At 39.3% G+C, this 142,953-nt stretch overlaps 6 protein-coding genes and 1 long non-coding RNA gene across 12 annotated transcripts; 3 read left to right on the top strand and 4 right to left on the bottom strand.

Annotated features, from left to right (window-relative positions):
- Nucleotides 1-686: 686 nt before the first annotated feature.
- On the bottom strand, nt 687-31,515 carry myh11 (myosin heavy chain 11). Of its 3 annotated transcripts, XM_023333314.1 has the most exons (43): nt 31,431-31,511; nt 27,008-27,375; nt 26,615-26,771; nt 20,833-20,860; nt 17,857-17,956; nt 17,728-17,754; nt 14,483-14,575; nt 14,323-14,386; nt 13,893-13,991; nt 13,572-13,715; nt 13,372-13,467; nt 13,155-13,273; nt 12,900-13,052; nt 12,611-12,784; nt 12,299-12,472; nt 11,560-11,674; nt 11,236-11,429; nt 11,038-11,159; nt 10,883-10,952; nt 10,628-10,788; nt 10,403-10,511; nt 9,349-9,480; nt 8,972-9,178; nt 8,750-8,887; nt 8,544-8,667; nt 8,270-8,441; nt 7,390-7,602; nt 7,127-7,271; nt 6,842-7,048; nt 6,636-6,740; nt 6,384-6,536; nt 6,025-6,273; nt 5,677-5,889; nt 5,380-5,592; nt 5,134-5,295; nt 4,696-4,824; nt 4,520-4,608; nt 4,307-4,430; nt 4,019-4,227; nt 3,683-3,791; nt 3,015-3,187; nt 2,125-2,157; nt 1,568-1,655 (listed from the first exon to the last, which is right to left on the bottom strand). In XM_023333314.1, exons 2-42 carry the CDS (start codon nt 27,347-27,349, stop codon nt 2,133-2,135), a joined length of 5,832 nt encoding a protein of 1,943 aa, XP_023189082.1. In that variant the 5' UTR covers nt 27,350-27,375; nt 31,431-31,511; the 3' UTR covers nt 1,568-1,655; nt 2,125-2,132. The 3 variants fall into 3 exon arrangements, with proteins under 3 accessions (XP_005797280.1, XP_023189081.1, XP_023189082.1); XM_005797223.3 differs by lacking the exon at nt 2,125-2,157 and having other exon boundaries at nt 687-1,655; nt 31,431-31,515; XM_023333313.1 differs by lacking the exons at nt 2,125-2,157; nt 17,728-17,754 and having other exon boundaries at nt 687-1,655.
- Nucleotides 31,516-34,509: 2,994 nt separating this feature from the next.
- Nucleotides 34,510-38,959, bottom strand: fopnl (FGFR1OP N-terminal like). 3 transcript variants are annotated; one of them, XM_023333619.1, is made up of 5 exons: nt 38,878-38,931; nt 38,214-38,272; nt 37,591-37,777; nt 37,293-37,377; nt 34,510-36,687 (listed from the first exon to the last, which is right to left on the bottom strand). In XM_023333619.1, exons 1-5 carry the CDS (start codon nt 38,903-38,905, stop codon nt 36,576-36,578), a joined length of 471 nt encoding a protein of 156 aa, XP_023189387.1. In that variant the 5' UTR covers nt 38,906-38,931; the 3' UTR covers nt 34,510-36,575. The 3 variants fall into 3 exon arrangements, with proteins under 3 accessions (XP_023189387.1, XP_023189388.1, XP_005797279.1); XM_023333620.1 differs by lacking the exon at nt 38,214-38,272 and having other exon boundaries at nt 38,878-38,959; XM_005797222.2 differs by lacking the exon at nt 38,214-38,272 and having other exon boundaries at nt 37,591-37,788; nt 38,878-38,958.
- A 1,299-nt stretch (nt 38,960-40,258) lies between these two features.
- LOC102227239 (multidrug resistance-associated protein 1-like) lies at nt 40,259-72,694 on the bottom strand. The gene is made up of 31 exons (XM_014476038.2): nt 72,263-72,694; nt 67,577-67,753; nt 66,741-66,866; nt 61,678-61,815; nt 57,117-57,239; nt 55,973-56,034; nt 55,698-55,829; nt 54,096-54,302; nt 52,189-52,366; nt 51,838-51,999; nt 51,639-51,731; nt 50,872-51,075; nt 49,193-49,339; nt 49,020-49,107; nt 48,390-48,459; nt 48,181-48,307; nt 47,916-48,092; nt 46,924-47,091; nt 46,545-46,728; nt 46,358-46,442; nt 46,156-46,273; nt 45,851-46,058; nt 45,437-45,747; nt 45,026-45,225; nt 44,718-44,844; nt 44,154-44,255; nt 43,917-44,063; nt 43,661-43,819; nt 43,371-43,537; nt 43,043-43,237; nt 40,259-41,638 (listed from the first exon to the last, which is right to left on the bottom strand). The coding sequence occupies exons 1-31, from the start codon at nt 72,302-72,304 to the stop codon at nt 41,530-41,532; spliced, it is 4,533 nt and encodes a 1,510-aa protein (XP_014331524.1). The 5' UTR covers nt 72,305-72,694; the 3' UTR covers nt 40,259-41,529.
- Nucleotides 72,695-89,032: 16,338 nt separating this feature from the next.
- Nucleotides 89,033-91,486, bottom strand: LOC111608523. Of its 2 annotated transcripts, XR_002752720.1 has the most exons (4): nt 91,418-91,454; nt 91,216-91,285; nt 90,478-90,560; nt 89,033-89,997 (listed from the first exon to the last, which is right to left on the bottom strand). It is a non-coding gene; the product is annotated as an uncharacterized LOC111608523 (long non-coding RNA). The 2 variants fall into 2 exon arrangements; XR_002752721.1 differs by lacking the exon at nt 91,216-91,285 and having other exon boundaries at nt 91,418-91,486.
- On the top strand, nt 90,994-93,800 carry coq7 (coenzyme Q7, hydroxylase). Its single transcript, XM_005797221.3, has 6 exons — nt 90,994-91,166; nt 91,436-91,614; nt 92,234-92,348; nt 92,504-92,643; nt 93,108-93,176; nt 93,364-93,800. The coding sequence occupies exons 1-6, from the start codon at nt 91,082-91,084 to the stop codon at nt 93,439-93,441; spliced, it is 666 nt and encodes a 221-aa protein (XP_005797278.2). The 5' UTR covers nt 90,994-91,081; the 3' UTR covers nt 93,442-93,800.
- An 8,308-nt stretch (nt 93,801-102,108) lies between these two features.
- Nucleotides 102,109-108,681, top strand: LOC102226987 (carboxylesterase notum2-like). The gene is made up of 12 exons (XM_023333381.1): nt 102,109-102,344; nt 102,458-102,767; nt 102,858-102,910; nt 103,350-103,445; nt 103,541-103,601; nt 104,230-104,342; nt 104,441-104,543; nt 104,887-105,075; nt 105,210-105,310; nt 106,768-106,915; nt 107,014-107,061; nt 107,445-108,681. Exons 2-12 carry the CDS (start codon nt 102,460-102,462, stop codon nt 107,746-107,748), a joined length of 1,524 nt encoding a protein of 507 aa, XP_023189149.1. The 5' UTR covers nt 102,109-102,344; nt 102,458-102,459; the 3' UTR covers nt 107,749-108,681.
- A 666-nt stretch (nt 108,682-109,347) lies between these two features.
- rps15a (ribosomal protein S15a) lies at nt 109,348-114,876 on the top strand. Its single transcript, XM_005797220.2, has 5 exons — nt 109,348-109,375; nt 110,140-110,277; nt 110,388-110,467; nt 110,665-110,750; nt 114,743-114,876. Exons 2-5 carry the CDS (start codon nt 110,145-110,147, stop codon nt 114,834-114,836), a joined length of 393 nt encoding a protein of 130 aa, XP_005797277.1. The 5' UTR covers nt 109,348-109,375; nt 110,140-110,144; the 3' UTR covers nt 114,837-114,876.
- Nucleotides 114,877-142,953: the final 28,077 nt, after the last annotated feature.

The raw sequence follows: 142,953 nt of genomic DNA on the forward strand, positions 1-142,953 counted from the left end.
GGGATTTGAGTATTTCACACTTAAGGATGTTAGTTTGTACAGTGGGAGCATAAATCAGGCAACGTAGAACCACTCAAGTCAAATGCCAGGTTATGTTTTTCTTAAGTTGAGTTTTAGTTTATTTAGATTTCACATAGCTCTTTATAGAATATAATATACTTTATTGATCCCCAAGGGGAAATTGCTTATTTGTTGAAAGCTACTCCATCTTAGGTAATAAATACCAAGTTTGTAAAATATATATATACCTAAGAGTGATGAGTTCAAAATGACTAGATATAAACAAATAACAACTTGCATAAGCTCAATGGCCAAATTACCTTATTGCATAAGAACTGACATGATGGAAGATGTCTCATTCCACTGCTGGTTTATTTCACAAACTAGTATTTTTTCATCAATATTAAAGGAATTTACTTGAAACAAGCTCCTATTGCTTGCAAGTTAACTTTGTGCTAAGGTATTTGCACTTGAAGCAAAACCTTAAACACTAAAATAAGATTTTGTGTTTTTGCAGTGTTGTGTTCGCCAGCAACTTGCCAATGACCCATTCATTATAAATAATCAGGGAAACGTCTCAAACTGTCCCTGACGGATTAGACTTGCCCACGTTCATCTTTCATTCAGCCTGCTTACAGTTGGCATGTTAAGTTGAAGGATAAGGTGTTCAAAAAATAAAACTGAGGTTTTTTTTAGCTCTTTATTTTGTGCAAGTGGTTCAACAATTAAAGAATACAACAAAGTGTCATGTAAACAATAGCTGATTATATTGAATGAGACTTAATTAGTTTAAATGTGACTGGAGGAGAATTGTAGAGCATGTACATGTAAATTTGAACAAATAGAAAATAAAAATGTGCCCAGTGCCATATAAACATGTGGTTCATGATTGATTTAATAGGAGATAAACCTCGTCTGTCCTCTAGTGAGCAGAATCATGAGCACAACAGAGCACAGAAAAGGTGCAAATAATGTCAAAAAGTGGCTTTAAAAACTCTGGGTTAAATATTTGATGGGATATAAAAGTCAGCACTGACTGGACGCAGAAAGACTAAACTCTGCCCATCCAATCTGAACCCATTTCAGTGCTGCTGGAACAGTAACAGCAGTCACAGGCAACAGGACGACAGGAGTTACACGCCTGCTTTAGATTTTAAAGTGGGTGTCGATAAAAAGGCATTTCTGTGTACAAAACATTACGAGTAGGAATCAGACATTCAGTGCAGTACAAAAAAACTCCCCCCCCAAAAACAACAAAAAAACTCTCCCCCCAAAAAACAGTGTTTGTTAGAAACAGCAAATCACAACAACGGAGCCACGTGAACAACTCCTCTTTGTGAATATCAAGTCCTTCTGAACGTGTGTGTGCACTTCAAAAGAATAACCTGTTAACTACTAGAAATAAGATAAATGAAAATATATATTTAGAAGTGTCACGAAGGATAGCGAAGCAGGCTTTTGACATTAACTTGTTGGAGACAGCCATTGCCCCTGAACTTTTATGTCTGGTTTTCCAAAGTCCTTCCTATTCTAAGGACTTTGTTCCATTGAAGTCATTTTGGGAGTCTCCGTCCTCCTCCGAGGCGTCCTCCATCACTCTCCGGCCTCCGCCCATACGGCGCGGCGCGCTGCTGAAGGACGGCTCGTTTCCACGCCTAAAACGCCACAGAGAGACGTGTACGCACGAAGAAGACACACAAACATACGGTCACATTGAGAGCAGCGATGCCGTCAGCTGGTTAGGCGTTGTGTAAAACCCAGGCAGGTGTTGCACACTGCAGGGAGGGTCAATGAAACGCAGAATGTACAGGTTGTGCTTCGGTTACTGCTAAAGCACGCTGGTAATCGTAACTCATTTAACTCCTTGCTCAGGAAAATGAGTTTGGTTTATGACAATTAAACCAAGCACTGAGAGAAAGATGGCCACCAGAAAACAGAATGAAGGAGAACTCAATGGTGAAATTCCAAATTTGAAGAGTTTTCCTTTTAATTAAAAGAATAATGAGCCATATTTCTCTCAGTTAGGCTCAATGGAAGAAATAAGAGCATTTAGAGAGAGCATGGAGGATGAAAAGATTGTAAATGAATGAGTAACGGTGATGGGGAAACTTAATGCAGAGGTACCTGCGGTGTCACTCCTTAGGCTCAGGGTTGCCTCTGCAATAGAGAGGGACAGGATTGTTTTGCTTCGACTCGGCAAATGTAAACATCTTTCATGGATTTAAATGTCCTGGAATAGTTTTGTAGTGGAGAGTCACTCTTCAGTCAAACTGAACAATTTTCAATCTCAATTAAATCCAAGGACTCTTTTGAAAGCATTGTTCAAGAAAGTACACAGCTTTTTCAAAACTTTTAATCACTAAAAATAGTTTATGCCCACTGTTTTATAGATTCATACTTTTCAGGAAGTTTGCCATTACCTGGAAGACTAAATGAAAGTGCATCAAGTTTCAGACCCTCTGAACATTGAAATTTTTTCATCTTACTACCACAAATTGAAATGTCTTTTTAGGAGATTGTATGTCCTAAAGAAGCACATAACTATAAAGTTAAAGGAAAATGATGCGCGACTCCAACAGAGAATCTTTAGCAATAATTGACAACGATACTCTTCGATTGTTCAGAGCAATCTGACTTTGCAGTCAGTAGGGCCAATTTTTAGAGACATGTCTCTGAAGACCTGTAGGGGGAAGACATTTTTGCTACAAATATGTGGACATATTTGTAGCAAAAATGCATCTCTGCCAAAAAACATTATTCAACCACAATTTTTTAGGGTTTTATTTGTAGAAATTCTTAAAATTGTGCTTCCTTTTCCTTCCACGTCACAGTTAAGCTCTACGTAGTTTGTGTATTTTCTGAAACCACCAATTTCGATGCATTTGTAGTGCTAGCACTATGACAAACTGTAAAACTAATTCGAGGACTATAAATACATTTTCAATGGCAGAAAGTTGGCCAGCTCCTTTTATTAGTGTTGAGGACAAAATGAGGTCAAAAGAAAACCGTCCTACCTGAGTTTGTTCTTGAGGGAGCTGACCTCGCGGCTCATGGCGTCATTGGCCTCAGTGGCTTCATCCAGCTCTCGCTGCAGCTTCCTGCGGGCCGCTGTAGCGCGCTGAGACTCTTCCTCAGACTCCTCCAACTGCCTCTTCAGCTGCTTCATGCGAGTATTTGCCTTCTCTGCCTGATGGATTAACAAAAGTAATATCCTGACGGGGCACGTAGCTTTTTATTTTGAGGTTTTTGCTAGCAAGTATGTGTGTGTGCACAAAGTCATAGCGAAAACATCTCAACAGTTGCAGCAGAGAAGAAATCCTGCTGCCAAAGTGGTGTTTTCTGGCAAAAACTAAAACGAGGTACCAACACCCTAAACCTAATAACTGTCGAGCACGGTGGTGGGGGAGTCATAATTTGGGTTTGCTTTGCAAGCATGGCAGCTGGGCAAATTCCCCCCCCCCCCAAAAAAAACAACTTACTTATACAGTTAAATCTCACCTTTCTGCAAGCTAGTGATTCAAAGAGTATATTTTTGATCATCTGTTAGCTACTAATATTTATGTATGAAAATGTCCTTTTCACCATGACGGCAATGGATACTTCAGGCATCTTTTTGTTTTTGCATAAAAAAAGCAAACAAAAAGAAATCCTTATTTACTACAGATTGTTTGGGTGTTTTTACCTGATCCTTGTATTGCTCTGATTGTTTCCTTTCATCTTCAAGCTGCATCATCATGTCTTTGAGCTTCTTGTCCTTCTGGCGCATGCCCTTGGCAGACGCCTGCTTATCTCTAAAGTGATTAAAAAAAAAAGTTAAAGTGCACTTTTAAACCAAAAAAGTAAAAACAAATAAAATGGTGTACAAAGTGACATTTTAAAAGCAATCAGATTGCTACTTTGTGTGATTTCAATTCTTGCTGTAACTTAAGAGTTATTTAGGTTTGATCAGTCATAAAATAAGACCAGCAGTCAAAAGGTTATGTTTGAAATTTATACAAGGATTTTATTTGTCCCTAACCTGTTCTCCTGCTCCAGCTGCTCCTCCAGCTGTGCCACCTTGGCCTCCAGGGCAGAGATGGAGGACTTGAACTTGGACTTGACCTGGTTCTCCATCTCCTGCAACTTGGCTTTCAGCTCCTTGTTTTGGCGCTCCATCTGCTGCCGAGCGCTCTCGTTCTTCTGGGAGGTGCTGCGCTCCGTCTGCAGCTCGTTGTTCAGCTGCTCCACCTGATGAAGACAGAGTCAAGGTTCAGGGCTCGCAGTTTCACTTCGCCGTGATCCAAGTGGCTCCTCCGGGTCAGGTCACCTGCTGTGTGCTCTTCCTCAGTCTATCGTTGAGGATTTCCATGTTGCCCTGCTCCTCCTCCAGCTCCTCCTCCAACTGGGTTATCTTGGCTTCAAGTCGACGTTTCTCATCTGCCAGTGCGGATCTAAACTCATGGATCATAGTGAGAAAATGTCAAACGTGCGCTCCGTTTACCCCACAGACAAAAGAAAAGCAGAAATCTTTTCCACCCACTTTCCAGAAGAGTTGCTTGCCAGCTCATCAGAAAGTTCGTCTCTCTCGGCCTCTGCCTGCTTCCGGCCTCTTTCGGCTGCAGCCAGTTCCTGGAAACGGATTAGAGGGGTTTCCTGTTACTAAGCATCCTCTGATTGCACAGAGATTTTTACCTTGTTAGGAATCCATCTTATCACCTCCTGCAATTGCATGAGTTCAGCCTCCAGACTCTTGGCCTTCTTCTCGCTCTCCTTTGCTGTGGACAGAACCTCCTCCCTCGCAGCACGAGCGTCGTCCAGCTCCCTCTGGTAGTCCTTCATCTGACCCTGGATGCAGAAACACAGATAAAAACAGGGAGTGACAAGGTATATGTTAACATGATTTGTTCATTTGCAATGTTTGCATGGAGCCAGACACTTCTTGTGTTGTAGTAACTACAGATAGTTGTAGCAGTGTAACCAAGCAATCAGTTGTAGGGCTCTTTCTCAGAGTTTATACGGTTAACAACTTGAAAAACCTTTCCTGGTGGAGATAATTTGTGAAAAAAAACAAAAAAACATTATAAATGCACAAATGTATCAAAACCTACCAAGGCACGAGCATCCATCCACGCTCCTTCATCTCCTCACTCTCACCTGGAGCTTGCGGAGCTGCTTGATGGCCTCGTCTCGTCCCTTATTGGCCGTCTCGATCTGTCCCTCCAAATCCTTCATGTCCGTCTCCAGCTTCTTCTTGGCTGCTGCGGCCTGGGCCTTCTGTTTACGTTCATCTTCCAGCTCGGTCTCCAACTCGCGGACCTGCAGTCGGTGTGGATCATCGTTTACCATCACTGATGAAGTTTCTTTCAACATCGGCTAAAAGGAATCCGTCCCGGTTCTTACCTGTTTGACCAGTTGCCTCTTCTTCTCCTCTCCCATCTCGTCCCGTCCCTGAAGGTCTCGTTCGAACTGGGCCTTTAGCGCCTGCATGTTGACCTCCAGACGCAGCTTGGCGTCTTCGGCTGCCTGCAGCTCATCCTCCAGCTCCTCCAGCTGGGTCTTCATCTCCTCCACCTGGGCCTCCAGGCCTCGTTTGGACTTCTCCAGCTCGTGAACCTGCCATCAGCACGTTTTCAAATTAACTGGGAGGCTGAAAATCAATTCAAGACCAAAAGCTACTGAGATGTTTTAAGAACTAACATTTTTTCCCACATCATCCTTGGAACTGATCAGGTCTTCCATCTCCACCCTCAGGGCCTTGTTGGCCCGCTCCAGCTCCTCTCTGGCATCCTGGGCCTCCTCCAGGGCCCTCGCCAGCGACAGAGCCTTGGTTTCCTTTTCTCTGGCCTCGGCTTCTGCACGATCCCTCTCATCTGCGTATTTACTGGAGATGCTCTTCTCCTCAGCCAGCATCTGAAGGTCAGAGATGATAAAAATCAAGAACTGTATGCACATTTATAACAGCTACATTTCATAAGCATTCAAATTTAAACTGATTTCTGTCTAATTAAAAAAAATAAATAAATGATTTTTTCTGGTGATATTCACCTGGTCAAACTTCTTCTGCTTCTTCTCCAGGTTGGACACAATTTGTCTCTGGTTGTCCAGGTCCATCAATGTGTCCTCCAGTTCCTGCTGCAGGCGGTTCTTGGTTTTCTCCAGCTTATCGTACGCAGAGGCCTTCTCTTCGAATTGAGTGTTGGCCGCCTCCAGGTCTCTTTGCAGTCGCTTTTTCCCTTCCTCCAGAAGCTCTATGTTACCAGACATCTCTTCCAGCTTCTTCTTCGCATCTGATAACTGTAAAAAAAACAAACAACAAAAACAGTAAAACTATGTTGTTTTACACTCAACTCTGTTTTCTATAGTGATAAACTCCAACTGTGGAAAATGAAAATGTAACTCCTGACCTGGATGTTGAGGGTGGAAACGTGTCGCTCCACGTTCCTCTTGGCCTCTATCTCCTCCTCCAGCTGCTCCTGCAGGCTGTTCTTGTCGTCTTCTGCTTGACGCAACTTTGTAGAGATCTGCAGTTTCTGACGCGTCTCCTCAGCCAGCAGCTCCTGCAGATGCACAGCGGCTCAGAGTAATTACTTTCATCACAAACTTGCGCCGTTGAAAACATTCACACCGGAAAAAGTTACACATGTTTCAGCACAAACCTGCGTGTCTTGGAGCTGGGAAGAAAGGCTGGTCACATCTTTGCTCAGTTTGATGTTCTTGCCCTCTGCTTCATTCAGTAAGTTTGTAACACTCTCCAGTTCAACCTGCACAGAGAAAATGCTACATTATTTCTGCACCCCAATACTTTAAAATTCCCCACTTTATTTCTGCACTAATGCTTTTAAGAACAAAAAATAAAACTTGCAGTGATCTTAGAGCAGCGCTCTCCCAGTTCAGCCTTCTGCTTCTCGCTGTCGGAGAAGCGCGACTGCAGATCTGCCACCTGACCCTCCAGCTTCTTCCTCTTGTGCTCCCCGTCCTGTTTGGCCTGAGTCAGTGAGCGCACCTCCATGGTTAACTCAGAGGTTTCCTTCTCCAGAGCTTGTTTAGCCTTCTCCAGATTGGACTTCACCTGAGCAGAAGATTGTGACGACACTAGTATCTACTGGGATAAAAAACACAGCGCGTGTGTTTAGCGACCCAGGCTCACTCGTTTGGACTGTTCCAGCTGCTCAGTCAGCTCCTCCACAGCTTGGGTGTGTTTCTGTCGCATTTCCTGTATTTGGGCCTCGTGTGTGCGGTTCTCCTCGTCAATGGCTCTCTTCAGCAGGGTCACCTCTTGTTCTCGTTTGGCTCTGCAGACAGTCAGCGAGGCACAACAGTTTTTATTTATTTATTTATTTTTTTACAAAGAAAAGCTGTTCTTAACTTTATAAAATCCCTTTAAAGATATTCATGTTCCATATGACCAACCTCAACTCTTGCTGAGTAGCAGTTGTGTCCAGAGTGTCTTCTAGCTCTGATTTGAGCGCCTCCAGCTCCTCGCCGAGGTCGCGCTTGATCTTCTCCGCCTTGTTCCTGGCCGCTCGCTCAGAGTCGAGATCCTCCTGCAGGTCGGAGATGTGACCCTCCAGCTCCCTGATCTTCTTCAGAGCGTTGTTTTTCTGGGCCGTCTCATCTTCTAACCTAAGAGGAATAAAGGGTGTCAACTTGAACTCAAGCAAATATTTGGTTACTTTTGAGATTTGGTTTAATTGTCACATTGCAATTCTAAGTTTCACTTTATGTAAATAAACAACTACGTGCATATTTGTGATGTGGAAAACAAAGGAAAGACAATACTTAGAAACATGTTTCGCTTAATGTCCGGTTTATAATATAAACGGTTTATAATTTGCAACAGCAAGAAATGCTACAAGCCTTTTGGGGTACATCTCTGCCAGCTTTGAACATCCAAAGCCTGACATTTTACTCACCACTGTTCTCAATCAATGAAAAGCATCTCAGAATGTGTCAAAACCTTGAAATCGATATTTAAAGTTAACTTTAGGTCCATCATTCCTTTAATTCTGGCCAAGCAGACTCAATTTATATGTTAAAATACTTCTGAGAGAAATCAACTTAATTTGATCTCATTTAGGACAATCTGAATGAAGGTTGTTGAATTTAAATGAAAGCTAACTTTTTCTGATCCTTAGTAAAAAATGTTTTGAAACAACGTACCATTTTCTTCCACCTCATAAATAGAGCAATAGAATTAGGCACATAAAATCAAGTAGTACTTTATGACAAGAAAAAAAAAAACCATTAAAAATCCCAGGGGTATGAACATTTTGCAAATGCAGGGCGTCACCTGGACAATGCGTTCTGTAATTCTTCCTCCTTCTTGGCCAGCTGAGCCTTAAGGTCAGCGATCTGGGCCTGCAGGTCGGCTATTTGCTCTTGTAAGTCATTGGACTCTGCCTCCAACTTTCGCTTTGCCTTATCCAGCTCCTGCCGAGTTTTTTCTTCTTTCTTCAAGCGGACTAGAACGGCAGAAAAGTCAGCTCAGCAATCTCTTTGTTCAACCTTTTTTTTTTTTTTTTTTTTTTTTTCACGCTACAAGATCTGGTTTGGATTTGGATTACCTTCCAAATCCGAGATCATGGACTCGTGTTTGTTTTTGAGCTTTGTGAGGTTTTTGGATTTCTCCTCTTCCTCTGCCAGATTGGCACTGAAATCAGCAATTCTTTCCTCCATCAGCTTGCGCTCCTACAAAGCCATCACAAATAAACTCCCTCAATATGTGACAGCCAGAAATCTGGAATAAATTATTCTGGATTGCAAACCAGACCTTCAGCAGTTTGTTGTTTTGGTCCTCCATAACCAGGATGTCATCCTCCAGCTTTTTTATCTTTCCTTCAGACGTCACTTTCTCCAGCTGCAGCTTTTGACGGGCATCCTCTTCTTCTTCCAAATGCTCCTCCAGTTCCTTTAGGAAAAAACAACCCAGCTATTAGTTTCATCACCTGTCATTATAGACAAATGAGCAGAGAAGTGACAGATCAGATCAGACCTGCATCTGCTGCTGCATCTTCTTCTTGTCCAGCAGCAGTGTCTGAGCACGTTCTTCCTCTTCATCCAGTCTGGCCTCCATCTCATGGAGGATCTCCTCCAACTCCTGCTTCTTCGCTGCCAGGCGGACCCTCATCTCCTCTGCCTCTGCGTACAGCTCGGTCTCAGCCTGGAGCTGCTCCTGCAGGGCGTTCCGCTCCTCTACAATCTGTATGGCACAGAGTCAAATAGTCATTTCTTCTTTATGTTTGCTTTCTTTTGTAAATTTAAATAAGAAAAGACAGGCTTAAGCAAGCTGGAAATTTTATGTTTAAATATCTAGCAGAAAGGTCTGGAAAACAGATTGTAAACCATGTGATTGCTTGTGTCATCCTTTACCTGAGTGTGTTTCAGGGTGATTTCTTTTAGCTCTGATTCAAACTTGGTTGCCACCTCTTTGGCTCTGTTCAGCTCATCCTCCTTTAGACTCATCTCCTCCTCTTGCCGGGTCACTTGCAGCAGAGGCTTGACCTGTAAATAGCAAACGTTAGGAAAATATTTTTAAACTGATGTCAAATTTAAAGTTGTTTAAATCATTTATCCAGTTATTTCTGGGTAAATTAAAACAAATGTGTGTTGTGCACAAAAGTGCTTAAATGAGCATGTTTGTAAGTGACAATGTTTGGTAATTTAACTTAAGGTTTATTTTAAATGATAAGCTTGAACCTAATGCATATCTGTACAAAATATCAATGATGGCTCTATAATCTTTTGTTTATTCAAAATCAGGTTTTGAGGGCAGCTGGTCCAGGAGGGAAACCCAGATATGACCCCATCTCTAATTCTTAGCCCAGTCACTCGCCGGAAAAAGCTAATTTCAGCTGCTTTTGTTTGTCATCTGTCCATAGTGATCCTGTCTCATTACCATAGGTGAGGGTCACAATATAGTCAGATCACTTAGCTTACCTTTTTGGCTCGATGCAACATCAAGAAAATTAGGCTAACGTCAACCTTTTCACGCAGCACAGAGCTGCAAAATTTCCCTTAAAGTGAAAAGCTTTCCATGTGTGCACAAGAGAAAACTTTTTCTGTTGAAGATATACATTTGTGCTGAATTATTGTTGGTAAATTATGCCTATCTATTTTAAATTTAAGTTAAACTGCAGGCTTGTGGCTTAACTTTGAAACAGATTATACTGAGTTGTTACTGCATCAAAGTTCTGGTATTACTCTGCAGAATCTGCTGCAGGCAGGGAATCTCCAGCTGGAGAAAAAAAGAAACTGATAATGACACTGGCATGTTTAGTCATGAGAAAAGCATTCAAATAAGTTAATATTAACTCGTGTGAAGAAAACATAGAACTAGTTCTCATTAAGGATGACCTTGCACAACACTAAATATAGGCTACAAAACAACGGTACACTGTGACATTGTGGTCCGTCAGGAGCAGACCTTTGTGAAGAGTCTCCACCACTGCCAGTTCCTGAGTTTAAGGTAAGCGGCACAATTCCTTTGGATCACTTTCATGGCCGTCAGCTGCTGCTGCCTCTTGGCAAATGCCCTTTGAAAACAAAGCGGTTAAAAATAATAAAGAACATGAAATCATAAATGTAAAGTCATGTTAATGTTGAGTATGAGCAGACAAAATTTTGTGCGTGAAAGCTTGTGCGCTCCTACTTTCTAGCCAGGAAGCCTCTCGCCTGAGCCTGGAAAGCAATGATGATCACGGTGATCTTCAGATCTCTCTCCTCCTCCAACTGGGCAAGCACTCCAGTTCGGAAGAAGATCTTACTCTGTCCAATCCTGTACAGGTTGGGGTCCAAGTCAAGATGCTTGATCTGCACAGACATAAGATTTTAATAGGACTTTTAGGAAGAGCAGCGGGATGAAGATCACTATGAAGATGAGATTAAAAATTATAATTGTTCCCACCATGAGGCAGCAGGCTTGTTTGCCATCCATGAAGCCTTTTGGAATAGCACTTGCAGCCAAGATTTCATATCTGTACAGAGACGGACAGAAGTCGCCATTACCCGGATTTATCATAAACTGGATATTAAGACTGATACAAATGGTTTTACACCAACCTTTGACGGAACTCCTGGAAAACAATTCGATTTGGAAAACCTTGCCGACAGATTCGGATTCCCTCCAACACACCGTTACACCTCAGCTGCTCGAGCACCAGGTGTGCATCCAGCTTTCCTGCCTGAAAAGGTTCAATTTTAGGATTCTAACAGCAAGAACTTTAGTATATGATGCAAAAGCTATGTATTGCGCTTAACCCTCTTCTCGTGGTTTGGGATGATGCATCTGACGAAGTTGGGCTGAGTGTTGTGTAGTGTTGTCATGAGTTTTGCCAGAGACTCCTTGTAGAGTTGTCCCACAGTACGAAACATTCCCTTCTTGGTTTTTGATCCGCTTGGCATGGTGCTGTCCGTCATCTTGGCTATCGTGTCCAGACCAACCACCCGGTCCGCTGAAGAACAAAGTGTAAACAGAGCTTGTACATTTACACAATAATATGTACATTTCTATGAGGGTAAAGTAGGTAAGGTATTTGTTCACTTATCAGAAATAATTATTTTTGTGTATATCTCATATCTCACAATCTTTCCAGAGGTCCTGCACAAATAGGCTGGAGGAGTTGTTGAGCAGTGCTGTGACGTTGTCATTTAGTGGGTCCATGTTCTTTGTCAGCCAGGCTGTGGCATTATAATCTACCTAAAAAACAAAATCATTACATAACCTTAGTCAATGTTTTTCTTCCTTTAAGGCATAAGCAGTCAGAGGAAACCTTTTTTTGAACAATATAGTGCAAAAGGTTTTTATCTAGTCTTCAGAGAAATAAATTTTTGCCTTGTTAAAATAACTGGAAGGTATGAACAGTTTGATAATGAACCAATTATAAACCAGCTTTCTGTCACAAAGAAGCGATCTTAATTGGCCTTAATGTATAAAAATTACAAATCGACAATGTGACAAACATAAAATACATATTTTAGCTCCGTCATTTAGAAAGACTCAAGAGATGAAAATTTGGGAGACAAGGTATAATGAACCGAAGGATGATTCATTTCTGAGGTTTTGAAATAGGTCATCTTTATTACAAAAATGTTTTTTTAAAAATCCACTGATTTGATCTACTGTTTTTGCTCAGAACAGGAACAAAATCACCCAAATTAAAAATAAATAAATAAAAAATCTTTGAAAAACCTTCAGAAACTTTATTTAAAAAAAAGACCATTTTAGATTAAAAGAAAGTCTTTCTTCTTGAGAGCAAAGTATTAAAAAAATGCATCAGTAAAACAATAACAGGACGCATTTGTGTCATTTCTTCATATTCACCTTTCCAGCATAGTGAAGAATGGAGAACTCCGTTTTGTCTTTGAGCTGCTTTGGTTTGGCAAACTTCACATGGCTTCCTTGAGTGTTCATGAGTTTCTCCACAAAAGAGACATCTGTGGCTTTTGGGAACCAGCACTCTTCATCCAGCAGGGCCAAGATGCCTGGAGGATTGTTCTGTGGAGGATACACAACGGGGCTTAGCAATAAAATAACTAATTTTACATTTTAAACTTCCTCTGTGCATGGAAGTGGAACTTGTTATTGCAATGTGTTCATTCCAGTGGCTATTTTTAACGCGTCAGTACACGTTACCGGCCTCTCAATGAGCTCGATGCAGGGCTGTAGGTCAAGTCCAAAGTCGATAAAGTTCCACTCAATGCCCTCCCTCTGGTACTCCTCCTGCTCCAGGATGAACATGGTGTGGTTGAAGAGCTGCTGCAGCTTCTCGTTGGTGTAGTTGATGCACAGTTGCTCAAATGAGTTGTCCTAACACACACAGCAGAAGATACACATCACATGTCCTCCATCTGTGCAAGTACTTTTACCTCAAGGCATTTGTAGTCACGCAATGATGAAATGTGACTGATAAATATGTTTATACTTCAAAAATCTCAAAGCCGGCAATATCAAGGATTCCCAGGAAGGAGGCTCCCTGACGTTTGGTCTTGTCCAACGTTTTGTTGACGCGGCCCAGGATCCAGCGGAAGAGTCGCTCAAAAATGGCCTTAGCCAAAGCTTCGATAGCAAAATCAGCCTAATATATACAAAAAAAATTAAATCCACAACAAATCAAATGCACTTACTGTTACAAGAACTTCTAAATTAACCTATGGTGTGTAGTTTTAATTGGTTTTACCTGCTCTTTGGTTTGTGCCTTCTGCACCACCTCTCTGCCCACTTTGATACGAGGGGTGAGGATTGCTCTGGTGAAGTCCGTCACATTGATGCCCTGCAGGTGGCAAACCTTCTGTGCCGCTGGGGACGTGAAAAAAGTGGTTAAGTAATAAAACCAATAAGCACAGAAATTTGTAATGAAAACATCATTTGACTCGTTGGACGTAAAAGTTTCTAACCAGTGTTGTCCGGCATGGTGGCCTGCTCTTGATTCCTCTCTTTCTTGAACTCAATGTTTCCCAGCTGCATTACGGTGGAGCAAACCTTCAATATATCTGCATCATTAAGAGCAAACACATGAAGTAGACCGATTAAGGTACTGCCACTGCATGAGATATGCAGGCATTTCCATGCACAATAACAGAAAAGCCGCTGTTACCAGTTCTTTCCTCCTCAGTGAAGCCCATGATGTTCATTGCCTCCATGGTCTCCTCGAACAGTTCATCGTCTTGCTGTCCAGAAATCTGAACATGGCCCGCACTCAGGAAGCGGTAATTACTGAAGGGCTCCAGAAGAAGGTCCTCTGATGATGATAGAAAAACAGTCAAACAACTTAATTACTTCATTAAGAGCATGCTCAGCTTTCATTTGTCTTTAAACATTTTTCCCCCCCATTTGTAAGAACTTGTGACTCCTTGTCAGCATACTCTTAAGTACAATGTGTGAACAGTTTAAAGAAGCTTAAAGATAATAATCTAACCTTTCATTTTGTCTTTGGCGCCAGCGATCATGTAGTAGAAAATGTGAAAAGCTCTTTCTGTCTTTGCCTGCCGGATGCACCGGGACTTTTCCAGCAGGTCTGAGAGCAGCCCCTAGTTGAGGAACACAAATTTTGCATTCAGAGTAAACAATATATAGATCCTTGTTCTCCCTCTTTGCAATTATGGATTGCCTTTTTTTTTATCTGATAGAATACGCAGAATTTTGTGTTTGCAACAAACTATGGGAAACTTCAAGTGGCATGACTTCATATGTAAGACACAATCTGCTAGCTATCATTTTAATCTCTTCTGTACTTCTATTAAAAAGAGTTGTGGCGTGATAAGACTGCAGGTGGATAAGTTGCTAGAATAGCCTAAATTGGGAAAGAAGTTGTTTCAGAGCTGCAAAAAATCTCATTAAAAGGATACAAGTCTCAATGTTTGCTCCAACAATGTAGCCCGTCACATCAAAGTTAATGCGGATGAATTTTCCCTGAAAAAGAGAGATGACAAGGAAAAGTGAGCTTCCCATCACGGACTCCAAAATATACATAAATAAAATATATACTTCTTTAAACCACAAACTCACAAATCGAGAGGAGTTGTCATTTTTGATGGTCTTGGCGTTTCCGAAGGCCTCAAGGATGGGATTGGCCTGCAGGAGTTGCTTCTCCAGCTCGCCCTGGTGACAGAAGTAGGTGGTGTCAAGAAGATACAAGGGTGATTCTCGGTGAGTGTTTACCACGATAACGATGCAGGATAAGGGGAAGACGGCATCAAATAATTCATCTAATTGATTTACCACTACTAAGGCATTTTATAGTGAGCAGTAAAAGGCATAATTACATAGAATCAAGAAAAGTCGTCTTAGTTTACGAAAACTTATTTGATAGATTTTGATGTATTAAGAATTATCCAAACATATTTTCTGGAGATGTAATTTGTCTCCAGCAAAAGTAGCTGAGTGAATGTCTGTAACCGAGGTGGACAGCCCATCACTTTGAATCGAGCTAATCCTCCTGATCAAAGTGGTTCCTTTTGTCTGCATCGAGGTCAGGAGGTCAGGTCCTCTACATAAATTTTCTTAATTAAAAACACCCACAGGCTTTAGCTGTGTAAATGAGCTAAAGCCTGGAAGAGAAAGAAGGGAAAAAAGAAAACAGTATAAAGAAGTAGCTCTTCAGACTGATGGTAAATGATTTATAGTCAAAGTTAATTTTAAAAAAGTCTCTCTTATTTCAATCCCTGGAATTTATTTAGATCGAATATAATGTTGATGTTTCTGGAAAAAACAACCTTCTGTACCAAATGCGGCAAAATAAAAGCCACTCTTATGTTTTAGGGAAAAGGAGAAAATACAGACCCACTGATGATGTGCTGTTCAGAGTTCAGGAAAACTAGAAAACAAAGGGAAGAAGACAGAGCACAGCAAGGTGGAAGTAAAGGAAAAACTTGCATCTCATGAAATGTAAATATAAACTTTTAAGGCAGATAAGCAGCAGGAGTCAAAAAGGAGAGGGGGAAAAAAAGGAAAAGAAAAAAACCCAAAACATTCCTGAAACTATTCCTGTTCAAACTGTGGGAGCTTCTGGAACTTAGAGGAAAGAATAACCAGGCAATATTTCCTCTAGACACCCAAAACGTGTGTGAGATTAGTAGAAAAGAAGTTACTCACTTAAAAAAAAAAAAAATTAACACACATAGCCTAATACAGAATATGATCACCAAAACCTTTTCCCCTCACTAAGTAAAGGCTTTTGAGATTAAATATACACCACATCAACAACACAACCAGGAAATTTACACAAAATAAAAACGCATAAAGCAAAAAAACTCCATGCAACAAGTGTAAAAAAGTGGAAGAACAAGGAAATAAGCTCTGAACACAAAGTACAAAAAGAAAATGTCTGAAATCTGCAGTATAAAGCATTTCTGCTCCCCGTCAGAGCAAATGAAGATCAGTAGGTTTAATCCTCGCTGAAAGCCTATCAAATCAAAAGCATGTCATGATGGGTAAAAACAGAGAACTCAACAGCTTCAAAACTTTACTCTGGCAAAAATTAATGGCACTGGTTTCAGACTCCTTTAGAAATGTCTTAGCCATGACCAGGTGCTTTGAGGAGTCAGTTTCAGAAAAACCTGGAGGCAGGCACAGCTTTTTCCCCTAAAAGCAATAAGAAAGGAACTCCATCCACACTCACTGCTGAAGGATGTTAAAGTTCATCACAGAACATTTTGACAATCCAATGAGAATATAGTCTGGTCACAGGAGACCAGCATTACATTTCTGAATGCAACGTGTTTGGAAGACAAACTGGACGCAAAGGTCAAGTGACGGTGATGTCTGGGTTATTCTCGACAAGGTGGATCAAATATGGATTTCAAAGCAAAACAGCCTGAAAAACACCAAAAGGAAGCTTTTAATTGGTTTCAAAGCCAGACAACAAAGCCATTGATGCCCCAGTCAATCTGACTAACCTGAAAAATTGTGTGGAAGAACCTGTTCTTTTACCTTTTCTACTCAGTACTAAAGACATTTTCAGTAAATATCTGCTACACTTCTATACTGTGTGACTTCACTTAATGCACCCAATTTATGGAGTATTTTGTTTTGATGTGATTGTGACAGATCTGGTGCAAGTTTCATGCCAATGGCCACATAGGGAAAAAAAAAAATCACTTTACTGAGAAATATTTTTTTTTTTGCTTCATCAATTTGAATGAATCCTTCTTTTTCGCACCTTTTTGTCTTTAGGTAATGGGCCATGGCATAAACACTTCCAGAACCTTTGTCATGAAAACATAAGATAAAAAAATAAAATCTATACAGTTAGAGGATCTGTTAAAGAATTCTATGATATTTGGTAGTCATTCATATCTTTTGTTGAAATAATTTTTGCAGATAAATTTGTGTAAAGGTCAAATGTTGGTTGTTTCACTTATGCACAAACCTGTACCTTGCATGGGCTGTTGCATGAATACAAGGTGGATTTATGTGGGGGTAATAAATCCGGTGTAGGAGGGGTGGGGTGGGACGGATTTCTGCTGTGTGTTAATGTGTCTTTGTTTTATGAGGTTTATGTTAAAAAAAAAAAAAAAAAAAATCAACCAAAAAACCAAAACAACAACAAAAAAACAATAAAATCTGCAACAGAAGAGTCAGTGAACACTTCCTGTGTACCTCACAGGTAGATTATGTGTTTAGGAGTCAAGAGGTTGTTGGATTTTGACAGACAAAAACAGGAGATGGGCATGCTCACACTGTGCTCGATGATCTGTGAGAGACTCTTTCACTGCTGCAGAGAGTTTGGTTTAATCTCTAGCAGCAGAGAAAACCATCAATTTGACAAAAATCCCGTCTCAAGGAAGGAAAAGGGGCACGTTCATCACTGCGTGTCAGTGATGAACGTGTCTCTCATGAACGATGAGAGAGTTTTGGTTTAATCTCCAGCAGCAGAGAAAACCATCAATTTGACAAAAATCCCGTCTCAAGGAAGGAAAAGGGGCACGTTCATCACTGCGTGTCAGTACTCTACTAACCATCATGCAGTCTGAACAAGCCAGTCGCCAGAGTAAAAAGTTGGATTTTCTTTTAGGAAGACTTCCAGGAAGTATGCCAACATTTTATTCCAGCGAGGAGGCTGTTCTAAATAAGCTATAGCTAGTGAGACATGTTGAAGAAAATACCATCTAATTTTAGAAAACTGGACACCCTGGAGGTAGAACAACACCTATTTGGTGACACTAAACTTCATGCACTTTTCTAACAAAACACACAAATGGCACACGCAAAAAAACAAAAACAGCACACTTCAGGCATTCCCCTTTACTCACGTATGCAAACTGTGATCCTGTTTGTTGCTATTTGAAGGAAATATACAGAATTAAACTGGGCAGGTTTCCTTTAAGAGTGAGGGAAGTGACTGACAGATTCCAACACGGGTTCTTCACACAGATACCTACAGCGCTGCTGTCCTTTTTGCCTTTGTGAGACGAGGCCACAACAGCCAGATACTGGATGACCTTCTTGGTGTTCTCCGTTTTCCCGGCACCAGACTCTCCTCTGAAGAACGGGAAAAACAAAGAAAGAACAGGATTAACAGATCCCAGGAGAGAGAGAGAGAGAGCACCATAAGGATAAACAGAACTGACAGGATTTCTGTTCACAGTTCAACAGTCCAGTTTAATTTGATGGGAATCATGTGCTGCAGAGATAACTTCACCATGCCTGACCCAAAGTAAAATCTAACTTGCCGTTATGTAATCTGATCCTGGTGGAATTTTTCCAAGTCTGAAAATTCAGCTGATGTGGGATTATTTAAGTTATTTCAGTCTTTTGGTTTAGCATTAAAACAGCACATGTAGGGATAAAAGTGCAACTGTTTACTGACACCAATCATAGACGTCAGATCAAAATGATGCACATAGTGGTATGCATCTTGTATTTGGATACATGCCACTTTTCAAGTCACAAAAAATCAAAACATGGTTTTGGGAATCAAAAACAACCTGGAATAACTCTGCCACGATACAATAACTCCTGTAATATGAATTGGCAGAGATTATTTAAATGAGTTGTTGTCCTACCAAGAACCTCAAGAAATTGGCAACAAGGTTAAGATTATTCCAGAAGCTTGATGTTTGCCGGCTTTATTAGTCAAATGGTTTATATACGTGGTTGAGATTATTGTCCCTTTAATATAATGTTACAGTTTAACCATCTGACCCCATCTGATGTGAAGAAAATCGCAAGAACCACTAGCAAAGATTGATTGAAAGGATGCCAACACCTTCAGGCTTGACTGACATTTACAGAAGCACATGGACAAGGCAAATGTTTTCTGCAGATATTTTTATGTTCAGAGGAGACAAAGATCAGGTGTTATTAAAAGCTGCAAGGGTCACAATGACAAAATAAATGTTTTAAAGAGTCCAGGTGGCTTTCAAACCTTAACACACCATATCAGGCAGGCCAAACTAAGGCTTGTTACTGGTCACTTATAAATCTCTTTTGGATCCAAGTTAGAGTTATGGGAAGGCCATCAGACCGCTCTAACCTGAAGTATGTGCTGCTACACCTTTTTAAAGTCACTCAAATGTTTTCACAAAGCAACATGGACAGATTCTTTCCCTCCACACAACAAACTTGGATACAGAAGTCTGATTAAACCCAGAGATGTCAGGCAGAGCACACATGCAAGCTTGTTCGAGGGTCCTTAAAAGGCACGGGAAACTCTGTGTGTTGGGGTTTGGCAGCTCCAAGAGGAATCCAACTGTGGTGTCATGTTTAGGCTGAGTAAGGACGTACAACATCCAGACTCAGGCTGCAGACATTTGGGAATACAGATTAAAATGCATCCAATATTTTCTCCTGTTAATTGGTGACTTATCATCACTGGAAGTGACTTGACATTTCCAGCTTACCATCAGCAGCAACTTTATAATTATGTTCAAACTTGTGTTGCGAAATGTTTATCTTGCCTCTTCTATGGAGTTTTACGGTGCCTTTCAAAGAGGAAAAATATCCACATAAAAAAACCCCAAAAACTATTTTTAGACTTTAAACAATATGCAGACAGACTGTTGAGAGTCAGAGCACAAATATGGTACTATACAGTTTTGCTTTTGCTTTTGCAGATAAAAATAAAAAAATAAGTAAAATATTATTGGGGGGAAATGTGTGTGAGAAGCTCCTTGTACTTTATACTCTTCATAGATTTCACTCTCATGTCCTCCCTGGCCTCTATTACATTATTATATGTTAACATCTACAAAATGCATTTACTATATTTCTAACCATTTTACACACTAAACTGAGTAGAGGGATATTATTTAATAAAAAACATCTCCTATTCCACTTGTTACTCCAGAACTGTAACATTAACTTGTCGTAAAATATCACACAAGACCCAAAAAAACCAGTGAAACTTCACAAATGTTCAGCGGTTTTAAAGCAGAGGCCTGTTGAGGTTTAGAAACCACAATGGTTGTTTAAATATAAAGTTTAAGGCAAGGTACAGTTCAACATCCTGACAGTTTCTCCCTCTTAGCCCTTTTCATTCATGCTCCATACAAATTTCCCTTAGAGTTAAACATCTGATATTTGGCTGCTGGTATAGAGTTATCTAAACTTTTCCAGTTTCCCTCTGATAAGGAAGCATAATCGCTGAGGAAATTGCTTGATGGGAAAGAATGTACTGCATCCTGGTTGCAATAAATTAAAAGCAAAGATGGGGAAAGCCTTTTTCTCTCAGCTGGTTCAGGACACCGGGAATATTCAGTCCAGATATTGAATGAAGTTATGCAGTCAGATCTGTCTGAGCTCACTTTGAAAATGGAAACATTAATTATGCATTTCATGTAATCTGTTGACGTGTGCATTTCATTTGTACAGCACATATCCCCCCGGTCTTTACCTTAAGTAGCTGCATGCAACACACCTGTACTGGAACTGGATGAAGCAAGGATATGACATTCAGCTTGAATGACTAATAACATGATAACCCTCTATAATTATATCTAAATCAATTTTTTTAGTAAATAAACAAGCCAAAATTTAATTAAAATTAATGCACCGAGTCCAATTGTCTCTGGATGTCTCTGCAACTGTTCAAAAATTCTCAATAATTTGTTTAGCTCAAATAAACAGAGATGAGCCCAAACATTTGGAGAGCTAATCTGGTTCCCCATCAGAGTTCAGGACACACTTCCGGACTAAATCCCTGGGTGACAAGCAAGGACACGGATCTCCCAGAGAACTGCAAAACCTTTAGCATGAATAGAGGAGAAAGGAGTATTCATTTACTTTTTTGCCGTTTCATTTATTTTTGGCATCTGGTTTAGATCTCTGCTTGCATCAGCATTATGCGACTCTTCTGTGACATCAAGTCACATAACACAACATAAATGCGAGAGACATTTGGAGTTTGTTTCACTTACGTGCAGAGAATGGACTGGTCCTCACGATCTGCAAAATCAAAGAGAGTGGCAGGTGACTCAGCAGCATATGAACAAAGGGATGAATTCAGTTCATCTGCAAAAGAACTGAAACTAAATTCTATTTGGGGTTTATACACCAGCTGGTGGTAAGAGAGGGTCTCGTTTCAGTTCATTGATGTGAAAAAGGGTCTGAACTTGCAGTGGTGAGAGAAAACATTTCCCCTCAGACAGATTTGTTATTTTTGCTTTTTTTGGTCAGACTTGAATGTTTCAATACAGCTCAGTTTATTTACAGATCACCAATTTGTAAAACAAAACAAAAAACCCACCCATCTAATAGAAAGGCCACATTGCAAAAGAAACCCCCCCCCCCAATATTCTCTTTATATAGAGATACAGTCAATTCAGTCCAATCATACAGATTCAATGTGACATCCATGTGTTCCAGTTCAATGCTAGATAAATTTGTTGGTAACAGAGAAAGTTACAATCACAAAATGCACACACTCTTGATCTGGTCTGTGCTTGACTGGTAACTTCATAAAGTAAATGTAAACAAACCACACCACCTATCAACTACAGTCTGGTCTTTTTTTATCCAGAGTTTCCTTGCACTGTACCAGCTTGCATAAATAACCAATCACAAACAGCAAAACAAAAATACTGCACCAAGAAGCAGACATAAACAAAAACAAAAGAAAATTTGATATAATATATCTGAATTTTGTACCCTAAGGATATTTAGTCACACATACAAAATGCATACTCAGCATTGTCTATTTTAGGTAACATTTATTTCAACTTACTTTACCTTTAAATGCAACTAATATTACAAAAACAAAACTCAAGTATTGTTTTGTTGGTTGTTAAACTTTGTGCCAAGAGAAATTTGGAAGTAGGAGTCTGTAAGAGGGCAACTGTTCTTGCAAAGTACTATACATAAGTCACTCCAAATAAATAGATTCAAACTCTGATACAGTCAGTTCAGCTCTGTTTCTGATACAATGCAGTTGGATTAGTTTTACAGCACTCTAAAATTACTCTGGTGTGAAACCTGAAGTTCAAGTAGTGTGAAACTAAAGTCATACCACAACAGTTTTTATCTAACTAATCTGAGCGATAATTCATTCGATTCAGTCCCTGTATACAAAACACCTCCAAGCCTGATGCTGAATAGCCAAGAGCAACCGCTGCAACAGGAGAATCACTTCATTTAATGTTTACATGCCGAGTCAAAAACTACGTTTCTTCCCAGATCTGCCCCACATATAACACAAGCCAGTGCAGACGCGGTTAGTTAGTGCTAACTTGACTTTGGCCACTTCCCTCCATTCCTCGTAGGCAGTCACAAAACATGCAGCCGGTTCCTACTCTGCACTTCCTAATTAAGGCAGAGTGAGAGGGAACGTGCGACGGCCAGATAAGCGTGTTTTTGAACACTATCCAAAAACACCGCTCACTCAACAAAACCTAAAAGGGAACAAAAATGCTTAAACATGTATATGACACACAGTCAGACATATGGAGTCAATATGATTGTCAAAAAAGGCCAGAGATCTTTACACCTGTAAATATAGTGGGAACACAGAGGAATAAAATGGTTTTCTGCTGCAATGAGACAGCAACTCCCTTCTGGGAATTTCACATTTTTATCTGCTGCACATCAAAGACTGAAGGGTAATTTTGGAGGACTGGGATCTCAGCCAAGGCTGAATGTTTCAAAGCTTAGGAGAGTTATCTGAATTTGTGGTAGTTATGCATCACGTTGACTCCAACATGAGAATTGTTCCTACTGGACTAGTCAGTGTGAAACATCCCGCTTCATTGGTTTCAACTTCATGGGAAATACAGCCAGCATTAATGCCGCATAAATTTGCCCTTAGGAGCAGATTTATGTTTCATTAACTAAGAAATGTAAAAATAACTAAGCTGAAACGCACATTAAGCATTACTGGTCATCTTGGAGGAAAAACAGCTTCTTTTAGGCACCATTTTCAAAATAGAAAGCCATTCTAGTCAGGCAGATACTTGTTGATTTCCTCAAGTACAACAATATCTAGAAGTTAACAAACCATGGAGAAAAAAGTCATTTCTGTCCTACCATCACAAATGGAAGCTGGTGGAAAAAAGACAAATTGTATGTGTGGAAAGATACTTCTTTCCCAGGTATGGTGGAGGATCTGTGACAAAATGAGGACGTTTCTCTCCTAAAAGCATGGGAACCTTCTTCAAGAGCTTGGCCCCAGACTTCTACACATACCAGAAGATTTTAAATAAAAATCAAGTGAACTCTGCCAGAACATGAACAGGCAGTCACTGTATCTTTCAACAGGATAATAATCCAAAACTAGGCCAAATCAATACAGAAATGGTCTCTAAACCACAAAGTTCAACCTTTTCATAAAGACCTCTTACTCTCCATGTCTAAGAAGACCTGAGGGCATAAAAGGCTTAATATAACTCTTTGCGTCAATGGGAGCAAGCCAGTTTAACCACTTTTAGCTCAGCAATACCAGAGGTCCACTCAGAAATGCACAACTTCCAATAAAGCCACATAGGGGGCGATATTCTGCAGGTTTATACACTCCCTCAGAAGAGAGAAAAAAACAAATGAATAAAAAGAATAAGGGGATTTCACGCCACAATATCACTGTATGTTTTTGACCCCAGTTTTCCCTGCGATAACTTATCCACACTAAGAAAGCAAATTTCTGCTTGTGGCACCTCTGTGACTGCAAATATTATTTCCCCTCCATTCATCATATATACAAAAATCTGGGCTTTCTGTGGACATCCGCAGAGACCTCTCACGGACCCCGGGGGGCGGGTACAGATGACAAATTTTATTCACACGGTCATAGAGCGCACTAGGAGGTATGAATCTTGTGAAATCTTACTGGAGAACATGTACTATTGGCAACAGGTCAGGTGAAAAAGGTGACGTACTAACAGGAAGGTAGAAGGTGATTTAAAAAAAAATGCATAAAAAAGTACTGTTTTTCCTAATTTATGTTTTTTCTTTACAAGATCTTTTTTTAAAACATCTTTACCATAGGTCATATTGAAAACATTATTGGAAAAATTACTTAATACAAAGTGGTGATCCATAAATTAAATTATGCAGAAACTGTAATGCAGCATCAGTCCTAAACAAATGTTTATTCTGAAGTATAAGCATAAAGTTAAAACAAGTATTTTTTTCTGCTTTAAACATGTACATTCCTGTAAGGCACACCCATAAACCGAGTCCTGAGCTGTAATGGTGCTTCTGCAAAGGATAAATTGAAGCCATATAATCCAAACACCAGCAGAAATACCAGTCAATCCACCCATTTTCTTGTTTACCTCCACAGCTACAGTGTAAATATGAGCTCTCACGTAAACACCAACTTCCTGTGCACTGGTTTGTCCCAGGCAGTCTTGGATTAGCAGCTATGGTTGATCAAATTAGATATTAACATAAAACCATGAATGTTTTTTTTTATATTTCTTTATATTTCTTACAAATAAAAATCTGAAAAGTTCATGGTACAAATGTATTCTGCCCCCTTTATTTTGGCTACACTAAATAAAACACAGTTCCTTCAGTCAGAAGTCACCCACCCACCCAGGTCTAACTTTATCTCTGATGATTTGTTAAGGTCTCAGTGGTTCATTAGAGAACTGTAGTGTGTAAAGCATTTGTTCTGCAATTAGAAAGTTTGTTTCCAGCCCCATGCCACAAAATGATGTGCCATTGGGCAAAGCACTTATCAGAGAAACATCTAAGAAGTTTATTGCTGCTCTGGAGGTGTTGCAGAGATCCACAGCTAAGCTGGGAGAATTCATCATCAGAGACTCCACAAATCAAGCTTTTATGCAAGAGCAGAAAGATGAAAAACCACTGCTGAAACAGAGCCAAACAGAGGCATCCCTAGTTTACCACAATTGATGAGAGGAACACAGCGAACATGTTGAAGAAAGTTTTCTGTGCAGATGTAACAAGTTAGAGTTTAGGCAAACTAAAGCTGCACATAGCTCCAAATACAACACATGGTGGTTCACCTTCCACTAAGACGGTGATCCTACTATGTCAAAGAAATCCCTTAGATAACATGTTCATGTGTTTGAATGGCCAAGTCAAAGCTCAGATTTAAATCTAATTGAGAATCTGCAACAAGAATTGGGGAGAAAAAAAAGAAAAAGAAGAGCATTTTAAGCAGAAGAATTTATAAGAACTTTAGTCCTCAGATGTGTAACTTTTGCTGCTGTTAAGTTGGTTCTCCAAAAGTTTTCCCTCAGATGGGATTTTTCTGATTTTTATTTCTGAAAGGTTAGAAAACCACATTCCAATTCCCTAACACTTCCCAATTAGGCACTACTGTGTGTTGTTTTGTCACACTACGTCCCAATGCTGTTGTTTGTGATTAAAATGAGACCACATTTAAAGGAAGTTCAATGGATAATGAATATCTTTGCAATTTATTTTAAGAGAGGGCATTAGATCATTTTTTTAAATACCTGTATAACTCACTAAAAATGTGCAAAAGTAAAAACAAAACTGAAAGCTGGCATAACTTGCATCTACTTTTTGACGTGGCCGCAACATCTATTATATGCAATCAAACAGTTCTTTTACAATAAATAAATAAATAAATAAATAAATGAACCAACGTCTTACATTTCCTTTTTGGGTAATCATTTTCTGCCACATGTAGTCATTCTGAATGGGAAAGCTCTAATATTACACAGAATGATTCAACTTTGGACACCGTTAAAACTGCAAACCATCCTTCATAAGTTTCTTTCAAATATTCTTTGTCATGAAGAAGTAGCAGCAAACTGAAGGGGAGATTTTGGAAGAAGGAAATGCTTTACTGCCCTCCGCCCATCTCTCAATCCAGATGTCAACTCCTTTGAGAAAATGTCCTCATGTCAACATGAAATCAAGTGGTGCAAAAGCCCCCTGGAAACAGATTCTGTGGGAAATGAGCTGTTGTGAAATCGCATCACTGCAGTTTGAGCCAAGAGCCATTTACTGTAAGCACGATTCTGCCAAGGCCACAGTCGTCACCTCCAGCTATGAAAACTATGGATTATATTTGATCCACTCTAGTACAAAATGTTTGCAATGAACTGCATTGTTTTACATTCAAAGTTATACAAAAGCTCATTTGTAAAGCTTTTATTTAATTTGAAAACTTTCAGGGTCCAGCTTAAATATTTTAAAACTCTACACAGATCAACAAAATTTGAACAAAATATCAAACTAATGACAAGGTTAATAAAAACATAGCATAAGTTTTTTTTTTGTTTTAATTAAGACTAATTTAGAATGGGTTAATCTTAAAAACTACCCAACCCACAGAGGTAAAACCAAACATATTTACTCATAATAAACAAGGTATAAGTTGTGACATATATAATGTAATATTTTAAAAAACTGACCCTAAACCTAATTTACCTTATTTTGTTACACAAATTATAAAAAGGTATCACTATTCAAAGTATAAATCACTCAGTATGACGGTTTTTAAATAAACTGTTAGAAATTAATAAAAACATTCAATTTCACAAACTGAATACATGTTTTAGAAATCAACTTATAAAACAATATTTTATTGTCAATATTAAAGTACATCAATTTAATATTGACTCATTTAATTCTGATTCAGAAGCTGAGTAAATCACAGGCGATTCATCAAAAATAATCCTCCAGTCAAAACATTTAAATCGATTCTAACTTCACTGCAGGGATTTAACGGAGTGACAGACAGAGAACCAACTGCAGGAGAAATCCTACCTTGCATCATGTTTCTGTAGGCATTGTCAGCTATAGAATAGATATGAGGGGGGACTTCATGCCGTTTCTTCCCTTTGTACATGTCGATGATCTTCTCGGAGTAGATGGGCAGCATTTTATACGGGTTCACCACCACACAGAACAGGCCAGAGTACGTCTGTGAAAACACAAAAATGCCACATTCAAAACTTGGAGGATGTTTTTGCCTTCATGGCTGTTAGAAGACAGTTAGTAAGGAAATTGTGTTTTCGTAAGAAAATGTGTTCATGTAAGGATATTTCAGCCAAAATAAAGCCAAGATATTATAAGTGTTTCCTTCAGATCCAGGTCAAGCCAATATGCACAATCAATAACACTCAGAGGCAATTTGCATGTTTTCTTTAGCGTACTTACATAAATGAGCCCAGAGAAGTACCTCTCACGTATATTGTGCAACACAGAGGCTTCATTAAGGCAGGTGAGCTCGGCCATGTCCTCCACCTTGCTGAACTTGGGCGGGTTCATCTTCTGGATGTCGTCCTTGTTGATGGTTGCCTTCTTGCCGTTATCAGCCAGCTCCACCAGCACCTCGTCGCCATGCTCCTCCTTGATGCTGGCCGCCTCGAAGCCGTGCCTCTCCGAGGGGATCCACACCAGCTTCTTGGCCGCCCAGTCGGCCTGAGCCATGGGGCTGTTCAGGAAGTCCTTATCGACGAAAAGGAACTTCTCGTCCTCTGTCGGGGCCTTGCTGGACATCTTGGCTAGTGGTGGAGGGCCAGATGCTGAAAAGAATCGGTGCATTAAATGTTAAAAATGGATGGCACATGGAGAAGCCATGTTACAGTCGAACGAAACCATATTTACGGGATCACAATCGAAGTGTAAAGGTTCTCATTTGAGGATAGAGAGAAAGAATAGCGTGAACATTGGAACAAGTCCTTTCAACTTCTTCATATTTTCCACAATGCATTCAAAAACATAGCTGTATATTATTGTAACTGTGTGCTAAATAAATGTTCTTGCAAACAAATATCCAAATATAATGGTGACTCTGGAGGAGCTGCAGAGATTCACAGCTCAGGAGGGAGAATCTGTTGATGGCAGAAATATTAGTTGTGTATTCCACAAACCTGGCCTTCAAGTAAAACCATGAGCAACATCTCAAGTTTCCATCAGCCAGGTAGAGAACACAGCAAACATATAGAGTCGGATGCTCTGGTCAGATGGAACTCACATTTTCCCGATTAAAGCATGGTGGTGGGATCATTAGGTTGTGGGGATGCTGGTGAGCACTGATGACTCATTACTGAAAAATAAACTTGTATTAAACAACTTGAGACTGAGATAGAGGTTCACCTTCCAGCGGATCAATGGCCCTGAGCCTTACAGCCATAGTTACACTGCGGTGGTTTAAATGAAACTATTTTCATCTCTTAGTCAAAGTCCAGATTTAAATGCAATTGGGAATGAGTGCTCCCCATCCAGTCTGACTGTCTTTGAGCTATTCTGCAGAGAAGAAATGAGATGCAGCCATAATTGCAACAAAAGGAGGTTCTACAAAGCTTTGACTGAGGGGACCTAAACACAAATGCTCAGCACACTTTTCAAATTTTTATTTTCCTTTCTATTCATATATATTACACAAAATACATTCAAGCTTTGCAACATGACAAAATAGAAGATGATAACCATGAATACTTCTTCAAAGAACTGTAATCCAGTAAAATTATGTCTTGCTTATAGCTAAAAGACAAAATGTTTTTTTTTTGTTCCCCCCCTCCATTAGGGAGTTTCAGAAGGCAGCCATTCTCACGGACGTCCACCTCCCTCTCGACCCCACACGTCACACGGGAAACGAACAAACAATTCCCCTCTCAACTGCCGACATAACGACTGAGGCTGGGAAATTGGTTTTAATTAACCTCACAACATTGTGTCAACAGATTTATCTGAAAGACAACCCAAACAACTCATACAGAGCGACTTGTTCTGCTACTGAACCATCGAGTTCCTCTTAAATTTAATAACCACCATTTTTTTCTCCATGTCCCTCCATATCTCTCTCCCTCTCAGTCTCCTGCTTAGGGAAGCTTCAGTCTCGTGCTGTGATGACCATATAAGGGCTCCTTCTCTGGAGCAGGGCTCCTTTCTGTGGACCTAAACAGCAAGGCAAGTGAATTCCCAAACAAAGCCCATATAGGGAATAGTATGTCTCTGGTCGGCTTGTCGTTTACTGCAAAATGATAACAGCGAGGCAGAGAGGCTGAGGGGGCTCAGGATTTTAATAGCCATGCTTCACATGGGCCCCTGTTGGAATTCATTTTTAAATGTTGCAGTCAGTGGCTGCATTGTGAGCAAGTGTCTGGCTGTTACAGAGACCTGCAGAGGAAGGCAACTTATAACAAACTAGAGTAGCTGCATCCTTCTGGTGCTTTGTAGAGAAAGTAAAGAGTATAAGGCAGACAGGCGTCTACAGTGACTCCCATGCAAGGTGGAGCAGCTTTCCAGCTTTGCTGACTAAAGAAGACGATCTCTGCTTATTATTACCCTTCACACAAAATGTGTAGCATAAAACTAACTCAACCATCATCATTGTGACACATGGTAGTGGTAGCATCATGCTGTGAGGAGGTTTCTCTTTAACAGCAAGAAGAAAGTTGATAGGGAAATAGATTGAGTTTAATTCAAGAAAACCTGGAGGAAATCATTTCTTCCAGGAGGTTTCCATTCCTAAGACTGTATGAACCAACACTGTTTGGGTATAAAAGTGATATGGATCCTATTTTATAGCATTCTCATCGGATTATCGTCTAACTGAACACAACAGAAATGAAACCACGGATTTAGTGAACTGTTTGTTAAAGACAGCGCCCACTTCTCCATCACAGAAGCATCAAATTTATTAAACAATTATCAGTGATATTTTTCACCCCTTAATGGGCAAGTCAACAAATACAGCTAGTTTGGTTAAATAAATCTAAAACAAAAAAACAAACAAACAAAAACATACTTCTGTATTCATAAGAAACTCTGTGAAGCTTTCTGGATGCATCATAAATCACAAATCTTTCTCTCTGCAGACCCTTGCTTTTATCTTTTTATTTGTGGAGACTGTCACAAACTGAGTGGGAACTAAGTAATAAAACAGCCCCAACCTTCCCGAGAACACTTATAAACAGTCCACTGAGACAAAAAAAAAAAAAAAAAAAATAGACTATTTAAAAAGAATATGACCACCTAAAAACCTTCCATCAACCTATCAACAGTGGTCAAAGACCAGAGATGAAAGTCTTTGTAAGGGATTGTGAGAGACGGGGGAATCAGCTGATGCTCTGATGGTCTGCAGATAAACGTTAACAGACATTTCCTGACACACCCCGTGTTTAAAGGAGACACTGCTCCTCCTCATGCGCCTCTAGCTTTCCTTTTACGCAATTTCATTTAATACCCACATCAAGCCTTTGATCATTTAAAATGTTGCGCCAAAGTTTTTGCATCTTAAAGAAGGCTGACTGAAGTGGTTGTGAGAGTTTGACATAAACAAACTAAAAACACTCATAATCAGTTACAATGTCTACAGCCAATCTACAATTAAGCAAATTGAATTATGTTAAAAATAATTCAGTGTGAACACCATATGTTTGAGAATACGTCTGTATAATTTGGGTTGCAATAAAATTCCCAACTTCAAAAAATGTGTTCAAAGTCATTTAGAAGCATTAATAATGTCTCTGTTTAAAATAATAAACTAGTGAAGATACGGCCCTGGAGACTTTATGACCTTTCTATTTGTGGTAGGGGAAATTTGACCTTAAAGGCCAGTAAATCATGTTTCTAATTTCCTATCCGAAATGCTCCACAAACATTTCTGATATCATCAAACTAAGAAACCTTAACGCATTTAGGACCACAGCATTAAAAAAAAAAAGCCATAAACAGAATAATGTTTTCTGAATCTAGCACTTGATTTCTGCAAAGAATCATAAACTAGTATACGAATGCAGAGCCATCAGGCTGAACACAGAATACAAATGTAGTGAAATCAAAACTCCCTGCTCCTTCAGTGAGAGCAAATTCCTTCCTGCCAGCATACAAATATAATGAAACTGTCACAAAATAAAACCTTAATATCCCCACTCATCGTTCAAACACCCGTTAAGGTCTAATTGTGGTTCAAAAAGATCTGGCCCAAAATCCAGTAATAATTTCACGCCTATGTTCATGAAAACAGGAGAGCATTTCTAGTTTGCCTTGACATTCTGCATCTCCGACCTCCAAATAAATTAAACATGATTGTCATACAAGCATTAACTTCATAGGACTATATTTGGAAAACAGGAAACGCCATTAATGGTCAGAGTCATGCTTTTACTGAGATAAAAGTGGGACTTCCTTTTATTCTCAATCCTGCATCTCTCCATTAAACAACTTGGTCTGTTGAATTAGCAATAAAACTACTCCTTGGTCAACCTTATTTGTTATATTCACAAAGCAGCTTAGTGTAACTATCGCTCAACATTGTGCCACTTGTCTTACTTAATATCTGGCCTGTCAAATAACAAACAAAATCAGCTGAACACGAAACAGACAAAAAAATTAATTAACTAATCCGAACGCGTTAATTGGTTACTCATAACAAGAACATGAGTTGACTAATAACTTACGCTCACACAATACGACGGGCTAATTAGCCAATTATATCCAATTTCAGGAAAAGTAGGCAAAAAAAAAAAAAGCAGAAATGCGGTTAAGTTAAAAAGTGCCGTAGCGGATTGCTGAAGTCTGACAGGTGCACTTCAATCAATTTAAAGATATCCCTCCGCTATAAACTACTCACATAACGTGAAGAAAGTTCGGATTTGGAAAGCTGGAGTTTGGAAAAGGTGGGCGTCGACGAGGTACTCCCCAAGCAAGCAGTCCAAATGACCCCAGTCAATTTAAAAGCCTTACCATTTAAACTGTTCCTCCCTCTCGCCTCCTCCACCAGCACAGAGGACCGAGGCTGCGGACATGCGCAGTAAGGTCCACCAGCGGGTTGAACAGAAGAAAACTAATGTTGATGAAGTTACAGAGGATAAGAAGTCAAATTTATACTGCAAGCAACCTTGTATTATTGTAGACTAAAATACTTAAGGAGATTACCCTGACAGTGGATTTACTTGTGCTACACAGTTTAATTTAGATTAATATCTGTGCTTACACGCAATAATGAGAAAGAGAAAGTACAACTGGGGTTTTGCATATCACAAATAACATGATTTGATCTTTATGCAAGACACTAAAATAATTTATTTCTAACCTCAAGCAACACTTGGCTGGCAATTGGCAAATATTGTTTATCTCCTTTTAAATGGACACATTGGGAGGGAAAGTTTATTTACATTATGTGTTTACGAAAGGTAAGTCAATCAGATGTCCTCATATTTTATTTGGTCATAAGGTCCAATCAATGACTGCAATCAGGACCTGGAGTATTTGGCAACAAAACAAGCCCAAATTATCTGATGTTTTGATCAGACCAATCATATCCACTTTAAGCTGAAAGGAAGATTTATAAAATCAGGTGCAAGTTTGAAAATCTTAGTAATGCTACTAAAGCCTTTTAGAAAAAAAATATGTTTTTTTATGAAAGAGAGATGGACTGCTTTCATTCTTTCTCTCTGCCATGATTGAATGTTTTAGTTTTCAGATTCTCCCTACACAATAGGTCCTTATTTGTTAACCATTACACATTTACTAACTCGTTTAATCATTATCACCATATCTGTGCTTCAAGGTTTTTAGTTTTTCTTTTCCAGGTTCCCATCATTTTATCTGCTCTGCTGTTTTATCTCCACCTTTAGTTCCTTCATCTGCTTGCTGTGTCGATTTTTCTGAGATTTTGGTTGTCAAAACCTGCCAGTCTCTGGTACCTCTGTCCACCGTTTTGGTAATTCTCCTCCTCAACCGTAATGTTCTTACATACCGGCTTGGACCATCTGGAGTTGGTGCAAGAAAGAAGCTCTGAAATGTAATGTAACCCTGTAGCCTTACACTACCAAACATATTTTTAAATATTGGCATATCTTGGAAGATAAGCAGTTGTGACGTTTTTGATGTAACATAGCAAAATTGATAAAAAAGGTTTAGAGTTCTTCATTTTTATGCTTAAAATAGTGAAGTAAATAAACTGGAGTTAACATGTGATGTTTGGTTTTTAACTAATCTTCTCTAAATTATGAAGAGGAAAGCAAACAAGTCTGATAGTGACAAGGTAGAAGACAAAAAGCAACGAAATAGTGAGTTGGTCAGGATTTTGTTACAGTTTGGTTCATTTTTCAAATAAATATGTCACACTTTAATATTATCATAAAAAAGCCAAGATTTCCACAAAGGACAACTTGTGGATTATTGTAATAATCTACATTTTCCTTTAAGAGATGTCATATATTTATTCTAAATAATAAAACATGACAAAGCGGTGCATTATTTAGCCAACGAGGCTATGACCATTTCAGAAAATATAATAAAGGCTTGAAGAGTCTTGTTACCAGAAGGAAACAACATGATGAGTAAAACACATAGTTACATTTAAGCCCCTGAAGAGGAGGGTTTCACCATTTCTATGTCAGTGCTAATTGTTTAGTAGGCCTCACCATAATAGTTCTATTTTGAGAAACTGAGAACTGTACCTGAACACATTGGATGTTGATTAAAAACTAAATAACGTAAATTATCTAGTGAAGACAGAACTGGCAATGAACGTCTGTGGGCTCCAGTCCAGCGTATGGATCATGAAATGTGCTCCCTGTCCTGATAAGGAAAACCAGCAGAGGATTCCCCTTCACTGTAACGTCTCTGGAGAGTTCCCCCCAGCACACGACTCATAGTTAAACAGATTATTGTAAGTTTTCTTTGTGAGTTTTCCATTTTTACACCCTCCACATTCCAGCATGGAAAACAAATCCTCCCTCCTTGCTGCATCCATCCTTTTCCAGTTTCTCCCTAATGGAACTTCCTATATAAGGACACCATTCTGTTTGTTCCAATAAATCAAGCGGCTTTCCGATGGCTATGGCCTGTTTAGTCCCAGATGCAAAAAACGCTGTGCTGTGGCGTGCCAGCGTGCCGAACACACGCGCCTGACGATAGACCAGCATCATAAAGATGGGGAGGTGTTTATGGAGGAGGTACGCTGGCTGAGAAACGTGGAAGAGATCAAACAAACGCAGGAGATGAGAAGAAGGGGGAAAAGTAAGGCAGCAGAAGCGTGGAGCAGCGAGGCTGCAATGTGTGCCATATAAGGAGAGTGGAATCTCTGCAGCTTTCTGTGTTGCTTTCAAAGTCTCATATGAGCAACAACCCCAAGGCCTGGTGACTAAATATGGTCCAACAGCATCAGCATTGTTGAAACAAAGATGCCTTTGAAAGGGATAGCTGACAATTTTCCTGCAGTCATCAGTGACAGGTAAATTTAGCGTTCCTTAACATGTGAAGACAAGAGGTGATTATAAATCAAGGGAAGAATATCTAGTCGTACATGTAATGACAAGTTATGCTATTCTATTTTGTTGTAAAAAGTCGATCATTCAAGACAAAATCTACTTTCCCAAAACACACTATGCACATGACGTCAAAAAAGGCACCAGAAAATTTATTAGAGTTCTTTTTTGTACGTCCACCTATATTTTACATATTTTTATCCCAATTTTTTTATTTTTTACAAATTCCTCAACAGTTTACATTCATATTATCTATACTCTTTAATCATGCTGCCTGATCAGCTTGCAACATCATCGACCCAAATACACAGAGCGGAGTTACCTGTTTGTTTCTTCAGTGTGCTTCTTAAAGAAAGTTGGAGTTTGTAAAACACTGTAGGAGAAATCAATGCTTCCTAAACGTTTGTTACAGCAAAAAAAAAACAAAAACACCCCTGGATTGTATCCTTAAAGTTTATTGCGGTGTGTTGAAGTGAAAATGAATACAAATGCAAATGACATAATAAATGTGTGGAAACTGGGCCCTCTTTCCTTACTCTATATGAAAATCTGCACTGCTAAACCAAATGAATAAATCACAGAAATAACCTTGGCTACACAACTGATTTAATGCTATTAGTAAAAAAACTGGAATTAGGGCCCCAAATCCAATTGCGGTCAAGGCCCCTCATAGTCTTTGGTTGGTTCTGTAACAAATATTTTTTTAGTCCATTCAGTCACATAATTTGTAAGAAATCATGAAACTAAACTGCAAGAACACAAAGTTTCAGAGCAGAGAGCAGAGCGTTCTAAAACAAAGATCTGAACTTTACTTTGCCCAAACATTTTCCCTTCCTCCCTTATTAAAAGCTGGGGCAAATCCAAAAAAGCAGGGAGGGAGATAACGTGAGTAGAAAGTCAGGAACTAGATACTGCGAAGTGAACGCATCCAAATGGAACAAAATCAGGAATATTTTTAACAACTCAAAATAAAATGTTATTTTGAAGAGCACTTTGAAATTACATGAGGTCACCGAGAAGCCGTCCATCACATAAACTGCTTTGCATGTGAACCTCTCAGCAGGCTGGTGCGTCAAAATGAAAAAATGACAAAACATACAACAGGATTTTTTTTTTACATATAGAAATTTTGATCACAGTCCTAATGTTTCATTTTCTTTGCCTTTATGTCCATAGATGGCCATCCATTGGAGCAATAATATGTTTATAGATATGTTTGACCCTCTTGGAATGCAATTTCAAGTTAATTTGAGCTTGGAAGGAAACATGACTTTTTTCTCTGCTACATCTAAAAGACAAATGGAGTCAATGCTACTATACAAGCTGTCTTGTTTGCAGACAACTGTCCCATGAAGTAGAGAAGAAAATTCAACTTGTGAAAACAGGAACATCGGCTCCAACAGTCAATATGGGCTTGTATGGCACTTTCTTTCCTCTTAATGTAACACTTAAAAAAGTTGGAAACTTACAAATACATGTTCAACATCAATTCAAATGTTCTACAGGTAAATTATGAAAACAGTAGAACACACTATTTTCTAAATATGATCTGTTTAGTTTTCTTTCATTCTCAAACTATGGTAAATTAGCCACTGGACGTATTTGGGCTGAATTTAATGGTGCTGAGGTGCAAACTGATGATAAATAATGATTTCTGATATGAACGAAATTCTGATTTTGACTCCCAATTACATTTGAGTTTTGTATTACCATAAAGACTTTCAAATAAAATGTATGTTAATGTAACTTTACGGGTTAATTGTTTATAAAAACAAGTAAACTACAAAAACATCTGTAGATAAAAAAAATAAAAAATCTAGATCTTGGAAAAACCAGTCAACTAGTTACAAAAAATTATTTAAAAACGCACCATCTAAGGTGGTGGTGTCCATTTCTGGCTTGTGTCCCGAGTCTTTTACATAAGTCCCTGATGCCACACACCTCATTCTGAATAACTGAATTACTACACCTGCTATCAAGACACAGGTTAGCATCCTGCATGTTTAGAGCAGGTTTACTGAAGGACTTTAAAGCTTGTAGGACACCAGTATTGGGACGGGTCAGGTTATCCTGATAAAACAGCAGTCCTTACCATTTCTGTGGTGATATCGCCACCGTGTGGCACACAATTAAAACAGCACCTTTTCCAAATAAAGCTCAATATATCTTAAAATAAAGAATTCTGTATTCTCAAAAGTGTAAATGGACATATATTTGTAAACACAAAATATGAATAAGTTGAATTTTTGTACAACATGTATTGTTCACATCTGGTGTAAAGAGAACAAGGAAAAAAAAGAAAAACTCCCTCCCTCCACCCACACTTTGACAACTTATAAAATACCATTTATCCTCCCCTTTAAGCCTTTCATTCTGCAAGTCTTCTAGATTACAAAATAAAATATTAGAAAATAAGTTGTATTCAGGTAGGTGGTGCAGAACTCCTGGGAGAGTCAAAGCATCCTCTAAGTCCGCGAGCTTCGCTGGTCAGCAGCTGAATGTCATGAATCATGTCCAGGAGCTGAGATACTTACAGCAGCACCTCGCAGCAAAACCTTCCCTCGGTTATCACTGCTGTTCAGGAAGTGAGAAACCAGCCCATACAGCAGAGGTCTATAACATAAGAATAATAAAAACAGCAAATATGTAATTTATTATTATTTTTTTTTCACTTTCTTCATAATTTCAACTATAAGGTTGCCAGATGCGGCTCTGGGTCAGTATAATGTGATTTACTGGGTGAGCAAATGCCTTAAAAGTAAAAAACACAGACATCAAACTTTAAAGCCAAACCCTGATCTGAAACATAGAAATATTATTTACTGCTGCATTTAACTCACTTCACATCATCACATTGATCGAGGTTCACTGAGATCTATGAACTGCTAAGATTTTTCCTAGTATTTTCAAGTAAGTACATTGTATAAACAAACAGGTATGTAAGGAATTGAATGGATAATAAACTATATTAACTAAATCTTTTTGGTTACAGCAGAAAAGATAAAAACTCATCCTCAGACTGACTGGATTGTGATTTTTGAACAAAGCCAGAGAGTTAAATAAAATCAGTTAGATTTTCTTATTTTAAAATGCTGCAGAAAGTTTGTAAAACTCTGGTATTTTTATTTAAGATTATACACTGTGAGGATAATATTGTGTTTGTGCCAAGTTCACAGCAGACTGTGCTGAGATTTTTCAAATACCGACTCAACCCTTACACAGACTTGGAGCTTGCATCCTCCGAGACTCTCAGCTCAGCGGCCAAAAACTGTCTGTCCAAAGGAGTTTCAGGTTGGCCTGATTCTGTGAAAGCAAACATTGGAGAGAAGTAGATCGTTGGTGTGAAATCAGAGCAAGTTAAACTAACAGAAAGTGAAATCTGAAAGAAAAGTAAAAGTTTTCTTAGGTGAAAAAGCCGATGGGTTTATGACAACGTGTGCGCTTGATCTTGACACAATTAGCTTGGGTTCGTGTTGAAATCATTGTCATTTGAAAAAGCCACTTTTGATTACCCACCTGCTGTGAGCACCGACGCTGTGTGCCTGTACTTGTTGAACTCCAGGTATTCCCGGATGAGCTCGTTTATGAGCAGGTTGTCATGGGACAACGACGGCCGCGCTCCCCGCTGCTCATCCAGGGCGCTGAACACCTCTGCTCGGATCCGAGCCTTCAGCTGGCCCATTACGCCGCGGGACTCCAGTGTCTGCCTCACAGCTGAAAGGTTCAGTCTCTCTCTGAATTATGATTCCCTCCCATTCAAATGCAAAATAAACTGGCATGTAAGTAGGAAAAGGTGACTGGATGCCAAAGTCGCTTTAAAAATCACAGATTTATCGTTTTTTTATTGCAAGAAAAAAATAAAATCCGTCACCAACTGTACTGTAAATAACATTGCTGTGGTGTAAAATAACTTTCTAGAGGTTTTACTTCTTAAGTATTATAGTACATGAAACAGAGCTTGTTAAAGAGGCCAAATACTTTCAAAAAAGTGTTGAACAGGCTACATATTTCCATATCAAAACTCCATACTTTTTCACACTCAAATTTCCACAGTTTTTCAACCCATTTTTAAATATTTACTACTAATGTGCTGCAAATATTTCTACAGTCATCAGCTTTAAACATAGAACCAGTCAAACCTGCAAGAGTGAATGGACGGAAGAGCGGATAAGAAACTCGTTGTGGACAATAATACGATCTGAAAACACAAATATATTTTGTTTTCTTTGCATACTCTGACCTGTAAAATAATTAGGAACTCTGAAAATGAAAAATGATGTGCGGCAAATTCCAAAATTCATTCAAATATTATTGAATGAAGGTTCAGATTTTCAATTCTTGACTTGTTAAATACGACTTATAAAGATGGGGATATGATCATAAGCCAGTTTTTAACTCGTAAGAGAGCTTAATACTTCTACTTCTAGTTTTAATATGTATTACTCAAATTTCCCCCAGAAACAAAAGGTCATTGCAGTTAGCTAACTAGCTCGTTGCTATCTAGTATCAGTAAACTAACAGGAACTCGAGGTAAACAATACAGGTTTTAGACTCAAGCTTTAATGCTTGAAATATAAATACAATACAGAAGAGACTATCATTCTAAGCCCTTTCAGTAACTGTGAACTCTTGGCTAAAATGTCCACGAATCGACAGGTAAAACAGAGCTTCCGGTTTGTTATGATGCTAGCTAACCAGTCCCGGGACGAGTCATGCCGACTCGTCCTTCACGACACAACTAGGTTTTATTAATAATTTTAGGTCTAAAATAAATAAGGAAGTTGACTAAAAGAGAGCGCTTACCGTCCTTCAACTCAGAGATGGTCGCCATTGCAATGAGTGTAAACAAACCCTGGAATAACGGTAGGCTATACAAACATCTGCCACCTAGCGGCCAAGTTTTACATCTACAACAGTGACTCGAAAGACTACAAAACAATACACACCATTGCAGTTATGTAAGGTATTTATTTACTTTATATAACTGGATATAGGACACAAAATAAATAAAAAATAAATAAAAATAAAAGACAAATAAATAAGTTCTAATAAGATATATGTTGAGTTTGTTTTTTCCTTTCAAGTTCTCCCATCTACCGCCTAGTTTGTAAAAGGGATGTTCCACAATTGTTGGCAGCATTAAAAAAAATATACTCCTCCATCAGTTTTTGGACATACATTTTAGAGGGTTTCTTGGAATTTAAATGTCTTTCAAACTATGACTGAAAAACAACTTTTACAACAATTATGAAGACATTGTTTCTTTGTTATTTTCCCTGCTGATTCACTGACAGACTGTATTAACCTTTACCCAGTACATTTTACCCCTGTCTTTATTGTCATTCATCATTATTCATCAAGTGTGTGTGTGTGTGTGTGCGTGTGTGTGTGTGGGCATGTGTGTGGGTGTGTGTGTGTGCCACATTGTCTGACTTTTGAAGAGAGGCTCATACTGTATTTGATGGCATTTTTTGGCAATACCTATTTGTCTTATTTTTGTGTGTTATTCTTTTTTTGTGGGACTTTAGGAATTATTGAGCAATAAATGTGGTCATAGTTACTCTTTTTATTTTCTGAGCCTTTTTGGTAATTTATATGAAACATTTTGGTATTAAAAGTAGGTCTGCTACTTTGTGGTCTTTTGGATTTCCAGATCTACTTTTGTGCTATTTTCTTTATTATTTCTGGGGCATATAGATATAGTAACTAATTAACAGTAAAAACAAACAAACTGTAAAAACATGAGCACAGCAGGCAGACAGAAGAAGGGAAGATGAGCCCAGAGGTTTGGTGAAAAAGTAAAACTCTACATCACCCTGAACTCACTATCTTTATTGTGAAACATGGTGGTGGCAGCATCATGTCGAGTGAATCAGGTCAGTCTTGAGCATCCATCAGAACAATAATCTTAAACCTTCAAACAATGGTTTTGTTCAAATCCATATTCTTGTGTTAGAATGACCTAATCAATCACATAAAGTCCATATAATATAAACACATGAAGGTTCGCTGTTGAAACATGACAAAGTTTCAACAGCGAACCTTGACCTGTTTACTGCTGAAACAAGCTTTTTTATTCCCCTTGAAAAAAAACTCAATGAGAATAAATAGTTTTGCAAAGCTCTGTAAGTTGGTTGAACAGATAAAAAAAAACACTAACAAAAACTTTGAGTCAGACATAACAACATATTCAAATAAACTTTATTATCCAGCATTATATAGAACACGACAGTACATTAAAGGTCAGTGAAAATAAACAAGCTCCTTATAAAAAGTATAAATATAATATATTCCTCAGAATTTTAAGGACAACTAAAACATTTTGACGAACAACATAAATAAACAGTTGGGCTTCTCTTAAAACACATTGTCTAAACCAGTAAGACAAAAACAGTAAATGCTTCTTCTCTTTTCAAAGTTCATAGGGTTCTTTCCTTGAATCAACACTTGTGTGGACTATTTACAGTCCGTCATGTCAGCACCTTGAGAAAAATACTGTTTTTTTGTCACTCTCTGTGTATGGTATGGCCTGAGTTTGTGTGGCGTAGGCAGTGACGATCCCGTAGAGATGTGTCACCATTGTTTTAAAGAGGCATTCTCTTCATTCATGGTGGTTTTCACTACCGGTTTCAGGTTAAGTCTGACCAATAAGGTCTGTTGCCTTTTTTATGTGTTTACATTGACAGAAATAAACTACCAGCCACAACATAGTTGGACCACAGCTAATGTCTTGGCTTACTTCGCCGTCTTTTTTTCCTCCTTCTCCCTGACATATAAAATGAAAACGGCCTCAAGTTTTGAATTTCGGAGCCTATGACAGCCCCATAACTCTCAGCTTTGCAAGCATAAACCTTGCAAATGTTAATGTATCAGAATATTTCCCATCCCAATCTCTAAGAGAAGAAGACAAAAATATAGACTTCTGTCAGTTTGCAAGTACAAAAGTGCCTCTTTTTTGGTATAGAAGGCTAAAAAGAATAAGTAAACATCAATGTCTACGCCTGAGACAACATCAATAAATGTCTTGTGCTTTAAAACACAAAAAATACACAAATAATACATCTCCCATCCTTAAAGAGAATGAAAATCATAAAAATTTGTGGTACTCGTCAAGCCTTTGGCTTCTAAACCTTCACTTCCCTATGTACATTTTGTTGTAGCTTTAGGACTCAACAATCCTCCAGAGCTTTGGTTTGACTGTCCGTCCTCTGAGGTTAACAAAAGTCTTTTCCTGAATTTGAACAAGGTGTCTCTGGGTTTTTAAAATGGAAAAACAAATATGAAAGGGACTGTGTCAGCAGCTGCTCATGAGATTCATCGACAATGCCCTTGCTGGAATAGTTTGGAGATGCCACAAAGCTTGGAAGGGCAGGATTTCATGTTTGCTGAAGGGCCGCACAAAAAAAGGTCCCACATCTGTACAACAAGGCCCTCCGCTCAATGGTACGAGGAGACCTAAACCAGTCCAGCCTCCAGGCACATTCGGTAAAACTGTCCCCGCTGTGAGATGAGGTTGGCTGGAGAGTCCATCTCAGAAATGTGGCCTCTGTCCATGACAATCACCCTGCAAAAACAGAGACGCAGATTTAGATTATGAATGTCTACATTTATAGACCCAATAAATAATGTTGCACAGTTAAGTTAACTTCTGAGCAGGTAATACATACACTCTTGAATTCAACTAGCATCACAACTACCACTAGAAGTCTTTGTATGTGTACATTTTTTAGAAAGTCTTATGATTTGTTTTCTTATATATGGTTTGTTCAGTCAATAAACACACAAAAAAACAAATAAACTAGGACTGCCAGTATTTTTGTTAGGAAGCCAAGCACTTCCCTAGCAAGTCTGTTCCTGAACACAGATCTCCTGGGGTACTTTCTTTCTCATGCCACACTATTCCAAGAAACATAGGCTCTAAACAAACCCAGTTGCTTGGTTCATTGCCCAGTAGAACATACCAACCACACTGAGAAAACTCTGGGCTTAGAGTTTTGATATTGCCAAAACCAGCGAGCTTCACATCACTTTTAGTATTTAGATTCTTATTTTCTTTATTTAAAGGCTATGCACCCTCCAGTGATTAGCCGTCACTGATTTTTGTACAATAAATGACCTTTGATTTCTCTGATTAATTTCAAGCTTGGGGAATTTAATAAATATAACATCAAAATTGAGTACATTAGGACAGATGGGTAGGTTTTAGTTTAAAAGTCAGCTTTTAATATTTTCCCTCATAAGCCAGTCCCATTTTGGCATTTATTTTTATATGGCAAATATATCCTCAGGTTATTACTCTGACTTAATGTAAGGACTGCAGTGAAAATGCATTCCATCTATTTTGTAATACACAATTCACTACCCCATAGCGCCCTCTGGTGTTAAATGTTTTCAGACTCAAGATCACATCTTCTGATCTGCTCTCTAAATGAATTTCATTCAAGTATGTATTACTATATTTGAGATATTTCCAATTAATCTTTCAGTGGACAGCAATAAAGCTTTTTGTACATAGCAGAGACACTTACAAAATTCACTAAGATTTGACAGTACACCAAACACAGACTTAGCCTATGTTTGATGCCAGATAGCATCAAAAACTCTGTTAATCCTTAAAATCAATAGGAAAAACATTTCGATCAAATTCGTTTTGCTATTATTTTACCCAGATTGGCTAAAATAAAAATAAAACAGTAGTTTTATTACTACATTTTTTCCATAATCCGTTAACAAAATATTCATTGCGTTTTCAAACTACTTTGATAATTGTGGCAAATCTTTTAAAATAGAAGCTGTAGATTAAATATTTACAGGTGTATCTAATAGCTAAAGTTTCCTATCAAAAACATCCAATGTGTTTAATCTTTCTGCAGATATTTCCCATGTCATTTTACCAGCACTTGAGAGAAACAATTCACACCTTAATATAAATTGGTTTTCACAGACTCTGAATACTGAGGTGGTGTACCTTGTGTAGTCCATGATAGTGTTAAGTCGGTGAGCAATGGTCAGCACAGTGCAGTGCTCAAACTGTGTGCGGATTGTCGACTGAATGAGAGTGTCCGTTTCCAGATCCACAGCAGCCGTTGCTTCGTCCAAAACCAGGATCTTGGTTTTCCGCAGCAAGGCCCTGGCCAGGCAGACTAGCTGGCGCTGACCCAAGCTACACAGAAAATGTGGAGACACACAATTATATTCAAGATGTCTTCATAGTAGCTCCTATGGGACTCGTGTAAAAAGAACGTCTGGTGCTGCAGCTCTGTTGCAAAATATCATACGGATATAGAAAGTTTTACCTGAGGTTTTCGCCTCCTTCTGAGCATTCGTAGTTGAGTTTATCAGGCAGATTAGACACAAATGTCTTGAGGTGAGCAAGCTCCAGAGAGCTCCAAATTTCCTCATCTGTGTAGGTGTCAAAGGGGTCCAGGTTCATCCTGAGGGAGCCTGAGAAAAGCACGGGATCCTGTGAAGGGGAACAGAAGAAATTATTATTGTAAACAGTTTGTCTAACCCTAAAGAAAGATGTGTGGCTACGGCAGTTTACATGATCAAAGGCATAACTTAGTTTCCATCTGTGCTACTTCACCTGAGGAATGATTGTGATGCGAGATCTGAGGTCATGGAGTCCAATGTCAGCAATATTCACTCCGTCAATAAAGATCTTTCCCTTTGCAGCCTCGAGGATCCTAAAGATTCCCAGTGCAAGTGAGGACTTCCCAGCTCCTGTTCTACCCACAATTCCAACCTAATAAACAAACATTTCTGAAAGTAAATATAGGAACATTTTGCAATCCAACATTTTAAAAAGCGTTAGTGATTACAAACAACAGATGATAAATCACCTTCTCTTTTGGGTTAATATGCAGCGTAATGTCTTTTAGAGCGAGCTCCAGGCCTTTCCTGTACTGCAGCCCGTAGTCCTGTAACTCAATGGTGCCGCTCTGGGGCCAAGCCACAGGCAAAGAGCTGCCCTCTGTACTCCAGCTGGCCTGTAAGAGACAGCAGAAATGGGGAAGTTGAGATCAAGATGAGTCCCTGTGGTGTTCTGCTGAGCGTTTGCTTGTAACTGGAGCACCGACCTCTTTGGGAGTATCAGCATACTCATTGACTCGCTCCACAGAAACAATGTTATTTTCCACGTCCGTCCAGGACCGTACGATCCAGCTGAGGATTCCCGTCACCTGCAACACACAGTGCAGTGTGGTTTACTTCACTTGCAGTATCCAATTACTAACTAAGCAAACCAGTGACTTTTTCATGTTTTCAAAGCTAACTGGCACTGAGTTTCACATTAAAAGGGCTGGGCTTGCTTCTGCCAGGTTCTCATGTTCTTTATGAATTTTGGATAGAATGTTTGCCGCTGTGCAAAAGTATAAAGTAACCTCTGCCTACAAAGAGCCAACACTTTTTGCAATCTTCGGTGGGTGGTCTGGCTTAGTATTTCTTCAGGTTTTTGGATATCTTTGTAAGTTTTCTTCAAGATTTTGTTGCCGTTTCCCTAATTTTCTTTCTACTCCCCATCATTGCCTTTGCAAGATCTTCCAAAAGCCTGAAGAAAAACTGAATTAACACCACTTTTAAGGATAATGAGAAAAACCCTTTCGATAGCTCTTTTCTATGTGTGTGAAGATATAATATCCTACCTGGAGAGAATGTGACACAGCCAAACCGACAATGCCTGGACTCAGAGTGCTTCTCCCCATCACAGAAAGAATGGCAGCAGCAAGGACCACAACGTTACCCACAAACTCCAGATTGACCGCCAGCCACCTATGAATGTAATAATGATTTAGCACTGGTCAGAAAAGTTTTGCTACCTGCCAATACTACAGGAGGCAATATGAAACTAAACACTCTTGGTATTCCCATTAACATTTTATTAACTATGCTTAAAGCTATAATTCCTCTGTGCAGGAACCAAGCCTTTGACCAAAGACACAAATCTGCTCACCGAGTGGCGACAAAGCGGGGAAAGTAGGAGGTTTGATTGAAGTCGACCCTTTCATTAGCCTGCAGAATGAACCTGGGCTGCTCCCCGAAGGCTCGGATCACGCTGGCACCCTGCACAGTCTCATTGAAGTGGGTGTAGATGGGCGAGCGGCTCACAGCCTCCAGCCGGCGCAGCTGACAGGATGTGGCGACGTAGAAGCTCTGTGGACCCACAGTGGAAAAGTAAAACACCAGCTTTCACAGGCTCAACAAAAAGGAGCACAGAGGGCTTTCCCATAATTCAAAATGAATGTGAGTTAAATTTATGTCAGCAGAGTTGATTTTGGACCCCAGAGCATTCCAATAACATACAGCAAAGAAATTCAGATTTTGCTTCTAAAGACGTATTTGTGGGAACTATTGCCGCAGGTACCTGGACGAAGGCGTAAAGGAAAGCAAGAGGCAGGATGATCACAGCTGCAAAGGGCGTCGCCATCAGCACAATGATGCAGACTTCCAGAAGTTTAAAGACATAGCTCAGCATCATTTTCAAGCCTTCAGGGACCATGCAGTCGATGGCATCGATCTCTTTAGCAAAGCGATTCAGGAGGTTGCCACTGGGCGTGCTCTCGAAAAACGACATTGGAGAGCGGAGAACGTTGACCAGCAGGTCCATGTGCAGCTGCCTGGAAGCAATGATGCCGCAGATGGAGATGGCAACAGTGGTACCAAAGATGGCAATTCCTAAAGCATTGTGAGAGAAGAATATTATTAATATTATTAAGTCGCCAACAACTAGTTGACATAGAATTAATGTTGGAACACTAAACTAAACCAACTCACTGACCTTGCACAAATCCCAGAGCCCCAAACACAGACAGTTTGAGATCTGTATCAATCTGTGTGCCATTAACAACTGGATCATCGGCCCACATGCTAAGCCAGTAGTTGTAGGCCAGAGAGGCGCCCTGCTGGAAGGCGTAAAGGAAGACGATGAGAATAATGATGGCCAACCCGATGGTCTTGAAGTACTTCTTGTACAACGTCAGCCTCACCTGTAACAGAAAAAGATAAGAAAAGACAAATGAGTCAAGCCCAGTCACACTCATCTTATGCTAAGATGTTGACCAACCAGGGTGTTTTAAGACTTACTCGTCCAGTGCGAGCTTTGTCCACCTCAGTCAGCTTCCCCAAGTCCTCTGGTATCTGATCCTGGTCGGTTTCAGACACAGGCTCCATATTTTGCAGGTTGGTATTAGTGGTGTCTCCCCTGAATGACAAAGACAGGTCAGAGGTCAGTTTCAGTAAGAATATTCCCAGGATTTCAGTTCACTCCTGTTTTGTTTTTGCATACCCGATTAGCTGCTCTTGTGACAAGTCTCTAGAAAAAGGCATGAAGTCAACCATGCTGAGTCGAGCGTTGGATCTTCTGGAGCCAGCTGCAAAAAAGGACATGTGTTTAAAGACTGCTTATGATTATCTTGATTATTGGAGAAAAAACCCCAATGAATAATTAATCTATCAATAAAATGCATCTGCACCTCTCTGTATGACGCTCTCTTTCCGTTCTGTGCTTGCAAAAGTGTGAATGAAGTCTGCAAAAGCGCCGTGGCGGCTGAGCAGCTCCTGGTAAGAGCCGCTTTCTGTGATTTCGCCGTCCGCCAGAACGAGGATGAGGTCAGCCTGCGGCAGGAAGCTCATACCATGGGTCACAAGTATGCGGGTCTGTTAAGTACACCACAACAGCAAGAAAAAAAAAATATGTGAGCACAATCCAGCGCTATTCTCAGCCTAAAAAACAAAAGACTCAGCAAAGTGGTGGTTTCCAGTTTGTGGCAATAATGGCATGAAATTGTTGGTTTAGGTGTAAAACTGTGCTTGGCTGTGTGTAGACATTTTTTTTTTATTGTCTGGTGTTACCTTGTCTCTAAGGACTCCTTTTGGCCCAATGACTCTGTCAAAGATGTGTTGACCCACATGAGCATCAACAGCAGAAAGTGGATCGTCCAGCAGGTACACATCGGCCTTTCTGTAGACAGCTCTGGCCAGACTCACCCTCTGCTTTTGCCCCCCTGACAGGTTAAGTCCCTGCATTAGAAATAATAATAATAATTTTAAAAAACAAAACATTGATGAAGATTTTGAAAAATTGAACAGCATGTGTATAATGACATGTTGGAATATGAAGGCGCCACAATATTTCTTGCCTAAGTAATGTGTCTTGCAAAGCACTTTCCAGCTGCTGTCAGCATGTGACTTTTTCTGGTGAAGTAAGTGTAAGTTATAATTATGAGCCCGAGAAATGATGGTGAGTGCTTCAAGCTCAACACCCTGTACCCATTGTACTTCTGAAACTCTGAGTTTGACATAAGAAAGTATGTTGGAAGAAGTCCCCTTGGGTAAATGGAGAGACCACAAAATTGGCTGGTTGACAACAATAAAAGCTTAGGTTAGAAATAAGAAAAGTTGAGAAAGTGACAGATAAGATCAGGTGTTTTACAAACATTGAGACTATACTGATGTCAAAGCTAAACTTCTTTTCTGCTTTGACGCTAAACTAAAAGACTATTTTTGCTGGACTGGATGAATTTACCAGAAACAAATTAAAAGTTAAGTTCCAGACACTGTGAGAATATTGCATAATTTTAAAAAAAATATTCTCCCTTTTAATATCGCATGTTTTTGTATGAGGTGCCATTTAGATTTAGAAAATTATAAAGACTTCAAAAGCACAAAAACGGCACTCATCAAACTTGGACTGAATGTTTCTTCACTGGTGACGTTTTCCTAGAAACACACTTCAGTATTTGAGAAATCTTTATTCTACTTAAGAAAAAAAAATAGACTGAACTCAATATAAAGTATCAAATAATTAGTACCAGTAAGAAAAAAATGTTTTGGGCATTGTGTACCTTTTCTCCAATTTCTGTAGCATCTCCAGCAGGTAAGATGTCTAGGTCAGGCAGTAGGGCACAGGCCTCCAGCACACGCTGGTACCATGTTTTCAACTTGTCACGGCCAAATAATATGTTGTCTTGGACTGTGGCGTTCTGGATCCAGGCCTGCTGAGGAACGTATGCTACGCTGCCCTGCATGAACAAATGCAGAAACTGTCAATATTTGTTAAAACCACAGGCTATGAATAGATTTCTCTGCCATGGAACATTAGCTGTGTACCTTGACAGTGACTTGGCCACTTCTTTTCTCTGTTTCACCGAGCATAGCAGACAACAAAGAGGACTTTCCACTGCCCACATGTCCAACCACAGCAACAAGGGAGCCTCGTGGCACACGAACATTTATTCTGCCAATAAAAAAGGGGAATTTCTCTGTGAGACTCCAATGATTTTACCACAAGGATTTTATTTTCATCCTTTGATTCATACCGTTTGAGGCATGGAGGACCTTCTGGAGTCCAGCTGAAAGTGCCACTCTCTATCATCACATCTTCACCATCTAAACAAGGAAAGAAGAATCAACTAAAATTACCAAAAAAAAAACCTGCAATAGAAGGGATGTGTTCTTTTAAAATACGCAACAAATGTTCCAAAAAAAGCAGCTTCCCCCTTGAAGTTTCTCATCAGAGTGCTGTCTGGGCGTAATTACAAGTGAATTTTCTTAATCAGGCAAATTACAGGGAGCCGTTGTCTTTTCACAAGCCGTCTCAGGAAGTGTTGACAGATCTTAGACAGTGAACTACAGTATTCATTCTTTTTATTCCTCGATGAATCATATGTCTGAATTTACGCTGTGATTTAAGTTTAACCACTAAACGGGAATATCCTATAATTACCCCATCTTCCAGTCAGCCGGGGACCCAGGAAGTGACAGTGCATATGATCCATACAAGGCTGTGGTACTCCACAGTTATAAACAACAAGATCCGTGTGGGTTGTTTTTTTTTATTGATTATGGCATTTCAGGCAGAGTGGGAGCACTTTGTGGGAATTCATTGCATTAAGCCTCATAGGACGATTTGTTGATTAGTTGGGTAGTTTAGTGGTAGTAGTTCTTACCAGGGCTCAGCAGAGTCTTTGAGACATTGTCCACTCTCAGTTCCTCTGAGCACAGGTACTTTCCCAGGCGCCTCAGTGAAACTAGAGCCTGAAATATCAAAATTTAAGAAATATGAGAGTAATGCTTAGACAACTCAGAGCAATCATGAGTACCAAAGAAAAACTACACCCACCTGCATAGTTGTGCTAATTGCAAATGGTAGCTGGCTAAGTGGAGTCTTCAAGATGTTTATCAGCGCCATGGAGACAAAGACCTTCTGTGCATCCAGGACGTTTCTGTCGTCCAGCATCACATAGACTCCAAACATGGCAAAGGCAATCTTAGAAAAGAACAGGAGAGACTGTTATCTACACATCTTTGAAATGTTTAAAACTGCATGAATTATGATCTTTCAGACATCTTTGAGGATAAGCTGAGGCTTGATGTAATTTCATCTTATTGTCAAAACATTGTGTCCCACAGTGAGATTAAAGCCGCAGACAGCGCTTTTGTCAACTTTCAGTTCTTTCTGAATTTACTGCCCTGTTGACTGCACTGGTTTTCCAGGCTTTCCTGCTCTCAGACGCCTGGGAGGACGAGTGCAACCAAAGCCAAAAGAGGCTGATTTCAGCGTAATGCGCCGAGAATCATAATGTTTTCATCTTGAGATGCAGAGTAATTACCTTGTGATTTTGAGAACAGGGGTTTACAAATAATTTAATACATTTTAGTTATATTTGTTTAAATTGCTCAACTGCCATCAAAGTTGTTTTAGCCGAGATGTCCAGGGATAATTTTGTTTATTTCTAATTTCTTTGTGTTTTTCCTGACAGAAACCAACTTTTTTCCTCATAGTTTACAGTGGGATTTCCCTTTTTTTTGCCATGTTTTCTGAAACTCTTTGGACTTTGACTCCTTCAGTTATTTCTTTTAACCAGACCTTGTCCATAACCTTGACTACATGTTGTACAGTGTACATTTAATATGATCTGGAAGATCTACTAATGACAGATTAATAGTATTTAAATGTGATATCTTAATGAAGTGGAAAGTTTTCCAGTTGCAGCACAGTACACCTTCATTATCAAGATTTCCAGACTTATTAGATAATGTGGTTTTTGTCTTAAAAATGTTTAAAATAAGTAGTGGAACAAATAGTTTGCAAAAATAAAGAACTGTGTCATCAGCATATAATGAATATACAGTTGTGTCATGCAAACCAAGCAAATCATTCTTCAGTGAATCATCCTCTGCATTCCACGATTATAAATAATACTATGTTGGGGATCACTTTGTTGCCGTCAATATACTATTTCATAATTTTACAACTCTGATGCCTGTGTACTGTTCACTAGCTCAGTGAAAATATGGGGTTTTGTGCCATATTGTTAAGTGCAAACTAAATCTGATTCGATTCGTTTTTCACCAAGTTATCATTTCCATCTGGGAGCTTTTTTCATAGTTCAAGTGTCTTGACAAAAAATATTTTGTTTTTTGGAATGTTAGGTGCAACACTAAAATAAAAAAAGTTAAAAGCAAATGTTAAAAATACATTTACGAAGTCTGAAGAACTGTTGATCACATTCACAGATTACAAGAAGCTCTCTCTGCTAAGAAGCAAGTAAGATGAAGGACGACTCATGACTTTTGCACAGCACTGAATCTCAGTCAGCAATATTTACCCTTAAGAATATGTGAGTTAAAGCATACAAAAGATGTAATTTTCATTTGTCTAGGAGTTTGTGAACTCTCTGCTTAATCTCAGACTCAGTTCTGTTGCAATCTTGTGCAATCAATGTGGAGCTGACTGAGCCTGCGAGCATCATTGCGTTAATGCCTGAATTAGCAGGTCTTCCCTTTTAGTTTTCTTACCAAGAAAGAGGACGAGTTGAATGAGGCGATGGAGATGGAATAAAGAATCTGAGATTTTTTCAGGGCCTTGAGCTCTTTCTCTCTGTAGCCCAAAACCTGCTCCAGGAACGCCTTCTCCCAGGCATAAAACTTCAGGATCTTTATTCCATTCAGGATCTCGTTCATCAGTCTGATGCGGCCATCCATGAACTTCATTTGAATCTCCTGTTGACCAGATGATAAAACTTTTACTATTTTATTACCCATCGTAAGCCAAAGCAGTGAATTGACAAACACCACACCAAAGCGAGTGCATTCCTTCGCGTACACCAGCTTGTCTGCCCTCATAATAGCAGCAGTAGTCTCCTCTGAACACCACAGAAATTGTCTAATTCAGTAGGAATTTGTTACTTGTAACATTTTAGTTATTTTCTTTTATTACAAGAAAACAACAAAGGGGCAGGAATGCGGTCTCTGCACTCAAGACAAATTTTCGATTAAACTGGCATCTAAATTTACAGAAGCCGTCTGTTGTTTTTCCAGAGAAATGAAAAATTATGTCTTGCTACTGCCCACCCTTTCCTGTCATTGTTTTTCAAGCGCATTATATGAGCCAGACATCAAAAGGACAAGAGAGAATGTAGCACTCAGGCCAAACACCCACGCAGCTCTTCAGCCACTATCTAAACCAGCTGTGGCAAACCCCCCCTCCACACACAAAATCCCCTCCCCCACGTGATGGGATGTTCCTGATGTCTGACCCACTGTGGAGGGATTCCTGGCTTTACCTGGAGCTTGCTCCTTTTCTTTGCAATGAATCCATTGAGCGGGAAAATGAGAATGACAGTGGTGATTCCTGCCAAAGCAGACGGGCCTAGATGCTGGTGAAAAAACAAAAAAGAAAAAAAAAGAGAAAAGCCGTCAAGACATTGTTGAGCTAAACTGAATGAATGGAAGCCACTGAGAAAACATTACATTTCCACACACCTGCCAGAGGAAGAAGAGACAAAGAGCGATCTCGATAGGAGCCAGCCAGACAGCGTTAAAGTAGACCACAAAGTCCATGAGCTTCTGAGTGTCTGCCGAGACCAGATTCACTATCTCACCCACGGTGCAGGTCCTCCTGGCAGAGCTGTTTATCACCAGAGACTGGATAGACAGCAAGAGACATTCCAACCAAACACTTTCAGTAAACAATATCATTTTATATACTCTTGTAAAGACTACACAACATCAGTCACCCTTATAAAGGCATTTAATCATACACTGTTAGCCGTTTTCAGCCTGAAACGAAACAGATCTCCTGTTTATGCCAAGAAGTAGTGGGGAGTTACTCACCTTCCTGTAAACCAAGCCCATAACGGCTGTCTTCACCCTCATGCCGACCGTGAAGCAGGTGTACATGTACTGATGGTTGAAAAGGGACTGGAGGCAGGAGAGGAGGAACATCAAGGTGGCGTAGAAGTAACCCTTCCACAGAGGAGCGTCTTCATCCCTCATGAAGCCCAGAAGAAGACTGAGGACAAAGAGAAGTAAAACATGAATTGACTATTTTGTTGAAAACATCAAGAAACAAGGTGTGACAGACGTATTTCTTTTTTTCCCCCTGAAAACACAAAGCTAAGCAGACAGAAACAGGCTTGTATTGTGTCAACATATTTTCTTTTCAGTTTGATACTGAGCACCGCTGTGGCTTCTGGTTGACTGGCCGGCTGGAAGCAGCTCGCGTTGCACAATGGCGCTCAGGCTGCGGCCGGGCTGCACTCACACTTGGCCTGCGGCTCTCTTATTGTGGTCCGACAGCATTTCTGCCATTTAGAGCCCTTTCTCCGTTCCTCTAGCCTCGTCCTTCCTTTACTGGAGCACTCAGGGCTGTGGTCTCGCCTGCTCCTCTCACTCACAGCTCCACGACCGTAATTATCACTTCCACTGATTCGGCGCGCAGCATGAACAACAACATTCCAGTCTGATTGGTGGGGTGGCGAGGCAGCTGGTGGTGGGTCAGTCGTGACCTGTTTTCACCGCTGCCAGCTCCTGGTTTTATTTTATCGATTAAGTTATAAATCATGGAAGCACAAGTACTGGTAACCCGCTGGTAATTATGCACAAAAAGTCTTGAAATAAAATAATATTTTACTGCACCAACTTTTTTGCCAGTGGGGGAAAAACACTCACATTAAAAAATAATGACTGTATTTTATTTTATAAATTTTTTTTTCTACAGAGTCACTAGTGCTAGCCTTGTTTGCACTCCCAAGAGCTCCTTTAAAATACATTATCCTGACATGCTTTATTGTTATTTTTAGCTAACTTTAGCTAACATGCAATTCAAGTAAGGAAGATGTGTGTTGATCTTCATTAGTGTAAGAAATAGCTGCCCCCCCAAAAAAACATATCTACAGACACATCTCTAATCCAACTGTTCAAAATATGGCTGCACAAAGTAAAGGAACTACAGTGCAGACCTTCATGTTGGAGTCAACATTACTCCATAAAGACCATAGATGTCTGTATACAATCACAAATCTAAAAGGTTTGATTGTCCAAAATGCTACTCTGGGTTTTACTAGAACTGTGTGCTGTGAAATAAAGATTGATCTTTACTGCAAGAAATTTGGGTCAAGTGGATGTGTGATGGGAAACAAAAGACTGAATGCGTAGAAAAGCTCCTAGTGCCTGATGTTGTGTACAGTAGAACTTATCTGGCATTTTCAAGAAGACACTGTCTATAGCTGTGCTTTTATCTATTTGTGTAGAATGGTGACTTTTTGTTTAAAATATCAGAACTGGAATGATCGGCTTTCAGCCAAGGATCTCATCTAAACTGAAATCTCAGTTAAGAGGAAATATGTTGATTTCTTTTTTTTTTTTTTTGGCTTGAAATAAAGTTTGGACAGATTTTGTTGCAGCTTTCAGCACATTTAGTTTGTAGAACTAAAGAAGGCAGTAACTCTGTCCAGATAATTTACAGAGTTGCATGCATAAAACTAATTCTTGCAGTTGAATGTGTTGCTCATCTTTAGTTAAAGATAAAAGTAATTAAAACTTTATTAATACAGCACTTTTCAAGACATAGATTTCAACGTTCTGCACTGAAGAAAACTAAAAACTTCAGATAAACTATTCCCAGCAGTTTTTGTAGCTTGTCGTTAAAATTAACAACAGCTGCTTTGAGGTATGTGGTACACCACAGATCGTTCCCTGAGTAATATCAAATGAAAAATTTCATTTCTTGAAATTTTTACCTCAAGACCTGAGGGATGGCGAACATGAAGGCATCATGAAATATGATGCACAAGGTGCCTGTCAAGAAGTATGGGCCGAACTTGCGTGCCAGCGTCCTCAGCAGGAAAAAGCCAGAGCTCTGTTCCTTCTGCAGCTTCCTGAGGAGCTGAGCCTGGTCTGGCAGCCGGCTGCCCAGAGCTGCGCCTGACGCCAAGGCTTTCTGCTGCCTGCATGAGGGAGAAAAAAAAAAAAATCCAAAAACAAAATAGTTACAGGCAAGAAATTAGTCTCAGAGATGCACAAAGCTGGTGTTGGCTGCTTAAAACAGACAGCAATAAAACGTTAGATTTTCCTGCCCTCACCGATTAACCAAGTAATTCATCAACAGCTGTGGAAAGTATGTTTGCAAATAATAATTACACTTAACGATGGATTTTCAAAGATGTGGGTTATGTTAACGAGCTTCAAAAATGATTCAGGGTTCCTGTAATGACATTGCATTATCTTTGTCCTCAAGTGGTTGCTTGCTCTCTTTGTTTTTTAGACCCAAATGTTTGTCCTTGAGAGATCCCGATTTTCACTTAGACGCAGCCACATGTCTGCTCATTAACTCTACTGGACGTGTGCCAGGAGGGACATAAAACAAGATTATAAACCTGTACTGAATCTTTGGATGTGGACCTATGACAATAGTTTGAGCTTTAATGCCAAAAAACTCCCACAAGACTTATAGCATGTGTTCCTCTGTTGCTTGGCAAGTTTTTGTCTTTGCAAAGAAGCAACAAACCAAATTCATAAACTTTAAAGGTAACTAAGCATATTCATAAACTCTGACAAAGTAAGGACCAGATCAGACATGTTTCAGTCTGTCAAGTCTGACAGAGGATTTGTATTTCACAACAGATGTTTCTCAAAGACACAACACAATTCACAGACCTGGATTTTCTTTCACTTTTCTGACATTACAATAATAATAAACTCTAATACATTTTATTATGATTTTATACACCAAGTGTGAGGACGAGTATAACATCCTTTTCGTGTAGAGTTTTGGGAAACATTCATGCTTTTTACATGCTTTCCAGTGCAGGCAGGATACTGACTACTCACTACACTAGACTTGAGCAACTAAAAAATATATCCTCACAGCATGATACCATCACCACCAAACAGTAGAAATGTGCAACCAGCAAAATTTTTTTATGGTTTTCCTTTGATAATTGTGTTTTTTTTGTGTGTCTATAGTTCCTCCAGAATGACCATGGGCCTCCTGGCTTCTTCACCTAAATGCAGTCTGTTAATGTGGACAAAAACATCTTGTGACACTTTCCAGACCTTTTGCTTCTAATAAAATTTTTCAAATCATTAATTATTTCCCTGTGTAGGCTGTCCCATAAAAATCCTAATGAGATACGGAGAAATGTGTAATTAAAAACAGTACAAAATGTAAAACGCGACTACTTTTAAACGGTTCTATATTTAATGTTGCAAACGGAAGTAAATCTTACATTTCAAAAGATTTCTTGTCATCTGAGATACGTGCCTATGTCGGTGAAAATTGAAATTAAAAGCCAATGCGCTCACGTCATGATCATCACTATTGGTCAATTTCTAGTTCTCACTTTTGGAGCTTGGCGCATTCATCTGTCCAGTCCTGCTGAAGCTCGGAGATGATCTTGTGCGACGTGTCTTCCTTTCTCAGGGTCCACAGATCTTCTGCTTCCAGTGGGGTGCGATACCCTTTGACGACGAGCCTGAGAGAGGTCACAAGGCAGACGCTTCACACACCGAGGTCCATCATCAAAACACACATTATTGTAAACAAGTAAAAACTGCTGCCAGTAAGTGAGTCATTATGCGTGGAAAAAAATGAGAGGTTTTTAAAAAACCGTCTTACCCAGTGAACCACCAGAAGAGAATCTTTGACAGGAAAGAGGCATCTTCCACGGGACAAGGGTTCTGCAACAGATTAAAGACCAGACTTGATAGTTGGTTTTGCAGAAAATGCTCACCACTAAGAGGTTTTTTTGGAAACACACGCAGCTGGCTGATGGTTGAATGCTGTGCTTGTGAGGGGTGTGTTTGGGAACACTAACGTCTGTAAACAAGCCGGTAAACTCAGGTGGTCCGCTCTGTGGAGTGGAGGCCATGAACTCCCAGAGAGCAGAATAAATAGGGGGAAAGATGATGTTTTGAGGTCTAACGCAGACAGAGCGGAATTATGTCATCGCAAACTTTCCAACACACGGACACGCACGCACATACACACTTCATGAAGAAACATTGGGTTTTTCTGACACAGACTTCATGGCATCTCCTCCTCCCTCCCGCCCCCTTTTCCGGGTGTTTTTGCTCTTCATTATGACAGTTTTACTTTTTTATCTCCGGACTTCCTGTCTTCATGTGAGTAACTCTAACCAGAGCACAGGAAAGAGAGGAGGTGGAGGAGAAAAAACTAGGAGGACACACCACTGGGTGTGTCCACCACGCCAAACTTTGGCTCTTGCACCCCACAGTTCCTCACCGCCAGGCTGGAATGGGTTAGGGACTTTTCTAGCTCTTCTGACACTCTGTCACCAGGGAAATATAACATCATATGGCACTTTGATTGATAAGGAGCTCATTTTCATTCATCTGTCAGCTGTCAGGAGTCGAAAACTTTAGTCTATCATGGTTTGATGGCACAGTGAGATCTGTGTTAAGCAATGGCTTTCCTGTTGTGTGGCCACAAAGTCCACACAGCTAGTCACGTTGTTATTTCACAAAGCGTATGAGTTATTATAAAGGTATGCAGGAGCTCCGTGTCAAACACACGCATACACTCATTCACACTCCTCTTGTAGGAAGTTGTTAAGTGTAAGAGGAATGAGGGGGGAGGCGGACCACATCACTTCCTGCAAAAGGCAAAACTGTCTTGACAACAAAAGTAAAAAAAAGAAAAAGAAAACCCACAAAATAGCCACTTTGGTGTTTTTGCTTCCTGGGTATTGTGTCATCATAGATGTAAAAACCGGAAGTGGGATACACTCATTTCAGCCTACCTTTTCCAAGACGGGTTTTCCTTGTGGAGGCCGATCCGCAAAACAGCACAGGAAGAGCTGGGCCAGTTGGATCGAGAAGTAGGAGAAGAAGGCGAGGTACCGTACAATATCAGAAGCAATGCCCTGAAAAATAAAATACAGATTAAAGGAGCTGAAGATTTTTTAAATTCTGGGAATGACAAGTTTAGTCACTCCTCTTAAATTTAGCTGAGTAATCTAGTGCCACTCAGGGAAGGAGACTTGCAGAAACGAAAATTGTGACAATGTAGACTTGACTTTATTGTTTGATAAAATAAAGTCTACATGTAAGGTGTCTACAAGGCTCACTGGCCACTTGGCACAAATAAGAAATCAGCCGCATGGCAGCAACTGAATCCAATTAAGCATCTGAACATGGTGAAGTTGACTTGGTGAAGTCCAAACAGAGGACTGGAATGAGGGAAAAGGGAGATTTAAGTGACTTCGAATGTGGCATGGTTATTGGTGCCAGATGGGCTGGGTTGGGTGTTTCACAAACTGCTGATTCACTGGGATTTTCAGGACTGCAAACCACCTTTTGGGTTTTCAGACAGGCTGAAAAAGAGAAAATATCCAGTGATCAGCAGTTGTGTGGGCCAAAGTGTCTTGTTGATGTCAGAGGTCAGTGGAGAATGGGTGGATTGGTTAGACACAACTTGAAGCCAACAGAAGAGCCCAAAGAGCCACCCGTTTCTTTGAGCTATAGTAAGGCTGGGTTGTCACCACTGTGAGAAAACAGCAACTGGCCAACTTCTTATTCAAAATCTGAAGTAGACTTTTCCAAAGCTGATTTGGAAACTGCTGCACTGAATGAAGGTTGACATGTGACAATACTGCAACTGGGTAACTACTGACTGCAACTTCACAAGCAATTTATGTATTTTACAGCTTTTTGAGGAATCTGGACTGCCAATTAGTTGCAATTAATCATCTTTTTTCAAAGCTAAAAATACTTAGACTTATCAAATCTAAACTGGACTAACTTATTTCTGAAAAACAAACCAAAAATGACAATTCTTAGCTTTCCCCTCCAAACAAATGTTGCTGGTGGTGGCTTGTTATCACCTATTTTAATGCAACATTTTTGCATTAAAACACAAACAAACACATAATAAAATACTGAAAACCTTCATTGATGTAATTATCTGGCTAAATGACCGCCACAGGACTGAAACCAATAATTAGGTCAGGAACAAGTCCATGAGTTTTATAGTAGTGGCTCATGAAAGTTTTAACAAAGTTTTTAACTTCCTGCTCCAGCTAGCTGTGCTGCGGTGCTAACATTAACGACATAAAAAATATAATCTTTTCACCTGCATTTTATTTCTATTTTATATTTTCATGTTATTACTTTTATTATTACTGCTTGGGTAAAGTTAAAGTGGACTTGAGCTGCCACATATATCAGCCACCACAATAGAGAAGAATGGTTGTTCAGCCACCGCCGTTGCTTTACTTCCTATGCTAATGACCGTAAACGTAAACAAAATGTATTTTTAGTACAATTAGATGGTGCTTGACTGTTTTTTCAACTTTCAGCTTTAAGAAAATTGAGAACATCCTGTAGAATATGGGGTAATTCATCGCACGTCCTATTTTGTGTCCCATTTTGCAAAACCACCAAATTCCTCATATGGCTTTGGCTCGCCTTCCACATCGTACAGCAGTGGAAGGTTTATATACCAAGATCACAGACTCAATAAAGATTAATTTGGACTTGTAAGCAACGTCAGGGTGAAAACCCAACAGTTTTATTGGTGTACTTTATATAAATGAAGCAAAAGCTGGAGCTGCCTCTCAGTCACGCAAAGGGCCCGTATCTGTAAATAGGGAAATTGTGGTTTTGCAAACCAGCACCCTCACTTCCAATCATGGGAGCAGCTTTAATATTAACCACTCAGAGGCTTTTGTCAAAAGCAGGATGTGTATGTTATTCTTGACGTACAGAATCTGTGGCTTCTGGCAGCATGCATTGTTTACCACTGGGTAAATGCTGTTGCCACAGCCAGCCTGTTGAGCAGCAGTACCAGCATTTGTGCTTGTGTGTGTGACAAAGTGGCAGCCGCTGCAAACAGTAAAACTCTTTTTTCGTTGAGAAGCATGGTGCCATGCCCAGAAAGCAGATATAAAGGGGGCAAATGGATCTGGCCACACAGTGACAAACAGCCGATTCGGTCAGGCAGCGAGTGGGAAAAATGTAGGTCAGCTGGCTAAGAATGGCCAAGGTCCACAAACATGAACCCTGTCAACTAGAGGCATCAATGTCATAACAAGAATTAGCGGCTTTAGTGGTAAATGTTAAAAATATGGTATTATGTAAGCTTAGATGTTGACAGGTAAGAAAACTGCCAATCTGTGCTTCAACTTTTTCTTCTTTGCATAAACAGTTTAGAATCCATTTGGAAATAGCAAGAAAGAGATCTATATATAAAGAAGTTAAAAAGTTTGGTGAAAATTTAGAGGTTAATATTATATTAAACTGATGCAGTTTGAGATCTGTGATAATGGCTCAAAGTCAAAAAAGAAAAGCTAAATCATACCTTGAACTATCATACTGTAATGCAATTGTAGTGAAAACATCCTGACTTTAATTTAAAAATTCACCCAAGTTTGCTTCAGCTATAATTTTTAATTTCATTTAACTTTTAATTAAAGTCTGATAGGCTTAAAGTAAAAAAATATATTTGCTAAACCAAGATTATAATTAACAGAAAACATAGATCAACACCAAGCTTAGTGATTTTGTTCTGATTCTACTGACTCAGGCTGTCCTCTGCTGTTAAGGTACTGACTACTTACCATCCACCCACAGACCCCACTTTTACTTTATAGCAATGTTGGTATTAGCTATCTAGTCCTTTCTATCAGGGGTGTCAAATCCATTTCATTTTGGGACATAAATGTCCTTAAGGGGCTGGCTGTGCCAGAGCGTATTGATAAGATACACTCTGGCATTAACAAAATGTTAAAATATTAATAGTAGTGCCTGCATTCAGTTTCCAAGATTAAATAATATTGAACCCAAATTACATTGATGTTTTTATGTTGATGTTATTTGGCAGATTACAGATAAAATTGGTTTTGATTTGATTGATTACCCTAACCCTATAATATTTAAGCACACAACTGTGCTGTTGATATTTTTTTTACTGTGAGATAATATAATTGCGCTCCGCACAAAAATGGAAAGCCATGCATCTGCTTCCTTCCAGCTTACAAATTACGTGCAACTTTCGTTGGTATATCACTTAAATCCCTAATTCTAAATTTATATTAGTATCTGTAATTTGACAAAATGTAAAAAGACTGAAGGGAGTTAATACTTTTTCCAAGGCTCTTTTAGACTTCTGACATTCAAATGTGCATAATCCAGGTACCTGTCGCATTATATTTAATCACAGTCTTTAAGGGAAGGATGTTTCATTTAATGAGTTAGTGTTTTAAATTCAGACCTTAAGCAGTTGTTGTTACTATAGCTGTAAAAGAGGCCTGTCAAACCTGGAACTTGGAGGCTAAGAATATAGGAGGTGTCGGTATATGTCCACTGTGTTCACGTCTGTGGTTGCACAAAATGAAAATGTCTGCATCTAAGCTGCAAATGGCTTTGTATTATGTGTGGATGCATACATTTTCATCTGACTGTGTTTACAGCGGTGCAGCCCCATAAACACAGCGCTGACTTTTCTCTGGTCTGACCCTGGGCTGCCATGTCTCACCAGCGTTTATCCCAGGGCCATCATTACTTCCCCCCCTAGCAGTGTGGGAATGTCACGCTGAGGACGATAAAACAGAAATATAGATGTGTGCGTTTTTATAGAAATGCAAATGCTACTGCATCACGACTGTGTGTGTGTATGTGCTTGTACGTCAGAGCGTGTGCGTGTGCACGCGCGCTCTAACCTCTCCATACAACAATGATTGCAATGTCTGACAGGAGACACAGGAAGAAAGGGAGTACTTAAACACTCACAGCCTTGACCAGAATTGGCAGTGTCATCCTCCAACACTTTGTGTTAACTTTAGCTTACCTTGGTTAAAACTCAGGCAAGAAATAGAAACTCTTTGCTGACACAGGGTATATCTCACACTGTGCTGCTGGAGTCTTGCGTCTAGACTTATGGTAAGAATAGACCTGATTAGATATTCTAGCTCTTTGTTTTGACATCACTGGTTCATCGAGTTCAAACTGGACACACAAACAAATCCAAATTAGATCATTTCCAATTAAGGATGCTCTTTTTAGCTCTTCTGACATTTTATCGTATTTTTTAATGATTGAAATCATATATTTTGGTGTCTGTATATAGCCCCAGCTTAGAGTTTAGGATTAAAAGTTACGTTGCTATAAATTGTACATATTTAACTGAAGCTTGTTTGAATTGACTCCATTTTACTGCTATTATAAATTTTATATGTGCGAAATGAGGTAGATTAGAACTAGAATATAACTCACTTGTAAAAATATTACACAGGGAAGCAAAGAGACTGAATCAATTGCCCGTCCTTAGTTAGAAAGAACAAACAGCGGGGTCTTTCTACCTACCTCATCTATGGCCAGCTGGATCTTTGCTCTTAGAGGCACCAGAGAACAAACAACAGACAAGACCCAGAACAAGAAGAGGAAAACGGAGGAGCGACAGCCTCTTATTCTTTCCAACTGGATGATGCATAAGGCCAAGATCTGCAGGAAAACACAGAAAGGAAACAAGATCTGAATTATCCACAGAGAGAGTCTGGGAACAGAGGGATATAAAAAGACACTGTATAGCAGCAACTAGTTGCACAATATGTAATATTGGGTTTAGGTAGACTTATCTCTAAGCTGTACTCTGGTCAGGTACTTTTTGTAGTGGCTGCTAGCATTGGAAGGGGGAAAATATTTAGATTTATTTTGATATTTTGCATATGTATGATGGTGGCTTTCTTAAAAAAAAGAAAATAGGTCTCTGGGAATTCCCTTTCTGCAGACTGAAACGAGATTTGGCTGACATTCCTGTCTGGTAGGCCGACTGCCTCGCACACATTTTTCAGTGGAATCATAAACAATCCTAAAAACATTCTTCACCTCAATGTTTTCTTCTTCTTTTTTCCAAAATAAAACCAATTTAGTTCTTGGACACCACCGTGTGTTCGCCATTGACTGAATCATGCATTTTCCTGGGAACGACTATAATCTGCCCCTCCCCACAGAGCGGTTAGTTGAGTGAGACCTCATGTTGTTTCACCAGAAATCACGGAGTGCGGGAAGAGTTTTGAAATGAGTGTTGTGTCGCTAACTTACGGACGAGCCGCCGCTCTGTCTTATACTCTTATTATAAACTAGTTCAGGAAACTTTCTGAGTCATTTTTTGTCAGTTTCAACTATGGTATTTGGAAACATAAAAGATAAAGGTGAAGGTTAGCATGGCAATATGAACATAATTTTTTTTTGCTGTTTAGCACATATTTTCTGCACGTGCTAGCCCTGTCAGCTGGATCTTTGGCAAACCTTTGGAGAACTTTGACTTGCTGTATCTGGACCATTTGAGTCAGCTGTGTTAGAACAAAGACGTCTAAAGCTGCTGGCCCTGGAGGACTGCGACTGGACCAATGACTCATATCTTTAGTGTGTTTAATATGCTTTATGCACGTGCAAGAAATGTGCATTATTAATTAATTCATAGGATCAACGTCAGAATTTCTGTTAACACTGATATCTGTTTATGTCCACATGAACCAGTTAATAGGCGCTCCAGAGAGTTGTTAGGGCAGTAGAGAGAACCATAGGCTGCCCCCTCTCCACTATGGAACAGATTTACACTTCCAGGCTCCACAAGAAAGTTTTGGACATTTTAAATGACTCTTCACACCCTGGCCATGGTCTCTTCCAGCTGCTGCCATCAGACAAGAGATACAGAGCAATAAAAACCAGGACAAATCGCCTAAAAAACAGTTTTTACCCGATGGCAATCATAGTACTAAATTCAAAGGCATAAGAACTTCTGCTCTTGACACCACTTTGTTAAAAATGTAAATTCTGTTGCGACACCTCCAGGCGCTGCAACCATCTTCTGATGTCTATTTATTTCTCATTTTGTACTATTTATTTCTTTATCTTTGTATATTATGTATATACACAAAACCTGCATCATAACTCGAGTCGAGCAAATCTCAATCTCGTTGTAATCTGTTGATGACAATGACAAATAAATCTTATCTTATCTTATCTAAATATCAGCAGGCATTCTCATTTGGCTTAGTGCTAAATCTGACTACATAGGAGCGGTTTGATTTCTCAACTACACCACCAGAAATGTAAAAATTTAATAAATCACATAAGTCTTCTGACATACTCATTTTACAGTTTAAAATATTCTGAATAAAATGCCTTGTCAGGCTTCCCCTGATACCTTAAAAAAGAGGAATTGGCTAGAGCTAGCGGCAGCTTGTTAGCTGATTTTGAATCATGTTAGATTACACACAACTTGACTTATTACAGTTTGCGTAGCTTAGAGGACGTCAGATCTTACTGGATTCTCAAATATTATTATGCACTTTCACTTCTGGTTGAGCTGGAAACTTCCTTTTTTAAGGCCCTAAGACAACATGGCTCCCTACGGCTCCCTTGCATAACGTTGCACTGGGATCGGGGATGAAAGCCAAGCTCCTTTCTGCTTTTAGCCTCCTGCTCCGACTCCCCTGCTGCTGCAGAGATCATCTCTGTTTGTTTGTACAACAACAAAGGGTGGAGCTAACTCGATTGCTAAGCTCTGAAACAAAACCCCGTCTTCTAATTAAACAGGAAGTGTGTTGTGCAATAGTGAGGAACAGAGGCTTTGCGTCACTGAGTTACTGATTTTAGCTGATGATGTGTCTATTTCTCATCTGTAGTAAGTTAACCATATACTTTAAACAAAAAGGGGCAACAAACAGAGTTGGTCTGTTTCATCTCCTGCAAGTAGGGAGCAAGATGCTATCTTAAGCACTGAGAAGAAAACTCTGTCTTTTAATAAAGACAAATTTAGCAAGTGAAGAGAACGATTGGTGAGAGACTTTCTTTTACAGGATATCGCGGCTGTCTGTCCTTTAGCCTCCTGCTGTGACTAATTATATCCATGAAATAGAAGATCTTTTTTGGGGCGCATCCCTAAATACAAGAGGCGTCTCAGTGTATTTTTGTCCAAACGCGTGCCGGTGTTTACTCAGTCGTCTGAAAAGACCACAGGTCAGTAAAACCGTCTGACCTTAAGAGAGGGAGACTGAGCAGGACCTGTATGAGTCTGCAGAGAGAGAGAAAGCTTTGTGAGCGAAGCTCTGCTGCTCTCCTTGGACTCTTGGCAGCCATTCAGCACGGTCTGTTGCTGTTCTGTAGATTTTGCATCCACTCCTGCCAAAGCATAAACAACATTTTAACTTGTCATGCCACCCATGTGAGGCTGCACCACTCCTCCCTCATTTTGCCTACACATACAGGTTAAGTGTAATTTTACAACTGCTGGAAATGAGTAAGATCCACGTTTTGAGAAACAACTGCAACTAAAACCTTTCTCTGATTGCATACTAGCCCTTATTTCCTATAAATATTGTTGTGTGTCCCAGCCAGCCCTCGTGCCACCCTGATGCTGGTCACAGAGGCCGTGGCGGTTTCATTCAGGATGTACAGACGTGGAAGGTAAACAACATCTGTTGAGAGTAAATACTTTTTTCACAACTCCAGTCCCCTCCAAAAGCGTGCGTACCCCTTCGACTTTTTCCACATCTTGTTCCGTCGACGTAGTTTGATTTATTTTACTGATGGGTGTTAGTTAGTCCAGTCCAGGTTAGTGCAAAGACAATGTCTTTCTAAACCTGTGTATTTCTATTTGACCCTATTTACTCTGAAAGCCCCATATAAAATACAGTTCAGTTTATTCCCTTTAGAAATCACCTAATAGTAAACAGAGTACTAAATAATATAACGTAGATTAATGGGATATTAAAACATAGAATGACTGAAAGAAATTATTAAGAAGTGAATATCTGAAGTCTGATTGAAACCTTTGTGATGGCAATTTACTTATTTTTTCATCTTTCTGTTTTTGTTTAGTTGTGTTGTCCTCTTTTTAGGTTTTGTTTTAATAAAAGTGTTAATTAAAGCCCTTTTTCTCCTGGTTTTTATTTCAAATAGGTAAAAAATGATAAACAATAATCATCGACATCGGTTGATTTGAAACGTTTATACCATGATACATTTTTCAGTCACATCGCCCAACCCGAAGATTCTGATTATAATCTGATGGAGATTGATCTATTTTTCAGAAATGTTAGTCTGTGGCCAAAAACACTGTCAGCAATATTTTCAGAGAATTTAGTTCTATAATCAACTCTAAATACAAAATGCAAACTGCACTTTTCATATGAAATATTTACCAAAAATAATTTAAAATCATGAATCATTTTTCTCCACTTTAAAATCATGCATTTCTTTGTTTTGGTCATTCCAAAAATTATTATTATTATTATTATTTTTTTTTTAGGTCAAAACACTTTTGTAGATCTAAATATCTGACCTGTCTGAACTTTCTTCAGATACCGTAATGCATATAATGGATTTGGGGAGTATGGTCAGGAAAATGTTCATATTTGGAGAAAAACTATTGTTTTTCTTTCTGCTGAGGCGGTGAAATGAACCACATTACACCTTAAATACAGTTCAGGGCAGAACAATGGCGCTCAGCGCCTCCTGTCCAACTGCACACCTGTAAGCTATAAAAAGACTAAAGTCGTCTGTGTAATTAGGGTCAACACAGACTACAATTGTATATCTTAAACTTTATATTTGGCGGTTTTGTGTTTTTTTTTTTTGTAAGACAAACCAAACAATTGGAGGAAGACCCAATGACAGGAAAGCAAGTTCATCTTCATTAAATACAATTATAACGTGAACTTTATCTTGATGCACCTTTATGATTTTACTGTTGAGCTGTAATTCAATTCCTTCTGTTTCAGACTGCAATCCTGCAACTCAAAGTGCTGATCCTGTTTGTTTTAGCTGCATTTTCTCTCATGATATCTAAAATATCTGGTTTCCCACTGTGTGCTTTTCCTTGTGACACACGGTTTGTTTCTGACAACAGATTTAGAAAGGTTTTTCATGCACTGGAACTTTGCACATACGTACTTTACGCTGATTCCTTATCAATCTGTAACAGATGTTATGACATTTGTACTCTGCACTCTGATGATTGATTATCCAAAATGTGTAGCGTTTACAGGTCACTGCTATATTTACATAGTCTGTGGCACTATAAGTCCATCCCTGGTTAGGCATGTTTGCACCCAAGTGGCTGTTGAGCACATCGTGTTTGCTCTGTGTGTATTCTTTCATGTCTTTGCGTCGTGATGTGAACCGGCAGGATGCAGAGTCAAATGTTCCCAAAAGTTTTCTGTTGCTCACAGAAACTCAGTAAGAGTGAGAAGTAAGAAATGTCAGGCACAGCTCTGTAGGTGGAGCTTTTTGTCTTTCAAAAGGCAAGCTCAGATGTGAGGTCTCTTTTCATGGCTCTATAAAAAAATAATAGCAATTTGGTCCGAAAATGGACAATGGTGATAAATGTGTAGAAAAAAAAAAAAAGCGACACAACTTACCACTGTCATGCTACGTATGATGGGGCTGAGTAGGAAGACCATGTGGTGCTGGATGTCTTGGCTCCTCTCCAACAGAATGTAGAAGAACTCAACAAAACCGAATGAGGCCAGCAGGAAACCCAACATCTGAGGGAAAACAAAAAACAAAAAAAACAAAACAGGTTAATTGCCACTAAGAGTGAATCTGTCAATGCATATTTGTCTTTTTCTTTCTTTCAGATGGACCTGTGTGAAAATGCAACCTGTCCATTAACCTCTGAAGGTAAGCAACAGCCCTTCCACTTTCACACAACCATCCAAGGATTAAGATGGTTTAGTAATGGTTCACGCAGGATCAGCACAGGGGTGAAATTCTTAGCACCGCTGCCCTGCAGCAAGATAGGTCTTACGTTTGCATCTATGAGTTTTACATGTTCAACCAGGTCAACTAGCCTTCCAAAAACATGAAGGTCAGGTTAGTTGACCTGTCAGAATTGCCTTTACTTAATGTGTGGTTGTGGGTCCAGTTTTTCTGTGTGTTGGTCTGTGAATGCCTATCTCACTCATTGACTGCTGGACATTAGGCACCAGTCTCTTTGCAGTCCTGGACAGATTAAGCAAGTGTAGAAAATGGGTGGATAGATGTCTCAATCACAGTTTTCACAGTGAAACAAACTTCTGGGTATAAAGGTTTGCTTGTATGGTTGCCTGTCCTGTGTGACTACTTGTTTGCCCTGTGAAGGACCGGCGACCTGGCTCTCAACCGTTGACCTCTGAAGATAAACAACAGTCCCTCCAGGCCCCTGTGACCTGGAGAGGATTAAGTGGGATCAAAAGATGAGTGGCTGGAATCTCACCATCTTGGCAGTGCAGAGGCAGGACATCTGGATCCGTCCACGGTCATGGCAGTAGAGATGAACACAGTAGAAAGGAACCAACAACCACAGGTAGACGCAGGGGACCCACACCAGCACTGTGTTCTGGAAGCACTGAGTTAGGTCGGGGTTAGCTGTGTACCAGGTGCGGTTCCAGTCCTGAAACAATGAGGGGGGAAAAAACAGAATTGCAAAGAGTTTGGTCAAGGGAAAAGACCCAGATTTTAGACAGCCATGTTAGCTATTACTTTTTAGAGTTCACAAACTCTGTGCAAATTAGCAACAGTGCAAATGTTCTAGACTTTAGAGCAGCTTGTGCATTGCAAGTAAGCCAAGCAGGAACCAAAAATATGTGCTGAATCCTGACGATCTTCGCTAGAAAAAAAAGCTATTCCTTTTTACAAGGATCTAAGTCAGTTTGGGGAGCGTTCTGACATTTCTCTCAGGTTGGCCAACAAAGTAGGAAAATCCGGTGTAAAACTGCCATAAAAACTACAAGCAAAGAGTGGCAGAACTTGGTTGTGATGTCTTTGTTTAAAACAATATGGTGGGATAAGTGGCTTGTTGTTCTCTTGCTTCCCTTGTTTATCACTTCACTTGCCTAATGAGGGGCAGGGTGTCTGGCTGTGCTAACGAGACTGCCCTGCGGAGTCACCACAGGAAGCGGTTTAAGGCTCCGAGCATGGCAGTGGAGTCTGGTCCCGCTGGTAGACTCCCAACTAGGATGAAGTGGAGTAGCCACAATTGGTAGCAGCTGTGTGGTTATTATGTAACAACTCTCCTCCCACAGTGAACCAGCGCAGGTGAGTCAGGCTTTGCTCCTTCTAGCATGTTTGAGGATTTACCAACAATTGGTGCTGCTTCTTGTTTCTGAAACCACAAGATCTGAATGCAGAATCTGCCCAAAGAACAACACACACTGAGCACATTCACAAATCTTCAAATCTCAGCTCATTAAAGTTTCTGCACTGAGAAACCATTTTGCACGTACACGTAGGTGAACCCTTGAAAGAACTGCCCAAATCTAAATGAGTGGGAGGCTACTTTCACAGACCCTTATGACTCCTGTGTTTAGTGGCAAGTAAATGTTCAAAGCCCTTTTATGAAAAAGTCCAACCTGCCACAACTTAATCCAGGCACTTTCTTCGGCATTTTGCTCAAACCTCGTCCCGTTTCTCACCCTTTGCCGAAGAGGTTTCTGTAAACTTGCTTATGCCAGGAGCAACTGCAAGGCGTCTATTTTTACTAGACAAACACAGTGATGTGAAAGTGGAGAGCAAAGACATCTTCTGTGCCACTGCAAAAGTGCTGAATTCATATTTTTACAAATTCACCATTTTGAAACCAGAAGACTGGTGAAATCCACAAGGATTTCCAGTATATTTGCCTTTAAAAACTGCAAGTGAAAATCAGGTAAGTGATGTGTCAAAAAAAGAAAGACCCGTTAATTTAATAAATGTCAATCTTTCTGTCAACTCTTAGGTCAGCATTGCCTTTCCTGTGATTTAAATTGCAGGAGGTCAGGTTGAGTAAAGAGGGAGAAAATCAATATTTAGATATCTTACTGGACTAAAGTTGTTTTTTAATTGGCACACTCAAAGAATTTAGGCTTTCAGTTCAGACAATGTAGAAGGTCAAGTCCATAATTTTTTAGTTCAGCTCCAATTCTTTATTCTTTAGTGTTTTGCATTTATAATCCATTGCTATTTTTGACACCTCAAAGAAAATGGATGGCATTTCACTGTGATGTTCCGAAAATCAATTTGCGATGTGTACTTGTTCGTTGTTGGTATCATCTTAGCTATGGAGATCTGTCGAAAGCTTCCTAAAAAATATTTTTCAGAAAGATTTCAAATGACACTCAACATCTAAAATATGTGACACGTTGATTCTTGGAACGTTGTTACATTTTTGATGAGAAAGGCAGCACTTTGACAAAAACTAGAAAGCAGCTTAAAGATACAGCTGGTGAGCTTTCTGGTCATTCGTAACATTTAGAAAGCTATGTAATTTTTTTTTTGATACATAGAAAATGTTACATTTTGATGAACAAGACCTGCACGTTTTCCAGAGAAGTGGATTTGTTTGCTTAGTTAGATTTGCTTGCGAAACCACGTCAGTTGTTGGCAACACCAGACGTTAGTAGTGTCAGCAAAAATAGTCGGGTTGTTCATCTCAGGCGAAGCAAGAAATTAAATTGCATCTAACGTCAACGCGAGACATCAGTTCGAGTAACATCATTACAGCTTTGATAAGAAAGACCAGTGTGATTTCCTGTGATTGAGCATGTGACCTGACCAAGCTGGATGGCTGGACAGAAAGTACAAGTAGTGTTAGCATATTTAGTTGTGTTGTTTTTCTCACTCAAAGCTCCACATGAGTCTAAAAGGTCATTCTTAAGAGCTTTCTAGTTATATTAAATATCCAGAAGACAAGGTGAGAGGGACGGCAGCTTGCAGTAGCACTAGAACACATACTTTGTTGTAATATTTATTGTTTAAAAATCTGTATGAGACTGATGGGTATTTCTGGAGAACTTTCAACATTTAGAAGGCAAGGTCGCACATTGATACACCGAAAAGTACCGTATTTTCTGGACTATAGAGCGCACCTTACGATAAGCAACACCCGCAACCTTTTTCTTTTTAAAACTGGAGAAGTTTCTAAAAACTTCATGCAGCTTGTAAGCCGCACCGGGCTACAAGCTGCATGGCTCAAAGCATAGGAAAAAAGTAGCGGCTTATTGTCCGAAAAATACGGTAAAAATCCTTCAATCTGCTGTTTAAGTTGTTGAGAGAGATTCAAACCCCCAGAAGTCTCTACACGTTGAAAATTGGTCTCATTTCGCCCACCCAGCTTCTCAATTCATAAATCTTGCACTACAAGCGGGAGAAGCTCAAAAGTATGATTAACGCTGATGAAAGGTTAAATGTTGCTGTTTGAAAGGTTACTACCATTGGTCTTTTTCCTGGAAAGAGGATTGATTGTGCTGTTTAGCAATCGAGCTAGTCTTAGCCAGCTAAGTATCTACAAGAAGGTGTAACATTGGACAGAAAAGTGGCATCAATATTACTAGTTTCTACTTGACTGCCTTCCTTGTGAAACTATAATTTTGTAACATCCATCTATAACTCTGGCAACGTTGGCACCGTCACTTTAGCAAGCTCATCCAAATACAGACACACTGGCAAGACTGACGTGTGTTTGTTATAGATGAACATGGAGAAAATAAAAATCCACAAATCCTAGAGCACCGGCTTGGCTCAAAATTTTTCTTTTGAATTCCTTCCAATTACTTTAGCTTCTCATTAGGGGTTTAGCGGAAAATCTCGTTTTTAGCCGATAAATTAACAGCAAAGAACATTTTGCCCTCCGCCACATTGCAGGTAAACTTACATCAACGGAGGCTACAATATCAATTTATAATAAAAACACACTGTTTATGTTAGTATTTTTTTCCTAGAAATCATGTGATTGAGTGACAGAGACTGACCTCTCACTCTCTTTGTTTTCAGATAAGTGATGTTATTTTTTCCACGTGTTGCATGCTTTGCAACAGACCAGACTAAATGACATTTAACCTCTTTCCTGGCATGTTTACCTATTGCAGAAAGCAGTTCTTCTAGCTCGGCTCACTTGTGAAGTGTGTGAGCAGAAACCTTGTGTGAAAGTATTTCAAAAGCATGTAAGAAGGTTGACTCAGTTCATGACTCAAAGTACCGTGCGTGGCAAACATAGCACAAAAAAAAAACAAAAACGTGTTACAGCGTCCAGCACACTGTCACAGATGTAACATCAACATGTTTTTGAAGTTTCATGCAAAAGTAGAGTGCACATGATGAAACACGGTTTACGCTTACTTTCTCCACAAAGCATGATGACCACTGTTTTGATGTTTTGCAGAAGCAGAGACAAAAGCATTAGCTGTAATGAGATCCAGAACAAAATAAAAGGGAGGGGGGGATATGTTGGGAATGAGTGCTTTCATTTCCAGCTGGCTCACAGCTATTCTGCTATTTTTTTTAGCTAAGATTCAGAATGTGGAGGCTTGCTCATAAATGAGACTTAACAAATTTTTTTTTTAAATTTCCAACCAAGAAAGCTTGGACTATTTGAGTTCTCATTACTCTGCATTTCAATGATTCAAATCTCAGTGCAGAGTGATGGGTAACACACCTCCAAGGCAGATTATGGATAATCGGTCTTGTTCCCACTCACACATGCAACGACCTGAGAATGCTTTGGTAATTTTTCATTTTACACAGATGAGCTTTGCAAGATCTTGTATTGAAATTTCTTCTATCCTGTACAAGATTTATCGTTATCAGCGTTGCTATGACAGCTATTGCCATTTTCTGAAGCTTTTCAGGTAAGCAGACAGCTAATAATAAAAAAAGAATGATACAGATGGAAGCAATCATTTAAATCTCGAAGATGATGCACGATTAGAAAAACAATCAAAGATTTTAATCCCAACAATTTCTCTCGTCATTCAATCTCAGAAACAAACCCCCGATATTTAAAAGCGACGCTACGTACATGTGACAGAAATTCAGAAAGAAGTGATTAATCGAGCTGCATATGGTTTGACTCTTAAGATGTTGAGGCAGGAAAAACACCCAGTGAAGAAATGTGACTCCAGGGTCAGGAAACACATCATAAACTCACCCACAGAGGGTCCAGGCCACTCAGTCTGCAAAAGGCATCCATCCACTCGCTGGTTCCTTCCACCACCGGCGCTCTGCTCGTTTTGGTCGATCAGGCCTTCTCTCCACTCAGCAAACTTTGTACACACTCTCACACTCTCTCTCTCTTTCTCTCTTTGCACCACCACCAGTATGTCAATATATATATATATATGTTTATATATATATAGGTGTGTGTGTGTTTAATTCTGATCTCTTATTGCTCTCTTTTTCTAGTGGAAGCACTGTGAGTGTCGAGCCTCTGTGTTTCTTAGTGTGTGCTTCAGCTTTCCTTTAATAAAACATCTTCTGTCTGAATGAAACACTTTTCTCCCTGCCACCCTGACTGTAACTGCTGCTGCCCAGAGATCCGGTGTCTTTCTGACTCCCAGTCAGCCTGGCTGCTGCTTATGAGTGAGTCTCCTTGCCGGGTGGGTGGAAATATTTCTCTCTCTCTCTCGCTTACTCACTCACTCAATCGCTTACTCACACCCCTCTCTCCTCTCCCACATTTACTGGATTTTGATCAAAACACCACTTCCCTCAATGGGATGACAGTCCCACACCCAGACTCACTCCGCCCATTTTGACTCTCTGCCCCCTCACCTCCTTTCTTGGTCCTTCTCTCGCCCACTTTCCCCACATCCCAAACAGACCAGTTGTCTGGCCACAAAGTGTCTGGTTGAACACAGAAATACCCTTTAAACTGAGACGAGACGCACTCCAATAAACGCCGTGCTTATAGGATTTGTTCTTCATATAAATCCGAGATAATAGCAAGTAAAGAAATTTGACTTGTATTACATTTATGGCACATAGTTTAAGTATCTGAGGAAAACTGTAAGACACGTTTTTCTCTGTCTCTTCAGAAAAAGATAAATAAAATTATGCCTTACAAAATGCACCTTAGACATTTCCGCAATTCATCAGAAACGTCAACATATTTTTAATGGGACGCTCTGCAATAGAGCAACTCTATGTAAAATATAATTATGAAGTGTGTTCAGTTCCCTTCTGCCCTGAAACACACATAGGAAGTTCGGTGGAATTGACTGTCTGCTGGAGTCAACTAATTAGTGAGAAGGGTCCAGCTGTGTGCAACTTAATCTGAGAATAAACTCAAATGTTTTGTGAGGGCCTTTCACCCAGCACTGCTCATTTCATCCATCCATCCATTGTCTAAACCAGAGGTCCCCAGCCCTGGACCTCAGGGTCCGCTGTCCTGCATGTTTTAGGCGTTTCCCTCCTGCCTAACATCTGGCTTAAATGAATGGGTGATTAACAGGCATCTGCAGCAATGGCAGGCATGCAAAGGATGTAGTGGAGTCATTTCAATCATCTGCACTGGAATGGGAATCGTCTAAGACAAGCAGGAGAGTGACTTCTGGGGACCACGGGGTAGGCAGAGGTCACAGAGGTCATAGAGACACACAGGACAAACAGAAATGCACATTCACACCAAGAGCAACTTAGAGTTACCAACTAACAGTCATTAAAAAGATGGAAACTTGAACTGTGAGGGCAAGCCAGAGTACCTGGAGAGAACCCAAACATGCACAACGAGAACATTCAAACTCCATGCAGAAAGACCCTAGGACGGGATTCAAACTTTGGACCTACTTGCTGCGAGGCAGCAGTGGTTCCAGTTGAGTCACGGCGCAGCTATGACACAACTTGTCTGAGCTAAATTAAAGAGCAAATAAAGTGCAAACCTATCAAGACTAAGATGTTGTCTCATATTCTCTCAATCTGTCTTCCTCTCTTCTGTTTCTATCTCCCATTCAGCTTTATTCCCCACCTTTCTTCCATTCTTTTTTTTGCCTTTCTTTCCCATCTCTGTGTCTAGTGCCTTTGAAATAAACCCAAAGCAATTTCTAATAAATTGTTATAGATATATATGGGAATCAAATGCAGCAGAATTATAGCGAAAGCAGCAACGCTTCATTTGTGAATGTAAGTCTATTGACATTCAGACAAACTGTCTTTTCAACAGTCCGGCTTAATATTCTGATCTTACACATCACGTTTTCATCAACTGTAAGCAGAAAATCATCATAGGTAACTGAAATAAAGGGTTGAAAACATCAGTCTTTGTGTAATTAATCTATATGTTTCACTTAGTGAACTGGGTTACTCAAATGTATTATTTTTTCTCTGATACTCTAATTTGTTGAATGGATCTGCAATAAGTCAACCTATGTACAAGTACAGTATCTTCTCATATTACATTAATGTTTCAGGATTTATACTGAGCGGAGTATGTAGAGTCTCCTCAGTGATGCAAAGCATCACATGCATTTCCAGGCATTGCATAACTTGCTGACGCTGAGAAATAGATTGTATTTGGTTAATTAGTCAACCCATTAGACTAGAACCTGCACTGTAAGTGGAAAACATGAAGTCATTCCACAGCATTTCGTCAAGACATCTAGTTCAATTGGATAATAAGTTTTAAAAGTCTATGTTCCTGTTGGAAAATCTGGGAAATATGAAATTTTGGCATCTCAAAGTGAAATTACTTCTTGGAAAATTAATAACAAGAGAGCAATTTTATCTAAAAAAAATAAAATAAAAATACATGAAAATTTGCCCCCTTAATTATAGTCACTCTTTAGAAAAGACACAAACACGAAGGACTGTCTTCAACGCTCTTTGTTGTCTGCAGAAATACATCATCACTTGGAGAGATGCTGGTCAGTCTTGTTAGGAGTCGGGGAAAACTTCAGCTGTGCAGGAAAATATGACAGTGTCTGGACTGGGACTGACACCACCACCGGCATCATCATCATCACCGCAGAGAAGAAACATGGAAAGCTTGGCAACGAGGCAGACCACCGCTGGGGCCTGGTGTCTCACCATGTGCAAATATGGGATTATTATTCTTAAAAAAAAAAAATAAAGGATTCATCACTTCATGTTTCTGCTCCAGGCTAGCTAGTGCCTTCAGTGCAGTAATTCAACTAACTCCTGCAATAAAATGGAAGAGGTTATGCAACAATAGCCAGGATTTAGATGTAACTTAGGGCTTTTGTCTTAAAGTGACATTTCAAGGTAAATAAAGAAGTGCGGTGTTTTATGAAAGTGGTAAAAGTCTAGGTTACAGTCCTTACCGTTTTGGATTCACCAGACCAGAACTCCCTTTTCTAAATATTTGCTGTGTCTACATGGTTTGTGCCAAACTGCAAACTGAACTTATCATGGCTTTCGTTCAACAATAGCTTTCTTTGTGCCACTCTTACATAATGCCAGGCTTTGAAAGTGCACAGCTAAAAATGATTATCTTGACATAGCAGAGTTGTTGTTAACTAACGCTCTTCCACAAACATCTGGGCCGTTCACAGAACAGCTGCATTCATTCTACAATTAAATTACACACTATTTACCGATTCTGTGACTTCTGAGCAAGTTGGTTAAGCTAGATTTAACTTGAGTGTTTCAGAGTTAAGAAAGGTAAATCGAATTTCGGATTTGTATTAAGAAAACATTCTGAAAATCACGTATCATTCTCCTGCATATGCACTACTTTATGTTAGCATTTTACATAAAATCCCATTTGAACATACTGCAGCTTACAGTTGCAAAGTGACAAAGGTTATTATTACTTTCACAAGGCACAGCAAATGGTCAAAGTGTGTCCTAGTCTATCCAGCTATTGTTATGTCTCCCACCGTGTTGCAGTTACAGAGAAATGGTCTGAAACGCCACAGCCAGTGAGGTGTGAGCGGTGTGTGTCTGTTAATGTAGCGCGACATGAAATGTTTACAGCCCCCAAAAATGTATGCAGTTTGGTGACTAAGAAAAAAAAAAGATGGGTGTGGGTTGTTTATTTTTTTAATCTGTTTGTCTTCTCGTTAGGCTAGTTGATGTCATTTAATGGAGTCTTATAAATAGTACTCATCCGAATCATGGTTGCACACTGTGTCTTGAAGCTGCCCTGATTTCGGTTCGTAAACGCTGCCTACGGAAGACTTGTTAGTGAAATGTACACATATATATTTTATGTACTTCCTGAGTGGAGACGGGACTAATTCCTCTCCTCTTGGGTTCAAAATATGTGTATAAAAAAAACCTCTTAATGACTTTGAGCCAGGACTCCTCAGCTGATCATTCCCAGACAGGGGCTTGAGGTTGGAGGTGGTGCAATTCGTGGAAGAGAAAGTAGCACAAAAACAACTTGCACGCAAACTTGTGCGCGGGCAGTGACAAGTTTGGACCCCTACCATCAGCTCGCGGGAGAAGCTGATGGTAGGGGGCCAAGCCCAGAACGCGTGCAGAAAATATCCGAACCTAAAGGAGATTCTTTAAAGCCAGACGGTCAGACTGTTTACACCAGCGCAGAAAGAGAAAGCAGAGAGCGTGGACCCAAAGGGAGACCGGAGCTGGAGCGAGGCCATGTGCGGTCATGGCGTGTAGTAGTAGAAATGAGGACCCGGCAGGCGGTGGATGGATGCAGAGGTTGTGCTGAGGGGGTAGCAGTGCCCCAGCCAGGCCATGGCTGCGTGGTGGTTAACCAGTCTGGGTCACCTACACTTCCTCTGGCCTCCCTCTCTCTGGGAGGAAAAACAGTCTAGTCAAAATAATGGTGTCATTTTGGCTTCTTACGTTTGAGCAAGAAGGGGGCGGGGGAGTAGAGACAGATTTAGAAGCAGCAAAGCAATGGGAGGGGTCAGAAACAGTTGAAGAAACAAGCAACCAAAATATCTGTTCAGTGTTTTTTTTTCATCCTTCTTCTTTTTCCTCTTTTTCTTCTTCGCACAACTCTTTAATAAAGTCTTAAATGAGTGGCACAGCTCCAGTGCAGCCTGTAAATTAAAATGTGTCAACCTATGCATGCAAATAAAATGGCCTCTTCCGGTGCTCTTCCATGCAGAGTCCTAATCTGTCCTCACCGTTTCAGTCTGGTTGATCTTTGACTACGACCCGCTTCCTGTCTGTCAGCAAGACCGCCGTGCTGTGTAAGCGGATACGAACACGAGTGGGGAGGGAGGAAAAGTTTGACCTCATCTGTGGATCTTTGTGCATCAGATCCGTTTCTTCAGCCCTGCAGACCCCTGACGGTCTCACATGTTGCTGTGAGTGAGTCGAGCCTGCAGGTATGTCACACCCAGCTGGCACCGGCCCCCTCTCGGCCCGACTCACAAGGCCTATACTCAAAGACCGATCCCTCTCATCGCGTTGCAGAAATGTAGAGCCTTACCAAAGTGTTTGTGCCTCTTTTCACATGTTGCTTTATGTGGAAGATCAACGTAAAGTAAGGTATAATGGTGTTGAAGCACCTGCAAAAAAGTGAACCTCTCAAAGTGGTTTGGAGGCCGCGAAAGGTTTTCTTCCTTGAATTTTACAGCAGCTTCACTGTCCCTGCTTAAGAAAAGCATGCCCACAGCATGATGCTGCCACCACCACACAGCAGGGATGGTGTGTCAAGGCAGCTCAATCTACTGCATGTTTTCTGTGTACCCTTTGCAATAAAAACATAATGATTTTTATCTTTTTGTTTCATCTTCTTTTCTTGCTGCTGGATTTATTATGTTATCAGTGTTGGCTCTCCACAGAGGACACATATTTGACCTTGATTCTTTGCTGGACAGAGCCCCTGCAGGGCCTCGCATTGTAACTAGAAGTACTTTCACTGGTTCTCATCCCAGTGAAAGTACTTCACTGGCTTAACGATTCTCCATTTAACTTTCTGTCTTAACCAAAAACAATCACTAATTGAGCTGCGACCACAACTTAACTCTATGTACTCAGATTTTTAATTTCCCCCATTGTACCACGCCTGGACCAGGGATCTGTGTCTCTTTTTTTCTCTGTTTGAGGCAGATGGCTAATAAAATCTCTATAAAAGCCTTGCAAGCTTGTGGTTGTAATGAGACAAATTTTCTAAAGGTCATTGGTAATAAGAGTTTATCTGAGTCACTGTTTCTCAAACACAGGCCCAGAAAAGTAAGTGGGATCTGTCCAGTGAGCACATAACGACACTATGGAGGTTTGCAACCATACATTGGTGAAAAAGCTGGACAAGGACCAAGCATTTTCAAATACAAACCCAACTAAAGATGATCACTCTTAGGAGTTTTTTGAGCAGATTTCTTCTGCTTGGCGTTTCGTTATTGCTGCAGTGGTTTTGATTTCTCTCCCAGCAGCTGGAAGGTAACACATGGCAGCTCTGCCTTTGTCTCTGTTATTCTGCTCCGTTTTTCCCTCAAGCCAACAATAATCAGTCTGCTTTGCTGACCTTATGACCTGGTTTTAGCATAGTTAGCCTTTTTTTTTTCAGGCATAACTCTAAACAAAGCAACCTGGAGCTTTGAAACTTTCCTCTTGTAACTCCAAGAGACCAAACGAAGTTACATCAAATGCTGAGCTACTGTTTCAGTGCGCCGTCTGTTTGGAATGATGTCCAAATAAGACTTTAACCATCTCCTTCTTCTGAAGGTAAACACAAAATTCATTCTGATTCCTATTTGTCTCTTGTGACACCGGGAGACAGCTGGTGGCAAAATGTATCCAGAATTAGTAAGATAATTGTTGGGTTGAGCTTTTGTTTTTCTAATCTTAACCTGACATCTCCAAACCTCAGACATAGTAAAGATGCTCTTTTTTTCCCTCTCAGACAGCAGATGGCTGCCATCATTTTCTCAGCTGTCCTGGAACCCGAAGGTGTCTGAATGAGACTGTGCTGTGATTACTCTTTAGAGGAAAAACCACACTGGACGACATCCAGCCAGGGTAATGGCAGAGATGCCGCAGGATCACTTTGGAGCATAATTTTCCAAACAAACAGTGTTAATTTACAGTGTGTGTGTTTTTTACATTGATGGATACTCTTATTTGCCAATATGTGCAAGGGCAAAAACCATGAAGAAACGGGAAACACCAAGAGTAGACATTAAGTCTGACATATTTGTTAGTTGCTGCACTGAACAGTCTTTCCGGCAATTCACAGGTTGTTTATCTTTTTTTAAATCTGTTTTTCTGTGTTTACACACTCTTCATGCAAGTGAATTGCTCTTTTTTTTAACACATTCTCTGTGTTATCATCAGGCAGACACATTTTGTGTTGTTTTCTACACTTTGTCTTGTTTTATTACAACTGGACACGGAATATGTTTTAAACTATCGACCAATCATGTCATTTCTTGGACGTCACTTCTGGAACGTTCCACGGGAAAAACTGTTAATTAAAGCAACCTCCATTGTTGGTTTTATTAGTTTATGTAACAGGGACAATGTTAAAAAAAGCAAGCAAAAAAAAAAAAAACATTGTCTCTACGTACCAAATGTAGTTTGAACTGGTTTTTCATTTGTGGAGCTGCACATTGGTGTAGTTGGTAGCACTGTAGCCTGGTAGCAAGAAGATCCTGGGTTTGAACCCTGGGTTTTTCTCACATGGAGCTCTCCTTGTTCATGCTTGGGTTCTCTGGGTATTGCTGGGTGTTCTAGCTTCCAAAGGCGTCACTGTTAGGTTATGATAGACAATTTTGTCTGAAAACTGAGCATATATGTCCCTGTGTTGCCTTGCGTTGGACTGGCAACCTGTCCAGGGTTTATCCTGCCTTAAGGTAGAATCATTTAACACAATAACTGTGTAAAGAAACACAGTTAATGTGTTAACTACAGTATAATTACTGTGTGTTAGGTAAATTGTATATATTATCAAATATTTGTTGTTTTATGTGCCTTTATAATGTTCTTGTCTTATATGCCTTTATTTGTTTTGTTTCATCTTAGCATAAAGAATGTTTCTGTGTTGTTGAATTACTTTGATTCCTTTCTCAGAAGGCCTCTCTGAGGAAGAGCAGAGACAACCGTTTTCAACAGGGTTATCGCTCAGCAGAAACCTCTGCATCCTTGACCTGCTAGATAGCTATAAAACCATCGCTGTGAAGATGCACAACTTGCTCTGTTTTACCCTGTATCTGGAAACGAATAATCTAGTGCAAGATACCATGTGTTTTAGTTAGTGATTGTCATTAGCACTGCAACTAAGCGATGAAGTGTTTTGCCCCCACCCCTTAGAGTTGCAGTCTTCTCTGTGATAGGGACTCCGAAAGTAATAAAAAGAGAGGACCGGACAAATGTGTTTTCAGAGCGGTTGGAGATTTGTGACTGGGAACACATCTCTCTCCGTTCTCCTCGTGAGATAAAAAGAATCTAACGCTCTTGTCTTTTCTGTGTTTGTTTAATTTGACTTGTCAGACCTGACACTGTGTGGAACAGTTAGCACATGAAATTTGTCAAATTTAATGCAAAATATGCCATCCTTCTATAGAAACATTATTGTGTTGGGTTTTGACACAATTTGTGTTGATGCTGACACGTCTGTTTTAAGAGTGTATCGCAGAAAAATACGTTTTTTGGGTTTTTTTGTTTGTTTTTTTTGCAGAAAAGGATATAACCAAATGTTGACTGGTTTGATTGTCATTTCTCATCTTTCTCATCCATCCATCCATCCATCCATCCATCCTCCATCCATCCATCCATCCATCCATCCATCCATCCATCCATCCATCCATCCATCCATCCTCCATCCATCCATCCATCCATCCATCCATCCATCCATCCATCCTCCATCCATCCATCCATCCATCCATCCATCCATCCATCCATCCATCCATCCATCCATCCATCCTCCATCCATCCATCCATCCATCCTCCATCCATCCATCCATCCATCCATCCATCCATCCATCCATCCATCCATCCATCGCCTGTCCCAGCATGCACTCAGTTTTTGTTTTTTCATGCTGCTGTTCAACAGGATATTGCGGCTTCTCTCCTAATGTAAAGCAGACGTGTTATCACCCCAAAATAGCACCAAACAGAGCTTCATGGGACAGCCCCTTGTCACTGCTTGCCCAGCATCCCGGACTCCTGACTCCCACTTTAATAGATCCCGGAGCCTGGCTCCCACTCACGCATGGTCCTTGTGACGTACAGAGAGACTTGCTCAGCACAAATCACCGCAGAGAAGCAGCAACAAAAACAATTCCTCTGCTTTGCCCTTGATGATTGAGGACAGATCCCCTCTAAAAATATCACAGAGGGAAACTGAGGGGGAGGCTTGGATTGCGGTTGTGGCATTTATTAGGGAATCATCCACTCCCTAAGGGTTGTAAAAACACAGCCTTTTTCAGGGTGGAAAACAAATGGGATACAATGTGAGTACAATGTGGTAAAATCATGTTGTGACTGCCAGCAAAAAGTTTTTTACAGCTTGTTGTAATTATATATAGATAGATATAGTCATTTAATGCTGTGTCATGGTTGATGCGCAATAAGTTTAACATAGCTAACAGACATTTCATCACAGGTTCCATCTTAAAATCTGTAACATGTTATGTTTTTGCTTAAATCACAGCTCGAAATATGCAAAATAGCATGAAATGATATTTTCCTTTTTCTCCGGAAAGTTGGCTTCAATTATGAGAATGCATGGGAAAATACGTAACAGTAAATCAAAGTATTTTCACACAGGGTGTATTACTCACCGTCTTATTTGTTGCAGTATGCACTCATACATTAGAAACCCGCACTTTTCACCCAGTAAATCAGAGTAAAAGCATGACAGACTTCCGGGAAAAGACATATAGAACAGCAGGGGCTGGGCTGGTGGAGTGAAATGAGCCGCATCTTGAGGGAAACAGGAAATTATGTTTAAATGACAGGTTTCACAAACGACGGCCTGCTGGCATTTTCCATTGTTTCCTTCATTAAAAATGTAACAACTGCTGAAAAATCTTTGTTAACTCGACTTCCATTGATTCCTATAAAACTTGCAGTGAACATCATGAGAATAATTTCCCCTAAGTTATTGTCACACTACTAAATACACCTTTGTACTACATTGCCAAAAAACATTCCCTTGTCATTTTCTATATAAATGACAATGAGTCATTTCCTTTATATTAAACCATTCTTTTCCATGGTTTAATATGTTATTGGAGCACTCTTTGCAGGTGACAGCTTCAACTCTCCTAGGAAGTACTACTAATAGTTTATTTATGAGATTTTTTGCCATGCCTTGGTCGAACTATGTCACACAGAGCTCTGCGTCATGTGTTGTGTGATTTGTCAGAAGTTTGGGGGCCTGTTTTATTTAAAAATGCTCTCAAACAGCAGTGTTGATTTTTCTCTTTAACTTGTCCGCTTCTGCTATCCAATTTTTGTGTCCAAAGCCAACATGAATACCTTTGAGGAGCGTCTGTAACATACGTTTGGACAATTCTTCGTCAAATCCCTACAAAGGCTGTCAAATGACTTACAACTACAGGATGGAAATTGCAACGTTGTTGTCCACGTAGGAGGCTGGCCTCTCTCTCCCCACTGCTGTTTGATTAAAGCAAAGTGGAGAATGTGTGGACAGCGTGGGGAACCCGGTGAGACGCATACCGAAGTCGGAGGTGTGTGTGTGAATATGAACGTTCTGCATCAACGTGACTGGATTTGGATGCAGTAATTGGAGAGGTAAAGCGTTTCCGGGGTCAAGCACAGCTCCTGATAAAGAGCCCCACACCATAACCTCGTCTGAGTCAAACTTTATACGGACAAATGCTGTTCTTCTGGCAGCCGTCAAACCGCTGGTGCTTTGCAGTGAACTTTGTGATGTGAGGCTTGGATGCAGCTGCTTGGATCAAGTTGGAAAGTTTGAGCCTGGCATCCACTGACCCTCCTGTAACTTCATGTGGCCTACAATTTTGTGGCTGAGTTGCTGTTGTTTCCAGTCGCTTCCATTTTATTATATTACCACTAGTTGACTATTAGTGGTGCGTCTGGTCAATATTCAGAAGTGGGGAAATTCTTCAACTGGACTTATTGGACAGGTTGTATCCAGGCCGGATGCTTGCTGGCTGGAAGTCAGCTCCTGAGTGTGACCCATTCTTTCATGATTATAGCAGTCTGCAAGCCTAGGTGCAGGATTTTATACACATGTGGCCACAGAAGAGTTTGAGACACCTGGCTGGATTCAATGATTCGAAGGCATAATCACGCTAATATTGTACATAAAGCAGCTCATGTCTTTTACCTTTAAATGCTCGAGAGAAAAAAAAAAGCTGTAAGTTGGGAAGCAAATTTTCCCTTAAACTTTTTCCTATTACTTCAAATTTATTATCACGGTTTGGCAGAGATCAGTCACAATATATTCATTTTCTTAAATTAGTTCTCAACATCTTTGAAAGGACAGAGAGAGAATTTCATGATGCTTTTTTTTTTTTTTTTTCCAACTGCTAAAACTACAAACACGCGCCATGCAGGCACAGATTGTTCAGCTTGGACAAGTCAAGGCTGTTGAATGCCTTGAAAAACATTCACATGCATTGAACTGTTTCACCTTCACTAGAAACAGCTTGAGGCTGTCTCTCTGTTTTTCCAGCCAGTACAAATTACTTCTTCCTTCCTTGTCACCTTCCAAAAGTTTAACCTTCGGCAGCTCTTCAGGTCGTCTTAGAAGATAAAATCTATCTTTTGCAGAAAACATTTTGACTCAAAGTGATCTCCTTGTGACTCTCCTAAATAGAATAGAATAGAATAGAATAGAATAGAATAGAATTACTTTATTCATCCCAGCAGGGAAATTATTTCGCAGTTACAGCAGCATAGAGACAAGACACACAACATCCACCACTGAGTAGCAATTGTAGACAAGATAAAATAAGAATAAAATATGACATGCTGTCAATATACAAAGCAGCTTAGAGCAGACCTTGCAAGGATTCAAAATGCAGAACAGAATGTATATGTAAATATATGTACAGCAAGTGTGCCACAGTGCAGTTGTGTGAGATTGGACTGATTAGTGCAGAACAATGATTTAGCTTTTATTGTACAGTGAGATGGCATGTGGCAGGAAGGATTTCCTGTATCTGTCCCTACGACAGCGGAGCTCAGAAACCCTGAATTTTTACAGAGGACTTAGCCTGAAAATGCTGGTAAAACTTGCTTTTGATTATCATCTTTGGGTCCTCTCGGTCTGGGATTACATAATATTATATGAGTCACAATACAACCTCAAACCTTTATGTTTTTCATTTGGATTTGACGAAACAGACCAACATAAACCAGGACATATTTGTAAATATATCTAAATATACATCAGTGTGGTGTTCTTTGGTTTTCTTGATGTCGTTTGTTCACTGATGTTCTGTGACAAGTCTTCACCGAACAGACTTATATATAGTGACATAAAATTACACGCAGGAGGACTCTATTCATTATGTAACTTCTGGAAGCAACTGGATCTTGTTTAGGGGCTATCCAAATAAAAGAAGCTGAATAAAACATTCTTATTTGCAAAATAATATTTGAAACCATTTATCCTTTTTTGATCCGGTTCACAAAATGCACTACTTTGTTTCCATTACATGAAAACCAAGTGAAAGGTGTGATTTCACCTCTACAATGTGGAAAAGACACTCCGTTCTCTCCAGTGTCCTGCAAAACAGGACAGTTCCGCGTAATTTATGTCCGTATGCAGCAGAGGAGTGGTAACAGCTCAATAATATAATAGAAATCTCTGTCATCTGGTGTGAATCATGTATGAGGTCTTTAAAATAGTTGTAGGTGGTGTTTTAAGAGTCTTGGTGAGTTGAAATCTGAAAATGACTTTCTCTTTTTAGTTTTGTTTTATGAGACATTGTGCCTTTTCCAGAGGGCTACCACCAAACCCATAATATGGTTGGCTTTTTTAAACACCGTTACATAACTTTAATTTCTTTCTCAACCTGGCTTTGCAACAGTTTGGGATGACTAACTTGTTGTTTTCAAGGGGAGTACCATGCCGTCAAAGTAATTATGTTGCCTATCGCTCCACTCACACAATACTACAACTCAAACCTCAATAAGCATGGGGAAAGTTTTCTCTATTTCCACATTTTGCTATGTTGCAGCCATTTTTTTCCAAAATGAATTAAACTCACTATTTCCTCAAATTTCTATATAATGCAATTACAGCTTTTCCTCAATGTTTTGTTAAAGCACCTGTGGCAGCAGTGGAGCATTTTCTGCCATCGCTCTTTACCGACCCTCTTGAGCTCGGTCGGATTGAATGGGTCATTCCATAAGTCTTCCCCTCGATGCTGGATATTGGCCAAATTAGTGAAATTTATAAGACAAGAGCCTCAAACATTTTTAGTTTCCTGAGCCCTGTTTTCAGCTCCACTGATGGCCCAAGCCTCTCCTCAATATTTCACTGATTTCAGCTGTTTGACCTCATCAAATCTCAGGATGCCACCAGCATCATCCTTCTTCATCCACCTGGTGTGTTCAGGCCAGTGTGCACTGGTTTATTTCGGAGTTCCTAAGTAAACTATGTATTTGCATGCAGTAAAGGGGCTAAATGCAAATACATTCCTCACTTTGCAGCTTTTAATTTGTAAAATAGACAACTTATTTCCACAGCAGAGTCATGCACTACTTTGTGTTGGTCGAAAATTTTAACAAAATAACTTTCATTTTGAGGTAGGTATGTGGCAAAATGTGAAATGCCTTAAACCGGCTTAAATACTTTAGAAAATCCCCAAATTTAAGATGCAAGTTCAAGTCTTGAAAAGAAAGAGCCGTTTAAGTTTTGCTACCCAGCATGGCTTCTGTTAATAATTAAAACTTCAAGGGAACTGGTAAAGAAAACATAATTATAAAATACATTTACACTTTAAATTTCCACGCCACATTGTAGTTCATTTTTAAAGCAGATGCTTGAATCTATTTTCATCCATCATTAAAGGAAAAAAAACAAAACAACACTTCCATGACCCAAAGAACAGTCGACAGAAATTATGACGTTAGTAAGCTGAGACAATGACGCATGTTGTTCTTCTACTAGATATATTGCTAATTTTACTTAAAATTACACACCCCACACACCAGCCGTGGGAGTCCCACCACACAAGTCAGAGACCAAATGAGACAAGACCTATCATGTCTTCCCTAAGTGAGAGCAGACGCTGTTGACTCAGTGCAGTCTAGAAGCGCTTGGGCTGCGTCCCGCCACAGCTATGCACCGTCTGACCAGAGCCTTGGAGCAAGGGTGTGTGTAGACACACACACGCATCCACGGATGCATGCAAACGTTATGCAAACACAGTCAGAGACGCATGCATGCAGGTGCTCAGACACATGCATGAGCCAGTCACCCTCCTTCTGAAGCTCTGCGGTTTGTTGCCCAGTCCTCAAATCTTATGCAAAGCATGCAAGGAAAGGTGCACTTTTTCTTGACCTCTGCTTCCTTCAGTTGAGCTTCTGAATTTTACATAACTACAATTTGCTTCTTTCTTGTTTTTCAAGGGGGCGTTCACTCTTTGGGATTAACTATGAATCTTGCAGGAATGTCTTTGCCTAAATTGCCTGTGTTGAAAGATTTATTTTGTGTTTTTACTCCTCTGATTCTTTAGAGAAAAAAAGTTACTTTCCAGGCCCATTAGGAACATTTTTAAAATGTCTATTGTGACATGTCTATACCATTACACTCCTATTGACCTCACATGACACACAACCTGAAGACAATGACATAATATGACAATTGTTTGTTAATACATGTGAGGTCGTTCGCTATTTGAAACATATTTTAACTAAAAATGCTCGCAGTTCATCAAATCTAAATAAAGATAGTTAGTTCCAATAATGACCTGCAACTGTGCATCAAATTTAAATAAGAAACCTTTAAAAAAAACTGCAGCATTGTTTAGTATAACAGATGTTTATTATATTTCTTGAATTAATTTTTGTTCAAAGTAAGTGTCCTGGTTCATTCTAATTCTTTCAAATTATTGCTTTTGCTGAATTTGGCAACAACTAAGCAAAACAAACAAAAAAAAACTTTATCCCTCTTGCTTAGAAGCAGAAAAAGTGCAATGTTGGATGTGAATAAGCTCAACTTAAGACTGAGACATGTATAATTTGTCTCTTGATATTTACTTTAGAAGCAAGTACTAACTTAGTCCTTGTGCTTCATAATTTGTACAATGTCTGAGACAAAAGCTCACTGAACCCAGGACCTTAATCCTGCACTTTATCTGAGATGAGACAGAGTCTCATCTCAGACTGTGTCTTTGTGTTTTAGCTTATGACCAGAGAAGAAACATATTTCAATACAGCTTCTGGATTTGATGCATCTCGATAAATGTATATAATTATCCATTAGCTTGAAAATATTTGTAATCATTGGTGACAGTTTTGCCTGTGGAAAAAACATAAGAAAAACATGTTGAGAAAAAAGGCTGCATGTGTCCAAAAAAAGCAAGGAGGAGAGACTGAAATCCTGCATGAAACACAAGAGTGGACAGCAGAGGACTACTGCCAAGTTGTTTTCTGAGATGAATCCTCAATCTAATTATTACTGGGCCAATCAATGGCCCATATGACATCTGGAACATCATTTCCCCAAAAGGTGAGGGATACAATGAGTTTTCTGCCATGCCAGCAGCAAAGCATCCTAATACAGTCCATGTGCTGGTCTGCTTTTCATCCAACAGAGCTCACTCGCTATTCTACTCAGGAATGAAGAGAGGGCTAGAAACATCACTCAGGAAAAGCATCTTCCAACAAGCAGCCACAATTAGGAAAGTTTTGGTACGAGGTTGGGAAACCTCAGAGCTCTTTCAATCCCACTCTTTGAGAACCAGGATACCAATTTCTCAAAAAGCAGCAGAATAAATACAAGCCAAGAAATTACAATTAACTCCAAATACAAAAAGGGTAAGACCGTGTCACTATGAGTCATTGTTTGGTCCAATAGTTGACATCTAGCATGAAATGCGTGAACTTTTTCCCATGTTAGGTAACAACTACAAACTTCAGTGTATTTGATTGGGATTTTATGTGACAGACCAAGACAATGTAGAAGGGAAGTGGAAAGAAAACAGCATGGCCTTTAAATGCATGTGTTCAGCTTTCTATTACCACCTTTTCACAACAATTGCAGCTGAAATACGCTTAGGGATTATCTCCACCAGTTTTGCACATTTTACAACTAAAACATTTGAGCAGAGCTCCTTCCAGAGTAGCTGAAGCTAAGACTGGATGGAGCGCATCTCTTAACATCAATCCCAAGTCTTACTACAGATTCTCAATTGGATCCATGTCCTGACTTTAGCCTGGCCAGTCTAACACATGATGAAAACCAGCGCCACTGATGAAAACTAATTCATATGACTAATTAAGTTAACATGATTTCATGTAGGAGTAAGTAAAGAGAGTTGAATACAATTACATATTAATCATCTCAGATGTTTTTGTTGAAAAATCTAGAAAACTGTGTATAATTTTCCTTCGAGCTATAATTATGAACTAGAACGTTGTTTCGGTGTGCTACAGGAAATCTAAATAAATTACACTGCAGTTTCAGTTTGATACATGACAAAATGTGAAACTATTGGAGAAGAGTAGTTTTGCTTCGGTGGTAATTTACTAGCACTATGACTGAAAAAAATTGTAGTAGATTTGTGAAATATTGTTTTCTCTAAGTCTGTTTTTTTTTTACTGTTGCCTCTCAGTTCCATATATTACTATCTTTTTTCTGACCTTGAGATATTCTGTGTAATTTCACTCCAAAAATCAGATTTTACTGAATTAATGTCTCTGTTAATTATTTCAAGATTAAATATCTATGCAACATGTAAAAAAAAAAAGCTTCATAAATTTCAGCACTTGTTTTCATCATCCCATAAAATCGGAAGTGCGTTTATTTTCAGTAACAACCAAATCCAATGTGAAAATACAGAACCAAGAGGAAACGCTGCTTCTGTGGTACGACTTTCCAAACACCAGCAATTAGTTGCTTTAAATTAGAAGCAGAGAAGATCACCAAAGACGATTGTGAAAGTTATTTGAAATGTTTTTTATTGCAGTAAAACCAACATACACTCACACTGAAGGCCCTGGATAACCCACCGATACGAGGCCACACGTATGTAGCAACCCAGAGTCAGACAGACAGATAAGGAAACACATATCCGGTGTCTCACCACAAACACACATACAGACAGAACCAACACACCCTGCCATTTACGACCCTGGCGTTGTTTACTTTTGACCACCATATTGCTGCAGGCAGTCAACCTCTTCACACTTTTCTGCACTCAGTCTGTTTTAGGTGTTGCGTAATTTGTTGGTTTCATTATTATTATGATTATCATTATTATTATTGTTATTATTATTGTTAGACATCAAAAGCAGGAATCAGACTAATATTTACTAATGCAACTCAGGACAGCAGGATTATAAGAGATCGTGGCTATAATTCTAGGTACATATTGTTTTCTTTGCTTTTCAATTTAAGCTAAAATGCTAAATGAAGCTTTTTTTCCAGTAAAAATGTGTTGACTACAACTGAAATCCTTCAAACTGGGACCAGCTGGTGTACATGAGCTGAAACGTCGCTCTGCCTATTTTAACTGTGCTGCACTGCCATCTGTAGAGCTTCAAAAATAACACAAATTGCTCCATAAAAGCCCTTATTTTCTTTGCCTAATTGCCTCTTACACAACATGTCTAAACAAAGAAAACAGTCGAAATTTGTTTAGCACAGAAAAACAAAGAGAGAGCAACCAAAATGTAATTTTCACCTTTAAATGTTTATTTATGGCCCACAGGCCAAATATATGTAGGCCAAGTAAACTGAGAGCACTGAATTAGCTGGAGAGAGCGTGGATTTGTTTGTGTTGTGACAGACAAGTAAATTATCCAAGGTGTTGAACCTGTTCACCTCAGCAGCTCATGATCCTGTGTGGATGTTTTCAGGAAGCACAGTGGATACAGAAAACAGAAATGAAGCTGGCGTCAGTTCGTTCACATTTTGCATTTATAACCTTGTTTCAAAAATAAATTCTATTTTTCCTCTCAATACACAAAACACTCTATAATGTCATTTTGTTTTGGAGGTATGTGTAAAAAAACAACAACAAAGAAATCATACATGCATAAGTATTCACAGCCTTAACTCAATGCCATAGACGGCAATTAAAGCCACATGTCTTCTTACATATGATGCAACAAGCTTGGGGTGCCTGTCTCTTTCGAAAGTCACTAAAACTCCATCAATTTGAATAGGAAACATCAGTGCACAGTCATGTTCAGATCTTGGTAGAGATGTTTAATCAGATTCAGTCTGATCAATCAGAGGTTTGGGACCCTGCTTGACCACTCACAGACATTTAAGGAACTCCTGGAGACACTATTTTGATATCTTGGCTGTATACTTACAACTATTGTCCTGCTGAAAGGTTACTGGGTCATCTATGAGCCGTCACTCCTCACAGTAGTCCTTCCTTCTTTACTTCCTTCACCTTTTCAGATGTTGAAAAAGTGAATAAAGTTGTCAATTTATTTCACAACTTATTGTCTAATAAATTGTACAATAACTTGTCAATTTTGAATACTACTACTACTACTACTACTACTAATAATAATAATAATAATAATAATAATAATAACATGTTTCATCACACACCGTGAGGCGAATAGGCCTTAATCTGTATTTAGACTTGCATCATGGCCATATATAATTTGAGTCTTCTTTTGGACTGTACTTGAAAAAATAGCTTACTTTACTCCAGAAATGTCTGAGGGTATTTTAATACCTGTCTGAGGAAGACACTTCAGTAAATCCCGTTTTAAAAGGTAATTTAATCTTGTATGAGTTGTTAACCAACGTTTCTTTAATTAAATGGTAGCACAGCCTGCCATAACCGGGCGCTGTCGTAAAGCGCGCCTACGTCATAAGTGTGCGTTTGGTTTAACAGCTGACGCTCAATGTCCTCTTGCATGTGTTTTTCTACGGTAGCAGTTAAATCCTTCGCTAACTGTGATGCACAGAGCAGCGCACACGGCTTTCTGCGACTGGCCTCAGTCTGTCAGATCAGCGATGATCCGACAGAGTTTAAAATGCACAGGTGAGCTGCTGGGTCATCAGCGAGAAGCTAAAATGCTAAAAACACTTACCTAAGATAGCCATGACGTAACCGTAAGCTTGGCATCATTACATTTTCTTTGAAGTCACATTGTGAACGTGCTTAAAAACAAAATGTATCTGTTTGATATTACTGAAATATTTTTATTCAGTATTAAATCTACCACTTTTTTTCCCCTGCAGTTAGAGATGGACACCATCTTTGAAGGATTTCCTCAAGTTACTCATGCTTACGTTATAATGTTTACGTAGGCTGCCTCCAGAACAGCGCTCGTGCCTACGGTGTTGTTCCTGCGCCGCGCGACGGCGAGGAAAAGGAGATGATGCACCGGATGCTGCGCGTGGATCACGCGGGTGAATACGGTGCTAATCGCATCTATGCCGGGCAGATGGCAGTGTTGGGCCGGTCGAGAACTGGACCACTCATCCAGGTGAACATGCCATAGAAGAGCCTGGGTTCTGACTCATAACGGCGGTTTGGCCATTAGTGGGGTGTCAAAACCCCGTTATGTCTAAAAGCAGGTTCACTACAAAAGGTCTCATGATAAAGAACATTAAAATATATTTTAAATAGTGCAGAGGTCGTACATGCTTGTCAAAAATTGACAGTTGGAGAGTTTTAAAAGGTTCCATTCTGTGGCCATGTATGTTTCTCAATTTATATTGAAACCTATGAAAGGTTATGCCCCCAAGTAATAATTTTTTAAAAAAAGTTTAATGCTCAAAGAGCGACACCATCATCGGTTTATATCCCTAGCAACTGTTTTTATTTCTCTGTCAATATGTTGTTCGATATTTGAGAATATTGCATTTAAACCATTAATAACAGTGAGAAAATGTTCACAGTAAGACAAAAAAAAAGACTCGGGTTTATAATTTTTCATTTGTCAGTAACATTTTTTTTTTATTATTTGATATGTACTTAAATACTTTAGTAGATTTTTTTTAAAAAGGAATCAAAATTTTTACTTATTTTCAGTTAAATTATGTTGTCAGATCAAGCTGAATGGTATGAGTAGTATTTTTAACTCTTTTTGTTTGTTTTTGAAGCAAATGTGGGATCAAGAAAAGAAGCACCTATCAAAATTCAACGAAATCCTTGCTGAGAACAGAGTTCGACCCACGGCTCTTCTGCCACTCTGGAACCTGTCTGGGTTTGTTTTAGGTTGGGGCAGCATATAAATATACAGTGTCTGTATAACGTAGGAAAAAAAAGGACAATAGAAACTTAAAAACACAAAACTCTCTTGACATAGCTGGTAAAAAGACAAGATTACTGTTTAATTTGTATGTGTCGCTCTTGTTTTGCACATCCTCCAGGGGCATCCACTGCTCTGCTGGGTAAAGAGGGGGCCATGGCGTGCACGGTGGCGGTGGAGGAGAGCATCTCTGAGCACTACAACAGCCAGATTAGAGCGCTGATGGAGAGTGACCCAGAGAGATACACTGAACTGTTACAAGTGAGGGCCACACTTCAGATGTTTGTACTTTGTGTTTAACTTTAAGCAAAAAGTATTCGAGCAAGCCCCCAACAAAATGACTGAAGCCAAACTCAATGATGACACTTATTGGCAATATTTTATTCTTACTTGTTTTATCTAAATCGAGATTGAGAGTAAAGTCTGCAAATGTTTGAAGTTGTTCAGAAGCGCCATTTTCCGTGCCTCATGCTATGTATTTTACTTTAAGCAATATCTATAGTTGACTGGATTAATTAACCTGAACTCATTCCTATTAATGATACCGCAAACTCTTGTATTTCCTGCCTGATTGAATAACATTATTCTCCAAGGCTGGTTTGTTTAAGATCATCAATAAAACATGTTTGGGACACATTTTGTATCAACAAATAATAAAATTTATTGTTAGCAGTATGTACCAAGAAGTGATGTAAAAGGTGTTAATTTGTGGTTCCTTCCAATAGGTGATAAAGGAATTTAGAGACGATGAAATGGACCATCATGATACAGGTTTGGAGCACGATGCCGAATCAGTAAGTGCATTTCTGTTATCCATATGAAATAACAGGTCACCTACTGAACATTTTCTCAATAAAAAATATCTTAGATAATTGAGTCTTCAATCCATTTAAACTCATGTTTAAATAAACATGTCTAATAGAAGTACAAGCTGTGTAGTATTAAAAAAGTAAAATGTGTTTCTTGTGATTTTTTTTTCAGCTACCTGGATACTGGCTGCTAAAAAACGCAATCCAACTGGGCTGCAAAGCTGCGATATACGTTTCTCAACGTGTCTGAATTTTAGCTTAAACACAACAGAATTCCTTTTTTTTCGTTCTCTCTTTTGGAAATGTTTGTTTGACGTTGTCATCAATGAATGAAGGACCTTGTGACGCAACACATTGTTGTACCTTTATCAGATGTGACATTTGGTATACATACTTTTTAAAAAAAAAGACATAAATAGCTCAGTTGTGACTGCGTCATTGCGATGCATTGATTATGCTTCAATTTGTATGTACGGCTGCTTAAATGCGTCAATATTATTTTCTCAAATGTTTGGTTTTAGTTTTGCATTATCAGGAAAGCTAAAAAAAAATTCATGTTGTTGGTGGCAAAGTTGGCCAACTCTCTTTAATAAATAAGTCCATAAAATATTTGTCCTCAGTATTTTTAACTTGTTATACCATTTTCTGTTTGTCTTGGTCAAAAATGTGAAAAACTTAAATGCACACGAGATGTTGATGCTTGTGCTATACTCTTCAACATATGCTCATCTTTCACATGTAGTAGTTCACGAATCAACTTGTCATTCATCTCAAGCCGCTAAGCACCCGCACACAGCTTTTCAGGGTATATTAGGCCACTGAGCACAAAGCACTGTGTAAATGCAGAGAATGGCCAGAGCAATTTGTTCATAAAATAAATGCTCTTTACTTCAAAGTCTGACATACCTCAACTAATGAAAAAAATACATTGGGCGATATGTAAAATATCCATAGCCTTAAACTTTCTCACACTTTGTCACTTTACAGAAAAAGATGAAATGCCGTCAGCTCTCAACCAGATCTTGCTTACAGAAAGTAATCATCCACTTTCCTCAATTTGCTCAGGTTGTGTTCACGATACAACCTTGTTGACATGTGTCAATAAGCAAATTCAACTAGGTAGAGCATTCCCTCAACTGTGACTATACCTTACAACATAATGAGTCCCTTATTGGGTCAAGACCTCCATTTTCGGCGTTATTTATACTGTGTATTAATATTGCTGCTACGCTTGTAGTCATAATTTTTTTTAAAGTAATCAAGTTGCCGTTTTAAAACTTTTTAGTAAGTTATGTTGACACACTTAAATTAACTTTTTATTGAACTGGCATAATTTTCAATTCATGAAATTAATCTGAAATTTCACAAATTATTTTTTATAAGTGGAAGAAAATTATAGAAACAATTTATAACTAATCAAAGGTTTTGCGTTTGACCAAACCTTTGATTTTGATTTTGAACCTATCTGTAGGTTTAGGATCATTATCCTGGAAAGTGAACTTCCACTCCATCCCCAAATCCTCTTAAAGGTTTTGCTCAAGGCTTATCAGATTTGATAAGCCATCTTCCCGTCATCTCTGCCCTGCTGAAGAGAAGCATCATGATGCTTTCTCCACCGTGTTCAACCATGGAAATGGTGCATTCACTTGCTATCTTTTTACTACGCAATGCATAGCATTTTGATGGATTAACCAGCATTGGGAGATGGGACCGAATACAAATGCATACCAACCTTTTTGGATTTCTTTTGCAAAAAACTTTCTCTTTCCTTCCACTTCTCAGTCAAGGACTACTTTCTTTTGGTCTATCACACAAATTCCCCCCAAAAAATAGATTTAAAGTATGTGATTGTAAGGTGACGATGTGCAAAAGTTTAAGACGTATGAATGTTTTTGCAGTTACATGATCAGCTGAGGTCAGTCGCCGTACATGAGCGACACAAGACAATGGGGAGCCGTGAAATTCAAAGGTGGATCGTTTCGCATCATCTCTGCCCCAGATTAATAGCGCTGACAGGTTTACAGCGAGGTGTAACTGTTTAAATAAAGCAACACATGTACAGCTCCATTCCTAGCTGCATTCTGGGTGACGAAGTCACCACTGCATAAAGACCAGAGTGATGGCTCCGTTAAAGTGCTGATATTATTAACCAAAATCTTTTAATGCCACAAATAAATGAACAATGTCCACCACATAGTCCAAGTGTCTGGTAATGCCTGCATAGGCACATTTTAAGACAATCAGAGAAATCATTCCTGCTCCTGTAAATGTCAGGAGTTCATGTGCACGGTTTCTCAGAATCGCTTCCAGAGGAATCTGCTGAATTACTGACTCAGAAACTGGCAGCAACAAGTATGTAGGGAGCAATAAAACTTTTACCAAACTGTGACTGTCTCGCTATCCGTGAATAATTGCTGTTGTAAATTTTGAATAGCACGGACAATACAAATCTCCATACGTCATTAAAGCTTTCGGATACAGGCTGTAATACTTTTTGGCTTTTATACCTGCAGTCTGTCAGTCTTTCGGCTTTGCAGAAGTTCATAGTGAGTAATGGGTAGCATCTAAAAAGTCAGACGGGAATTTAGCGGCTAAAGGTGAGCTTTAATGTCCTAGCAAAACATTTAATGGTAAAATGACAATTTTCATCATGATTTCTTTGGTGTTTTATAATTGAATTGATATGAAATGGGGGTGGCAATGACAACTGGAATACTGTATATTTCCTTCCAGCTTCCTTCATTAAGTGCAGTCCATTTACAGTTTACACTTGGGGTTTCAGTTGATGCGCATGTAGTTTTACCATATTAAATGTATGATATATAACTAACCTAGAGAACTGTAACATAAAGTAAAAAACTGCTCAATTTCTCCTTTTAAATAACTATTTGAATAGTTGAAGCAACTAAGAGTATTCTGAAATTTGACAATTTCCAGCAACAATTAAATGCTAAATTTTTTTGTAGTGTTAAATAAGGGGAAGACGATGAAACAATGGGAATCGTAAATAATAAAATAAACAAAATTTTACACTTCTTGCTGTTTGTGATTGTGACATAACACAAGGCACACTAAAAAACATCCTACACTTGTTTTTAAATAGAATGGAGAATAATTAATATAGCCATATTCTATAATTAAATTAATATTGCTCTTCCTTATCACCTCCATGTCACTAGAGAGGCGCAATCAGCTTAGAGGACTGATTCGTAACTTACTGATTTGTTTATGCTGTAAGACGTACACTCTTCATCTGTTTATGTGACTAGTTAACCCTTGGAAAAATCTCTTGTGAGTCTGAGGAGTGAATGTAGTTATGAGAGCGACCACATGTCCACATGTCTTCATAGTGTGAGGTGACAACACATGATGTAAAGGGCTGACATCATTTCAGCTGGAATCTCTGATTTACGGTCTGTCATGCAGTGACATCTACCAACTGCTTTGAAGAAAGACAAAAACAACACAAACCAAGGTCAGTCTTCTAGGAAGGTTGATCAGTGTACAACGTATTTGTTGTCTGAATGCTAGTGGGACACATTTATGCACAATGTTTTCTACACCTACGTCATATAACGAAAAGAACAAACAATGTAATTATAGCTTACATATGTCTGGCAACTGCTGTCCAACAACAAGCATAAAAGTTACATTAGTTTTTGTAACAGGCTATGCACAAAGGAAAATAGTGGACTTAGATTGAAATGTAGGCAAAAAGATACACCTTTCACAAATTATATAACAAGTATATGTGTGGTGTGTATATACAGTATGTATGTGTTAAATAAAACCCAAATACTTATGTACAGCTTCGATGAATCCCAAGTATGAATATATTTAACAATATTACAGAAAATCTGTTTACAAAACAAGATGCAATTAATTTTGCACCAACCAATTGACCAGTTTAGTGCAAGAAAAAAAAAATCAAAAACAAAAACTTTTATGAATTATTCTTCATCTTGTCTACCAAAATGACTAAATTAAGTTTGAGTGATTCTCCCAGTATCATGTAAGACCCAGTTGTTGCTGAGTTTTTTTGTTTCAGGTTGTCAATCAGATGGTAACGCTCATGATGAGTGCCAGACTTAAGCGTTGTGTGACCCTCTTCAGTAATATCTATCAGTGCAATGACAGGCCTGTTGGTTTGTTCAGCATAACTCCGAGGCCAAGCTAATGCCATGACATGAGACCGAAAGACATTGAAAAACACGCTCACTAGCACAAGAGGGCATAATTGAAGGTTGAGAATGAACGCCTCTCCAGCCTGGTCAAGATTACAGTTCAAACGTTTGTAGGAATAAAGGACCGTTTGTTTTACAAAGATTCAAAAGCTGCATTACTATGTTTTTTAATCACTTGAATTGTTTTCAGTTTGTTTAACATTTACACATTTGTAGCAAATTAAAATCAGAAAAATGTTTTTGTCCATTTGCATTTACCCTCCTTTGTTAATTTTCCTGAAAAATCCAATATACTGAATTTAATCAAAATGTCGTATAATATTAATAAACAAAGACCATCATGAGGACAAAGATGGGTCAGTGATCAGGCTGTCTGGGATAAAGCAGGGTTAGTTTATATAACTATATTCCACGATTTAAACATTTCACTGTTCACTGCTCAGTTCATCAGTTTCAACTACAAGCCTACCAAGGCTCTTTATCTAAACTAACTACTGAGACCAGGGCCGTATTAATCAGAGGGGCAGCAGTGTGACCCCGTGGTAACTCTGGTAGAGCTCAAACTTATGGAGTTTTGCGCTCTCCAAATCTGACTTCTAAGGAATTGTGGCAAGAAAACCATAAGTTGTTGTTATCACAGCATACAGACAGTGGTTACAAAGTGACTTATGGACAATAAGGTGGCCATCTCAAAGTGAAGCATGTGCTTGTAGGAAACACAAAACACTCGACCAAATTTATAGTCTATTGCAAAAGCAATGCAACCATACAATCAGAATACATATGAAAGCTTCTGACATTTCAGTCATTAATAAATAAATCTCTGACATATTCTTTCCATCATTATTCATTTTGGTAATTCTAACTGACCTAAAACAAGATGAATGTGGCCTGATTTAACTTCAAACACTGAGGAAAGAAAAGGAGTATGTTTCTTTTTGTTCAGTGTATGTGAACTTCTGGCTTCAACTGTATGTTGTTCAAGCTGGTTATGGTTATCTCACAAGTATGCAGGATTACAGGTGTGACACCTAAACTCCATGCTGAACATATTTTCCCTGGCTGGAGGTGTGTGTGGCATGCTATTAAGATGGACAAAATGCATGGTTAGCGGTGAGGGGATCAGCAGAACGAGGTGAACCCTAAAACTCTTATCGCCATCCATCCCCCCCCTCTAGGCATCACTGAATCCAACACCTCATATCCCTGCTGTCGACCCCTCCTCCATTCATCACTGTGATGCATTGGCCGTTTGCAGAAGGCCCCTAAACACCTGGTTTCATGGATGGTTTCGTCTGCACCACCTGCTCGCCTCCTGCTGCGGCCCAGCACCTCACGCCGATGCTGCTAAGGCTGTCTGTCATGCTCGTTGATTCAGTGTTGAGCTCTGGCGGTGTTATTCAACCCAGGTCCCATTTCTCTCGCCTGTGGCTTCTTTTCGTGTGGCTTGTAAAGATGCCACCCTTAACTCCCATTAATCACAATCCTGTTTGCTACGTTGCGCACTCCGCTGCTGGTGACAATGCCGATTCAGGGAGATTCTCTGATTGTTAAAGTCACGAATGAGGCAACAAGCAGCAAGGTGAGGTATCGTTGTTTCAGCGGTTTTAATGCCGGGGGGTGAAGTTTCAATGTTTTAACGTGGTGTTCTTGGTGTGCTAAAAGATAAATCTTTTGATTGAAGCACTCTTGGATTTTGAACCTACAGCTTGTTGGGTCATGACCTTACTCTGCTGCAGTGCGGTCATAAGAATCCAGCACATGACTGCAGTCCCTGGCTCGTTGTTCTTTGAAGTTATCAGCCGAGAAATATTCCAGCTCATGGCCGAGCCCTAGGCTCCTGAGGCCGGCGATGACACACATGCTGAACAGACAAAGTACCGGGACCACCCGGGCTTTAGGTGTCCTGACCTTGGAGGCTGGCTGTGAAAAATAACAACACAAGGGGAGAAAGAATGCCTCCAATGTTGTGAAGGGGGTCACACTGCTGCCCCATCAGGGTGAAGTTCAGCATGTCTTATGAGCCCCTGGTAATTTATTTTAAAAAGTTTATCAGTAGTATGGAACTCACTTCCAAAGTGTATCAGTTCTGTTTTGTTGTGTATTTTATTGGTATATTCTGTTGTTCAACCTAAGTGGGAGAGTGTTTGACAAGATGGATCATTGGAGAACATAAGTTCACTTTAATCTATTGATCAGAATCCTGGTTCGAAAAAAATGATATCATTCTGTCCTTTCCAATTTTGAAGAAAAACAAAAAGCCTACTAATGCCTCCTCTCTCTATCGACATTCTGGTGAAACGATGATAGATTTACAGCAAGTGCTTTCATTTTTCAGCTGTTTCAGGTATCTGCTAAACAGATTGTTGCGTTGATTTCTGGGAAGACAGATGGTGGTGTGCAGGCTTCGGGACAACTGAAGGAATGAAGGATTGTTCAGCTCAGTAGATCAAATTTGCTATAGGCCTTGGCTACATTTGCACTGTGCGTGGGTGTATAGACTCTCACTATCATTTTTTTGTAGCAGCTTTGTTTCTCTTTGGCTATAGTTGAAAGTAGATGAAATACCACAAGTTGCTTAAAAATGGGACAGCGTTTTAATCTGCTCAAATGTAAGACAAAAATCTGCCTTTTTTTATTATCTCTTATGTGACTGCAGAGCCCCCATCCTTTCCGATACCAAAAATCAAATGCAGACTCATTTGTGCTTTCATCGATTGGATCAATTCTATCTTGGATTCTGTGGTTTATTCATCTTCACATATGTAGACACATGCGCACACCGCAGTCTCCGGACTTTTTTCAAGGTCCCATGCAGCGCCTGTAGCACCGCCCTGTAGCCTTTGGCCTTCCGAGCGATCATTATTTTCCGTGATTGACACTTTGGGATGGTGTGCATTTCATTGATGAGAATTTTAGAGCCCTGCGGCTTGTGATCCTTCAGCCATCGTTGGTACGTCACCCTAAGGCCTTCTGAAAGAGGGTACGGTTGCAGATCACTTTCAAATACTCCGTCACTTTCATCACCAGAACCCAACAAAACTAACCAGCCATCCCGGGAATCCGCAGACACAGACCTGGACAGGCAAGAAGCTGCAGGTAAAGAAAGATCATCTGTACTGCACAAAATCTTTTACTTTGTAGGTTAGAAATTATTAAATTAGACTCTTTTAGGTTCAATTTACGCTTTCCAATCAGAGGTTTTGGACATTCGCAAATGTTTTCTGTGGTGAAGAGATATCTTTCTTTTAGCTGTAATCTGTCAAATAGTTCGAGTTATATGTGAGTTGTGTGTAAAAACACACAACTAGTGTTGAATATTCCCCTAATGGAGCTTGTGATGCAATTTGGATTTGGTTTATATAGCACCAGTTAAAAACAGATTGCTGTTTTAAGGCACTTTACAAAAAAAAAAACAACAACACAAAAAAATTAACATACATAAATATATAATCAATCCTGCAATAATTCATTCATACAGATTCAGAGTTTTAATCATTGCACATTAGGTTCAGTTTGTTATTCCAGTTTATTATTCAAAGCAAAAGGCACACAAAATAATTAACGTTAACTCGTCTGTTTCATGACCTTTCAATTTGAAAATGCTACTTAAATCATTTCTTTTTCTTTACTAATATTCTTGCATTTTCATTGATTTAAATTCAAGGCAGAACAGGCGATTCCAATTTTGCATTTAGTACAATAATATTAGAGAGTCTATGAATAGTATTTTAAATATTTTCTTTAATAGTTCCTGTAATTAGCAGTCATCATCTATTATTATTCTTTCAGGAGTAGCGTTAACATAATGGGATAGTGTCATAGGAGCAGTTGCTTTAAAATATGGTTTTATTACTATTTTGCAACAAAGACAAAATGATTGATAATTTTAAAATGTGTTTGTTAACTCAAATGAGCAATCATCACCATTAGCATTTCTAAAAGCTTGCTCCCTGAATGTATTTTTCATTGATCTTTCCTTTAACCCTAAGAGTTTTTAAATGTCTGCCAAATCTGCTATGTTCTCTTCTAATTACCCCACTGGCACAAGCAGTAGTTATGTTTAAGTGTTTTTCATTCAGTGAAAATGAAGACTGTCAGATTTACCATAGCTAAATCTATCAGCTATGGTACGTTCACTGGTTTGAACAAATTCAAATTTTAAAGTTTCCACCTTTGGGTGATAAGTCAATGTTAGTCAAGCTTATAATCAGCTGACATTTCAGTGCATCTGTAGTTGCATTGATCTATTCTATTCTTTTTGGCAGTGAAATGATAGTTTTGCTGTTTGATAAGTTCATTTAGATTTTTGCCACCATAAGTTGTTGTTTTTTGGGGGGTTTTGCACACTGTTGCAAACTAGAGAAACAATATGTTTATGTTTAATATTATATAATATGTGTCATAATATGTGATGTCAAAGAAACAGATTTCATTTTCGGAGAAAAAACTTTATGGTATAACAGTTTGAGGTGTGTACTCCGGTGACCTCCAGGTCAAATGCTGTGCAAAGAGGGCATGCATTTATTTTGACCCACTAGAGATTTGGAAAGAGGAGGAAGATGGCAACGAGGGCTCATTTCTAAGTAATGGTCAGCTGGTAAAGTGCTCGGTGGTGGGCGTGTGCAAAAGCTTGAAATATGTTGAAGAGAAATGTTTGTTATCTATTCTCCTGGCCGCTGACTGTCCAGTACCTCCCCCCTTGGGCTGTGTCATCAGCGGTTTATCTCAGGCTTCAGGAGAAAGTGGGAGGTGATGTGGTTCAGGTGGTGCCTCTATAAAGCTCATCACTGATTTGCAGGACTCATCAATACTTGGCTAGGACTCCATCACTTCTCATGACCAGCATTTTCATCTCAATCCTGGTTAGAGATCGCTGAACTTCTGACTTCTTCCTCTGCAGCAGCAGCAGCACCGGCCATCACAAGGAACCTCTGCAGCAACCTTCTAGGCTGGTAAACTCTGAAAGGTAAATTAATTTACACCTTTGACAGTGAAGAGATGGAACAAGATTTCCATGTGCATGTACAAGTGTTGGGTTAATCTTTTTGCTTTGCATGCCTCTTTTCTTGATGTTGTCAGACATGAAGATACTTGGCCATGTGACCTTCTTCCTTCTGCTCGGGGGAATCTTTGCTCAGAGCAGCCGTAATGCTAAAGTGAGTGGGAAATCCGCCAAGAGAGGTGGTGGTGGGGCCCAAGCAGGTGACACTGGCCAGTCCACCCCGTCAGCTGATGCTTCTCAAGGGAGCAGCAGAAGCGCCGGGAGATCAGCTGACTCGAGACAGGACAGCACTGCAGGAAGTCGTACAACTGGACAACAGACAGACGAGATGAGGCTGCAGTTCCTAAGGAGCTCCCAGGTGACATGCAATGATGGATCAGCAGCTGGGTGAGATGATTTGGATTTCTAACAGGTTTACTGCACAGGTCCATTCATTACTGTTTTGTCTTCATCTTGTACCTTTCCGTGTTTGTGCAGGTTCTACCTAAAAGAGTTCAGAGGAAGCCGCAGATGGCTGTTATTTCTGGAAGGTGAGTATTTACAAACTGGTTAAATTGGTCCCCTGAGGTCAGATGCTTTTGGCATGATGCCCCCTTTGGAATTTTGACAGGGATGTCATCTTGTTATGTCATCGTCTGCTTTTCTCCTTTTTTGGTTGTTTCTACTTTTTTGATTGACCAAGGGTGGAGGAAAACAATGGAAATTGTGTAAACTGACTGGAAAGTCTTGTTTATGAGCAAGATATTTCCACACCATGGTCTTTTACTTGTGGGGATGTCTAATCAGAAGAAATTACTGAGCGTGCTTGCCAACTTTAGAGTGATGCTATAGTTTCACATGAGTGGAAAAATATTTATAACAAAATAAATTTGACCCGATTGAAGGTGTTTTTATGTTCCTCGGAGGCCTGATGGGCTAAGCAGGGTGTCTCACATCGGAGTCGCTAATATTAGTCTGTTTTATTTTTAGGTGGCTGGTGCTGCTACAGCAAAGAGACCTGTGATTCCAGGTACCAAAATATCCCCCGCCTAATGAGCTCATCGGGGTGGCCCCAAACTAAAAGAGGTTGGCCATCTATCCATACTTTGGCATGGGTCCTACACATGTTTTGTTGTTTTTGTCAGGCCAGAGGTTAATTTAGCGATTGGATATTTTTACAGGGACTGGAATATTATCGTCCCAAGCAGAGGAAAACCCCCACTGGCATAATGCAAATCTTGTGTAAGTACCTGGACCAATATCTCATTTTGCATAAGTGAAACCTTGGACTGTGATTTTTTTTTCCTAAATTGCGCTTGCAAATTGCCAAATTTTAGTGAAGTGTGGCTGATAGGAGAAAAAAACTACAAGCAGCAATTCAGGCAACTTAGTTTGTAGTCAGTGACTATAATTCTAGTTGTTTAAAGAAACATTGTTACTCTGTAAAATGTGGGGGAGTTTGATAATAGTTTTCTTTGCACCCCCACTGACAAAAAAAATACATTATAGTTTTTATGTGCAGTGGATAAAATAAATATTGAGTATATTTCTAAACAAATAAAAAGATATAATATGTACACCAACTTATCCACATACAAAATTAGTCCATAAATTTGGTTAAGGAAGTGGAATGGCACAAGGAAAATAGCCTTGATTATGCTTCCTTAAATTAGTTTAATATTTAGTAGAAAGCCGATTTCATCCGGTTGTTTTGACATAACTCTTGTGCTTACTTTTGATTTTATTCTGAATTAAAACTCTTTTTTTTAATGTACAAAGTCAAACATTTAAGACTGGCAATATTCCTTATGGTGTGAAATTAAATCCTTCATTTGTAATGTAACAAATGTAAATGTGTCACATTGGGCAGATTCATCCCATACTGTTCCAGCGACGTATGGAGTGGCGCAGGACCTGCTCCAACCCCCGCTCCAAGAACAAGACAAGGAAAAGATAAAGTGAAAGACAGAAACACAAATGCAAGTGAGTCTCTTGATAAATGTACCTTTTTTTAAAGGACAAACTACTTTTGTTATTTTCCATGTTTGCCCCTTGTCATTAACACTGACATTTCCTTGCAGCTGAGTATTCTTTCATGGGATCCCTTATCATCCGGGAGGTCATCAAAGACCTCATTCCCAAAGGAATCAAGCAGGCCAAGGTTGTCATGCTGGCTGGCACCAGGTGAGTCTGTTTTATCGCTTGTGTTCTCATGATGCCTGCAGCTTTTGGAACCAAGTCGCCTGGATGTCCTCCATTCCAAACTCTAAACACGAGAAGTCCTATTTTGGGTGCATCCTCTTGTCAGTAATAAAGATGTTTATAGTCATCTGTGATCAGTGACACAATGTTTATTAAAGGGCCTTGCCTTGTAATGGTGAACATTCCTCTCTGGTTAGCGGGATGGTTGCAGGGACATCACCTCCACATCCTAAAATGAGACCCACCATCTAAATGGGAAGCTGCTGAAAGTGATTATGAATCTCAAGGCCAGGTTATGAAGTAATTTCCCTGGGTCCCTTTGCAGTGCTGGCGCGACAGGTGTTTTGCTCAACATTGAGAGGGTTGCCAGCCAACTGGAGCAGCTAGGTACCGAGGCTCAGGTGCGCGGCCTGGTGGATTCTGGATGGTTTCTGGAGAGTAAGCAACAGCGGTCCCCCAACTGCCCAGCGACTGTTTCCTGCACACCTGAAGATGCTATCAAGATAGGACTCAGGTAGATCCTGGAACACTTCTGACACTCAATAGACTATAAAGACAGATGCAATCCCTAAAATTAACACAGAAATCCTCCTTATTTCTCTTGAAATTGTTATTTATGTTATTTCAAAGAATGTCTTGTTTCCACAGGATGTGGAATGGGGTTGTTCCAGAAAGGTGTCAGCAGCTCTACAAAAGAGGGGAGGAATGGCAGTGCTTCTTTGGTCATAGACTATACTCCACTTTGACCTGTAAGTGCTGTGTTCCTCATAATGTTGGTACAGCATGCCACAAACCTGACAGAAACTGTTCATAAATAAATTGTGGATGGACACTCATGCTCAGAAGGGAATTGGACTGTTATGCCTTCACTTAATTGTTGGTGTGAAGACATGTTGATCAACAAAGTTAGCCATTTTTGGTAGGCAAGGAATATCTCCAGGTAGATTGTTATTCAAACCACAGCACTGAGACCACATTGATAAAAGGTTCAAATGGCATATATCTTAACAGCATTGCATCATAAGCTCTGTTGTTGGATCTCAGCCAAACATGACATACTGATTGATAAACTGGAAAAGTGTGATTGTCCGGCACTGTGGTAAACTGGTTCAGCTCTCATTGACATACCTGGACTAGTTTGTGTCATTTGGCAATTATAAATCTGAGTAAACAAAGATCACATGTGGGATTCCCCAAAGCTCCACCCTAGGGTCACTTTAATTCAGTGTTGATGTGCTTGACAATGCTGAGATGAAAAACTACTAAAACATCCTTCGCAATTTACTGATGACACACAACTATATAATTCTGAGTCACCTCAAGAATACAGTGCTTTAAAGTCATTGTGTCATAAATATAAATGTATGGGTGGGTCATAATTTCTTTTAGAAAAGACAGAAATCCTATCAGATTTGCTACTTTTGAAGCAAAAATTAACCCCCTAATGGGCCAAGAGAATTGGTTTTATCATCCATCGCTTTGTTTGCGATTGCAGATATAGCTTTGTGTGTCAGATTTGGAGGCGTGCTAGAAACAGACAAGTTCTGCCTCTTGACTTCTGTATATATTTAAAAAAGAAGCAATTACTTCCTATAAAACATTTAACACGTTAAAACTTCTGTAATTAATTAATTGAAATTCTAGCATCAAAGTGCCACCTCTCACTAGCTTATTGTTAAACAGCTGGTAACCGGCTGTTTGCCTGGTTAGCACTAGTAACTATGAACTGTGGGTATTTTCTAGGTTCCTGTCTTAACTCCAGGTTAAAAAGTAAGGTCTTCCAAATTCATCATGTTTCATGTGACAGAGATTCAAAGCTCAAAATTGTATGTGACAGTATGATGTTTTTATGACTTTTTTTTTTTTTAATAATGTAAAGCACTGCGTTGTTGCTGAAATCTGCTATTCAAATAAACTCGATTTAAACTTGATTGATTGAAAATTATAAAATAATAGCAACTTTACTGTGCCCTGTTCAGTCTTCCTATTATCTGCTAAATCTCTCTCCCTTTCTGTCTCCCAGCCTGAATAAACTGCAGACATGTCTTGAGATATTGTGTAACCTTCATTTTAAACACGTCATTTTAAGCAAGAATTAAAACACTCCTTTTCCAAAAGAAAATATAGAAATACCAAAAATTCACGCTTCCTCTGCAGTTACGATGTATTGGTTGTATTGTCTTTAAAGTATTTATTCTTTCTACAGCTCCACTCTTCATTGTGCAGTGGCTGTTTGATGAGGAGCAGCTGAGAGTGGAAAACATCTACATGGGCGGTCAGAGTCTGTCTGAGGAACAGTGGCAGTACATCCAGAATCTGGGCTTAGAAATCAAAAACTCCCTGACAGATGTGACGTAGGTTTGGCAACAACACTCTTTTGTATACAACTTTAGACCAGTTGGTGCTAAAGTAAATAATTACTGAATATTAGTTACAATTTCTTTTGGTACAGGGCTGTATTTGCTCCATCTTGCCTCTCACACACAGTCATCACCAAAAGGTAAGAATTGACATTTAAATTCAATTGTGCTGTTAATTTAGCTCTGTTCTCATTTAAACTCATATAGTCTCTCTGTTGTTGATTGCCGTCTTCCCATGTTAAAGGCTCATTAAATATTTTCCAAAAACTTTGGGATACTGTATAACAATTATTTTATTGCACAACTGAACATGAACAAGTCGTGTCGCTCAACAAAATTTCAATAAAATGTTTGGAACGTTGTGGTTAGAGCAATGCAAAGTGGATCAATCAAAGCTAGATAAAAAGCCTGTAACCAGACCATGACAGCAGTTTCACTTGTTTCAATTGAATTTCCCACGTTTCTCTCAGATTTTGCCTGTTTCTTTGTTAATAATTCATAACTTCTACATCCTATCCTGCAGCAACTGGATGAGTTTCCAGGTTAAAGGCACATCTTTGCCACGGGCTCTCCACTGCTGGGACAGAAGTCTGGAGGCAATTCGCAACAACAGAACCCCATCTAAAGGCTGCCCTTTCCACCTGGTGGACACCTGCCAGTGGCCTCAGTGTAACCCCACCTGTCCAGCTTTGGTGGACCAGGCCACCCAGCAGGAGCTTACTTTGCTCCAGATGCTGGTCGCCATGGGCCTTGACCCACAGAGGCTTGGCCTGGATCCCGAGGGAGAAGGAGATTCTCTGGTCAGCATGGCCAATAACGGTGGCTAAGTGGAAAAAAACAGAGAGGAAGACAAATTTAATGAAACAGAAAAGTGTTTGAAATTTAATGTAACCGTAGAAATGCTTTTACAAATCTGGTTACGATATGCTGTCCTGTTTAGCATTCCATAATGCTCCACATCTTTGACTCGGCTGGTTGGTATGTTGCAGCATCTGGGTTTGTGTTGTTTACTGGGCCCTCTACTGGTCACAAGAGGGAAGAGCTTAGCATCAAAGTATTTCAGCAATCCAGGTCACAGTGGTTTGACCTTTTCCAGATGTCTGGATATAACCTAAAACACACTTTCATCCTAAGCCCTCTAACATCCAGCATCATAGTACGAGCCTGTTAGTAGAGTTTTAACACACCAAAGTTCACATCAATGTCTGAGGCACAGATTATATACACTTTCATCAGATCAAAAATACAAATAAATCTAATAATGTAATCCAGCAAACTGTTCACACATACACACACACACAAATAGAAAACACCACAAAATTTTGTGCACAAGGAGTCTGCTGATTTTTGATTGGCTTTGGTTGATTATTTTTAGCAACTGATGTGATACTAACTTATTTATATATACTTTTATGTTTATGTGTTCTATGCATGCCAAAATAAAAGTGTTATGAGTTAATGATGTGTTTTCTTTGAAGTCACTGCTCTTCTATAGTTAATCATTCAGTTTATTCTAATCTGTGAACTAAGCACAATTTTTAACATGTTGACGCTGTGGTGATTCACCGCTCAGTTGTTATGATTCATTTTGCTGTCATGCAAATTACTATCTACTACCTTCCTGTCAATAATTGCTGTCAAACATATTCTATGATATTTCTCTTTTTTTATTTCATTTATGGACAGATGGTTTATTTCCATGTCACTGCTTTAGTAAAGTCAACTGATGTACATGTTGAAATAAAAAATAAAATTTGAATCTTCGCTATGTAAATAGGCTATATGCTCTGTTTTGTTTAGCATCTTCATGACTTAATTATAGCATCAGGAAAAGGAAAATGCATGATGTAATAACTGAACAGAAAAGAAATCCAACTTTTACTTAATTTATTGTGTTCAAGGGTAAGAATGGGCTGAAGTAATCTAAGGGCCACATAATGGAAGATTTAAAATGAAATTAATGTAAGCTTACACACACACATGCACACACACACACACGCACACGCACACGCACACACACACACACACACACACACACATATATATATATATATATGTATATATGCTACGTGTTTATATATAACATATAACACGTAGCATGTTTTTAGTTTGGATTTACCACACAATCTTATTTAAAATGTTTTGGTAGTATTACTATTTTCGTTTCGTTTCGCTTCCGTTGGATAGGCAATATTCTCCTTAGTCCTCTTATCCTCTAGAGGGCGGTGTCTTGGAAAAATATCTACCTGAAATTAACAAATGCAGTTGATCATATTTCAGATATTAATTAAAATGCACAATACTCTCAGTGTCTGACTTGTAACTCAAGAAAATTTAGTAATTTCGTGGTATCTTTGGGTCGTCGCGTCTTTAGAAAAAAAATGTCTTGGATTATTTTCCCATAATGCACCGCCGTTTCTTTCTACTTCCTCTTTCCGCCATATTGCAGAACCGGTAAGATGTCTTTTTATGCACTCAGTTACAATCTTTAAAGAATCTTAGCCATCTGTGCGATAGATATTCACTGAACCTTCCCTTTTCAAAGTCTAAGCACATAAAAATGATCTGAGAAGATTATCGATCAAGTTAATAAAGCTATTGGTGGATATTTGTCCTGTTATAATTCCTCCTCTGTTCGGCCCTGGGACTCGGTGTGTTCAAGCCGCCCGGATAGCCATTAATGTCCTTACTAGCGATGGGGCTCCTTGTTTAGAACAGTGAAAACTTTAGTTGTCGCCATAAATATTTGTTTATCACACACTTCATATGCTATTGGCAGATTTATCAACGTTGCGTGTCGGGAATGTTTTTACCCGTTAGTGGAGGAAGCTACGGTAGCTAGCATCGCTGAGTACTCAAAGTGGACCATGCTTTGCTGGGAAGCTGCGGTTTACACGGACCTTGCTTGCTTAAAATACATAATTATTGTGAGTCTTTTGACCGACTTATATCAGGATAATATGTCTAAGTAGCTGGTAAGTCTTAGAAGTCTTTCACTGATGCTACATGATGAGCTACTGCTGCTAAGCTTGTTCTCTTCAGATGTACAGGTCATTCTGATAAAAGAAAATAGTTTGTATTTTGTCTATTGCATTGGTGAGTTAAATGATTGATGTCCCATGAGAATTTTTTTTTAAATGTAAATATAAGAACATTTCTGAGGACTTTTGAGATAGGGCTTCCCACAACTTTAATAAGTCTGTTTCTTGTGTCTGCAGGCATCATGGTGCGCATGAACGTTCTCGCAGATGCTCTGAAAAGCATCAACAATGCTGAGAAGCGTGGGAAACGCCAGGTCCTCATTCGGCCCTGCTCCAAGGTTATTGTGCGCTTTCTAACCGTCATGATGAAGCACGGTGAGTGACAAACAGTTACGTGCGTGTGTATGACAGAGGAGTTTGAATGGTGAAGCCTCCATATGTGGCGCAGAGCGTTACAGCTGATCATTTCCCACTGAAACCTTCAGGTTACATTGGTGAGTTTGAGATCATTGACGACCACAGAGCCGGGAAAATCGTTGTGAATCTCACAGGCAGGCTGAACAAGGTAAGTGTAGTCCTACCCTGCAGAATGAAATTGTTTAAAAAAAAAAATTAAGGAAATTTCTGTAATAGATTGTCAAATTTCTGAATCAATGCACTGCTGTAGTCTGTGTTAAAATAAGACAATGAAGTTAAATCCTGTGCTTCCTTGCGGTTTCTGTTTATTGTGGCGTGTAATTCAGTGATGTATTTTTCTTTCAGTGTGGTGTGATTAGTCCACGTTTTGATCTTCAGCTCAAGGATCTGGAGAAGTGGCAGAACAACCTGCTGCCTTCAAGACAGTTTGGGTGAGAATCACTTTATCCTCTTCAGACTTTCACTGGACCTGAAGGGAAAGCGTGCCTCTAAAATCAGACTTTTTGATTTGATGAATGAGTTTTGGTCACTTCTAAAAGTTTGTGCCAAGATGGGCACACCCTGCTGTGTTTTGTCTTTGAGTTTGTCTTTTTTTTTTTTCCAACGGCTGACTTGACCTTTACTGTCCCAGTTTTTATTGGTTATGTCCCATTGAATCTGTTAGAAATCAAAGAAGGGCTCAACTCTGATGGAATGTGATGCTTATATCATATAGCCACGGTGGTGTGCACAAACAAGCAGTTGGAGTTTTAGTTTTTTGGTTTTTAAGGGCTCACATTGTTCAAAGCATACATGTAAAGACATCAGCAGAAATTATTTGACCAAGATAAACAATACACTTGTGCATTACATGTTGATATATTAAGCCAGTTGGAGTCTAAACACAGTAAATGCTCACAGATAATTTAAACCTAACGGAGGTTTAAAATATTGTAATGACACATTAGCGGAATGAGGAATTCAATAAAATGCTAACACGGAGAAACTGATATTTTCATTACACTAAACAATTGCTATTGTGGTTTTTCTAATCTTGAGTGGTTTTGAGTCTAATTATCAGTTTTATCATTTTATTGCCTCACTGAACTGAACTTAACTCTGCCAAGTCCTTTCTTTTTCCTCAGCTAGCAAACTAAGCAAAATCTGCAATATAAATGTCATGGTTTAATGCATTTGTACAATAAAAACTAATTTGGATATCTAAAACCTGGACATACAAGTCATCCTAGGTCATTTGCTTTATTCCTTGATAATGTTCTCAAATTTATTTGCTAAAAGTGGATCTAAAAGGAACCCATTACAGATGTACAAATTTTAATGATGCCACATTTTCAGCCTGATAAATAGTCTTTGGTGGCTTAATAACGTTTCGTCTCTTTGAATCCGTCAGCAATTGTTTACTTATTTTGCTGGAAAAGAATCAACAAATGTTTTTAGTCTTCTAAGATGCATTTGGGTTTCCATCTTAATTGTGGGGCTTCTTAATTGTCAACCGAGCAATTTCATTATCAACGAATTACAAAGAGAAAATTCCAAGTTTGAAACAGTTGACATTAAATCCATTATTTTTCCATTTACCGTATTTTCCGCACTATAAGGCGCACCACATTATAAGGCGCACCTTCAATGAATGGCCTACTTTAAAACTTTTTTCATATATAAGGCGAACCGCATTATAAGGCGCATAGAATAGACGCTGCAGTAGAGGCTGGGTTACATTATGCATCCATTACATGGAGCTGCGCTAAAGGGAATGTCAACAAAATAGTCAGATAGGTCAGTCAAACTTTATTAATAGATTACAAACCAGCGTTCTGAAAACTGTTCATTCCCAAAATGAATGAACAGCTGTTGCTTCCTCCACTTCCGCACCATTGATTCGTTCATGTTAAATTTTTTCGCTGCTGCTCTATTCCCGTGTTCTACTGCGTGACTGATCGCCTTGAGTTTAAAACTTTGCGTCGTAAGCGTGTCTCTTAATAGGAGCCATTTTGGGGTCTTTACACAAACACACAAATGGAAATGAAGCAGGATGCTTCGCGCCGTCGTATATCCCAGCATACACCGCGCGCTTCTACGGGGGGAAATGAAGTCGGCGGCTGCTTACCGTAGTTGCGAGACCTGTTGTGGCTCAATATTGGTCCATATATAAGGCGCACTGGATTATAAGGCGCACTGTTGTCTTTTGAGAAAATTGAAGGGTTTTAGGTGCGCCTTATAGTGCGGAAAATACAGTAAAACGTCATATTGTGTGATTTGGACTATTTTCACTCCTCAGTGAGTCTTCAGATGAATCAAATATTGTCTTAAAGTAGAGAATTGACAGTTAAACTTGTGCTTTCTCACATTTTGACTTGTTGGGAAACATGGACCGACTAAAATCTTTAGGGCGTTATTAAAACATATCTTCATCTGCCGTTGGATCTCTCTAAAGCGATAGACGCACTGTTTTAGATTGCATATTTCATCTTCTGTTTATCAATTATTCAAATCAGAATCCAACCAACTGAAGTCAGCTGTAACATCAGAACCAGGTTGATGCTGTTTATCTTTTCATCCTTTTACAATCCTGTTAGCAGGCTAGTTTAATAAAACCTTGGTAATTTGATCATGTGATTAACAGGAGAAATCTATTCTACTTGCATGTAGAGCATTAATCACTTTATAGTAGATGCTGTTTATGTAAGTTATTACTTGCGCGATGCAACACGCTGATTTAATTTTACATATCAGCGTCACTTTCCTGGATTATCTGTGAAACATCAGGTGGTTTCTGTTAAACTTTAGTCTCAGCTTCAGTTCAAGACCAGAAAATCTCAACCAGCTTCAGATGAAGAAGACCAGCAGGAAATTTGAATCATGGTTTAGAGGTGTAATTTGACCTCTAAATGTACTTGGTTCTGAATAATGTGAGTTTTTCTCCAGTGGCTCTGATTGAGCAAAGAGTACAAAAGCACATAATGGTTGAGTCGCAAGAAATCGCAATCCTTTCCTACTGCAAGCAATTGTTTTAATTAGTAAAAATTATCTTTGACTTTAGTATTTTGAAATGTTAAAAAGCAAAATTTGTACACGTTTTAAGTGGCATGAAACTTTAAATGGAGTTTTCCATGAGATGTGCACTTTTTCATCTGTCTAGATTTGATGCTATGAACTATACAATCTTTACTGCATTACTTCACAAAGTTTAGGGAAAAATAAGTAATGTTTAGAAATTGTGGTGTATTTGGTTATTAACAAACATTTATCTGAACTTTTCTTCTTTACGATAACACAATGCCTCTGCTTCTCTCTGCCAGTATTACTCCCTCAGCTGCTAAAAGTATACATGAGGTGTTGGCAGTAAGGTGGTTGGAGTCCATCCATGTATTATTTATCAATATGTAGAGTTTGAATTCATGGCAATTAAAATAAAGTATCCTCACAAATTTTAACAGGGATTTATATTTTCTTCACCAATATTGTGATGCTGTTCTCTGCTTTACACCACTCCCTTTTAGACTTGTATAGACAAACTCTTGCTGTTCAGTGGTTTAAACTACTTGGATTTTGTAGGCGTTGCTGTCTGCCCTAAAGCCTGGCACAGTCTTTCTATTTGGGATCTGGAGTTTGACTTTTCTTCTTGTAGTTGTTTTCTGAATTTGGTGTTTTTCAATCAGACCTCGTGTGTTTGCCGAGGAATGAATCAATTTAATATAACTTCATTATTTCCTTGGGAAAATATTACTATTTTATAAATTTGTAGAAATTTTTATCAAAAATCATGCTGAGTTCAACGAAAGATTAGTGTGTCTAAGGTGTTGAAGGGTTGCTTAAAAGTTAACTAATCTTTAGTACATGAACATGTCACAGTTTTCTTTTTACTGAGGGTTCTTTATGGAATGACTTTTATTCCTATGTATTCTTGAAGGATCTTCTGTGTGAAGGTTTTATTTCACTCATCTATACTTTGGTTCTTGGCTTACGGATTCAGAAATCAAATTCACTATGTTTGTGAATAACTTTGAATTTAGGTTGAACTTGCTTCATAAACTGGGTCTAGTTAAAAATATATAATTCATTTATATTTTTAAAAGAGAAATTTATCCAAGTACCAAAGTTCCTAAGTGGTTTCTCAATCTGAGAAATGCAGAAGACACTGCTCTTTACTTCAGGAGTTCAGTGTTTTGAGACGAAGCTGAAATAGAGATGTGGAAAAATCAGAAGTTTTTGTCAATGAGAAATGTGTAGAAACAATGTGTTAATATATACCACATTAAACTAGCTCCACTGTTCATTTTTTGACCTAGATTGATGATTCATGTTAAGTCATATGTTAAATGTATATAAATTTATCACCTTGTTTTCATGGTGAAATAAATTGAGCAATGCAGCTCACTATGTTACTTGGAGTGTTTCTGAACTCCTGCCTTGTTGTCTACAGATACATTGTGCTGACCACCTCAGCTGGCATCATGGACCACGAAGAGGCCAGACGGAAACACACAGGAGGCAAAATCCTTGGATTCTTTTTCTAAAATGTAAAGAACTGCAAATAAAAACAGCCAGGAGAAAGCTGCTCGTTTTTTTGTGCCTTATTTCAACTATTTAAAAGTGCCGATGTGCACTAGCGCTGTTCTACACTTGGTATTGTTTTCGGAAACATTGCTGTGGGATCTTTAGGCAGGGGAGATTTTAAACTACAAAAACATTGCAGCAGCAGCTCGTTAGGAAGTGAAGCGGTTTAAATAAAAGCCTGTGGTTTTTGGTTAGAAAGTGTTAATTTAGTTGAGTAGCCCAACAGTTTTAGTGGAGGGTGTCCAAAAGAAGAGACGAAAACCCTTCCAAAAAATGTCTGTCCATCCCTCGAGGGTCCCATCGATAAACACGCTAATCTCAACGCTGTAGACTGAACATTTGTTTTTGTAGCTTTTCTTCCCCCCAGTGGCCATTAAAAGCTGTTGCCTCTTCCCTACTCTTGTTAATCGCTTGTAAAAAAGAGTCTTTGCTTTTTCTGCTCTGCAATCATCTCACCAGTGCGACCTTTTCTGCAATCCTCGGTGTATTTTGTCTTCTCCCCAACCTCTTGTACTCTGGTTACTGACCTTGCATTAAGCTGAGGGGGGGAAGCAGTAACAGCCTGCTAATGTAACAGTTCTGTCCAAATGCTCCGGCGCTAAAAGCTCACAAACAGATGGCCTCCCTCGTGGGCTTGCAGCACTTAAGAGCTACCTTGTAAAGAGAAAAACAACTTTGTTCGTTTCTTCTGCTAAAGGTTTGGGGAAATAAGCTCACAGTAATTTTAAGGCTCCCTTATCGGTGAGCGCGAGGGGATGATGGAGTGTGGGTTCATGTTCTGGTGATGCATGGGTTTTAAGCAGGTTTTTGTTTTGTTTTATACAGATGCAGAAAAAGGTAAAATGTTTCACTACTGTGTAGCTCCACATACAAATGTCTAAAATCAAGGTGATGTTAATGCATCCTGTTGATGAAATAAAGTACCATCACTCATTTTGAAGATATGAAAAAAAAAATGAAACCAGATGAAAGGTTAAAAAAAGTTATTGCCGTGGGTGCATTTAGCTAAATTGGTAATCAGTAATTAGAATAAATATGCATAAATTATAATTTAGTTGAATATTTGATTAAGAACGGCCAACCTGTTTTGTATATTTATAATCATTATTTGCTTTTAGCACTTTCATGTTTTGAATCAAATAGTTTTACAAAGAATGGAGAGGTCACTATTTCTCATATGTATGTACACATCAACTTGAGAATGTCTTAGAATAAGATCAAATTGTTTTTTAGGAGTGCTTTCTATTTGGAAGGAAGATTAAGAGCAGGCATTGTTATTCAAAGGTAAAATTCTGTTAAGAGAAAAACACTAGCACTACTTTCTACTGGAAAAAAGAGGCAGCAGAATCTATGTTGATGGTTTTCTCCAAGAAAGTTACTGGGATAAGATGTGAAAGAAAAACAAGAAGAGACGCTTAATGATGCCAGTGGTTTACGTGATGACTATCAAGGGAACAAACAAAAGAACTGAACATTATGTGGAAAGGAAAACCTGAAGTCAAAACTAACGGCAGCTGGTTATGCAATAAAAAAAGCAGGAGAAAATAGAGGAATTAAGTTCAACTTTAAAATCTTTGGGTTTGAGGTCTGCCTAAAACAAGGTTACAATATTTAGATTTTCATCATTTAAAAAAAAGCGGATTAGGGAAACAAAAGTTGGAACTGTGCACTTTCTGAATCTCAGCCTCTAGTGAAAACTGTCAGAGATGAGTAGCTGATTCAAGACATGTTTTGATGTACAAAATTAAGTGTTTAAACCTCCCTCACCTCGTGTTTTCAAAAGAATAACAAAATAGAGTGCTGTGATTTTTAAACAGGATTCAAATTTCATTGCTGTGTCCTTGATTTCCACATTTTACCCATTCGTTCTCATTGTTGGCTTACTGACTGAATGAATACAAATTTATTCAAATATCAAAAAGGGATATTTTGCTACTTTTTGAATTTCAAATTTAAGTGGTGGTTCTTAAAGTACGGTAGGTCCTCTTGAGAGACTAAACAAAGCACCAAAACTTTTATTTTCATAAACAGAATTAAGGTACCAAAGTTCACAAACTGTGGATTAAGGAGCCCCCATTTAGAAAAGCATACTTAAGTTATATTAAGTTATTTTACCAACAGTTATAGACATTAAAATGGACAAAGCTCTGATGAAATGGAAAGCCAGTTTCTATTGTGCTGTTTCAGGATTTGAGGAACTTACAGTTCAGACCTGACTATAATTCAAGACATGTAATATGTTAGTATACACTGTATTCAAAAATGTCCAGGATGTTATAGAAAATGGGGAAAAAATAAGGAATCCTCGAACACAGAAAAACTCTCCGGCACTGTGGATTTCGTCTGCAGAGACGGAGCCTTCGAAGACAATACTAGTGTGTCTGTGCATCTGTAGGCTGGAGGTCCACAGCCTGGCAGCCTCCAGGACGTCTTCATCTGTCTTCACCAGATGTCAGCTTAGATGCCCCCGAAGGTTTCAGAGATCTGCTGCTGAGGAGCAGGAGATGTGGAGCTCATTAATACATTAATACTGAAATAACGAGATCAGGGAACATTTGGTTGTGTACTTGGTTTTCTTTGTAGAACAAACATTAATTAAAAAAACAACCCGGGCTTATATCATCCTTATTCACACGTTTATTCTTCAGTGGCAAAATTGCTTTCTGTCAATGTTTTTATGAGACTTCTGTGGGTGGAGTAGGGCTGTTTATTTCAAAAATCAACCAATCATCAATCCACATACTGCAGACAGATTTAGTTTTAAAGTAATCTTTTAATTTCACCAACACGTTTCTTCTGACTCTGTGTAATTTGAACGTTTCGGAGTGACCCAGCCAGAGTCCCGAGAATCTGTGGCGAAAATAAAAGACTACGATGATGGCAAAGAGGTCTTCCAGCATCAAAGAATTGGAGCTTAAAACCGAAAAATAAATATGAGGGAGAGCGTTTAAAAGGCTGCTCAGGTGGACAGGAAGCTGTGTTTGCTAGCTGCATCTTCACAAATGGTGGCTAAACTGCTAATTTTATGTCTTTCATAATTCAAAATGCAAGGTGGATGAGTGCTAATTTGCAAGAGGTTAAAAACCTTATTAAATTCTAACCAAACCAAAATGAAAATCACAGAGCTAATGGCTGTTGGAATGTTTTATCCCTTTAGTTAAAAACCACTGACATTACAGGAACATTTCTGAATACCTACTGCTTTATTACACTTATAGGAACAGAAATGCACCATAAAGAATTCAAACAGCAGCAGTTTTCCTCATAATTGACGTTTTGTCCATTTCCAAGCTGTCGTTCTGCAGACAGGTTATTTTTTTTTTCTCCCTTCAAGTAATCCCCCTGGTGCCTAGGGCTGAAAAATGAGAACGCTGTGAAACAATGTTCTCTTTTAGCATTTACCGAACTGTAATGCTGAAACTCTTGACAAGAAGAAAGGCTCTTTGCAGTGGATTTGGGGATCTAAATGAAAACATCATCACATCTATTTCCGGAGGAAACTACAAGAGACTGACTGTCCGAGTGCAGAAACTTATAAATCCCTTGTTTTTGCATCCATTCTCACAGATCCCAGAGCAGCTCTTTGGGTAAATAGATGGTGTCAGGATGTCCAATACCAATCAGCTTCCTGAGAGCGTCCAGTTCCTCTGCTGACCACTTGAGGGCAGTAGAAATACACATCCACGTTTCCGTGCAGCTTTCTGACCAGGCTGGTTGGCAAGCAACTGGAGTAATTAAGATTGCTTAAAGATAAGCAAATTAATACTGAATCTGCAATAAAAGTACGAACCAGTGATTTGTTCAGAAGAATTGTTTCCTGTAATTGTATGTCACTTGGCTCGGCAGAGTGAAACCGGAAAAACAAAAAGATGAGTAGAAATCGGAAATAGGATATAAATTACACTGTTATCTGCTGAGTTAATTTATACGTTTAATATAGTTTTTTTTTATCAAGATTAAAAGGGTGAAAGATCCCTTTTGATATTAAATTAGATAATCAATTTAACCGAAGCAATTATGTGTTTCAATTTTAGCCGCTTTTTTTTTAAATGGAGAGAAATTTAAACTTTCAATCTGTTGCGCAAAAAAAAAAAAAAAAAAGAGTCAGATTTCTAATAAAAAAAAATCAACAGACAAGAACCTTTCCATCTGAGCAAACAACATAAAAAGTGATTTTCTGATTGTAACATAGCGCGCTCTCAGGCGACGGCGCCTCTGCAGCAACACAGAAACATCTTGTTTATGCTTCCTTGCGTGAGATCATGTTGCGTATTCTGCTTCCTCTCCCCTTGCCGAGTGATTTATTCCACCACCCAAGACATTTATGACAGACGCCATATCTGAAAGGGCCTGGAGAAAACTCAGAAAGGAAGAAGAAAAAAAAAAAAAACCGGTGACCAGCTGAGAGGGAGATAGGAAAATGTACAATTTGTGGGGACAGAGTGGACTGCTTCGCAGTTCAGTCTGAATTCATGCATTTTAAGGTAAAATAGAGGAGCAGGGCGTTGTCATTTGGTCCTTTCCGCCTGATACACTTATCTAATGTTTTTCACCCCCCCCCCCCCCCACCCACCCATCCTATCTCTTGTCTGTGCACCTTATTTAAAATAGTACAGAATGGTGGAGTGGATATGTGTGTTGGTGTATTTATAATACGGAGGTCTGTCCGGTGTGCACATGATGAATGAGATAGTTAAGAGGCGGAGAATTTGTGGCTGTGAATGTGGCCATCCATTCTGCCCCGCAGTCCCTGGCTGCTGTCCTCAAGGGCATCCTGCGTCTCTGGGACCCCGTGCGGAGACACCTGGGCTGTCCAGGTAGAAGAAGCAAAGCAGCAGTCATCCCGTTAGCCTCACTGCATGCTAAAGCAATGGTTAATTAGCAGGCAATGAGCACAAGCTGCTAATGTACATATAATAGCGGGGAGGCCAAGAGGTGCACGCAAGACTCTGGCTTTCTTAATTAGTTCTCTGATTTGTCCCGCCATAAATCACTGGGGGAATTACAGCGCAGGACTCTTTACTATGGGCAACGTTCAGTTCGCTCCACCGTAAATAAGAAAGGCTCTTTTGTTAGCCTTGAACAACTAACAGCGAGTGCGTAATGTGACTTAACACTTTCATAACCAGCATTAACACAATCCCTTTGTGTCTAAAGATGGCTTAGCCGTAGCTTTGCACCTTCGTCTCGTTGGTTATGCAAGGAGAATATGCAAATCGATGCTTTCTCTTGCTTCACTGCTTGTTTGCACCCCGTCTTTCCCCGTCCGAATAACAAAAAAAAAAAAAAAAAGAGAAAAACCTCCCGTCAAACTCTATTTATTCTAGTACATCGGAAAGGGGGGGAAACATTGTACAGATCAAATACAGCAGCAAAAGATCGTGTTTTAAGTATGTGCATATAATTAGAATATCAATGAAAAGTTAATTATATTTTAATTAAAAAGTGAAACTGATACTGCATAGATTCATTAGACACACAGTGATAAGTGTTAAGCATTTATTTCTGTTAAATTGAATGATTATGGCATGCAGCTAATAAAAACCCAAACTCCAATTTCTCAGAAAATGCTAATTTTACATAAAACCAATTAAGAATGGAAACTTTGAATGTTAGCACCACCCTACTACAGAGTGCTGACTTGACAGTTGCCCAGCAGGCAGTAAGTGACACCCTTTACCAGGACAGCTGAGCCACAACAGAACATTGCTAAAGGTGCTGTTTGCATAACGCTATGTCAAAATTATTGCAAAAGTGGTAGAAACAGATGCACACGGGCCAGGAACAATCACATCCATTAGAGGATTGTGAAGCAAATCTTATTTAGTGTGAAGATGACAGTTTAAAGGTTCTTTAAAAAGCATTGACATGAACTGACACATGACATTTTTAACACTGGTGGTGTTTTAAAATGGCAGTCTCGGCTCCTCTTGGAGCGACTGTTAGCTTCAGCCTCCTTGACATACTTATACTGATGCATTATAAATGACAACAAGAGTTTCTTTTTTCTTTTTTTCAGGTAAAATAACTGCTTATAAGCTTTTTAAAGCCCCCAATTAAAAAAAAAGACTGAACTGTCGATTTAAAGCTGCAGTATTTAACTTAAAAAAAAAACATATGTTTTTTACATATTTGTTAAAACTATAAGTATGTCCTGACAGTATAAAACAAGATAAATAATATGTCAAAGCAACACTTCAAGTATGTTTTCTGTGAGCGAATAACATCATGACATGATATAAAGCTAAAAAAAAAGCAGATTTTATGAAGTTCCACCCAGCCCCTTTTAATATCAGAAAGAAAATGTCAAGCAGAATATGGAAAGCCTCATCTAATAAGCAATAAATCTGCTAAACGCCCTGTAACCCAAACAATATTGTTTGCTTTCTTCCTTTGGACCAAAGTAACTTCTACAGAAAAAAAAAAGAAAATTCCCCTCATTAGAATCATAAGGTTAAAATGTAACATTTTACTTCAGATGATGTTTAAATAAAAATCTGAATCATAGATGTGGATCTTCTTTCAGCACCAGGTCAGAGAAAGATTATTGTTGACAGTCATGCTAGCTGCTCTAGCACACTTTTGCTCTCAGCTAAATGCTAATGTATGCATAATAACAAGATTTAGGAAACGTATGACTTAAAGGTGAACTCAGTTTTCCTTTCACTTATGCATAAAAGCACAGATGCTGAAAAGAAAGCCTAGACAGTGAATGAAACGAACTATTTACTGTTGCTTCTTATTTTTCACATTAATCAAATGTTAGAAATGACTGTTTATGGTTGCAACATTGCTTATTAAAAATTTAAATGTAAACAGCCTTTTTTCTATGTTAAACTGGATGTGATTGTTTTCTTTGCAGTGTTTGCTGCAGGCAGACATCTGCCATCCCTGGGAATCCTATATTATTCACAAGTGGTGAATCATCTTTTTGAAGGTTGCATATTCTCCGGGTCTCACAAATAAAAGTCGTTTTCTCCCCTACGTCCTCAGCATATGAGAGTTTAGTTCAGAAAGAAAATACCTATACAGATAAAATAAAAAAGACTTATGTGAGCCAGAGACTATTACTCAACATGTTAATGGTCTCAACATTCCCTCATGCAGTTTAGAGGAATTGAGACCATTAGGGGATAAACAGTTTTATCTTTGAATGACCATAAAATAAATGGAAATCTCATTTTCTATGCACCACGTAGCCTAATCTTTTCCTTACAACAAAGGGCAGCAAATGTGCTCGCCTTTCGTTTAAAAATTCAGCCGCTGTTGTGAAATATACCGTTTTATCTGTGAGCTGCAGTTACATGCTCAAGGACACTGTGCTGTCTGGATGCAGATGGATACACAGGAACTGAACTTTATGTTAAACGATCCCATGTCCAACCACTTAGTGCTCTGCTGCAGAAGCATTTTGTGGTTCTTTTTCCCAGCTTGCATGCTTCTGCAATTAAGCTCGTAAGCTCTAGAGTAACAACATCCCTTCTCTCTTACATTATTGCTCATTTGTGGAAACAAATAAATGTTGCGTCGTCACAGAAAAGCCAAGTTAAACTCTCGCTGCATTTAAAAAAAAAAAAAAGACTTACTCATATTATTGTGCTGAATACACAAGACTATTGAAGCAGTCGGGTGATTTTATGTTTTGAACATGGCTTGAGAGCAGAAGTATTTCACAATTATGTATATTTCTAGTTATATGTTGCAAACACACCAAGTAATATAAAACAAAGGTGGTGGAGAGCAGGCTTTTGTTGTTTTAATCTAATGAAAATCTGTATCGTTACCCTTTGTTGTTTTATAGTATTCACTTACAAAAGCCAGAGTTAGCAACATTCTAACACTGTGAAAACTGAATTTTGATTTGTAAAGACAACAATTTCTCACCAATACGACTTTTACTTAGAACCAAAAACATACTTCAAGTTCTTAATGCTGAAAAATACATTGTATTGCTGGCCTGGGCACTGAACAGAACAATTACCTAATTCCTATGTTTTTCTATTTCATTGAGCATTCTCATACGTCAGTGCCAAATAAAACAGGTGAAAGAATGTATTTCACAGTGGTTGTAGAAATATTCAGTGAGAAGGAATAAAAGAAGTGGAGGTGGTGAAGGAGTATAAATACCTCACTGTGCACCAACATACAGGACTGGAGATGCAACAGTGAAGCTGTCTATAAGAAGGGACAGAGCAGATTGTGCTTCCTTCATTGTTTGCAGCAACATGTTGCATGTTTTCTGCCATTTTCTGTTAGCAGCATCACAGTCAGTGAGCTAAAAAAAAAAAGCTGAACAAGCTGACATACAAGACCGGGTTTGTTCTGCTCTAGATGATTGTGTAAAGAAAGATTCTTTATGAAATGAAGAACATTATTGACCATTATAAGCATCTTCTTCGTTAGGCTGTCAAACTGCAACGGAGTGTCTTCATTTAGAGGCTTCTTCGGATCTGTTGTAATACTGACTGCTTCAAGAAATCCATCGTGCCCACAGCTATTCGTTGTCTACGACTCTTTGAAGGATGGTGTATCATATAAATTACAACAACATTTTATTTCCCTTTGAATTAAACGTTGTTGAATGAAGTTGAAGTGGTTGTAACGCTGCTCATTTTTTGTACAGGACTTTTGCTGCTCAGCTTGAACTTGAAAGCAAATTTAAAACATTTTTTTAGCAGTCTGAAATGAAACACGGCTTTTGTGTTTGGGCAAATCGTCTTGGCCGGTTACGGGTATTTTTTGATGATGCTGTACGCACCGTGTGAAGGTTTGTGTCTTCATGTCTGTTCATATATAAAGAGAACGTTTGAAACAGAGGGAGCTCGAACTGCAGCGGCAGCCCGAGGGACTCCGAAGCTCCAGAAGCACATCAGACCCAGCTGACCGCCTCCAGAGGAGGTCAGGATGTGTTGACAGCTTCTTTGGGGCTCAGGGGAAAGCTTCTGTTCATCTCCAGACTATATATGGACGTGTCTGGCATGGTGCAAAATATTGCACCAGGTTTCTCTGTAATTAACACTTTTCAAGGGCTGTCGAAGGGCAGGTGTGCCTGACAGAACGCAGTGTGTGAGAGTATTTGTCATCGGTGGAACAAAACAGCAGTTTACTTGCAAATCTCTGCAGATACAAAGCAGATGTTACTGCTCACACTTTTATCTTTTCCAAACTGTTAACTCTGGTTTTTCTTTCTTTCTTTTTTTTTTTTGCACATTATCGTTTTTTTAAGACAACACATCATTGTCTTCCTGTAGTTAATTGTCTTAACACTGAAGCATCTGGATAATGCCAGACATCATTACCTCAGCCTCTCAGAATAGCTCTCATGAAGAGATTTATCCCTCATCAGCACTACAACCTCTCATCGCTTAGAGCTGCGAAAAGCTACCTCCAGGTGCAAAGGTCACATACAGCTGTGATCCCAGCAGCTATCCCATGATCTGAGAGCTTTCCTTCTCGCTCTGCAGCCTCCATATTGATTTGATTAGTTGCTAATTAAAACTTGGCAGGCTGGGCAGGGCACAGAGGAGATTGCTCAATTAGTTGGGTGTCAGAGCCTCTAATTCACTCGCTTTCACCCTCTCCTTCTGTCTGCCTATCCCCTTTTCTCCTCCTGCTCTATCACAGATCCCCATTCTGTTTGATGGGTATAAAAGAAGGATGAAAACAGAGGGAGGATAATTCTCTTAGGAGATAGACTGAGCACTCGTGTGGAGCTAAAAACACCCAGCCCCGTAATCCTTTAGCAAATCTTTGTTTAAAGATCCGGTTTATAAATTGTAGAGAAAACGGGCGGGCCTTTTTTTATTATTATTGTGCACGTTGCCTCCAGCGTACCTTGATTTCTTCTACCTTCCCTTTCCTGGCAAGTTACTTACAAGCAGTTGCAGTTTTTTTTACATTTTTTATTTTTTTTTAACGCCTCTGGGAGAATGGATGCAGAAGGAGAGTGCGACAAAGTCAGGATTCCAGATTTTCAAAGCTCTGGAGACAGAAATAGTGCTAAAAGGACTTTTTCAAGCATTCGACTCATGAAGAACATTTCGGATAAATTTATAACCTTACATCTCGCAATCGGCGTCTGTGAAAGAAACATTTCTGTTAGAATAATAAGCTGCAGCTCGAGGTCCTTTTAGGGTTGAATGTATGTCATTCATAAAATGGGTCTTTTATCCAAAGTGACTGACAGCCTGCTCAGTCAGATCCTTGTCTGGCTCTTTTTGCAAACCACACAGAGATAAAAGGTAAATCCTTTAAACCCATTTTCATCCATTCAAGGCAGAATCTGGAGGCACATCTTAAATGTTTGTCATATAATTTAACGGCAGAAAAAAAACAAAAAAAAACATCCAACTACAACAACAGGTTTGTAGACAATAATAGCCGAACGGCATCAGTAACTAGACCAATCACTGCTTTTGGGAGAATTGATCTCGCTACATGAGAGATAATTTACTTGTGGGTGTATTAGAATAACCGGAAACCAAGAAGCTAGTAAAGGCCACGCTACTTTATGAGTTTAGAGGTTTATTATAGGAACCATAAGGGAAACTGACACTGATATGAACGATAAGCGATGTGCGAAAGCTAAGAAGGGGTTTCACTTTGCCAGAGAACATTGACTGTAAGAAAAATGGAGCAACGTTTTGTGGTCTGATTAATTAAAGATTGGTCTTTTAAGGTCTAGGGGCCAGACAGGTTATCGGTTGACCCTCAAACACCACACCACAGTGGATAGTGGTGTAGGGAATGTTATAGGAGTGTTTCTCATACTATGGGCCTTATTATCACATACCAGACATTGTGCTTCAGCTCTACTTCAGTTCTTGGAGACTTCATGTTGTTTTATGCTGTAGTGGAAATGCCCTCAAAATAGGGTCCCCAAAACCTTCTGTGTTTTGATGCATTAATAAATGCTCCTTTATGTTTTGATTTGGATCAGAATATGCATCAGTCATTGTGCGATTGCATCTAAATAAAAGGTCCTATAAGGATTACTCATGTTTTACACACACTGGTATTGTGTTGAACACAGCTGGAGGAGTCAATAGTTTTTATTGATTGGCAAAACAAAATGATGAGGCTTCTGTGACGCTCCACCAAGCAATGTTCTATTGAAAAGACGGAAATGGTAAAAATTACCTTCTCTACACGCGATGGGAATATTGTTTAAAGAGAGTAAGGTGAAAAGTTGTCCTCATGAAATGTCTAATGATCTGTAAATGTGGAGTTCGTTAAATTAATTGCTTTTAATGTGTTTTTTAAAAAAGAAGCCTAATTGTTTGCATTTTATACAACATGCTGAGGAATTCACACTTACTCGCTTTAATAGGGCTAGAGGGTTCAGGATGGAAAATACTGTACATCCTTTCTTAATTCTAAATAGATTTTATAAGCATTCATCCCATGTTGTTTGTGTTTATTTTGTATGCACTTATTGAGCCCACATAACTATTTATTTACTAATTAGGAAAACCTTCCAAACCTTCCATCCACAAACACACATACAGAGCAGTCCTCCTCAATGTCTGTACTGTTCAGCAGGGCAGTCATCCTGCTCCTGCTCCTGGCAATCTGGACAGGGCCTGCATTCATTAGTCAACTTTATGCTCTTATATAATATTTACAAGCAGCAGCACATAAGACTCGAGAGACTCTGAGCTTCCAGTCAGTTTTGGTCTGCAGGAGAGCTCGCTCTCCTCTGAGCTGACCTTCTCTGACTTTTATGTGAATTCTGCAGTTTCCCCAACAAGCAGTCGATGATGTCAGTGGCAATTATCAGGACGCTGGCGTTGATCAGCTTTAAATAGGCTTGAACTTGAACTATTTCTGTTTATTTAGTGACGCAGCTCGCTCTCTGACGGCTTAATTACGAAAATATATAATGAGCAATGCAATAATATGCATTCAAAATTAAAAAAAAGGGAAAAAAAATGCTCCATTGATTTAAGCTAATTAACTGTTACATATCACAATGATGTTATTTATAAATACTTTCACATAATTAATGATAAAATGTATTTTGAAAAAAAAAAACCCATAGGTGTTTCACTTGGTTGATCGAATTAATTAAACAGTAAATTATAAGAATCAGGTTTGTATTATTCTAGATTTATTTAAACCTTTTGATACTATTAGTCACAATATATTATGCAGAACAGTTTTGTACTGTTGCCTCATAATAACTTATAAATGACTTTACATTATTTATGTCAGTAATGAACAGCTATTTGTTAGGATTAATGACTCTGATTGTACAATAGCAAGCTGTGGGATAATTGATCCACAGGTATCAATTATGGGACCACCCTTATTTCTTATATATACATAATTTGTCTGTTGAATTAGTTTATTTGTTTCCTGTTTTATTAGGGATGATACTCAATTTTGTTTAATGTTGATTTCCTGTACTAATGATGATTGAAAGTGTTTCCGAATAGCTCAGCTGAGGTTGAAAGGCCTCCTTACCATCACCCTAATCTTTGTTAAGGAACTGATATAGTTGTGTTGTTTCAAATAAAATATTCACTGCCTATCTGTTGGGGTCATTAGTAATTTTTGTAGCACATATGTCCAGAAATGTTTTAAAACTATCTGCTATAGTTTGATTTAACTGGATATTACAGAGTATTACACTTAAACATTATAATTACATTCATACATTTTGCAAAAGAAGTTTCATTGAATTGTTATTTTAGATTCATTTAGTGAGACCTGTTAAATTATTTAAGCTCCTGTGTATTTTTTTCAGATTAACAAAAGTTTGAATAGTTTTGATTGCATTTTTATTTGTCTCTTTTACCCTGTTAAACAACTGGACAACCCAATGTTTCAAAGTTAACTTTTCAGACACAGTTGGGTCCAGTTAGGTGGACAAAAGGTGGAATAGCAAAACGTGACAGGAGAAAAGAAAAAACAAATACTGTAAATGCAGGAATCGTATAACATTAATCGGAACATTTTCTCTCCAAAGCCACTATAACTTTTCATCAAGCTGAGTTCAGAAAAAAATCTCAAAAAAGGTCATAATGTGGGAGTGACAGAAAACCAAAGGCCACATGAAAGAGCAGAGATTAAGAGAGACAGTCTGCACGAGTATGAGGTCCTCTACAGCTCTTATCGTAAGCACAAGGAAAAACCGAGAAGGTCCACACAAATTGAAGGTGTTTGAGTGTGTGTGTCCATCAGGTGTCAGAGAGGGATGGGAACATGGGCAGGTCCTGGTAATGAAGGACTGATAAGTCCCTTTTTCCTGGGCCTGGGTTAATTGTGCCTTGAGATAAAGGGTAATAAATTGTCACAGAGTAATGGCAGGAGCCTGGGCTGGGCCCTGTTCCACATTCATCATGACTGTCTGAGTCTGTGCGAGCCTGGGGAGCACCCAGCAGCACTAAGGACTGCGAGGAGGAAGAACAAGAGTAAGAGCAAATCCTAGAAAGCTTTAGAGGAATATGTGAAGTTTATCTAATTAACAAGAGCAGCAATAATCTATTAAGACAAAGAGGAAAATAGTAGAGAGATAAAAAACATTTTTACAACAAATCTGGGGTTTGAATTTTCAGCCTCTGTCATAATTGTGTTGCGGCGTCACAGAACGTGTTTTGCCTGGTTTTAGATGTAGAAACATGGACAGCATCATCATGTGACGATGATGATACGGAAAAAAACCCGCAATGTGGTTCTTCTGTATATTGAGTGTATTAATGTGGAGGGTTTTAAAATTTGGCAAGGAGTTAGTTTGGTCATGATCTCAATATCTTCTTTTAAATTTTTCCAAACGTAATGACAGCATGACTGTCTATATACACATCTATGTGCCCACAAATGCTGTAAATTATTAATAACAAAAATAAACATAATAAAAAGTGGGATTGGAGCTACTTTAACCTGAGTGAAATTCCTTAATGCAGACAAAGCATCTGCATAGCAAAGCATGTGATTAGATAAAGCAGCTACTTTAAAATGTGTGCTGTGCTTTTTCGACATTTTTCAGTCTGTCCAAAAGTATGTAGAGGTCTGACTTGGCTGTAGGTTATATTATGCTTCAATGTGAGATGCTTCAAAGGGTCATTATTGACTTAAAACAGCATGTCTTGTGTGTCATTCAAAGGCAGATATTAAAAGTTTGATGGGCCTTGAAGCATTTTTAGTGGAAAAAAAACTGTGTGAAATATGACAATGTCATAGCACCTGAGAGGTTAGAGCTTTGTTTTCATAGGATGAATCTGACAACATAACAATGAGACCCCCCAACCTGCACTTCAATGAACTGGAGTTATTTATCCACATCATAAGTTGTAGTGGATTCATGGTGCTGGAAAGCAGATGGGAACAAATCTGACTGTTCTCATATCACAGGACTCTAGCTAGCAAGCCGTGATCCTTGAAGGAGTTCATAGCAAGCCATTAAAAAGTGGGAAAGTAAAATCAAAAGCCTGTTTGGTTCGTAGATTTAGGGGCATCTTTAACAGAGATTCAGTTGCTGCATGTGGGGACAAAGAAGCCGCAACTCTTGTCACTCTATTTGAATGACCTGTCCATCTAAGATTTAAGTTCAGACAACTGTGTCACTGATGAAAACAAACTATTAAAAAACTCTGAGGGTTAGGAGGCCTGGAGATGAAGCATGCTGCAGCCTCTGTCAGCCAAACAAAGGCTCTGTGGCTCACTATGGACTCACGGGAGAACATAAAGGACAGGTCTTAATGTCTCTACTCCTCTTGAGAATTGATGATTAAAGGTCAAATATTTACTCCTACATCAACTACATCCTACATATGTTGTATTTTATGGAATGATATACTGTATGTTATTTTACTTTTGCTGTTGCATGAGCAAGTGTGAGTGTAGCATTTTGTCCAAATGAAATCTAAACATTTATCTTCTTCCTGGAAATACTTTTTCACACTGAATCAGTTCAAGACAAGTGGATTTGTCCCAGCTGATGTCCTCTGAGATAGTAATTTCATGTCATAGTACAAAATAATAATAAAAAAAGAAAATACATACATGACATGAGACCCAGAGGAAGACCCAGGACATGCTGGAGAGACTAAGTTTTTCTTGGTTGGCCTGGGAACACCTTGGCCAACTTTTGGGTCAACTTTGGAGGAGCTGACCCAAAGGAAGAAATGTACTTTAACCCTTTCCTGTGCTGTTGAAAAGGAGAACTGCACAGAGTGCCAACAATATAAAGCAGGGTTCTGCAACCTTTACGGTCCAAAGCGCCATTTTTACCCTCAGTGCAGCTAAAAAAAAACCTCGCTCAGAGACGTGTATGTTACAGGTCCTTTTGAAAAAGACGGCTTCTCATTTTTAATGAATATCTACTTTATTAAACATTTTGTTTTTATTTTTAGATTTTAAAATAGAAAACATGTTTGCAAACACAAGACGGATACATTGTTTTAGGATGTTGTATTTGTGGAAAAGCACAAATATCTAACCTATTGACAAGAAAATATCATGTTTTAACTAACTTGCAACTTGCATGTTGTTATTGCATTCATACTTAGAAATATGTTTGTATCGTCTTAGCCAGAGTTATAAAGAGCTGCAGGTTGCAGACCCCTGGAATAAAGTGATATCCATAGATGTTTAAGCCGTAAAGTATTAAAAATTGCAAATGTTTGAGGGTATCAGAATCTAAGTCTGAAGGCACCTCATGAATTATGAGGTGTGGTGAGCTATTCTTTCTGATAGTTGCCGTTAAAAAAGGACATGCTGTGCAGAAGCACAATGAGAAAACACAGATCACGGGACTTTAGCGGAGAGTATTTTTTAATTTATTTATTTTTGTTTTCTTTAAAAGATGAAAATGAAACAGATTGTAGAGCATTTTACCATGAAGTGGCAGACCGCAGCCAGATGTCATCAGTAAATTTTAATTACTGAAAGTTAACACAAATATTTATTTACCGCACCAGTTACCGGAAATCTATTTTTGCTGCAGCGGAAGGCAGTGGGAAGGTGTGAGGAGGAAACCTCAAATATCACGTCTTAACATCCCCTCTTACTGTGGTATAGTCTGCATTTTAAGAAACAGCACAAAATATATTTCAGGTTATATTAAAGTTAGAGCCTGTCAAGTGCCTGAGTGGTGAGACAGTACAACTCTCCGCTGGTGTTACATGATAAATATATTCTGGGCTAACATTCACAGATGCTGTCAGCAAGATGTTCTATAGTTCATCAAGCAAAAAAACAATTCGCAGTACGTGTTTCACTGGGATTCGGTGAGCCACCTTGGCAGCATGACAGATCGCTTCTTCACACTGAGAGATTATGGTGTTGGGAGGTGGCGCAGAGGCTGAGGAATGAAGCTTCCCACACATTATACAGCAGAGCTGCTCCCACGGAGGAGCCTGATGTTCCCACCATGCAATCATGACACTCAGTGCAGTGTGACATATGACGTGTGTACAAACAGTAAGCACATGGGAAGGGGCTGTTGTTGCTTTCGACTGTTTTATGTGGGTCACACATTGCGTAGCGAGGCACCACGGGGTGGAGAGGACGTTCTTCATGCAGCCCATATAGGAAGTCAAACATCGCCCTTGGGATGTGACTTCACGTCTCAAAGGAAATCACCATGCAGAGTTATGTGTGGCGCATGTTAGTGACTTTCAAACAAGAACACAGGTAGGACTACTGCGGGTTGTCTTTGTCTTTTTCTAAGGGAAATTAAGTCCATAATAATCAATCTGTAATGGTTCCAAACAGGTTTATTCAAGATCTTTAAAACAAAACAAAAAAAAAACTGAAGGGAAAGTGAAGTTGACTTTCACCTACATTTACACAAAAAGTACAAAGAATCGTTAAAATATTGTCACTAATATATTAAAATAGACTGGACTTGCCCTGCTTTTTTGTTACTGTGCACAGTTCTGACCATATTATTTCTATTCACTACATACCAAAAACTGAGAAAAAATAATTAATTCCGAAGCTTACATACATTTCCTTCGTATTTGATTTACCTTTATAACTGTGGGGCATTGAATCAAATGTTTTGGGTTTGTCTTCACTCGCTTCTCAAAACTAGTTTGCATGGATCTTGAACTATTCGCTCTAAAAGGTCTGGTGTAACAGAGTGAGGATTGTAAGCCGGCCCAGCTGCACACACCTTTTCAGCTCTGCAGACATTGTTTTTCTTAAATGACTTTGACCTGGGATTTGTGATGGCCACCTTAAAACATGGATGGATGCATGGACGGATGGATGGACAGATGGACGGATGGACAGACAGACGGATGGATGTGCTTTCCTCAGACTCTCACATCATGATGCTGCCACCCATGTACCTCATAAAACGGCAGGAAGGCTCTAGGAGTCCAAACTCCTTCTCCATTGGTCATTATGGCCAAACGCTTCAGTTTTAATGTAATTAAATCTCTGGGTATACTTTTCACCAAGTGCATTGTAAACAGCTACACAAATCCAACTTTTCTCTTAAAGAACACGTGATCAGTATACGTAGAGTAATTTTTCTCAAGTTTGACTTCTCTAAGTATTGAACATTTCAAGCGGGACCCAGATTAATTAGATGCAGACTGACGTTTTAAATCTTTTATTATTGCTCATTATGATAATTTTCTTCCTGCAGCTAATGAAAGCAACATTTAAGATTAGGATATTACATCAGACCAATAAAAATTATTTTATTATAGAAATGTGTGCTTAATGAAAAGTATGTTTATTACCAGCTTAACGACAGTCATTTTCAAAAGGTATTCCAGAGCAACGAGTCTCATCGGAACACATGTTCTAATTCATTGAACGTGACTGAATATCTGAGTGGCATCACATTCAATTTTGAGACTACTTCAAAATTATATGGAGATAATCAGAAGAAGTCCAAACTCTTTAAAAACTGTACAAAAGTCATTTACAGAAGCTGTGAATCATGTGTCAGCTTCAGTCTTGTTGCTATAAATCAATGTAATTTGCAAGCACCACCAGTTAATTTATCACCTAGTAAGATGATTACCAGCTTTTAAATTATTCCTGGGATCACTTGTCCTGAGGATATAAACAGATCCTTAAAATAATTTAATATCAAGAGCTCCCTTCTGGTCACTGACATCTGGGGAACTATCTTGAATAAGATAAAAACCTGATAATGAACTGAATGCATGGCACCACAGCCAGACTTATACTATTCTGTTGGTAGAGAATTAAAAGCTTATTAATTAGTTTTCAGATGTTTACTCTGACTTACTTTCACTGTAGATTCATTCTCAGGGACACTGAAGTGTCTGTTAGATGATAGCAAGCAGGTGTGCTGCTGGTATGTGTTTCTTCTGTTTCTCCTTATCAAACAGAAGAAAACAAAGCAAAATGCAGAAGAAGAGAAAAAAGGCTGGAACAGAAAAAAGGGTAAACAAACAGCACCAGGACCTTGGTTTAAGACCTGCTTTCAACTTGAGCTTTTAGGATTACCAAAACTTGCACAACTACCAGAAACACACAGCGCCAACAATGTTTTATTCCTGAGAGTAGACAAAACCCAGCAGCTTATTCCTCTGGCCTGCATTGTTTTTCGTCTGAACCATTAAGTCTCCCAGTCCCAGCATTCCTCATTTAAGTCTGTTTTGTAACCATTGATCAAAACTACATGCGGTTTTAGCCGGTGGACTCAGGAGAGAGGAAAGACGTATTTATACAGAACGCTGCGTTCAGGCTGCATGTGAACAGAAGGATTAGGGCAACTAAAGTTTTCTAAATTTATATTTAGTAACCAACTTGCACTTTTACCAGGTGTACAGTTGTTGTTGAAAAAGCCGCAAATTGAAAATGTATGAAGTGTACATGAAATGTCTGAGAAAAAAAAAAACAGAAGCAGCATTACACTGCTACCATCGTGTTTTATAGAGTGGATAATGTACAGCAATGACCAAAATTACTCATATCCGTTGTATAATTAAGGTGTAAAGTAAACCTTTAATTTTATCATCATGCTTCTTCTGACTGGAGGTAATATTAACAATTATTTTTTTAATCTGAAAGAGACTCAAAGAAGGGAGCTAAACATTAGGGCCATGGCAAGGAGGCATTCTAACCTCGAAGGTTTTTATTTTCTCTACCTTTTAAGAGACGCTTGTCTCATTTCATATCAGAAAACAACGTCTTGATTGTTTTAAACTGATTTTAAATGAACTCTTCCCGGGGGTGTGAATAATTTTGGTCAGACATGCTTGTCAAAAAAGTTTAATATTTGTTTCATTTGACCAGGCTTTGTCTCTCCCTCTGGGACCAGCATTTGTACCATTTTCATAACTAACTTGTGGAAACTGTTACATGACAAAACAACATAGCTGAATAAGATAATAATAAATGTCCAATTAAAATGAATCTCATGTGTCTTATTTTAATTATGTAAACCATCTACTTAACATGCATGAATGGCAAAATTTCTCATTAAGCCATTAGATATTTTTCTAAAAGTGAAGACAGGTGACTTATGCTAAATTATGGAGAAAAGTTTAGTGAGTCCTCAATGATGTTTCCGGTGAAAATTGGCCACATTTCTCCTATTTGGGCATTTTAAAATTTAATCCAACACATCTGAGTCAGTGTTTTTATTAACATATTTTGGAATTAATTTTACTTTTTTTTGTTGCTTTTTTCAATAAGGGCCTCATTAGTGGAGTAATGACTAGTAATTGTGTTGTCTGCAGGTTCTCCTACCTGAGCCAGAGATCTCTGCAACTTCAGGATGAGCCGTTTGGCTTTTTCTCGGATTAGCGCTAGCTTTGTCCAATTTGTCTGTTTGGGTGGCTCGCCGTGCCTTCGTACGTTTTATTCTTCTCTTTTCATTTTCAGATGATGGGCTAATCAAGACTCTGCGACATGTTCAAATCTTGGGATATTGATCTATAACCTAACTCTGCTTTAAACGTTCTCTCTGACCTGTCAGCTATGTTCTACTGTCTTAATAATCCTGGTTTTCATGTAATCTAACAAACCTCTGAGGAAATCACAGAAGAGATGGATTTTTTTCTGAGATTAAATTATAGAGAGGGGATATTTTCAATGCAAATGCTTGCAACATTTCTTGGACTTTGGCTGCTAGCCATGGCATATGGCAGTGGAAGTACCATGTTACGGAAACTTTTTCAGTTTGAAGACCGTGCATCATTTTTCTTCCACCAAATAAGGACACGGTGCATGCGTTAGCTTACCGCATAAAAACCCAGTAAAATACATGGGAGTTTATGGTTTTAATCATGACAAAATAGGAAAAAAGTCAAAGCTGAAGGAATGCTGATGAATACTCTCCTAAGCCACAGTAAAAAAAAAGAAAAGAAAGAAAGATGCAAAAGATTTTAAAATTATTTAGAAGAAAGATAAGCAAATTTCATAACGGTGAATCAATGACAGTGGATGCCAAGGGTAAGAAGGGAAGATGAAAATTAACAATAAAGCAAGAAAGAAGATGGAGAGCCGGCGAACACTGAGATTAATTTGTTCTCAGCCTCGCCATACCTGGGCACACACGCCGTCGCTCCGCTCAACCAGTCAGTGCTCACCGCTATAAATCTCGGAGTGACATTTTGGGCGGCGAGTGGCGCGTAAACATGGCCGGCTAAATGTCAGCGCGGAGAGCAGACAAGCCTGACTTAGAAAGAGTGAGAGTGGAGGCAGTAATGTCACCACACTTAAACTCACCCGCCATCAGTCTTCATGACATTTAAGAGATATATCCCTGGATGCATCTGGTCGAAGGGAAAAAGTTTGCAGAGAAAGCTGGGAGGAACTGATGAGTCAGGAGTTTTTAAGTCCTGACGTGACCACACACGGAGGGGAAAGGATTGGGCTCTCTTTGTTTTTGTGTATTTTTTTTTATGATTTAGAAGTCAGCAACTTTAAAACTCAACTAAGACTGGAAGGGAAATTGGTTATTTCATTTAATTGTTTTAAATATCCTCTCTGAATTCAAGTAAGGATCACATTTCCTCTCAAAACTTTCTGTCACCATATAATCCAATATGTCTCTCAAGCCATGCCAGTCATATTCTCCTCCTCTATTTCTGAATCACAGGAATCCATCCATTTTCTGTTCACCCTCTGTCCCTAATGGGGTCGGGAGGGTTGCTGGTGCCCATCTCCAGCTACGTTCCAGGCGAGAGGCGGGGTACACCCTGGACAGGTCGCCAGTCTGTCGCAGGGCAACACAGAGACATACAGGACAAACAACCATGCACACACACACCTAGGGAGAATTTAGAGAGACCAATTAACCTGACAGTCATGTTTTTGGACTGTGGGAGGAAGCCAGAGAACCCACGCATGCACAGGGAGAACATGCAAACTCCATGCAGAAAGACCCCGGCCGGGAATCGAACCCAGGACCTTCTTGCTGCAAGGCAACAGTGCTACCAATTGCGCCACTGTGCAGCCCAATCACAGGAATCCAAATGTAAAAACAACAACAAAGAAAGAAAAGCCACTTGATAATTCATCATTCATCATCCTCTCTCCTCTGATGTTCTTTCTTTAATCTCTCTCTCTGCTGCATGGGGGCTGTATTGATTTCTAAATGAATAATTGAGAAAGATGGTTTAACTGCTCTTTTCAAATGTCCACAGCTCCTTCTTGTTTTCCTTTCCCCGGCTCATGACCTTCCCTTATTGTGCCATCAAGCCCTCCTTGTTTTCCTCTCTTGCTCCCATTTCTCATTTTCTCCGATCACGCCGCTGATGTGGAAGGTTCCGCGGGAGAATGGATTCCCCGCTTGGCTAGCTGGTCCGTCCAACCTCTGCGTCTCGTCAGTCGGGGAAGACACGGTGTGGTTTCAGAGCTCTGCTGGGAGCCGTGTCCACGTCTGTCTCTGTTTTCAGCATCTTTGCTCTCCTCGCAGACACGTTTCCTGTTTTTAGCTCCCATCTTTATGCCCCCGTCTCTGTTTGCTCCCCTCCATTTAATTAAGTTGAGTTCTGATCAAGCACCTCCCCAGTATGTAACTATTTTTAAACAATTTGTTTTTTTTTTGACATATTTGGTAAAGCTTTCATTATGTTTTGACAGAATAATAATTTGTGAAAAAAATCAATTTCCTAAGATTCCTCCCAGTTGTCCTACCGCTATGAGCAGAAATACATTGATCCCGATCAGAAGCAACCAATTAGAGCCAGGAGGAGGGTCTTAGAGCTGTCAATCAACCTAATGTACATGCGGCTCCACAAGGGAATCAGAAACAACCCTATCAGAATATTTTTACACATAGCAGTAGGACAGCTGGGAGGAGGTGGAAGAGCTCTTTCTTTCTTTCTTTCTTTTTTTTTTACAGATTATATGTCTCGTATTATTAAATTAACAAATATGTAAAAAACATATTTATAAAAGGTACATACTGCTGCTTTAAACCCTCAACCATGAAAGTCCAGGGTATTTTGGAATGAACCATGTGCCTGCTCTTTCCTGGGAAAAGTTTCTACCTGTTTTTTACATTTTTGACACATTTTTGGGCTGGTCAGCATTAGGAGGGAAGCCCACAAGCACCATATTAAATATAACTTATTCATGTATCATTTGCAACCTTAAAGCAAGCCTTACTTTGCTTTTATGCAAATACGGGTAATGAGAAGCTCGTAGGCCTCGGTGTTGAGCATGTGTGCCCTCCCCACTGCTAAGAATATTGAGATGAAGCTTTGTTTAAAGAACGCTGTGAGTGAGGAGCAAATTATCCCGTTACTTCTTCTCTTCTTTTGGCTTAAGTCTGTAAGACAAACAGGGACATTCAAAGAAATTAAATTTTCATAAACTGGGTTGTAGAGGGAGGAGGTGCTCACCCAGGGAGCCATTCACTGTTTAGGTATAATCAAACGTACATCACTGAAAAGATTACGGCATGAACGCCATCTTGAATGCACCTTCATTATCTGCTCTACATGGCACATCTAACTCTGTGGTAGGGCTGAAACGATTCCTCGAATGATTCGAGTATCTCGATTATTAAAATTCCTCGAGGAAAATGTATCTGCCTCGAAGCTTCGTTAAATTAGGTTTTATTATGTAGCGCACCGTGTTCCGCCCGGATCATTATTTGTGGAGGGAAGCGCTCTTACTTCCGCCTATGAGTTGTTGTGAAGTGCTAGCAGCACGGTGTTGAATTATGCGGCGTTTGGGGGGGGGGGGGGGGGGGGGGGGACAAATAAGGATTGTTGAATTTTGCGGTGCGGTCGCTGGACTACGACAGTTTTCTCTGGCGTCGGAATCGCGTCGTCACGGTTTTGGAGCGAACGGCAGAAATGGCGCAGAGAGAGCGAGAGATCAATCCGATTCCTCGGATAATCATAAGAATATTCTATAGTGTACTCGATTACTAAGATATTCTTTTACAACAGCCCTACTCTGTGGTGTCAAAAACAAAAAGCCAAGTGAACCCTCTCGTCATCGATGAGCCTCTATTTCTTCTCTTGACGCAGTCTCACCAACGAGGCACATGAAAAGGGGCGAATGCACACTTTGAGCGCAACATGAGTGACATCTTCTGTAATGGCAGCTAAACTCTTAAAAGCCCTCACCGTGTTTAACTTGACAGTCTCCAGCTAGGATAGCACATCCAAAGCAACATTTCACATAAAGGAACCCCATTGCATCACAGGAATGCAACAAGCGTCATAAATATGAGGGAAAAAAAGAGAAGAAAATCTGACTCACCTTTGATGTTTATTTCCAGAAGAGAACATGTGCACATCAGTCTTCCATCAGGGCAAACTTTTCAACGCCGTGCTTGTAAAAAAAATAAATAAAATAAAATAAAAAAAAACTCAACGTGCCAAAAATTGATTCACTTTCAAATCCCGCAATTGTGAGTGTCTTTGAAGCTGGCTGTCTTGTTGTGTTTAGTGCAAATGTCTTGATCAGCTTCACTGATGAAATGGGGATCAATTAAAACAGATGTACCGTGATGTAGTCATGACAACGTTTGCAGAGTTAGAAGGAAATCTACACAGTTAAAGCAACTTATCAGAGTAGCTTTTTAAATATAAAACTGCGTCATCATGACTTAGCTGAAAATATAATAAACTCATGTCAGTAATACTATTGTCATAAATAAGACTTAATGACCATTAAAAATACTTGAGGATAACTTAAAATGTTTGTAAACTCTGTGGGAGGAAGGGGTCTGGCTAGTTCCTGAATGTTGTGGATGGTTTGTTGGTTCGAGTTCTTTTTTTATTTTATTTCTACTACGTTTTAAGTTTGTTTATTTGGTCAGACTTTTGTTGAAAAATTAGAACAAAAGCTTTAACCGAGATAAATAAATAATCCATTAAAAATGGTGTTGTGGTGGCGCAGGGGTTGGGCGCGGCCCGCATGGGGAGGCCCTGGTCCTGGATGCGGGTTCGATCCCCAGCCTGGTGATCTTTGCCGCATGTCTTCCCTCTCTCTCTTTGCCTACTTTCCTGCCTTAGCACTTCCAGCTAAAGGCCAAAAAAAAAGACAAAAAAAAAACTAGAATCATCGTCTACTGAGTTTTCCTTGTTTTGCTGCTCTCATTATTAATTTCTGAACACAAGCTGACGGAAGAACCAACGCGCCAGCCGGCCTGGGTTCATTGCTGGAGCAGTGAGCGGTGATTACTGATTTCTCAGTCAGAAAATGACAACGCACCAGCAGGGCACCTACTTACTCTCCTAATTTCCAGTGACAGGAGAGCCACGCTGGCCTCACTGATTCGAGGAAAGTTGGGCAGAGCATTTTCTTTCCAGGGCAGAGTCTGCGAAGCGGCAGCAGAACCGATCCTGACAGATCCGGGAGAGGGACCTGATCAGGAGACCAGAGGCTCATCACTTAAGTGCCCGCGATGGCCGCGTTGTTCGCAGCTGTCAGCGAGGCAGCGGCACCGATTATTATTTTATTGCTGTGAGGTCCTCTCATTGTGAGCAAAGAGAAAGTAGCTCTGCAGGGTTTTAAGAAGAGCTTGCAGAGATACTCATGGATTGATATATGGGCAGAACCCCTTATTTGTTTATTTTATTTTATTACAATTATCTGAATGAGAATTTCACCTCAGGTTACATTGTTATTTTTACTGCATAAAGGATATTAGAACTATGCAATATTGAATCAAAGAGGGGGTTTTGTAGGTGTAATGATGGACAAGATGAACGCTGAACCCCTTTAGAAGTGTCAGAAACTTTGCTGGCAACAAGAGGAACCAAAGTTTGTTGACCAGGAAAGAATCAGCTGTTATTAAAAATTAAAGCAAAAACCACCGGGTCAACCCCAGGTCAGAGACCGAGTCAAGAAAAACAAAAACAAATCAAACCCAGACGTTCATTTCATGGAAGAAGGAACACACAAACCAGTTCCTCTGGGTCGATACAAACAGGTTTGTTTAAGAACCTGTAATTTGTTGAAAAGTTACAGTTTGTTAATATACTATTTAAAAATTTTTTAAAAAGCTTCTTTTGTCTGTGTTGCAATGGCAGTTCTTGATACATTTTATAATGTAAAAGAAATCACAATAATTACAATCACAGACTGCATGTATATTACTTGCATTTTATTTGACAGAGAAGACCAACATAAACTACTGTGTAAAGCTGCATTTTTTTTCTTTAAATATTATTTGTTCAACTAGAAATTGGAAAAGTTTGGCATACTCAACTGTCCATAACTATGATACATTGAACTATTTTCTGTGAAGGCCTCAGATAGAAATTTGGAGCTTGTTCCATCAAACTGGTTCTGATGCTGAACTAATGTTAGAATTAGCTAGAACTAATGTTAGAATTAGCTACTTACTATGTGTTTTTCTGTTTTATTTGCTCAAGCTTTAGCTCTTGTTCCAAAAATTAATGTCAGAACTCTGAATGGACGGAATGATCACCGTAAAAAAAATATTGAGGAAATTTAGTCAAACTGCTAACTAGCTATTTCAGAAAAGCTGCTATTGTTCTAACTGCTGTAATCAATCTTCCTGCTGCACTGCTAGGAAGGTGGATACATGAAATGAAATGAGCGCTCTCTGTCATCAAAAATCCAAGATTGTGTTTTTGAAAAGTAAAATCAATCGATATCAGCTGTGACTTACATCTGTGAATCAATGACCATTTCTTTCTTTTGTTTGTTTGCTTTTGACTGGTGAAACTCAACACTGCAGCCACCAGACAGAGGTCATTTGGTCATCTCTGTGGGACCGGCAGAGCTCACTCTAGTGGAACATCTGGACGACACCAGGAATCAGACCTGACTAAACAACGTGCCTGCCGGTTCTTTGGTTCATTCTGTAAAACACCATTTTTATTTTAGTGAGATGTTTGATGTGCAGCAGACACTGTGCCTCCTCTACATGTATAGATTTATGAACCCTGCTTGTGACCTCACGTTATCTCTGCAGGGCTCCCTCGCCTGCGGCCGTGTTTGTGTGTGGGACGGAGCGAAAGCGCTTCTCCTTCTACCTCCCTGATGTTCCGGCACACATCATGTAACAGCAGGTGGATGAGTAAAAAAAACAACAAAAAAAACCAACCCTTGAACTCCAGCAGTTCCCGGTGTTGTTATTTTGTCCGATGGCTGATGTTTTCGGACACTTCCTCGTGTAACACCACCCAACCAGCCTTTCACCTTTTCACATCTGCTCTCCTAGCGTCTTGCACGAACAGAGCTGCTAAATCTCCTCATGCTTTCTACCCAATTCTCACTGCTGGTGAGCTGTTATTAAATTATGTAGCAGCCACTCTAGCTCACCAACACGCACTGCCTTCTCTTTGCCTGGTGGGAAATGCATTGGCTTGACAGTTTAACTCATAGCTGTGTGAAGTGGAGCCACCTCCAATTGGATTTGACGGTTAAGGATCTTTATGTTTTGGTAGATGTGCGGTTCCACAGAGCAGCAGAGGCGAGCGGGGGGATAAAAGATTATGTCGTTTTTCTGTCCACTGGAAAGGAGATTACAGAGATAAGAGTCATTACCAGGCAGCCTGTGATCAAAGTCAAACTCTTTCCATTTCATTTAAATCTTCAAATGGCCGGTGATAACGTCTACTGATGGTGGCTTCTTTAACTCGCTGCTTCAGATCGATTCTCATCTCAGTTTGAGCGTCTGGTCTCGGTTCTCGTGTTGTTTTTGTTTTTTTAAGTCAGAAGAAAGAACTAGAGAAAAAGACATTATCGGCATGGCTGATTACTGCAGTGGAGAACTTCTCATAAGGACCGTAACATGAGTGCCAGAAGACAGCCCACAGCCAGCAGAGCTTACTGCATATGTTTAGATAATAAGGGGATACTTTGCATGAACTGTCTCCATGTTGTCAAACTCCATTAATGTCATCCTCTCCCATGAATCAGCAGCGTCCTCAATTGATGTATTCTCTATCATACTGTGTGGCTTATGAATTAAAGAAACTCCTTCCAGGAAGTAAAACATAACAACTGGATATTCAAACTCAAGGAAAGGAACTAATTAGTTATGACTGAGCAAAAAAAAAACAAAAAAAAGGCCTGCATGGAAAAGTTTCACCAATGTTTGAAAACATGGTGGTAGTGGTAGTGTTACGGTCTGGAAAGTTAGGATTTGAATACTCTGAGATAAATAATATCAATTTATGTAGTCACTGTGTAAATCTTTGGAGTGCTTTGGTGCTTTTCAATTAGGGTGATTTGATGAGGCTCAACAATTGTGTTTGTATTTCCTCAGACAAATCTGAAGATTTAAACTCAAAAGAATGTAGAAAAATGTTGCAATATCAGTGCTTTTGTAAAAAGAAAATGCAGCAGTAATCACGGCGAAAGATTTTTTGAGCTGTTATCATATTTGTATGCAGAGTGGCAGCAGAGCCCAGATGGCCACTTATCACTTTCTTGGGTCGATACTTGTCTTCGCTGTGAGCTGTGCGGTGGAATGGTTGCAGACTTTACTGTGAAGTTTTCACTATTTTTGAACATCAAGAAAATACCAATGTACACTGATAGCACCGAACGCTGATTAATGATTTTGTTTCAGAAATACTAGTTTTAATGAAGCAACCACCTGAGTTGTTTAAATTTTTTTGGTCCATAAAAATAAAATATTACTTTTTTGATGTTATCTCTAATGTAAAAAGAAAAATTATCTTCAGTGTTTTT

Source organism: Xiphophorus maculatus, chromosome 5 (assembly GCF_002775205.1).
Source record: "Xiphophorus maculatus strain JP 163 A chromosome 5, X_maculatus-5.0-male, whole genome shotgun sequence".
In the NCBI taxonomy this organism is placed as follows: domain Eukaryota; kingdom Metazoa; phylum Chordata; class Actinopteri; order Cyprinodontiformes; family Poeciliidae; genus Xiphophorus; species Xiphophorus maculatus.

Coding starts and splice junctions, on each gene's coding strand:
- rps15a (XM_005797220.2), top strand. CDS start 110,145: ATGGTGCGCATGAACGTTCTCGCAGATGCTCTGAAAAGCATCAACAAT. Junction 110,468..110,664: donor TCACAGGCAGGCTGAACAAG/GTAAGTGTAGTC, acceptor TTTTTCTTTCAG/TGTGGTGTGATTAGTCCACG. Junction 110,751..114,742: donor CTGCCTTCAAGACAGTTTGG/GTGAGAATCACT, acceptor TGTTGTCTACAG/ATACATTGTGCTGACCACCT.
- LOC102227239 (XM_014476038.2), bottom strand. CDS start 72,304: ATGGATGCCTTTTGCAGACTGAGTGGCCTGGACCCTCTGTGG. Junction 54,303..55,697: donor GAATGCGCCAAGCTCCAAAA/GTGAGAACTAGA, acceptor TCCCTCATGCAG/GCAGCAGAAAGCCTTGGCGT. Junction 46,729..46,923: donor AAGGAGTCCTTAGAGACAAG/GTAACACCAGAC, acceptor TGTACTTAACAG/ACCCGCATACTTGTGACCCA.
- coq7 (XM_005797221.3), top strand. CDS start 91,082: ATGCACAGAGCAGCGCACACGGCTTTCTGCGACTGGCCTCAGTCTGTC. Junction 91,615..92,233: donor GAACTGGACCACTCATCCAG/GTGAACATGCCA, acceptor TTGTTTTTGAAG/CAAATGTGGGATCAAGAAAA. Junction 93,177..93,363: donor TGGAGCACGATGCCGAATCA/GTAAGTGCATTT, acceptor TTTTTTTTTCAG/CTACCTGGATACTGGCTGCT.
- LOC102226987 (XM_023333381.1), top strand. CDS start 102,460: ATGAAGATACTTGGCCATGTGACCTTCTTCCTTCTGCTCGGGGGAATC. Junction 104,343..104,440: donor AGACAGAAACACAAATGCAA/GTGAGTCTCTTG, acceptor ATTTCCTTGCAG/CTGAGTATTCTTTCATGGGA. Junction 107,062..107,444: donor CACACAGTCATCACCAAAAG/GTAAGAATTGAC, acceptor CCTATCCTGCAG/CAACTGGATGAGTTTCCAGG.
- fopnl (XM_023333619.1), bottom strand. CDS start 38,905: ATGGCGACCATCTCTGAGTTGAAGGACG. Junction 38,273..38,877: donor CATCTCTGAGTTGAAGGACG/GTAAGCGCTCTC, acceptor TTGTGTTTTCAG/ATCGTATTATTGTCCACAAC. Junction 36,688..37,292: donor GATGCAAGCTCCAAGTCTGT/GTAAGGGTTGAG, acceptor CTTATGTTATAG/ACCTCTGCTGTATGGGCTGG.
- myh11 (XM_005797223.3), bottom strand. CDS start 27,349: ATGTCCAGCAAGGCCCCGACAGAGGACGAGAAGTTCCTTTTCGTCGAT. Junction 26,772..27,007: donor ACTTCTCTGGGCTCATTTAT/GTAAGTACGCTA, acceptor GTGTTTTCACAG/ACGTACTCTGGCCTGTTCTG. Junction 12,473..12,610: donor TCGAGCTCATTGAGAGGCCG/GTAACGTGTACT, acceptor TATCCTCCACAG/AACAATCCTCCAGGCATCTT.